At 43.3% G+C, this 144,179-nt stretch overlaps 2 protein-coding genes and 1 pseudogene across 2 annotated transcripts; 1 reads left to right on the top strand and 2 right to left on the bottom strand.

Moving 5' to 3' along the window:
* The first annotated feature begins 41,278 nt into the window (after positions 1–41,278).
* Positions 41,279–128,827, top strand: LOC135556846 (dedicator of cytokinesis protein 7-like). The gene is given in 47 exon segments (XM_064990277.1): positions 41,279–41,360; positions 46,482–46,581; positions 49,236–49,411; positions 57,653–57,721; positions 57,889–58,018; positions 58,152–58,364; positions 65,095–65,180; positions 65,285–65,351; positions 65,796–65,945; positions 67,095–67,175; positions 67,342–67,411; positions 67,414–67,488; positions 67,874–68,110; positions 73,503–73,665; positions 87,292–87,409; positions 87,745–87,815; positions 90,745–90,883; positions 91,084–91,272; positions 99,771–99,911; positions 100,584–100,724; positions 100,934–101,047; positions 102,797–102,920; positions 102,923–102,957; positions 104,727–104,866; positions 111,023–111,192; positions 111,478–111,650; positions 111,830–112,012; positions 114,455–114,623; positions 114,786–114,885; positions 115,227–115,244; positions 116,487–116,555; positions 116,813–116,909; positions 117,210–117,344; positions 117,524–117,676; positions 117,939–118,133; positions 118,361–118,461; positions 118,535–118,727; positions 118,970–119,113; positions 119,377–119,508; positions 119,868–119,882; positions 122,301–122,426; positions 122,748–122,837; positions 123,024–123,260; positions 125,086–125,336; positions 125,500–125,660; positions 127,674–127,693; positions 127,847–128,827. Coding segments are annotated over 47 exon segments (5,835 nt in total). The 5' UTR covers positions 41,279–41,322; the 3' UTR covers positions 127,883–128,827.
* Positions 79,173–83,997, bottom strand: LOC135556173 (angiopoietin-related protein 3-like). Its single transcript, XM_064989160.1, has 6 exons — positions 83,335–83,997; positions 82,926–83,036; positions 82,539–82,761; positions 81,893–81,988; positions 80,450–80,722; positions 79,173–80,279 (listed from the first exon to the last, which is right to left on the bottom strand). Exons 1-6 carry the CDS (start codon positions 83,857–83,859, stop codon positions 80,089–80,091), a joined length of 1,419 nt encoding a protein of 472 aa, XP_064845232.1. The 5' UTR covers positions 83,860–83,997; the 3' UTR covers positions 79,173–80,088.
* A 1,877-nt stretch (positions 128,828–130,704) lies between the features above and the next one.
* On the bottom strand, positions 130,705–134,067 carry LOC135556844 (ubiquitin carboxyl-terminal hydrolase 1-like; annotated as a pseudogene).
* Positions 134,068–144,179: the final 10,112 nt, after the last annotated feature.

Here is a 144,179-nt window from a genome sequence, read left to right as displayed (position 1 = left end):
GCTTTATGGCGTCTCTCTGCAGCACCAGGATCATGGAGAAGCTTGCTAGGGCCCTGCAGCCGCAGGAGGATAGTGGTGTGTGTGTGTGTTGCAGATCCGCAAGTGCATAGGCAACCACCACACACAACACAATCACGCACTCTCGTATGCACTTACACGCACACACAAATGTGCAAACGGACACACATTCTCAAACATACACATGCCATAGACATACTCAACAGAATAGATTTACACAAATATACTCTCAAACAAACAAGCAGGTACACACTCATAGAGTGCGCTGGCTATGAGGAGACGCTGTAGAATACTAACGGGACTTAGGTGTGGAGTAAGCAGGGCTATGAAACCTCAGTGTGGCAGAGACTCATGCACAGCAATGACAGGGGCAGGTAAGGCTAGTGGTAGAGGGAACTGTGTTAGTGTGCAATATACTCTCTTTAAAGCACAATGCACAGGTGCACAAAGTATGTTATCACACACACACACACACACACACACACACACACACACACACACACACACACACACACACACACACACACACACTTGCCACCTCTCTCGACACAGGAGTAGGAGGAGAACTGAGTCGACAGCTACACAGCAGGCAATATCCTGTGCCTTCAGCCCCGTTGAGGTGCTGGATCCTTCCTTTTCAGGCTGCGGATGCATCTGGTTAGTAAAAGCTGACAGAGGGCCGGCCATGCCTGAGAGGAGAGGGGAATGAGGAATTTCGGTGTTCCTCCACATCACCCCGGAGACCATTTGCCTGAGATTCCCTGTCACCGGGAGTAGAAATCAAAACCAGCACACACATCTGTTGTCTAAATGTTAACTGCAGTGCCCTCCATGTTGTCACAGCCAGGCAAGGTTAGCCAACACCGGCTAGGAGGCTTTTCTTTGGGCACCTGCCATGGCAACGTTTAACAGAAAGAGGAGCAAATCAAATGTATTTGTCACATGCTATATACAGGGAGTACCAGTGCCAGAATAATATGAGGTATTTGAAGTAGATACAGAGCCTTCAGAAAGTATTCACACACCTTGACTTTTTCCACATTTTGTTCTGTTACAGCCTGAATTTAAAATGGATTAAATTGAGATTTTGTGTCACTGGCCTACACACAATAGCCCATAATGTCAAAGTGGAATTATGATTTTAGATTTTTTTTTAATATAAATTAATTAAACATGAAAAGCTAAAATGCCTTGCTAAAATGCCTTGAGTATTCAACCCCTTTGTTATGACAAGCCTAAATAAGTTCAGGAGTAAAAATGTGCTTAACAAGTCACACGAAAGTTGCATGGACTCACTCTGTTTGCAATAATAGTGTTTGACATGATTTTTTATGACTACCAAATCTACGTACACTACACATATAATTATCTATAAGGTCCCTCAGTCGAGCAGTGAATTTCAAACACAAATTCAACCACAATAGCCAGGCAGGTTTTCCAATGCCTCGCAAAGAAGGGCAGCTGTTGGTAGATGGGTAAAAAATTTAAAAAAACAGAAATTGAATATCCCTTTGAGCATGAAGGTATTCATTACACTTTAGGTGATGTATCATTACATCCAGTCACTACAAAGATAACGGTGTCCTTCCTAACTAGTTGCCGGAGAGGAAGGAAACCGCTCAGGGATTTCACCATGAGGCCAATGGTGATTTTTAAACAGTTCCAGAGTTTAATGGCTGTAATAGCAGAAAACTGAAGATGGATCAACAACATTGTAGTTACTCCACTATACTAACCTAAATGACAGATGGAAAAGAAAGAAGCTCGTACAGAATAAAAATATCCCAAAACATTAATATTTTTTGCAATAAGGCACAAAAGTAAAATTGCACAAATGTGGCAAAAAATATTTACTTTATGTGCTGAATACAAAGTATTTGGGGCAAATCCAACACAACACATCACTGAATACCACTATTCAAATTTTCAAGCATGGTTGTGGCTGCATCATGTTGTGGGTTTGCTTGTCTTCAGGAAGGACTCGGGAGTTTATTAGGTTAAAATGAAACTGAATAGAGCTAAGCACAGGCAAAATGATTGTGGACAATCTGGTTCAATCTGCTTTCCAACAAACACTGGAAGACAAATTCACCTTTCAGCAGGACGATAACCTAAAACATAAGACCAAATATAGACTGAGTTGCTTACCAAGATACCGTATTTCTAAAAGCATGTTTTCACTTGTCATTATGGGGTATTTGGTGTAGATGGGAGAAATAAAAATCAATTTCAGCAATTTTGAATTCAGGCTGTAATACAACAAACATAGAATAAGTCAAGGGGTATGAATACTTTCTGAAGGCACTGTATGTACATGAAGGCAGGGTAAAGTGACTAAGCATCAGGATAGATAATAATAAGAGTAAAATAAAGAACAGAGTAGCAGAAGCATATGATGAGTGTGTGCGTATGTGTGTTTGTTCTGTGTCGGTATGCTTGTGTATGTGTGTTTGTGCTGTGTCGGTATGCGTGTGTGTTTGTGTGTGTTTAGTTGTTGTGTTTGGGTTTTGTGTGGGAGTGTCAGTGTAGTGTGTGTGAGTGTGTGGGTATAGTCTTGTGGGTGTGCAAAGAGTCAATGCAAGATAGGGTCAGTGCAGATGGACATGGACACCTCCCAGTTCCAACACAAAGTCACATTGTAGAGGAAATTAACCACATCTAAACTACTTCATTCAAAGTTTTCTTCAGGTTTTTCCTGGACACTAAATGATCTTGGTGGGTGTTGATGTATTGCTGCATCATAACAGCTGTCTGGCAGTGGGCCACTGGAGACATGTGAGGCATGCAATGCCTCAGCACTCCTCAGGATACCAAAGAACTGAGGCAGGATAGGAAGGGACAGGGGCAGGATAGGACTGGACAGAATGGACAGGGCGGGAGAGGATGGGGCAGAATGGACAGGGCGGGAGAGGGTAAGACGGAACATGACAGGCTGGAAGGGGATAGGATGGGACAAGACAAGACAAGGCAGGACAGGATGGGACAGAATGGACAGGGCGGGAGAGGGTCAGACGGAACATGACAGGCTGGAAGGGGATAGGATCGGACAGGGCTGGACAGGATAGGACAGAATGGACAGGGCGGGAGAGGGTAAGACGGAACATGACAGGCTGGAAGGGGATAGGATGGGACAAGACAAGACAAGACAGGACAAGGCAGGACAGGGCGGGAGAGGGTCAGACGGAACATGACAGGCTGGAAGAGGATAGGATGGGACAGAATGGACAGGGCGGGAGAGGGTAAGATGGAACATGACAGGCTGGAAGGGGATAGGATCGGACAGGGCTGGACAGGATAGGACAGAATGGACAGGGCGGGGGAGGGTAAGACGGAACATGACAGGCTGGAAGGGGATAGAATCGGACAGGGCTGGACAGGATAGGACAGAATGGACAGGGCGGGAGAGGGTAAGACGGAACATGACAGGCTGGAAGGGGATAGGATGGGACAAGACAAGACAAGGCAGGACAGGATGGGACAGAATGGACAGGGCAGGAGAGGATCAGACGGAACATGACAGGCTGGAAGGGGATAGGATCGGACAGGGCTGGACAGGATAGGACAGAATGGACAGGGCGGGAGAGGGTAAGACGGAACATGACAGGCTGGAAGGGGATAGGATGGGACAAGACAAGACAAGGCAGGACAGGATGGGACAGAATGGACAGGGCAGGAGAGGGTAAGACGGAACATGACAGGCTGGAAGGGGATAGGATGGGACAAGACAAGACAGGACAAGGCAGGACAGGGTGGGACAGGATCGGACAGGGCTGGACAGGATAGGACAGGACAGGATGGCAAAGAATAGGACAGTGCAGGACCGGACAGGATGGGACAGGACTCGATGGGACAGGGCGAAAGAGGATAAGACGGGACAGGACAGGAGGAAAGTGGATAGGACAGGATGAAGAGGGCTGGACAGGGCAGAATGGGGCAGGGCCAGGACCAGGACAGGACAGAATAGGAGGACAAGACAGGGCGTTCAGGAAAGGACAGGACTGGGCAGGACAGGATGGATAGAACCGGACAGGGCAGGATGGGACAGGGTAAAGCAGGACAAGACAAGACAGGGATGAGAGGAAGGGACAGATGTGTGGACTGAGGTGAAACGTAAGCGTCCGTGCGTCAGGCAGTATTTATGTTCTGACGATTGCTAGAACACATACATTTCCCCTTTTAGACCTATCACAAAGTGATGAGATTTCAAAGTGGTGGAGGTGCTTGTTTGAAGATGCACTGCATACCATTCCACAGCGGTGGGCGACAGAGGGGTGAGCAAGGGCCGGGCGTAAATCTAGCACTGCTGCACCTGGCGTGGAGACAGGGACGGTTTGGGAGGAGATAGGTCCGACACCTTAGAAGAGGACAGGACTTCACACTTACACTACATGTTAGTGTGTGTACATAGGTCATACATATATCCAGTGGTGAAAAAAGTACCCTAATTGTCATATTTTTAGTAAAAGTAAAGATACCTTAATATAAAATGACTCAATTAAAAGTGAAAGTCACCCAGTAAAATACTACCTGAGTAAAATTCTAAAAGTATTTGGTTTTAAATATACTTGAGTATCAAAAGTAAAAGTATAAATCATTTCATATGCCTTGTATAAAGCAAATCAGGCAGCATCATTTTCTTGTTTTTAAAATGTACGTATAGCCAGGGGTACAATCCAACACCCAGACATAATTTACAAAATAAGTATTTGTTTTTAGTGAGTCCACCAGATCAGAGGCATTAGGGATGACCAGGGATGTTCTCTTGATAAGTGTGTGAATTAGACAACTTTCCAGTCATGCTAAGCATTCAAAAATGTAATGAGTACTTTTGAGTGTCAAGGAAAATGTATGGAGTAAAAAGTACAATACCGTAATTAAACATCTCCACATTATAAATGCAACGTTTAATTGCACTGTACGATCAAATGCTCGGCTGCACAGTAAGGATCTGGGGGTTTAAGAAGGCTAATCTCAAACATCTACAGTACAGTGGAATGTAACATGGTTGGATTTTCAATTATGTTTTGGTGTAACGGCCGTTGTTGGTGGAAGAAGAGGAGGACCAATGCGCAGCGTGGGAAGTGTCCATATTGATCATTTATTATCATGAACATGAAACAAAATAACGAGAACAAAACGAAACAGTCCTGACCGGTGAATACAAACAAACACTGAAAAGAAAATAATCAACCCACAACTCAAAGGTGAAACCAGGCTGCCTAAGTATGGTTCTCAATCAGGGACAACGATTGACAGCTGCCTCTGATTGAGAACCATACCAGGCCAAACACAGAAATCCCAAATTATAGAAAAAAGAACATAGACTGCCCACCCCAACTCACACCCTGACCATACTAAAACAAAGAAAAAACAAACGTGACATTTGGCTTCAATTTTTTCATGTTTTTTTTTTTTTAACACATCTTCACCCAAACACATTGCGTCACTATGAAAGGTCGAGCTCTGGCCTACAGAGACACCATCACAGTTGTAGTCCCAAGAATTTGTGTGCTGACGATTCCGCCAAAAGCCTGCTTCATTCCAATCCCGTTCCTGCGCACTGGAAGATGCGTCACCCAAGGTCTGTGTGACCAGCAACACAAGCCGTTTCCTCCCCTGAATGACACCAAAATAAAATCTTTATTGAGTGTCCATCTGTGAGCTCCAAACTCTGGGACAGAAGGAGGCCTCATGGATTCCCTTCCCTTTCATGTGAGGAATGTGCTCGGCTGGGCAAATTAGATTTTCAAGAATCCGCAATGTCAATGACACTATTGGCAGCTGTGTCTGTGTTAATTAAACAGGAGGGCATGGTTAGGATAGTTAGAGTGTGTGTGTGTGTGTGTGTGATTTGTGTTCATGTGGTTGGGGGGTTAGAGTGTGTTTATGTGTGCTCCTTTGTACAAAGCATTTCCCCTGAGCCCATCCATGACTCGCTAATCAAATATTCATACATCCCTGTAAGTACAAGGTGAACATAGCAGACCCTTACAGCATACAGTAGCCATCCCTGTGCCTCCTAGCACAACACACTCTTTCATGTTCACTTGGGGCCTGACAAAAATCCCCAAATCCTGATCCCCCATCACATTCCTCTCCACAGCAACCCCCCCCCCCTCCACAGACTTTCCACAGCAGGCAAAATACAGAAGCATTGCTGCATATTTAATGCCTTGATGTACAGTTCTCTTTCCACAGAGTCGGCCGATTGGCCTTAAAAAAACAGCCTTGCTTTGTATGAACGCTCTGATCAGACACATCATGTAAATGATGCCATTATGTCCTCTACCAGCTCAAATGAGGCTGTATCACATCCGGCCGCCATTCGGAGTCCCATAGGGCGGCGCAAAAATTGTCCCAGCGTCGTCCGGGTTTGGCTCGGGGTAGGCCGTCATTGCAAATAAGAATTAGTTCTTAGCTGACTTGCCTAGTTGAATTAAAACGTTTTAAATAATACAAAATCCAATCAAATGTATCTGTCACATGCTTCGTAAAACAACAGGTGTGGACTAACAGTGAAATGCTTATGGACCCTTCCCAACAATGCAGAGAGAAGAAAAGAGAAAGAATAGAAAAATAATAACACAAGGAATAAATACGCAATAAGTAACGATAACTTGGACATATACACACGTGGTACCAGTACCGAGTCGATGTGCTGGGGCTCTCTGGTGTCTCAGTGAATGGACATGTGAGCAGATCCCTGAACTGGGACCCCCGAGCCCAATGCCAATGCCATAATACAAGAGTTTGCATTGTACATGACAATATGTAGAGCATAGCTCAAACGATGGGGGCAACAGAAATATTACCCATGGCAACAGTACGTCGTTGCACACAGCAATATGTTCTTTCCCTCTACAGGCGAACACAATCCCAGCCTGTGTCACAGGGTCACATTTTCTCGCCGGCTGGTTAATGGGCTGTAGAGATGGTTAGCACGTACGATTAGTTTTAATCTAGTACATTTGACTGGGTAACAAACAGGGTTGAATACATTTCAACACGTGTCAAGTTTTGTATTTTTTTTCATTGCAAGATGAGACAAAACAACAAAAAAATCTCTCTTTAATGCTTTTGAAACGTGTGAAGAGGTGCAGGGATCAGATGAGAAATTCTGAAAAGATTTTATGACTTTATTTTACCTTGCTGCACAGCAGTGTGAGAATCAATATTGTGATAAAGAGACGAATTTCGTAAACATTTGGCAGCACTGGTAGAATGTAGCTGTCTTTATAGATTTACGGTCGAGGGGATGATTTTGAAACAGTCAAACATTATCGTACAACATTTCAAATATATCCAACCTTATCTTCAACCTACATACATAAAAAAAAATGATTCTACAAATGTCTGTCACCATTTAAAAAAGATGATTTAATTATTACAATGCAGTTAGTATGTGAGTATAGTGTGTTTGAAGTTTGTAGCTAGTGCAATTGTAATGAAAGTGCAAGGAGAAGCAAGGCATTGTACACCTCACCTACATAGATGTGTTTGACCGTGACATTGACAAACCTTCCATTTAGACTCATTTAATTTGCTGTGAAATGAAAAAAAGAAAAGTCATGAACCAAAGTACCCTTTCAAGGACAATAATCAGAAATGTTCGAATAACCTACCTCAGAAAATGCAAAACATCTTGAAATGATTTGGCAACATAATACTTTTCCTCCTAAGGTAAATGTGATAACAACCTAGAACATATTTTACCAATCCAAACCTCCAGTACTTTCTCAGTATTGCTAAAAAAACTAACTCTAGTATATGAATGGCACTCTCCTATATAAGCACTTCACCAGGCCCAACTATAGAACCACAGATATATCCTTCCTCATACACGTCCTCTAATGATCCCTGTTGGCGGCTTCTGTAGTGCAGCACTGATTTCCTTATAAGGTAAATGTGTGTTATATTTGGCTGAAAGTCACTTTTCCAATAAGCCAAGGCACCAGATTCTCCATCAGTATCAATAATGTACAATGTATAAGATTCAGTAGAGCGCATATCCCTAAGTACAATTTCATATCCATAATACAGACTTCTGGTATGTTTGGTTATTTTTTCTAATGATACTGATTACATTTGAGCAGTCAAAACTAACAGCAACTATCTACAGTACAGGATAACAGTTTGAACGTTTTTAAGTTTAGCTAATTAAGCCATGAATGCTGGTGTGAGAAAAATAAATAAATACATTTAAGTGTCTGAAATAATTGTTTCATAGCTAGCGGATCCATAGGGTATAGGGAGTGTCTTAGAGGGGGTCTTGAGAGGTCCAGTTGGACGAGTCCTGGCCTTGGATAAGCCTGTTTCAGTCTGTCTGGTAAAGTCACTTCGCCGGCCATTGAAAAGTCTCTGATCATGACCTTTGCCCTTGGCGTCGGCCTTCAGAACAGCACAAAGTCTCCAGCAGTGGCAGCCGCTGTCTGTGGGTTGTGGATGAAGGGTCATTCCCTTTTCTCCGGGGTTAATGCTGCCGAAGGTCGTAATCTCTTCCGAAACCTTGCATGGAAGTGAATGCTGCGTATTTGTCCTTCACTGATGGCTGAAATACCTGATTCATAAACAAAAACAAAGCATACAATAACGGCACATGAAAGTCAGGAAAGTTTCTTGAAGTAATCCAAAGAAGCCCACCTGAGAGCTGGAGAGCAGGGAGGGGAAACGGGAAACCTGCCTCAGATTCTAAGCTAAATGCTGCCACCTGGTGTGGAGTTCATTTTATGTACAGAAGCAATATGGTCACAGAGCAGATTTTATCAACAGTTAACGCCTAAACACCATGTGTGGCCCTGTGCAGACATGCCAAAAATAAATAAAAAATCCAATTGCGCTATTTACTGTCTTGACTCTATATGATAAAATTTCGGTCACACTTACAGCCATTCTCTCATCTCACTCCCTAACCTTGCTTTCAATGGGATATCCATTTCATCTGATTACAAACTAATAGGACTTTGACCAAATAGTAAAGGCTTTAGTCCACCCACCATGGACAGTTCTTGGCTGATTCTCTCATAGGCTTCTACTCTAGAAGTATCCAGGACTGTGGAACATCTTCTTTGGCTTCGGGCAACGATACGACTAGAAACACAACATGACAACAACAACAAACAACAACAACAACAAAAATCCTGTGTCAAACGGACAGCAGTGTGTTATTGCCGGTAATATTAAAAGTCAATTGCTTGTTAGTACAGTATCAAAGACATAAGTGCGAAACTAGAAGGACATACCATGAAGATAAACATGTTATGTTTCATGAGTGCAATGCCGTTCTAATTAATCCTGTCACACTCGCAGACCGGTGAAAATTAAGGTCTAGCTGTTTCTGATCTCTTGTCACACTGTGTGCTCCACCCTTTGACCAAGCATCAGTAGAAGTTCCAATGCAGTAGTCCCAATACACTATGATAAATCCAGGTTTTATGTGTACCGGTGCTGAAATATTCAGGATCATAGTAGCTGAGCTCCTTATATTCCACATGCTGTATTTCTCCACAGCAGCAGCCTCACATGTCTGAACAGCAAATAAATCAGCAGCCAGAGACTCAGTAATTTGCTCATAGGCTGCTTTAGGATTCACATCCTTAAGTACTAACAGAAACTATTAAATTCACATTACTGAGCCCCAGTCAGCTCAGTGTAATTTCCCATTACCTGCAGAGGGAAATGGCTCGTGCTGACATCCACAAAAGACTGGCAGTAATGAGGGTCCATGTAAATCAAGCTGTCATCTACAAGGACAAAACAGAAGACAAGTTATTCAAAAAAACATCTGATTATTACAAACACTACCACGCCGACGACACATCACTTCCCTCCACTTTCTATGCAGAGTAGCTCAAAGTCATTCCGCTAGGCAACTGTTAGCCTTCTTACAGTCAAATATGCCTCTTGTTTTTTAATATCGACCAGGGTGGATTAAACTCTGCATAATCAAATCTCGTTGTGCGAGCACATTTTTTCCCCCCCTGGCCACGGAAAGGAGGCTGTCATTGAATTTTTGTGTAGGGCAATTACTTTTACAAACACACAATTATATTCAGCTATTTGCATATGATGTATGTGGGCTGGAGTTGCGTTTTGGCAGCGAGAATGTATTGCTTGTCATTTAGACATAATCCGGCACTGTATTTCAAATTGGTAAAATGTAAATGCATAAATATTGACTGCCAACATGTACAACTGAAGGTTCCTCCTGGCCACTGAAGGTGATGGAGAGTCACTCACTTTAGGCCCCACTGGATAGATGAGGATGAGATGATATGCATAATGCCTCCTATGGAAATCAATTACGAACACAACTTGGGAGGTTTATCCCTCATGATAAATGAGCCAGGCTTTGATGGTCAGAGAAAAATAAAATAAGCGCTGTTTCACACACACTCCTCTCATATCCAGTCCTCTACGGTCTTCTCGTCACGTACACAAATGCATGAACTTACTTTGCCTCTTTATACAGAGAGGAGAAAGGACATTATGCTAAATGATCTCCACTTCCCTCTCTCTAGTCCTTTGCTTGGTTGATGGGTGAAACACTAACCTTGAAAGCCCAGGAAGTAGCAGGCCTGTTTGGGACTTCCCCCTCGATGATGCCGATACAGTGCTCCAAACTCTATATGCACTGAGGAGGATTGAGACCAGGGGACAAACAGTCAAATCGGTCGTGTCACCAACTGGGTGACTTTTGAGTAGTTTAACTTAATAATTAAAAAAAATGTAAAAGTTTGATTTCACTTAATTTTACAATTTTGTCCCCCACAAAAGTATTCCCATCTCACAAAAAAATGACTACATTAAGTGTCAAATAAAGTGAAAGGGTTGACTATAATAGGGTTGACTGTGACAAGTGTCACGTTGAATAGGAGACAGGCGCAGCAATACGAAACAGGCGTTTTTTATTTCTCTACCCAAAATAGAGTATGTCATGAACATGGCAGGGACGAAGCCCAAAACAAACAAACATACATATCTATATCACAGGGCAGTAAAATTCCGGGTGGAGAGCCAGACCCAGTCGCCTGGAGAGAAAACAGGCACCTCACTGTGGTGGCAGTCGGTCTGTTCCTTTGTGACGAAGCACGGCTCGCTGGAGACGAGTATGCGCTGCGTTCCAGATCTCCTCAGCCGACCGAAACCACTCGTCCACCACAGGGGCCTCGGTCTGGCTCGAATGCAAAGCTGCCAGGGCCCGTAGTGCCGGAAGACCTGCATAAAAAGAGCCTTGGTGGTTTGCATGGCCGATGGGAGTCCAGGCAGAAGAAGGAGACTTTGGCAAACTTGTCCATTAACGAAGAGAAGAGTGGTGTTCCCCTGGGAGGGGGAAGGTCAGTGAGAAAGTCCACCGAGAGGTGAGTCCAGGGTCGTTGTGGAACCAGCAGGGGAAGGAGCTTTCCATAAGGGAGGTGTCTGGGTGTCTTAGATTGGGCACAGATGGAGCAGGAAGCAGGAACCCAGACATCCCTAGCCAAGGTGGGCCACCAGCACTTCTCAGTCAGGCAGGCAATGGTACGGACTATCCCAGTATGTCATCCCACACCACTGGGGGCGAAGATTCGGAACGGAGGGATGATGGGTGTCTCCTCTCCCTGCCTCTCCTCTGCGTCATAGAGGTGAGACAGGGCGTCCGCCTTCACGTTCTTAGAGCCTGGCCTATAGGAAAGCGTGAAATGTAACCTGGCGAAGAATAGAGCCCACCTGGCCTGTCTAGGGTCTAGTTTCTTCGCTGTCCTGATGTACTCCAGGTTGCGGTGGTCCTTCCACACCAGGAAATGGTTTTGGACCCCTCCAACCAGTGCCTCCATGTCTTCAGAGACTTTTTGACCGCCAAGAGTTCCCGGTCCCCTACATCGTAGATCCTCTGGGCGGGGCTCGGCTGCTTGCAGTAGAAGGTGCAGGGCCACAGCTTTGGAGGGGTTCCAGTGTGCTGGGACAGCCCTGCCTCGACTTCTACTTCGGAGGCATCCACCTCGACGATGGGGAGTGAGGGATCGGGATGTGCCAGCACAGGAGCAATGGTGAAGCATGCCTTCAGCGTCCGTCTTGATTTCCCTCTCCACTTCCGCCATCCAACGAAGCCCAACGGGGACCTCCTCTCAGCAGGAAGGTAAGAGGCGCGACCACTGGGCTGAAGGCCCGGATGACATGCTGGGCGCTGTCAGCAGAATAGACCAAAATGTTTTATATATTAACCACAATGCTGAACTTAACGGTGGCTTTATTCAGTGTTTGATAATCAATGCAGGGGCACAGTCCCCCATCTTTCTTATTAACAAAAAATAAACTTGAGAAGGCTGGTGACGTAGAGGGGCAGATAAAACCCTGCTGGAGACTCTACTGTACGTAGGTCTTCATGGCCTCGGTCTCCGCATAGGAGAGAGGGTAGACGTGTCCTCTCGGGAGGGCTGCGTCAGACAGCAGGTCAATGGCACAGTCCCAGGGGCGATGAGGAGTCAGGCATGTAGCCTGGTCTTAGAGAAAACCCGGTGCAGATCCTGGTATTCCTCCGGTAAATCCACTTGAGGGGCGTGATCTGGACTTTCCACAGTAGTGGTGTTGACAGACACCGCGAGACACCTCCCTTGGGATGAAGCAGGGGAATTCCCTGGCTTGTCACCTCCGCACCTATTAATGGCCAGAAGGCAGGTATGGAAGAAATTACCCTTTCCTCCACAACAGGAGCCCAGATTCCTCCTTCTATGTGCTGCCTCGGGCAAACGTGCAGGGCCCCCTCCATCGGCTCTGGCCACGGAGCAGGTATAGCCATGAGCTCCGGATTCCGTGCAGGTCTTTGTCGGGATCGCAGTAGGTTGTCCAACCGGATCGCCTTGCTGATGAGCTGGTCGAATGACAGGTCGTCATCACGGCAGTCTAACTCCATCTGTTCCTCCTCCCGCAGTCCGCTGCGGAAAACGGTGACCAAAGCCGACTCGTTCCATCCGGTAGAGGCCGCGATGGTCCGGAACTCCAGGGCAAACACCGAGGTGGTCCTAGATTCCTGGGGGTAGTCTGAGTAAACACTCACCCCACTCTCAGTCCAGCACAGGATGATCAAACATCAAATGGAAGCGGGTGAAGAGTTTGTAGGACTCAACGTTGGGCACACCCGTTTCCCAGACCGTGCCACCCCAGTCCATGGCTCTCCCGGAGACAGCCTCGGCGTAGAGAGCGAGGTCAAGGTCACATTGCAGAAGGAATCCCTTGCACCTCACTGGCACCCTGTCAAAGCACTCTGGGGTATTCCGCCGACCGGCTCAGATGGGACGGAGGCAGGTAGTGGTGGTGTGGGGGCTGGTGCTGGAACAGGTGCTGGAGACTGGAGGGACTGCACATTCCCTTCCAAACGCAGGATGGTTGCCAATATGCTGTCCATGGCGCTGCCGAGTCTGGAGAGACCATCCTTGTGATGCTGGATTGTCCCTACGATGGTCGCCGGCTTGGCCTTTCCCGCTGTCTCCATTACATGGGTTGATTATTCTGTCACATTGTATAATGATAGGAGACAGGCGCAGAAATTCAAAATATATTATTATTTTTCTCTACCCAAAATAGAGTATGTCATGAACATGAAGGGGACGAAGCCCAAAACAAACACGTCTATATATAACACAGGGCTGTAAATCCAAACAAATAGTGAGGTGTAAACCTCTAATAAATTCACGGGACGAGACTTGTAATAACAATACACGGGACGACACCCATAATAACATGTGCACAGTCCAGCCTCGGGCGTACCTGAGGCCTGGTAGTACATAACCGCTAGACACAGGCCTTAACACAGTAACACGAAAGCCGATACAACAGAGCACAAGGTACTCACAAGACCAACGGACATGGAACAATAACCAACAAGGACAATGAGGAACAGAGGGCACATATATACACATACTAATCAGGGGAATGGGAACCAGGTGTGCCTAATGAGACAAGATAGTCCGGGTTGATGGTAATGATTCAGTTCAGTGACACGTAAAAGGCCGGTGAGGTAGACCTCCGAGCTGGTAAAAGGAATGAGAAGCAGTACCGGAATCCGTGACAACAAGGTTGAGGACTTCATCTTAAAACAGCCATAAATCCCCTTGTGACAGGGAGAATGGAAGATTGTTGTGTAACAGGGAGGGGCAATTAAAAATAACCTCCACAAAAAATATGTTACTGATGAAAAGAATTCTAGCCTATCTATCTATGGGTAGCAGGGTTGACGTGTTATGTTCGACCCGCTAACTTTTTCACCAAACAAAAATGGAACATGGACGAAAATACTACAAAAAGCTCAATTGCTGTTAAAATATGGTTTGACTATTAGATGTTTTCTATTAGACTTTTACTAAACTTTCTATTAGATGTTCAATGATTGTTTCAGGGTATCTGCAGGTTCCATGAAGTTTAATGTAATACATTTTTAATGCCAATTGGAATTAAATTTAATACTAATTTAGAGGTCTGCGCTAGAGGTTGACACATGAGTTAAAATAAATCCCTGTCCCATCTTGTCCTGTCAATTTTTTTCCCGTACTGTCCAGATCCCGCAACAGTTCTATAACCCCAGATCTTTCTGCCCTCCACAGGATGATCAAACATCGAGCGGAAGAGGAGGGTGAAGCGCTCATAGGACTCGACCATGGCAACCCAGTCCAGAGCCCAGCTCTCTCTCTCCAGATCTGTCCAGATCCCGCAACAGTTCTATAACCCTGTCATCTATAATCCATCTGAGGGCCGGATTAAGAGATCATAGCCTTTTAAAAACACATTTAATGCAATTCTACATCATTTATATGACAGAAGACATTAGCTGGGCCTCCCGAGTGGCACAATGGTCTCGGGCACTGCATCACAGTGATAGCTGTGCCACTAGAGATCCTGGTTCGAGTCCAGGCTCTTTCGCAGCTGGATGCAACCGGGAGACCCATGGGCTGGGGCACAATTGGCCCAGCATCGTCCGGGTTAGAGGAGGGTTTAGCCAGCAGGGATGTTCTTCTAACATGCACGCTGACAGGTTGTCAGGTGTACTTGTGTCCTCTAACACATTGGTGCGGATGGCTTCCAGGTTAAGCGGGCATTGTGTCGAGAAGCAGTGCGGCTTGGCTGTGTTGTGTTTCGGAGGACGCATGGCTCTCGACCTTCGCCTCTCCGCTGCAACTCTGTACGGGAGTTGCAGCGATGGGACAAGACTGTAACGACCAATTGGATACAAAGAAATGGGGGAGAAAAAGTGGTAAAAAATAGTAAGACATTAGCTGAATCGTTTTCAATAATACATAAATTACCAAAATGAGTGGCTACTCTGACTGACAGGTCAATCTGGTCTTGAATTCAAACAAACAACAGACCAGGCCAGATTGTACAATATCAGGAGGAAATATATATATACTGAACAAAACTATTAACACAACATGCAACAATTTCAATGATTTTACAGTTCATGTAAGGAAATCAGTCAATTGAAATAAATTAATTAGGCCCTAATCTATGGATTTCACATGAATGGGCAGGGGTGCAGCCATAAATACTACTCAGAAATACTCATCAATCACTGATTCAACCACAAAGACCAGGGAGGTTTTCCAAAGCCTTGCAAAGAAGCGCACCAATTGGTATTTGGGTAAAAATAAAAAAAGCAGACATTGAATATCCATTTGAGCATGAAGTTATTCAGTACACTTTGGTTGGTGTATCAATACATCCGGTCACTACAAAGATACATACTTCCTTCCTACTAACTCAGTTGCCAGAGAGAAATTAAAACCGCTCAGGGATTTCACCATGAGGCCAATGGTGACTTTAAAACAGTTACAGAGTTTGATGGCTGTGATAGCAGAACACTAAGGATAGATCAACAACACTGTAGTTACTCCACAACTCTAACCTAAATGACAAAGTGAAAAGAAGGAAGCCTTTAACAGAATACAAATATTCCAAAACATGCATCCTGTTGCAATAAGGCATGAAAGTAATAATGCAAAAAATGTAGGAAGTGTTATGTTTGTGGCAAATCCAATACAACATATTACTGAGTTCTACTCTTCATATTTTCAAGCATAGTGGTGGCTGCATCATGTTATGGGTATGCTTGTAATCATTGAGGACTCTTTGACAGAGCTTGAAGAATTTGGATAAGAAAAAGACTCACAGCTAAAACGCTGCCAAATGTGCTTCTACAAAGTATTGACACAGGGGCGTGAATACATACAGTGCCTTGCGAAATGATTCGGCCCCCTTGAACTTTGCGACCTTTTGCCACATTTCAGGCTTCAAACATAAAGATATAAAACTGTATTTGTTTGTGAAGAATCAACAACAAGTGGGACACAATCATGAAGTGGAACGACATTTATTGGATATTTCAAACCTTTTTAACAAATCAAAAACTGAAAAATTGGGCGTGCAAAATTATGCAGCCCCCTTAAGTTAATACTTTGTAGCGCCACCTTTTGCTGCGATTACAGCTGTAAGTCGCTTGGGGTATGTCTCTATCAGTTTTGCACATCGAGAGACTGAATTGTTTTCCCATTCCTCCTTGCAAAACAGCTCGAGCTCAGTGAGGTTGGATGGAGAGCATTTGTGAACAGCAGTTTTCAGTTCTTTCCACAGAATCTCGATTGGATTCAGGTCTGGACTTTGACTTGGCCATTCTAACACCTGGATATTTTTATTTTTGAACCATTCCATTGTAGATTTTGCTTTATGTTTTGGATCATTGTCTTGTTGGAAGACAAATCTCCGTCCCAGTCTCAGGTCTTTTGCAGACTCCATCAGGTTTTCTTCCAGAATGGTCCTGTATTTGGCTCCATCCATCTTCCCATCAATTTTAACCATCTTCCCTGTCCCTGCTGAAGAAAAGCAGGCCCAAACTATGATGCTGCCACCGCCATGTTTGACAGTGGGGATGGTGTGGTCAGGGTGATGTGCTGTGTTGCTTTTACGCCAAACATAACGTTTTGCATTGTTGCCAAAAAGTTCAATTTTGGTTTCATCTGACCAGAGCGGAGGTTCCGGACTGTGGACCGTCGTAGGAGTTTCCGGACGGTGGACCGTCGTAGGAGGTTCCGGACGGTGGACCGTCGTAGGAGGTTCCGGACGGTGGACCGTCGTAGGAGGTTCCGGACGGTGGACCGTCGTAGGAGGTTCCGGACTGGGGACCGTCGCCGGAAGCTCTGGACTGGGGACCGTCGCCGGAAGCTCTGGACTGGGGACCGTCACCGGAAGCTCTGGACCGTCGCCGGAGGCTCTGAACTGTGAACCGTCACTGGAAACCTGGTGCGTGGAGCCGGCACAGGTGGCACCGGACCGGTGACACGCACCTCAGGGCGAGTGAGAAGAGCAGGCACAGGATGCATCGGACTGGGAAGGCGCACCAGAGGCCTAGTGCGTGGAGCCTGCACAGGTGGCACCGGACTGGTGATACGCACTTCAGGGCAAGTGCGAGGAGTGGGCACATGATGTACTGGACTGGGAAGGCGCACTGGAGGCCCAGTGCGTGGAGCCGACACAGGTGGTACCGGACTGGTGACACACACTTCAGGGCAAGTGCGAGGAGGAGACACAGAACGTACCGGACTGGGAACACGCACTTCAGGGAGAGTGCGCAGAGGAGACACAGGACGTACCGGACTGGGAAGGCGCACTGGAGACCAGAAACATGAAGCCGGCCCATGTTTCACCGAACTGATGACACGTTACTCCAAACGCCTGCGTTGCCGCATACTCCAAGCCAACTCCATTCTCTGGTATCCCTCCTCACACTGTTCCATAGAATCCTACGTGGTCTCTGGCTCTTCCCTCTGCTCAGCCGCCACCTTCATGTGCCCCCCCCCCCCATGTGCCTCGAACCCCGGCGTCGTCGCTGTCTTCCCTTCTCTCCTTGTGTCTGCTTCCAAGGAAGGCTTTCGTGTCCTCCCATTATTTCCTCCCAAGTCCAGGATATCTTCTCCTCCTTGATTTCCTCCCAAGCCCAGGATATCTTCTCCTCCTGGGCACGCTGCTTGGTCCTGGTGTGGTGGGATCTTCTCTCACGTTCGTCGTAAGGACATTCGGACCAAAGCGCAGCGTGACATGGGTTCCACATATTTATTGAGGTGAAACACACAAAACAATAAAGAACAAACTAAATGTGACGTTCTGGAGTGCTCACAGGCAACAACACAAAAACAAGATCCCACAAAACACAGTGGGGAAATGGCTGCCTAAACATGATCCCCAATCAAAGACAACGATAAACAGCTGCCTCTGATTGGGAACCATACCAGGCCATCATAGAAATAAAATAACCTAGATTACCCACCCTAGTCACACCCCGACCTAACCAAAATAGAGAATAAAAAGGCTCTCTATGGTCAGGGCGTGACCATATGAGATAGGTAATGTAGGGTATGAAAACATTATATAAAGTGGCATTGTTTACAGTGGCAAGTGATACATTTAATTACATCAAGATGGCAAGATGCAGTAGATGGTATAGCGTACAGTATATGCATATGAGATCAGTAATGTAGGGTATGTAAGCGTTATGGCTAGTGGCTAGTGATAAATTGATTACATCAGAGTTGAGTCAGTATGTTGGCAGCAGCCACTCAATGTTAGTGATGGCTGTTTAACAGTCTGATGGCCTTGAGATAGAAGCTGTTTTTCAGTCTCTCGGTCTCCGCTTTGATGCACCTGTATTGACCTCGCCTTCTGGATGACAGCGGGGTGAACAGGCAGTGGCTCGGGTGGTTGTTGTCCTTGATGATCTTTTTGGCCTTCCTGTGACATCGGGTGGTGTAGGTGTCCTGGAAGGCAGGTAGTAACCCTATCATAAGGGTTATACATTAATTCTTGCATTCAACAGCCAGATGGCTAATTATTTTTTTAGGATTCATATCACAGATAAACATACACCTAATGAGATATCTAGCTAGCTAATAATAATAGCTACCCTCTCGCTTTCTTCTGGCTGGCAGGCTAGTAGCTACAAATACAAATACAAGCCAGTTCGTTTTAGCTCTAATACCTAATGACAAATAATCTTCAAATAGTCAATTTGAGCATTTTATTTTGTACAGTCATCAAAGAAAACCGAAATGTAAAAAAGACCAGATGTAAGCTAAATCAAGTAGGCTTCCTTGGTACATTTTGGGTGACTTACTCTGACTGCAGCTTGAACAATAGTAAACAGGCTAATGTTAGCTACCATTATTAAGTTAGCTAACAGACTTTGGTAGCTATCAACCGAGCTAACATTTTCTGAGGAGACAGATAATGAGGCCTGGAAATACGATGACATTGCTAAAGTGGGCAAGTCATTGGTATGAAACAACTTTGCAATCATTATGTCATCAAATTTACATTAGAGAGATGGCAATTGCCATAGCTAGAAACGTTAGTCAAAAAATATCTAGCTAGCAACACTAAAGTTATTTAGCTAAAATCCAGTACTGTCCCGTAATATTAGCCTCTTTTAGAATGTGAGAGTACAATACTAACACTACCGTCTCTAACATGTAGGCACGGCTTTCCTGAACAGTCCTATTCCAAGTCAGAATGATGAACAAACTTCATTTCAATTTACTTTCCCTGTTTCCACCGATTTTGTCCCTATGTCGGGGGTAATCTGATAGAAATGATCCACGAGGAAGTCTTATCAACCGTACCTTCATTAGATAGTTTGTATTACCGGTTTTATTTTCAATACTGATGGAATTCACATGTGACAAACACTTGCACAAGATGGCCAAGCCTAACCGAACCACAGATCGAATGACAAACACTTCCGGCTGATTGCGAGGAAACGCGCCTCGGTCAACTACGTTCGGTTACATTCGGCTACTGTTTATATATTGTGCTTCACGTGCAATGAGTCAAGAGATAGAAAATACAACCTACAAACCTACCGACATCGCAAAAAGTAGGGTAAACAACACTGTCCTGTGGATACACCTCCTACCGCCAAAAGGACCAACAGCATGTACAAGCGGTAATAAATGTAAGTATAATTGTATTCAACATTCGGGGTTGTAGAGATTATTGCCTCTTTTCTAGGGCGACTTCGGTCAGTCCGATGCAAGGTGTGCTGTGCTGTGCAGGAGATTCCACTGAACTTTTCTGACAGCCAAATCAGAAAAAGTGATTGTTCAAATCAAATTTTATTGGTCACATACATGCTTAGCAGATGTTATTGGGGGCGTAGCGAAATGCTTGTGTTTCTAGCTCCAACAGTGCAGTAATATCTAACAAGTAATATCTAACAATTTCACCACAATACACACAAATCTAAGGTAAAGGAATGAAATTAAGAATATAGCGATATTTGGACAAGCAATGTCAGAGTGGCATAAACTAAGATACAGTAGAATATAATAGAATGCAGTATATACATATGAGATGAGTAAAATATGTTAAAATTAGTGGCTAGTGTTCCATTATTAAAATGGCCAGTGATTTCAAGTTTATGTACACTACCGTTCAAAAGTTTGGGGTCATTTAGAGATTTCCTTGTTTTTGAAAGAAAAGCTAATTTTTTTGTCCATTAAAATAAAAAATCGATCAGAAACACAGTGTAGACATTGTTAATGTTGTAAATGACTGTCGTAGCTGGAAGCTGCATATTTTTTAATGGGATGTCTACATAGGCGTACAGAGGCCCATTATCAGCAACCATCACACCGGTGTTCCAATGGCACGTTGTGTTAGCTAATCCAAGTTATAATTTTAAAAGGCTAACTGATCATTAGAAAACCCTTTTGCAATTAGGTTAGCACAGCTGAAAAATATTATGCTGATTAAAGAAGCAATAAAACTGGCCTTCTTTCGACTGGTTGAATATCTAGAGCATCAGCATTTGTGGGTTTGATTACAGGCTCAAAATGGCCAGAAACAATGCACTTTTTTCTGAAACTCGTCAGTCTATTCTTGTACTGAGATATGAGGCCTATTCCATGCGAGAAATTGCCAAGAAACTGAAGATCTCGTAGGAGTGGGAGGCCCCAGGGGCACAACTGAGCAAGAGGACAAGTACATTAGAGTGTCTAGTTTGAGAAACAGACACCTCACAAGTACTCAATTGGCATTAACTTCTTAAGGTATAGGGGGCAGCATTTTCACTTTTGGATAGTGATAGCGAGCCCAATTTCAACTTCCTGCTACTCATGCCAAGAATATATAATATATATAATAATATGTGCATATTATTAGTGGATTTGGATAGAAATTTGAAAAAGTGCGTCCCACCTGGCCAAAAACCAGGGAAAATGCAGCGCGGCAAATTTAAATAAATTGATAGAAAAATCTAACTTTCATTAAATCACACATGTAAGATACTCAATTAAAGCTATACTCATTGTGAATCCAGCCAACATGTCAGATTTTCAAAGAAGGCTTTTCGGCGAAAGCATAAGAAGCTATTATCTGATGATAGCACAACAGTAAACAAAGAGGGTAGCATATTTCGACCCTGCAGGCGCTACACAAAACGCAGAAATGAAATATAAAACATGCCTTACCTTTGACGAGCTTCTTTTGTTGCCACTCCAATATGTCCCATAAACATCACAATTGGTCCTTTTGTTCGATTAATTCCTTCCGTATATATCCAAAATGTCAATTTATTTGTCGCGTTTGATCCAGAAAAAAACAGCTTCCAAAATGCTAACGTCACTACAAAATATTTCTAAAGTTGCCTATAAACTTTGCCAAGATATTTCAAACTACTTTTGTAATACAACTTTAGGTATTTTTAAACGTTAATAATCAATCAAATTGAAGACGTTCTATCTGTTTTCAATGCTGGTGATTTACTGCCACTCTGATATCCAAAAGACATTCCCGGCTGTATGTAATAACACAAAAATAATAATCTAAGAAATAACACATAAAAAATAAAAAATACTGCAAAGTTGTCTAGGAACGAGAAGAACGGCTGCCCTATCTATCGGCACCATCTTGTTTGGATGGTATACAGTTCAAAGGCAGCCATACTGCACAATATCGCTTACCTTTGAGCGGGACCAGCACAAAACTAGGATCGAATATGTAAATAAAAAAATGAATGTTCATTGGTCTACTATAATCAGATCACCTTTTGACGCTATGCACCAGCCAAAATTCTATTACACCAGAACAGGCTGAAATTCCAGGCAATTTTTTCTAACAGCTATTACACAAAAGGGGCATTAGCATAATTTTCCCAATTTCAGTTTTCGACCTCAAAGTGTGAAATGATCATTAAAAAAACTAGAAAACATGTTAACCGCACGGTCTCTTTAAAATATCAAAGGGACACAAAAGGCACTCATTTATTGTAAAGACCCAATTACTCGGCCATATAGAGATGTGGCCAAGTATATTGGCAACACAGTAATACCATTCGCTCCATTCCAACCATTATTATGAGCCGTCCTCCCCTCAGCAGCCTCAAGTGATTGGGACCCTTGCACTTTTCTAAAAATAAACTCAGCAAAAAAAGAAACGTCCTCTCACTGTCAACTGCGGTTATTTTCAGCAAACTTAACGTGTAAATATTTGTATGAACATAACAAGATTCAACAATAGACATAAACTGAACAAGTTCCACAGACATGTGACTAACAGAAATTGAATAATGTGTCCTTGAACAAAGAGGGGGTCAAAATCAAATGTAACAGTCCGTATCTGGGGTGGCCACCGGCTGCATTGAGATCCGGGCTCTTCGCTGGCCATGGCAGAACACTGATATTCCTGTCTTGCAGGAAATCACGAACAGAACGAGCAGTATGGCTGGTGGCATTGTCATGTTGGAGGGTCATGTCAGGATGAGCCTGCAGGAAGGGTACCACATGAGGGAGGAGGATGTCTTCCCTCTTATGCACAGCGTTGAGATTGCCTGCAATGACAACAAGCTCAGTCCAATGATGCTGTGACACACCGCCCCAGACCATGACGGACCCTCCACCTCCAAATTGATCCCGCTCCAGGGTACAGGCCTCGGTGTAACGCTCATTCCTTCGATGATAAACGCAAATCCAACCATCACCCCTGGTGAGACAAAACCGCGACTCGTCAGTGAAGATCACTTTTTGCCAGTCCTGTCTGATCCAGCGATGGTGGGTTTGTGCCCATAGGCGATGTTGTTGCCAATGATGTCTGGTGAGGACCTGCCTTACAACAGGCCTACAAGCCCTCAGTCCAACCTCTCTCAGCCTATTGCGAACAGTCTGAGCACTGATGGAGGGATTGTGCATTCCTGGTGTAACTCGGCAGTTGTTGTTGCCATTCTGTACCTGTCCCCCAGATGTGATGTTCGGATGTACCGATCCTGTGCAGGTGTTTTTCCACATGGTCTGCCACTGCGAGGACGATCAGCTGTCAGTCCTGTCTCCCTGTAGCTCTGTCTCACAGTACGGACATTGCAATTTATTGCCCTTGCCACATCTGCAGTCCTCGCAGTGGCAGTCCATGTATAACAACACCAGCACAGGATCGGTGAACAGGGCATCTTTCTTTTGGTGTTTTTCAGTCAGTAGACTTTGAAAGTGTCGTAGGTTTTCACAACTGTGACCTTAATTGCCTACTGTCTGTAAGCTGTTAGTGTCTTAACGACAGTTCCAAACGTGTGCCTCAGTGTGTGAATTTCAGCCAGCGAGAGGCTACTTTGTTTTATAGAGTAGCTTGTACCCAATCCCCCCCCCCCAATTCTAATTTCCTTAATTTTGTCAAATACTTTCTGTGGTACACATCAGAGTCAAATACTTTCTATAGAACAAACTTCACGTCAGGACAGGCAACCAAACTTATTAATTAATGTATGTGTATGATATTAAACATACAGGAGGGACTAAAATGTTGGCAAGCAATAAACGTTTCAGAACAACTATGGCTGAATTATCCTTACACTTTCAAAAATACTTGTTGAAAAAGACATGTGAGAGATGACGAATTTTGTCAAAGAGATTTATTTATAGACTAATACAAATCAGTAGCGGGCCCAGGGCGCCATACAAGCTATAACCGCCACATACACTTGAAACAAATATCCAAACCAAAAACTGCAGACAACAAATGCTTTCTGCTACTAAGATCAGTGAAATGTAGACTAAACTGACAACAGAGTGAAGAGCAGTTATCTAGACTAGCAAGCAAGTCGCAGCAATGAGGAACGTGGGGGGGGGGATTCTGGCAGGGGGAGATTTTCGGTACAACACCTGTACAGCGCTCTGGACAGCTCCGGCCCAAGTCAAGTACTGTATTCAACCAAATACTAGCTCTGGGGTGCCAATCATTTTGTCCATGCAATTTGTATGTTTTGGGGGGGGGGGGTTCCAGGAGGGGGAGTGGAGGATACTGACACCCACCTGAAGGAGGCTTACCACCGCACCCAAGTGTCCTGGCTGGGGGACTTAAGTTACAAAAATAAAATTGGTTCTGCAATGTTAAAAATCCAATAACAAGTTGCTGTGACCAAAAGTTGTTTTAAATTTCAACTTATTTCAATAGAAATAGTTAAACATTTAAGAAAAGTGCAAGGGTGCCAATATATTGGCCGCAACTGTACACAGAACAGGAATATACTGGATGGACTGAATATAACAAGTCTATGTACAACTGTAGCTAATACCAACCCTCTGCTGTCAAATCCAACTTAGATATATTTGGAACCTACTACTCATGAACAACCTACTCTTTTCTCTAATCACTACTTTCTACACTCTTTTCAATACAAGTTTATGTAAAGGAGAGGATAAACCTATGAGGGTTATGTTATTTTTTTCCCCACCTTGACGAAGTTGAAGTACTCTGGGTTTGTCGCCTCTCCCTCCCTCCAGTGGGACTGGGATGAGGATGACGGCCGCTCCCCCGCCACACACGGACAGTGGCTATCGATGACATCAGCGTGTACACTATGGTTGATCAATACTAGAGGTCAGACTGGGTCAAACTTTTGCAGAGTCGAGTGCTACTACACCGGTAGGTCATGGAGCAAGGGAGGGGGGGGGGGGGGTCAGCCAAAGTACAGCCCATGGGCACTTCAATCCGGGCCGCGAGACATAAAAAAGAAAATACATATTTATTTTTATTTATTTTTATTTCACCTTTATTTAACCAGGTAGGCTAGTTGAGAACAAGTTCTCATTTGCAACTGCGACCTGGCCAAGATAAAGCTTAGCAGTGTGAGCAGACAACACAGAGTCAATAACACAGTACAAAAAAAGGCGAGTCTATATACATTGTGTGCAAAAGGCATGAGGAGGTAGGCGAATAATTACAACCTTGCAGATTAGCACTGGAGTGATAAATGATCAGATGGTCATGTACAGGTAGAGATACTGGTGTGCAAAAGAGCAGAAAAGTAAATAAATAAAAACAGTGTGGGGATGAGGTAGGTGAAAATGGGTGGGTTATTTACCAATAGACTATGTACAGCTGCAGCGATCGGTTAGCTGCTCAGATAGCACATGTTTGAAGTTGGTGAGGGAGATAAAAGTCTCCAACTTCAGGGATTTTTGCAATTCGTTCCAGTCACAGGCAGCAGAGTACTGGAACGAAAGGCGGCCAAATGAGGTGTTGGCTTTAGGGATGATCAGTGAGATACACCTGCTGGAGCGCGTGCTACGGATGGGTGTTGCCATCGTGACCAGTGAACTGAGATAAGGCGGAGCTTTACCTAGCATGGACTATATATTCTTCTTACACTTTTTTCTCCCCAATTTCGTGGTATCCAACTGTTATAGTTGTATAGTTGTATTGTATAGTTGTATAGTTATAGTTTAAAATCCCGATGTGGCCCTCGAGCCAAAAGGTTTGCCCACCCCTGCCCATAGGGCAACTTCTCTACTCAACTCTCTCACCAAGGCCTCTAATCATAAGTGTGTCTGTATTCTGTAGTGGTGTGAGAGTGTAATCCACTGCTGCTGTCCACCTCTCTCATCCTTATAGTGCCCTGCTATTGTACCTGTACTGCTCTCTTCACACACTGGGAGAGTCAAGATCCTGCAGCTCTTATCTTAACACTCTATTTTCTCTCACACAACCAGTCCCAATCACTTGCTATTGAGAAGAATGACTTCTCAAAATCCAAGATATTGGAGGAAGGAGGAGGATTTAGGATGAGGGGTTGGAGGAGGTATTAACCTCCTGCCACGTCTCTACCTTTCTACCTGCTCTCCATCTATCCTCTATCTATCCCAGCTCTTAACTATTATCCCTCTCTCTATTCCAGCTCTACAGTTAGGGTCCCTCTAAACTGTGTTCATTTGTGTTTCTCCTCATGCGAGGTCAGACTGGGCGAGGTGCCCAGAACCTTGGCCCATGGAGGCTCGTCTGTCATACCTGTACAGTCCTGGGAGGCATCAACAGTTATACCCGCCAGCCCAGCGTCTGCTGTCCCCCATCCAGGACACCAAGGTGCAGTGGTAGACCTTCCTTCGGATGGGTGTCAGCCTCCTCCACAACTCCAGGAGCCCCCTGAGAATGGAGGAGCGGCCCTGCGTCCAAGGGCCTCTGCCACTGTAACAAGGCCTCCAGGCTGGCCACCAGACGCTTGGCTGCACTGGTAGTTCAGGTCTCTGAGTTAAGAGGCTGGAGGGTCAACGCCTCAGCCAATCAGGTTTTTTAACACCTAATATATATTTTCCAATTTGTTAGTTGAACACTGCTATTAAAGGAAACTTTTAATGATCAGATCATTTATTTTAATGTGCCTTGTTGAAGTATGTTTTGCAAATATACCAAAATCATCAGAAAACTAAATGTAGGCTGCATTCAGCGCAAGAAAGACTAAAGTTACAGCAAATGGTACCAGTGTTCTGGCTGTCAGCTCAAATGTGACATTGAACCACATTCTCCAGACCAAAGACTCTTAGAACAAAGACTCTTTCAGAAGTCATGAAATAAAGACTTGCCTTAAATCTTCTGCTATAACAGATACAGTCCAGTTTGACTTTAAATAAGAGAATGAGAAAACCCTATGGTATAATAGTCCAATTATAGCTTCTCAGTATGTCCTGTATTTCACTTTTACAGCGTTTTAGCCCTACAAACAGTGTGGGCACGTGGGGTGACGAGAGTGGGAGTGGCCAAGGCCATAAAAGGAGCTGGATTAGGGCATGAGGCATTAACATAATGCCCTTGCAGAGTGAATGAAAGGGAAATTGATCAATAAATATCTTTAAGTGGCCATTAGTAATTTTATAGTGAGAAAGAAAGATTTATTTAATGACATATTTCAGAATCAGTGGAAGAACAAGTTAAGGCTCAAATATTGTTTTCTAAATGGCTGCATAAAAATAAAATTCAGTTCATATTTATCATTGTGTGGGTCTCAAGAGGTCAGACTCCAAAGAACTTAGAAACCACTTTGTTTAGGAGCCAAGAACCTTGACTCCTTGACTCCTGTTTTTGCTTTGACATTATGGGGAATTGTGTCTAGATGTTTTATTTTAATTTTAGAATAAGGCTGTAATGTAACAAAATGTGGAAAAGGGGGTCTCCATAAATTAGTGGATTCTGCTATTTCAGCCACACTCATTGCTGACAGGTGTATAAAATCAAGCACACAGCCATGCAATCTCCACAGAACATTGGCAGTAGAATGGCCTTACTGAAGAGCTCAGTGACTTACAATGTAGCATGGTCATATGATGCCACCTTTCCAGTTCAGTTCATCAAATTTCTGCCCTGCTAATGCTTCCCCGGTCAATTGTAGGTGCTGTTATTGTGAAGTGTAAACGTATAAGATCAATAATGGCTCAGCCACAAAGTGGTAAAAATCATCTGTCCCCGCTTGCAACACTCACTACCGATTTCCAAAATGCATCTGGAAGCAACATCAGCACAAGAACCAGGGGCGCAACTTTGGCTTTAGAAGTGGGGGACATAATTATTTTATTATAAAAAACAAATTCAAGTCAGATAAACACTCCAAAACAGCCTACCTGACCACTCGGGGGCGTCTGCATGGTCCTAAAGCACACCATTTCCAGGTTTTGTATCAGATTCCAATGATAAAATGGGGGGAACAAAAATGCAATTTCAGAATGTGTGTGGGGGCGGGGGACTTGTTCCGGGTGAAAGTTGCGCCCCTAACAAGAACTGTTTGTCGGGAGCTTCATGAAATGGATTTCCGTGGCCGAGCAGCCGCACACAAGCTGAAGATCACCATGTGCAATGACAAGTGGTGTAAAGCTCGCCGCGATTGGACTCAGGAGCAGTGGCAACGCATTCTCTGGAGTGATGAATCACACTTCACCATCTGGCAGTCCGACGGACGAATCAGGGTTCGGCAGATACCAGGAGAATGCTATCTGGAAATGATCAATGACACCCAGGATATATTCATAGCCACCTCAGCTGACGTCTAAATACATGTAGTCAATAGACACAAGTTCCAAAGGTGAACTAGTAGTAATGCTGCCTATTGGTGCTCTGGGTGTGTAACCGGCTTATTTTGCTTTATACAGCGGCACCGTCGGTTTACATGCTCGTCGATGTCTCTCTTCATTAATTGGGCCAGTAAAACCAGTGCCTCGCCAGGATAAGAACTCTCTCAGTTCTGACAGTTGTCTTCTCTGGCATGTATTCCGGTATAGTAGTCCATTGTCGAGGTGAAGTTTCAACCATTCATGCATCACCTTCATTATTAAAGGACCACTGGCTCCACGTCTGTCATTACTGGTCAGGACTGTGTTGACTTCTTTCAGTCTGATTAGTTCTCCAATGGCCTTATTCATTCTCCGAGTCCTCACAAACTCATTGTGGCTGATCGTCGGCAAGGGTCCCCTTGAGTCTGGTTCCCTTGTGACAGGTTAAGAGTGGCCACCCAGGCTATGTCTTGTCTCTGGGCAGCTTTGCATTCAGCGACATACTTGTTGATGTCCAGTGGCAACCGAAAGAGTGTGTCCGCATCCATGTTCACCTTGACGCGTCTGCATCTGCTGTCAGATCTGAAGTCGGCAAGTTCACCAACACATCTGTGACCCACTGCACTCAGCTTGGAGGAGCTCATGAGATACAGTACCAGTCAAAAGTTTGGACACACCTACTCATTGAAGGGTTTTTCTTTATTTCTACTATTTTCTACATTGTAGAATAACAGTGAAGACATCAAAACTATGAAATAACATATGGAATCATGTAGTAACCAAAAGAGTGTAAAAGTGTATATTTTTCAATCTTCAAAGTAGACACCATTTGTCTTGATGACAGTTTTGCACACTCTTGGCATTCTCTCAACCAGCTTCACCTGGAATGCTTTTCCAACAGTCTTGAAGGAGTTCCCACATATGCTGAGCACTTGTTGGCTGCTTTTCCTTTACTCTGAGTTCCAACTCACCCTAAACATCTATATTGGGTTTATGTTGGGTGATTGTGGAGGCCAGGTCATCTGATGCAGCACTCCATCACTCTCCTTCGTGGTCAAGTAGCCCTAAGACAGCCTGGAGGTGTGTTACATCATTATCATGTTGAAAAACAAATGATAGTCCCACAAAGCGCAAACCAGATGGGATGGACAGTCCATGGACACTCCCAGCTGCCCACTGCACTGAGGCTAGGAAACACTATCACCACCAATAAACGATTATCCACGATAATCATGAATTTCAATAAGCATTTCTCTACGACTGGCCATGCTTTCCACCTGGCTACCCCAACCCTGGCCAACAGCCCAACCCCCCGCACAAACTGGCCCAAGTCTTTGCTAGGTAAAGCTCCGGCTTATCTCAGCTCACTGGTCACCATAGCAACACCCACTGTAGCACGTGCTACAGCAGGTATATTTCACTGTTCATCCCCAAAGTCAACACCTCCTTTGGCCGCCTTTCCTTCCAGTTCTCTGTTGCCAGTAACTGGAACGAATTGCAAAAATCACTGAAGTTGGAGACTTATATCTCCCTCGCTGCAGCTGTACACAGCCCATCTGTAAACAGCCCATCCAACCAACTTCCTACCTTATCCCATATTTATATTTGTTTTTCTGCTCTTTTGCACACCAGTATTTCTACTTGCACATCCTCATCTGCACATCTATCACTCCAGTGTTTTATTGCTAAATTGTAATTACTTCGCCACTATGGCCTATTTATTTCCTTATCTCCTTTCTTCATTTGTATACAGATTTTTCGATTGTGTTATTGACTGTACGTTTGTTAATCCCATGTGTAACTCTGTGATGTTTGTGTCGCACTGTTTTTGCTTTATCTTGGCCAGGTCTCAGTTGTAAATGAGAATAAAAAAACAAAATAAAAATGGCATATGGCTGCAGAATGCTGCGGTAGTGCAGTGTCACCATCAAAGCACCCCCAAACCATCACACATCCTCCTCCATGCTTCCAGGTGGGAACCACACATGCAGAAATCAACCGTTCACCTATTCTGTGTCTCACCAAGACACGGCGGTTGGAACCAAAAATCTCATATTTGGACTCATCAGACCAAAGGACAGATTTCCACCGGTCTAATGTCCATTGCTCATGTTTCTTGGCCAAAGCTAGTCCTTTCTTCTTATTGGTTTCCTTTAGTAGTGGTTTCCTTGCAGCAATTCGACTATGACGGCCTGATTCACGCAGTCTCTTCTGAACAGTTGATGTTGAGATGTGTCTGTTCCTTGAACTCTGAAGCATTTATTCGGTCTGCAATTTCTGAGGCTGATAACTCTAATGAACGTTATCCTCTGCAGTAGAGGTAATTCTGTGTCCTTTCCTGTGGCGGTCCTCATGAGTGCCAGCTTCATCATAGTGCTTTATGGTTTTTGCCACTGCACTTGAAGAAACTTTCAAAGTTTTGACTGATCATGTCTTAAAGTAATGATGGACTGTCATTTCTCTTTGCTTATTTGAGCTGTTCTTGCCATAATATGGACTGGTCTTTTACCAAATAGGGCTATCTTATTTAAGAAATAAATTCAACACATTAACATTTAACAAGGCACACCTGTTAATTGAAATGCATTCCAGGTGACTACTTCATGAAGCTGGTTGAGAGAATGCCAAGAGTGTGCAAAACTGTCATCAAGGACAAGGGTGGCTCCTTTGAAAAATCTGAGAGTAATGAAAGCTGTCGTCTGTCGAGATCCTTCAGCCATAAAACCTTGGTGATAGGCTTTTCGTTGGTCCATAACTGAAAATCAGCTGTATCTTCCCAGTATCTTACATAACAAAGCTTCACATGCGTAGGTATTTGCTCTTTATAAAAAATCAACAGGACAAACAGACTTTCTTATTTTTCTCCATTCACCCAGCGGGTCAGACGCCAGGCACCAACAGCACCAGGAATTCTCCTAAGGTATTCAACCTGAACATCTTTTGTTTCCCTGAGATGACTCCTTTGACGGGTGCTCTACTCCGAAGTTCAAAACACAAAACTTCTGTTGTCAGGATTCTTTTGAGGCTCACTGAAATCTTCCTCTTTCTTCAGAAATACATTTAATGAAAATAAGACAAATCCTGGTCACTCTGACAGACGCATATTTTACACTCCTCTGACGCATATTTTACACTCCTCAAACGGGTCTCCCACATGTATCCTTACTCAACAAACGCATCCCAACAAGAAGCGATTCATTATCATTCATACAAGTATCCTCCACTTCAATTTTAGACAATTTCCTTTTTGTTCCAGTTTTTCGATACTACTGTTGTCCATTCAGAACATTACCAACTTTGATCGACCCGCTGCTTGATTCGAACTCCATCTCTAGTCTACTTCCGCAACCTTCTTCCATCTCCTCCTCTCTCTTCTTTATTTCCTTCTCGATTGTCAACAGTTTACTGAAATACGTTTTGTTGCGAAAACATTTTACTATGGATGTTCCAGAACAGATTTCACTTGGTTTCCCAAATGAAGCACTGGGTAGCTGCAGGAAAAGGTTGGACAGCCTATGGCATACAGAGTTTGGGCGCAATATCACCTATCGGGCAGCATGGAGTGAACGCATGGAGCGAAATGTGTTCTTATATTTATTTCTCAGCTAGACATAGTAAGCACATGCTCCACTATAAAAGCGAAGTATCCTACAGAACGGACAGGTGGGAAAGTGCAGAGCCACCATTCCCTATTCAAGTGGTAGTGGGGCACACATGTTTCTTGTGTTATTCAAAATAAGGTAGCACATGCTAAGGTAGTTGAAGTGTACAGCTACATTTCAGATATGTTTTTGTACAGCTACATTTCAGATACATCTACCTTGTTTTATTAGGCCTCTAAAGCAATACTATTACTGAACAAAAAATATAAACGCAACATGTAAAGTGGTGTTCCCCTGATTCATGAGCTGAAATAAAGATCCCAGAAATTTTCCAGACACACAAAAATGTTCTTTAACTCAAATTTTCACACAAATTTGTTTACATTCCTGTTAGTGAGCATTTCTCCTTTGCAAAGAAAATCCATCCACCTGACAGGTGTGGCATATCAAGAAGCTGATTAAACAGCATGATGATTACACAGGTGCACCTGGGCTGGTGACAATAAAAAGCCACTCAAAAAATGTGCAGGTTTGTCGCACAACACAATGCCACAGATGTGTCATATTTTGAGGGAGTATCCAACATGGCTGTTGCCAGGGAGAATTTGGCAGTACGTCCAGCAGGGCTCACAACTGCAGACCACATGTAACCACTCCATGTCTGTAATAAAGCACTTTTGTGGTGAAAAACAAATTCTGATTGGCTGGGCCTGGATCCTCAGTGGGTGGGCCTGGTTTCAAAGTGAATAAGCCTATGCCCTCCCTGGTCTACCCATGGCTTCGTCCCCTGCCCAGTCATGTGAAATCTATAGATTAGGGCCTATTGAATTTATTTAAATTGACTGATTTCCTTCTTTGAACTGTAACTCAGTAAAATCTTTGAAATTGTTGCATGTTGCGTTTATATTTTTGTTCAGTATGGTCGTGCCCCCATGGACTTATACAATGCCCCCCTCAGGCATGTCATCCTGGAGCCTGACCTGGCCCCATCATCTGCAAACAGGGAGAGGCCAACACCAGGCCCGACATCATGGAACGTGTCATTCACCATTATACTAAACAAAACTGGACTAATTACACTTCCCTGGAGTGTCCCATTCTCTATCTCCACGGACTCAGAATAGGCCATACCGACTCTGACCTGGATAGTCCGGCTCTTCAAGAAATAAAATAAAATAAACAATTATTGGTTGCATACACTGGATTTGCTAGTAACAAATCAAATCAAATTTATTTATATAGCCCTTCTTACGTGAGCTGATATCTCTAAGTGCTGTACAGAAACCTAGCCTAAAACCCCAAACAGCAAGCAATGCAGGTGTAGAAGCATGGTGGCTAGAAAAAACTCCCTAGAAAGGCCTAAACCTAGGAAGACACCTAGAGAGGAACCAGGCGGGGTGGCCAGTTCTCTTCTGGCTGTGCCGGTGGAGATTATAACAGAACATGGCCAAGATGTTCAAATGTTCATAAATGACCAGCATGGTCAAATAATAATAATCACAGTAGTTGTTGAGGGTGTAACAAGTCAGCACTTCAGGAGTAAATGTCAGTTGGCTTTTCATAGCCGATCATTAAGTGTATCTCAACCGCTCCTGCTGTTTTCTACAGCAGGTCTGGGACAGGTAGCACGTCCGGTGAACAGGTCAGGGTTCCATAGCCGCAGGCAGAACAGTTGAAACTGGAGCAGCAGCACAGCCAGGTGGACTGGGGACAGCAAGGAGACATCATGCCAGGTAGTCTTGAGGCATGGTCCTATTGCTCAGGTCCTCCTCCTCTGAGAGAGAGAGAGAGAGAGAGAAAGAAAGAATTAGAGAGAGCATACTTAAATTCACACAGGACACCGGATAAGACAGGAGAAATAGTCCAGATATAACAGACTGACCCTAGCCCCCCGACACATAAACTACTGCAGTATAAATACTGGAGGCTGAGACAGGAGCGGTCAGGAGACACCGTGGCCCCATCCACTGATACCGCCGGACAGGGCCAAACAGGCAGGATATAACCCAACCCACTTTGCCTAAGCACAGCCCCCACACCACTATAGGGATATCTTCAACCGCCAACTTATCATCCTGAGACACGGCCGAGTATAGCTCACAAAGATCTCCGTCACGGCACAACCCAAGGGGGGGCTCCAACCCAGACAGGAAGATCATGTCAGTGACTCAACCACTCAAGTGACGCACCCCTCCTAGGGACGGCTTGGAAGAGCACCAGTAGGCCAGTGACTCAGCCCCTATAATAGGGTTAGAGGCAGAGAATCCCAGTGGAGAGAGGGGAACCGGCCAGGCAGAGACAGCAAGTGTGGTTTGTTGCTCAAGAGCCTTTCCGTTCACCTTTACACTCCTGGGCCAAGACTACACTCAATCATATGACCCATTGAAGATATGGGTCTTCAGTAAAGACTTAAAGGTTTAGAACGAGACTGCATCTCTCACATGGGTAGGCAGACCATTCCATAAAAATTGAGCTCTATTAGAGAAAGCCCTGCCTCCAGCTGTTTGCTTAGAAATTCTAGTGACAATTAGGAAGCCTGCGTCTTGTGACAGTAGCGCAGGTGTAGGTACTGTATGTACGGCAGGACCAAATCGGAAAGATAGGTAGGAGCAAGCCCATGTAACGCTTTGTAGGTTAGCAGTAAAACCTTAAAATCAGCCCTTGCCTTAACAGGAAGCCAGTGTAGGGAGGCTAGCACATTTTCTGGTTCTTGTCAGGATTCTAGCAGCCGTATTTAGCACTAACTGAAGTTTATTTAGTGCTTTATCCGGGTAGCCGGAAAGTAGAGCATTGCAGTAGTCTAACCTAGAAGTAAGCATGGATTAATTTTTCTGCATCATTTTTGGAAAGAAAGTGTCTGATTTTTTCAAAGTTACGTAGTTGGAAAAAAAGCTGTCCTTGAAACAGTCTTGATATGTTCGTCAAAAGAGAGATCAGGGTCCAGAGTAATGCTGAGGTCCTTCAAAGTTTGATTTGAGACGACTGTACAACCATCAAGATGAGTTGTCAGATTCAACAGAAGATCTCTTTGTTTCTTGGGACCTGGAACAAGCATCTCTTTTTTGTCCGAGTTTAAAAGTAGAAAGTTTGCAGCCATCCTTATGTCTGAAACCCAGGCTTCTAGCGAGGGCAATTTTGGGGCTTCACCATGTTTCATTGAAATGTACAGCTGTGTGTCATCCGCATAGCAGTGAAAGTCAACATTATGTTTTCGAATGACATCCCCAAGAGGTGAAATATATAGTGAAAACAATAGTGGTCCTAAAATAGAACCTTGAGGAACACCAACATTTATAGTTGATTTGTCAGAGGACAAACCATTCACAGAGACAAACTGATATCTTCCCGACAGATAAGATCTAAACCAGGCCAGAACTTGTCCGTGTAGACCAATTTGGGTTTCCAATCTCTCCAAAAGAATGTGTTGAGCGATAGTATCAAAAGCAGCACTAAGGTCTAGGAGCACGAGAACAGATGCAGAGCCTCGGTCTGACGCCATTAAAAGGTAATTTACCACCTTCACAAGTGCAGTCTCAGTGCTATGATGGGGTCTAAAACCAGACTGAAACATTTCGTATACATTGTTTGTCTTCAGGAAGGCAGTGAGTTTCTGCGCAACAGCTTAGTAACAGTGACTAATGTTCAAGGCAGGGTACTGGGTGGAGGCCAGCTCGTGGTGACTGTTTAACAGTCTGATGGCCTGAAGATAGAAGCTGTTTATCAGTCTCTCGGTCCCATCTTTGCTGCACCTGTACTGTTCCTCCCTTCTAGATGGAAGTGGGGTGAACAAGCTGTGGCTTGGGAGGCTGAGGTCTTTGATGATCTTCTTGGTCTTCATGTGACATTGTGAGCTGTAGATGTCCTGGAAGTCAGACAGTGTGCCCCCGGTGATGCGTTGGACGGACTGCACCACCCTCTGGAGAGCATTGTGGTTGCGGGCGGAGCAGTTGTTGTGCCAGGCTACAGCCTTACAGAATACTTTTGATGGTGCATCTGTGGTAGTTCGTGAGGGTCTCAGGGGACAATATACATTTATTCAGTCTCCCAAGGTTGAAGAGGTGCTGTTGTGCCATCTTTACCACGCTGTTGGTGTGGAGGGACCATTTCAGGTACTTAGTGTTGTTTACACATGAGGAACTTGAAGGTTTTGACCTTCTCCACTGCAACCCCATTGATGTGGATGGGTGTGTGCTCTCTCTGATGTCTCCTGTAGTCCACGATCAGCACCTTCGTTTTGTTGAAGTTGAGATTATATTCCTGCCACCACTCTTACAGTGTTCTCCCCTCCTCCCTGTAGGCGGTCTTTCCATTGTTAGTAATCAGGCCTACCATTGTTATGTCGTCAGCAAACTTTTGAGTTGGAGACATGCATGACCATGCAGTCATGGGTAAACAGGGAGTGCGGGAGGGGGGTGAGCACGCACCCCTGTGGGGCCCCCGTGTTAAGGATCAGCGTGGCAGAGGTGATGTTGCCTACCTTCACCACCTGGGTGCCTGTCAGGAAGTCTAGGACCCAGTTGCACAAATCTAGGTCCCAGTTGCACAATCCTGGATCCAATTAAACAGGTGACCCCGCACCCCAGCACCATGCAGCCTCAGCAGCAGTCCCCCTTTCCAGAGCATGTCGTATGCCTTTTCAATGTCCAGTAATAACGCCACCACTTCCTCCTTGATGGCCATCGCCTTCTTTATATCACAGTCTAGTGCTAGCACCAAGTCCATGGTTAATCCGCTCTGTTACGGAGAAAAGAGACCAACACTTTCACACATATGTACTTGTCTGTTACCATTCTTTCCATTACTTTACACAGTACAGAGGTCAACTCTATGGGTCGGTATGAGCCCGGGTGGGATGCTGCAAAAATCACTGAAACTGGAGACTCATATCTCCCTCACTAGCTTTAAGCACCAGCTGTCAGAGCAGCTTACAGATCACTGCACCTGTAGATAGCCCACCTGTAAACAGCCCATCCAACTACCTCATCCCCATACTGTATTTATTTATTTATCTTGCTCCTTTGCACCCCAGTATCTCTACTTGCACATTCATCTACCCACCACTGCGACCTTCCCCAGTTTCACGATTGGAACTATGGTATGTTTCCACGCTGCTGGTAATGTCCCCTCCTCCCATACTATATTCAATAATTCCAATAATTCCTCCAGTACCAAATCATCCAGGTGTTTAAGTTGTTCATAGCATAGCCCATCCTTACCCGGGGCCGTGTTTTCTTCTCTTGCATCTCCCGGCGCAGATCAGTCATTGTAAAAAAAAAAAGAAAGTTGCTTGGGTCAATAATATCACAGTTGGGCTCAAGCTCATCCTCTCTGTCTGACATCATTAGTGTCCATGTCTTAATTCCCTCCTTCCCAACATTTATAGACAGTACAATGTGGATAGCAGTGGTGGAAAAACTACCCAATTTTCATACTTGAGTAAAAGTAAAAGATACCTTAAAAGAAAATGACTCAATTAAAAGTGAGTCACCCAGTAAAATACCAGTTGAGTAAAAGTCTAAAAGTATTTGGTTTTAAATATACTTAAGTATCAAAAGTAAAAGTATAAATCATTTCATATGCCTTGTATAAAGCAAATCAGGCGGCATCATTTTCTTGTTTTTAAAATGTTCTCTCGACAATTTTCCTATCGTGCTAAGCATTCAAAATGTAACAGGCACTTTTGGGTGTCAGGGAAAATGTATGGAGTAAAAAGTACATCATTTTCTTTAGGAATGTAGTGAAGTAAAAGTAAAAGTTGTCAAAAATATAAATAGTAAAGTAAAGTACAGATACCCCAAAAAACGACTTAAGTAGTACTTAAAAGTACTTTACACCACTGGTTGATAGCCTGAATTTTTTGACACATACAAGTAAGTCATCTTTATAATTTACAGTGATCTCTTCTCCGTCCTCCAACACCAGCATACCCAACCGTCTGCAACTGCCCAACATTCGCCAATCAACGCCCACACATCCCCCACCGGTGTATCTGCCCCCAATCTCACGCAATATTTCTCCAACACTCCCACTTAGCTCCCTTAATGACCTTCCCCACCTCCCGTAGCTTCAATACTCCACCGCTGAACCCTCCAATATATGTTGTGTCAGGGCCCTGTATTCCATATTTCGAGCACGAACTGTCGCAGCACAATCCTTGTTCCTCCGTGTTCTAGGGGCATTCTCTGTGGGATAGTAAGCACAGAAGCTTGAATTGGCATTGAACACAGGAATTCATTCCATTCTTCAACAGATCAGTCACTGGGAACCTCACTGAAACATTCTGCACATTACTCTGCAAATTCCTCCCATCAAGCTTTTCCAAAGTCCATGGGTATATGTCTTTCATCCACTTCCAAAAGTTTCCGGCCAAACCAGCTCAGAATTGGGAAATGGTCGCTCCCAATTGTACAGTATACCGGTTCATTAAATCCCAATCCCCTCTTCTGGCCAGAAACCCTGATGCCAGCATCAGATAATGCATGACAGTTGCCCTCCCAATTTGAAATCTGGTTGGGAATCCATCTTTTATGCAGACTAATCTGTAGTTGTAAAAGTTAAGTACTGTAATTCTGCACTGGACACGGCACACTTCAACCGTTATACATTCCAACTCAGTTCTCAACATTACTCTTCCATACTGTACACCTAGTTTCAGGAACATCACCTCCCCCCCTCCACTCGCTCTTCCAGATCAGCCCATGTGGCCACATACCCAGGCAAAACAAAATCCAAACATGGTTTCAACCACATTTCCTGCGCACACAGTTTCATGCATATCTTTATATACATCCACAAAAGTCTTACATTCTTTCCCATTAGAGATGAAACTTCTCGCATTCTACGGCACTATCATAAACGTCATTCCATATCATCCGATTCTGACACTTCCCCATCTCTAAGAAAGCCTCTGCTTGCTTAATCACTGCATCTTTCAGGCCCGGATGACATGTTCACCTGTCTCGCTATCCAAAACACTTCCACCGTAAAGGCCAAGAACTCCTTCTTGATCAAGTACGAGTCAGCTGGAATCACTGATATTGGTGAAGGGGCCATCCATGGAACCCCCACTAACAGCAGCGCACACACCTGCAGCGCACACACACTCGCTGCCCTCTTCATACGATACTCCCTCCTCCACTCAAATCTTCTATACCTGCTCAGCTTGAACATGGTGTGTTCACAACCTCGTAATGCTGCCACAAGGTTTCCCCCACAATTACAACACTTCGGCTTTCCTCCTGCACACTCTGAGTACTCATGATCTCCTCCACATTTCCCACATCTTCTTGTCCTCCTGCACACCACTACCACATGCCCATACCTCTGGCATGTAGAGCACCGCAAGTGAGACTGCACATATGCCTTGACAGTGAAGCTCAGGAATCCAAGGTTCACTCTCTGTGGCAAGATCTCTTCGCTTCTCTGTCATTTCGAGTCCCTTTTGTTGGAATCGGGCTAAACTTTGAACATTGAGATAATTAAAGACATGATAGATTAGAAGCATAGAATATAAGGAGTGAAAGAGAATGGGTTTTATGTCAGAAGGTAATGGGTCTCTGTAGAAAAACAGATGGCTTTGGAATGTGTTGGGTGGACGGGAGGAGATCACAGGATTGCTATAGGGGATCGGATGGACATCTGTGGATTAGGAGAAGGAGGGGTTGAGGTCAGGTCAGATACCCTGAAGACAGTAAAAAGGGTTTATTACCCTATTACCCTCTTCCTGTGGAACCATAAGATGTAAGGATTGGAGAGAAGGAGGAGTGTCTAAAGTGGGGTATATATACTTGTGATGGTGAGAATTATTATTTTTTTGTCTGAATACGGCTGTGTCGACCCTTTGGGAAGAATTAAACTTGGTTAAGCTTCTCTAGTGTCCGTGAGTTGTTTACTCTGAAAAATAAGAACCTAACACCTTGAACAGGAAGACATCTACGATTCAAACCCCCTCCAGATTGTTCCTCAACTCATCCTCCGTTATATCCAGAGTTACCCCATAAACAAGTCCCTTGGCTCTTTGGTTCAGTCCTGGGGCATAGCACTCCACTGCCTTTCCCCCCAGCATTTTCAGTCTCAAAGCTTTGGTCCATTTGGCAGGATTTTTGTATTGAAAATGTCTCCAATCTCTTTGCACAAAACGTCTGATACTAGAGGTTAAGAGGGTTAATGCTACTGGCCTTCTATCTCCTCCTAAATTTCACAATGACCTTAAACTCCGCCCCCCACTTTCCTCAACCCTTATTGAGGAACCTTTCCACTCGAGCCACCTGGGTCACTGTTACTGCCACTCTCCTTCTCCCTCTTTTTCCGATTTCAACTTTATTTAACCAGGTAGGCTAGTTGAGAACAAGTTATCATTTACAACTGTGACCTGGCCAAGATAAGGCACAGCAGTCCAACGCATACAACAACACAGAGTTACACGTGGAATTACAAACATACAGTCAATAATACAGTAGAAAAAAGAAAAGTCTATATACAGTGAGTGCAAATGAGGTAAGATAAGGGAGTTAAGGCAATAAATAGGCCATTGTGGCGAAGTAATTACAATATAGCAATTAAACACTGGAATGGTAGATGTGCAGAAGATGAATGTGCAAGTAGAGATACTGGGGTGCAAAGGAGCAAGTTAAATAAATAAATACAGTATGGGGATGAGGTAGTTGGATGGGCTGTTTACAGGTGGGCTATCTACAGGTGCAGTGATCTGTAAGCTGCTCTGACAGCTGGTGCTTAAAGCTAGTGAGGGAGATATGAGTCTCCAGTTTCAGTGATTTTTGCAGTTCGTTCCAGTCATTGGCAACAGAGAACTGGAAGGAAAGGCGGCCAAAGGACGAATTGGCTTTGGGGGTGACCAGTGAGATATACCTGCTGGAGCGTGTGCTGCGGGTTGGTGCTGCCATGGTGAGCTGAGATAAGGCGGGGCTTTACCTTGCAGAGACTTGTAGATGACCTGGAACCAGTGGGTTTGGTGATGAGTATGAAGCGAGGGCCAGCCAACGAGAGCATACAGGTCGCAGTGGTGGGTAGCATATGGGGCTTTGGTGACAAAATGGATGGCACTGTGATAGACTGCATCCAATTTAGTTTTACTTGTATTTAAGTGCAGTTGGAGGCTTGGTGTTGGAGTGAGATTTGAAATAACTATTTGAAAATGGACTGAAATAAACGGAATTTCTTTCAACAGCAAATACGTGCCAAATTGCATTTTGAAACTTGTGTTAGGCGAATTAAGTGTTTGGTGTCATACAAAAACATTTGACTTGTGGCAGGGTGTGTTCGTGTGCGCCTGCTTTATGATCTTTACGGTAGCTACTCCAGACTCATTGTTTTCCTTGGGAGAAAGCAGCGGAAAGTCTGGGAACCCAAGCACATCAGAGTCTACAGTCATGGCTGAGCGCCGCGCATTCGCCCAAAATATCAGCAGGTAAGGGCGTTACTTCCAATTTTGACACTGACAGAACTGAGTCCCTCGTTCAAGCTACGCCGTTTTAAATATTTAAAAAACTCGTCTTCTGCCCTCCGTTTCAAGGCAAAGCCATCCCCAAATAAGGCCCTGCCAGTTAGCTAGTTATCGTTAGGCATATCAAAGATGCCCCAGTACCAGTCATAGACCCCGTATAGTACAGCGTTGTCTGTTTCTCGCAATGTTATTTTTGTGTATTGTGCCGTTGTATGCATACGGGGTTGAAGTTTAGCTACGTTTGACATCTATCATACTATCAAACCCAACCACTATCGGTCTTTACAGGGATTTAGGTAAGCATTAGTTGGACTGACTAGTAAATCCGTAGTAGACAGTTGCGGTAACTTGTTGGCTACGGCTGGGTAGCACTGACACATCGACGAGAGAAAGCAACACAGTAGCTATGATGCCAGTTGAGCGCTGCGACTAATGTGGGCAAAATCGAGCTCCGAAGTGGAGCTCTTTACTGTAGGTGCTGATTTCAGTACCCAAAGAATAGCCCGCAATTACACAGAACAATGACTTGTGTAATTGCGAGTTATTCTTTGGGTGATAATCACTAGTTTATGATAAATAATTGTTTTTATGTGATGTAGTTCCAGTTTACCCAAACTGAGTCGCCGCCCATCTCCATCCTAAATCGTGCCCAACTCCATCCTAAATCGTGGAGTTGAGTTTAAACGCCTTTACAGTGACATTAACTAACATCGTCATGGACAGTGGTAGTTTACCAGCAAAAGCCCTAACATTCAAAGTTATGTCAACCACAGTTAAAGGTAATGCATTCAGGTCTAATGCGTCTTGAAACGAACAAAACCAGAAGCCCTGTGTCAATTTCAGTTGCTTGCTGTTCATGCCAGTGGAATTAAAGCTGGATGTAAAACAATGCATTGCATTGTTGTGAAGAAATTGCTCATATGTGACTCACTACCTGGATTCGGTCTTATGTAGCAAAAATTGAAGTAGATTTTTTTTTTACATTGGTGAAAAGTAGACTCAGAGCTGCAAAATGGTATATAATACACTACATTTTTGAGGAACAATGGGAAAGTAATTCTGCATTGAAAGTTGATGAACCTGGTGAACTCACTTTTAAAGAAAAGGACCTTAGAATGTTTTGGTACCAACTTGAGACTTTGAGACAACTTCCTTTGTCTCCACCCATTCAGCATATTTCACACCATCTTAAGCCAGCCCCACCCATGTCTTTAAGGATTCACATGTGAGTTAATGTGCTAAAAAGTGAGTAGAGTAGTAAAAAGTAAGAATAAAAGTGGTAGTAGCCTACAATAAGGAAAAATTCCAGCTAAACAGAAAGTGTCCAGATGTAAAGATACCTTATTAGAAAATTACTGAAGTAAAACTAAGTCACCCAGTAAAATACCACTTGAGTAAAAGTCTAAAAGTATCTGGTTTTAAAAATACTTAAGTATGTATAAATAATTTCAAATTCCTTAAACCAGGCGGCCCTATTTGTATTTTTTTATTGACAGATAGCCAGGGGCACACTCCAAAACTCAGACATAATTTAAAAACAAAGAATTTGTGTTTAGTGAGTCTGTGTGGTATGTCACAATCATGTTACGACCACAAATGTCAATATTAATTTTTATATATCAATATTTTGCTAAGTGGATGGGTCTCTACAGAAGGTGTAAACGGTACAGCCAAAGGTTACTTGCATAATAGCAATATCAGAAATAGATGGTGTCAATATCAATAAAATATACAGTATGTACATGAACAATATCAATAACGATCGTGATAGACGAGGTAGTTGTATGGATACAATCAGGAGTAAAGTGCCTGAGCAGCAGGAAAAAAATATAGTAGCAGCAACGTATGGCGTGTGCGTGTATGTTAGGTGAGAGTCATTTGAGTAGAGGCACTGCAGATGGTGCTGATGACTGGTCCGTCCGAACCACGCATAAGTAAGGGAATCTACAGTTGAAGTCGGAAGTTTACATACACTTAGGTTGGAGTCATTAACTTGTTTTTCAACCACTCCACAAATTTCTCATTTAACAAGCTATAGTTTTGGCAAGTTGGTTAGGACATCTACTTTGTGCATGACGCAAGTAATTTTTCCAACAATTGTTTACAGACAGATTATTTCACTGTATCACAATTCCAGTGGGTCAGAGGTTTACATACACTAAGTTGACTGCCATTAAATAGCTTGGAAGATTCCAGAAATGTCATGACTTTAGAAGCTTCTGATAGGCTAATTGACATAATTTGAGTCAATTGTAGGTGTAGCTGTGAATGAATTTCAAGGCCTACCTTGAAATCAGTATCTATATCCACAGTAAAACGAGTCCTATATCGACATAACCTGAAAGGCCGCTCAGCAAGGAAGAAGCTACTGCTCCAAAACCGACATAAAAAAGCCAGACTACGGTTTGCAACTGCAGATGGGGACAAAGATCGTGCTTTTTGGAGAAATGTCCTCTGGTCTGATGAAACAAAAATAGAACTGTTTGGCCATAATGATCATCATGATGTTTGGAGGAAAAAGGGGGAGGCTTGCAAGCTGAAGAACACCATCTCAACCGTGACGCACGGGGTTGGGGCAGCATCATGTTGTGGGGGTGCTTTGCTGCAGGAGGGACTGGTGCAATTCACAAAATAGATGGCATCATGAAGGAGGAAAATGATGTGGATATATTGAAGCAACATCTCAAGACATCAGTCAGGAAGTTAAAGCTTGGTCGCAAATGGGTCTTCCAAATGGACAATGACCACAAGCATACTTCCAAATTTGTGGCAAAGTGGCTTAAGGACAACAAAGTCAAGGTATTGGAGTGGCCATCACAAAGCCCTCACCTCATCCTATAGAAAATGTGTGGGTAGAACTGGGGGGGCAGCAGCAATTTAATCAATTTCAGAATAAGGCTGTAATGTAACAAAATGTGGAAAAAGTCTTTACTTTCTGAATGCACTCTTCGTGCGTAATGGATTATGGTCATTGCAGTAAAATTACCATATTTTATGTGCTGAACTGTAGATTATTGGCCTGTTGGAAACTACAACTCCCTTCTGTGTCACACAGTTCAGGCTGAATCTGATTTATCTCTAGAGAAACTGTGCAATGTGCGCATTGAATTCACTGAAAAAACACGAACAAAATGGAATTCAAATAACTGAACCGGACAGGTCAATAAGTTGTTTAAAAAACAAAAAATAACTGACATTTCTGTTAATCAGTTAGCACTGTTATTGACTCGGGTGCGAAGAATTCTGTAAATTAGATTTCTGTATTTTATTTTCAATAAGTTTGCAGAAATATGAAACACTTTGTCATTATGATCTGTTGTGTGTAGATGGGTGAGAATTAAAAAAATATTTAATCTATTTTGAATATAGGGTGAAACACAACCAAATTAGGAATCAGTCAATGGGTATGAATACTTTCTGAAGGCACTATAGGTATTACAGACAGTTAGGTAGAGGTTGAAAATGTCAGTGAAGACACTTGCCAGCTGATCAGTGCATGCTCCGAGATGGCGCTGCAGTGGATAGCGGCGATTTCACGCTGATCTTAATTTTCTTTGGTACATAATATTTCCTATGACCAAAAACGTCTTCTGGACATCAGAACAGCGAACACTAACTTCGATTTGAATGAATATTTCTACTTCAACGAGTCGGCAGCTCTAGACGTTCTGCTTACTCTGGACCAAGCCCAGTCTGGCCAGGGACCAGGTCACAGCAGGGACCATAATGGTGTCAGAGGGAACTGTAAGGACAGTAAAGTCACCACCAGGGCCAGGGAGAGAGCCCTCATGGCCACAGCATTTTCATTATTTTTTATTTAACTAGGCAAGCCAGTTGGAAACACTGGGCCAATTGTGCGCCACCCTATGGAATTCCCAATCATGGCCGGTTGTGAGACCCTGGTTTGTTCCCAGGCTGTCTTGTGACGCTGTTAGCACTGAGATGCAGTGCCTTAGACCGCTGCGCCACTCGGGAGCCCTTCTAGCAAGGACCATAATATATAATAGTAATGTTTGGCCCACAACAGAACGGCTGCCCTTGACTGTACTGTACCTGTCCTTCAGAGTGACCAGACTACTGCAGTAAATGAACTGGCCTTATCTGTTAACTTATTACGCCTACACTGCCCTTTTCCACTTTTCCAACCCGTGTGTGTGTGTGTGTGAGAGACATCTTTGACTGTAAGCAGCCTGGAGGCAACATCTGACTGTTTTCCATAAGCAAAGCCTAGATTGAATAGATTAAACTGTCAAGTGGCTAGCCTCTGTTTGGACTGAAGGGTTGCCATTTGTTGGAGCAAAGAATTTAGCCTATAACTATGATCTGTCTCTCTGTGTTTTACCTGTTGACTTAATCTTAAGGATCGGTGTCCCGATAGTGGGAAAACCTCCGGTGAAACTGGAGGAAGCGTAATTCAAATAAATTCTAATTGTTATTATGGATTTTAAACATTTAAGTACATATGTGTCTTATATCGGCTGAAAGCTTAAATTCTTGTAAATATAACTGCACTGTCCGATTTACAGTAGCTATTACAGCGAAAACATTCCATGCATTTGTTTAAGGACGGCGCTCCACATCAAAATATTTTTCCACCGGCACAGGTTTCACACATTCACATATAAAGATTAAATATTCACTTACTTTTTTGTAAATCTTCCTCTGATTTGTCATCCAAAGGGTCCCAGCTATAACATGTAGTGTTGTTTTGTTAAATAAAATCCTTCTTTTTATCCCAAAACGTCAGTTTAGTTGGCGCCATCGATTTGAGTAATCCATTCTTTCAACATGCAGAGAAAGGAATCAAAAAAAATAATTATGGTTGGTTTTTCTTTGGATTTTCTCCTACCATATCTATTGTGTTTTTATTCTCCTACATTATTTAAACATTTCTACAAACGTATAATTGTTTTCTTTCCAATGGTACCAATTCTATGCATATCCTGGCTTCAGGGCCTGAGCTACAGGCAGTTTACTTTGGGCACGTCATTCAGGCGGAAATGGCGAAAAAGGGGCGTAGCCCTAAGAAGTTGTTTAATGGTTTGATATTCACTGCTAAGCTTCTCTCTCCTCACCTCCCTACAGGACTGTAGCAGCTGAGGTGAGAAAGCAGATTGCTGGTCAGTATGGGGGCTCCCCACAGCTCCTCAAGAACCTGAACGTGGGTGCCGCTGCAAGCAACACCGTAAGCTTCTAACCACAATGCATCTTGGTGTTTTTGCAGAGGGAGAGGTAAATGGTGGGAGGGGGAAGGCGTGTCCAAACCTTTGACCTATACATACATGCATACATACATGCATACATACATGCATACATACAGTGCCTTGCGAAAGTATTCGGCCCCCTTGAACTTTGCTACCTTTTGCCACATTTCAGGCTTCAAACATAAAGATATAAAACTGTATTTTTTGTGAAGAATCAACAACAAGTGGGACACAATCATGAAGTGGAACGACATTTATTGGATATTTCAAACTTTTTTAACAAATCAAAAACTGAAAAATTGGGCGTGCAAAATTATTCAGCCCCCTTAAGTTAAATCTTTGTAGCGCCACCTTTTGCTGCGATTACAGCTGTAAGTCGCTTGGGGTATGTCTCTATCAGTTTTGCACATCGAGAGACTGAATTTTTTTCCCATTCCTCCTTGCAAAACAGCTCGAGCTCAGTGAGGTTGGATGGAGAGCATTTGTGAACAGCAGTTTTCAGTTCTTTCAACAGATTCTCGATTGGATTCATGTCTGGACTTTGACTTGGCCATTCTAACACCTGGATATGTTTATTTTTGAACCATTCCATTGTAGATTTTGCTTTATGTTTTGGATCATTGTCTTGTTGGAAGACAAATCTCCGTCCTAGTCTCAGGTCTTTTGCAGACTCCATCAGGTTTTCTTCCAGAATGGTCCTGTATTTGGCTCCATCCATCTTCCCATCAATTTTAGTCCGTACACACAAAGCTAATTTCTCTCAAATTTTAACATTCCTGTTAGTGAGCATTTTTGCCTTTTCCAATAAAATCCATCCACCTGACAGATGTGGCATATCAATAAGCTGATTAAGCAGCATGATCATGGGTGACATCTGCTGAGGTAAAAAAAACATGATTAACTAAAAAAAAAGAAAAAGAAAAATCTGATTACACAGGTGCACCTCATGCTGGGGACAATTTACAGGCCACTTTTAAAATGTGCAGTTTCGTCTCACAACACAATGCCACAGATGTCTCCAAGCTTTGAGGGTTGCATGCAATTGGCACACTGACTGCAGGAATGTCCACCAGAGCTGTTGCCAGATCATTTAATGTTTATTTCTCAACCATAGTGACCGCCAATGTCACTTTAGAGAATTTGGCAATACGTCCAACCGACCTCAAAACCGCAGACCACATGTAACCACACCAGCCCAGGACCTCCACATCCGGCTGAAGGACAAGGTTCTTACTTTCTCCCCCTTCCACTCCTTTTTTTATTTTTTTATTTTACGATCGTGCTATAATTACTTGGTTGTAAATTTTGGATAGAGCAGAAATGTCCATATATTTTTGTTAACTGCATGTGTGACAACTCCACCAATCCTTTTTCTGATATAATTTAAGGTTATACAGTTTTACATTTTGTTTTCCAAATTAGTTTTTATCAACTAGTATATTTGAGTTGAACCATTATTTGTTGTAATATTTGTTCTGTCTTGTTGTGGATTAAACTGAAATTGCAACAGACTTTCTGTGGCTTGTTTTAAAAATAGCTATATTTAGAACATTTCATTTAAAAAAAACAACAGAATGAGAGGTTGTAATCGGGGAAAAAAAGCAATTTTTGAACAGGTGCAATACATTTTATAAAATAAAAAGCTTACCTTGACTTGGAAGAGTGAGTGTTGGATAGGCATAGCCAGCTAGCTAACATAGCATCTCTCTCTGTGTGAGCTGGGTGTTTGAGTGGACTATACTAGCTAAGCTAGTTAAGTAAAAATTGAAAGTTGTAAAAAAAACAAATACTACGAAATATAGCTAGCTCTCTCGCTTCTCCTTCATTTTTGAAAACATTTCTTGAACTGTTCAACTATTGTCTTTGTCAACTACTCACCACATTTTATACACTACAGTGCATAAGCTGTAGCTTATGCTTTCATTACTAGATTAATTCTCTGGTCCTTTGATTGAGTGGACACAATGGACTCAATTCATGTGGCAAGAGCTCTGATAGGTTGGAGGACATCTATGGAAGTGGGTGAGAACCATGAGCCTCCAAGGTTTTGTATGGAGGTCAATGTTCCCAGAGGAGGAGGGGTAGTTCTGTTTATACCATGGCGCAACCCCACAGAGTGCTGTTGAGGCTATTTATTTTTATTTTACCTTTATTTTACTAGGCAAGTCAGTTAAGAACAAATTCTAGGCCTAGGAACAGTGGGTTAACTGCCTGTTCAGGGGCAGAACGACGGCTACTGTAAACCTCCATTGCAAAATAGTGTGTTTTTAATCATTTGGTGATATGTGAATATATTTAGTATAGTTTTATCAAAAAATTCTAGATTTTTTTTTTGTGTGACGCTATTTTTTTAAATGAAATTCACTGAGGAGAATGGTCCTCCTCTGAGGAGCCTGTCTGCCAATATAGAAAATGCAGTTGCCTGATAATTGGTTTTGAAACGTTCTCAGGATAGAACTTGTCTCAACATTTATCAAGCCACGGCGTTTGCTGACAGCTAAGCCTTGGTATTTCTTTGCTAGTAATACAGCTGGACTTTTTGGGGATGATTTTCTGCGGCTAAGGTAGGCCTTTTTCAGATATATTCTCAGATTTTTGTATTCACTCTACCAAAGCCTCTCCTCTCTGTTGCCAGGTGCCTCTCACAGAGGCAGTGGAGCCAGTGGATTTTGAGGAGTACCTCAGCACTCACTCACCCATCATCGAGTTGGGCCCCCTGAGGGACCTGATCGAGTTTCCCCCGGACGACATAGAGGTGGTCTGCACCCCCAGAGAGTGTCGCACAGTGGGACAGGCCGTGCCTGAGGAAGGGTAGGTGCTTGACTGGGACAATACTGACTGGCTGGGTTAGCGTTGGTCCTGAGGAACTCAATCAATACAATTAATTTAAAGCCTTGTAAAAATATCAACAGTTATCAAGAAGGGCTTTACCGTAGACCCCCCCCCCCCCCCCCCAAAAAAAGCCCCATATAGTACGAGCTGAGTCTGTAACAGTTGAGACATTATCAGATTCCTCCAGGCCTACATCAGGTCTAACTCAGTTGCAGCAAACAGGTTGCATCTCCTCATTTTTAACACAATTACACCAATTGATTTACCAAATGAATAAAGCAAATCACTGTTCTGGTTTTGATGTCTGGTTAGGAGGCGTGTGCAATGTTTAGATATAAATATATTGTCTAGAACAGACAGAAACGAACAGAAATTACTATTTGTCAGGTAAAATAGCTGGAATTTTTCTGCCATTGAAATCTTTGGGCTGGCCGCCCAAGTGTTTTTTTGTGGTCGCCAATTATTATACATTTTCGGGATGGAAAAACACGTTCACTGTGTACTGAACATTTACATTTACATTTAAGTCATTTAGCAGACGCTCTTATCCAGAGCGACTTACAAATTGGTGAATTCACCTTATGACATCAGTGGAACAGCCACTTTACAATAGTGCATCTAAATCATTTAAGGGGGGGGGGGTGAGAAGGATTACTTTATCCTATCCTAGGTATTCCTTGAAGAGGTGGGGTTTCAGGTGTCTCCGGAAGGTGGTGATTGACTCCGCTGTCCTGGCGTCGTGAGGGAGTTTGTTCCACCATTGGGGGGCCAGAGCAGCGAACAGTTTTGACTGGGCTGAGCGGGAACTGTACTTCCTCAGTGGTAGGGAGGCGAGCAGGCCAGAGGTGGATGAACGCAGTGCCCTTGTTTGGGTGTAGGGCCTGATCAGAGCCTGGAAGTACTGCGGTGCCGTTCCCCTCACAGCTCCGTAGGCAAGCACCATGGTCTTGTAGCGGCTGCGAGCTTCAACTGGAAGCCAGTGGAGAGAGCGGAGGAGCGGGGTGACGTGAGAGAACTTGGGAAGGTTGAACACCAGACGGGCTGCGGCATTCTGGATGAGTTGTAGGGGTTTAATGGCACAGGCAGGGAGCCCAGCCAACAGCGAGTTGCAGTAATCCAGACGGGAGATGACAAGTGCCTGGATTAGGACCTGCGCCGCTTCCTGTGTGAGGCAGGGTCGTACTCTGCGGATGTTGTAGAGCATGAACCTACAGGAACGGGCCACCGCCATGATGTTGGTTGAGAACGACAGGGTGTTGTCCAGGATCACGCCAAGGTTCTTAGCGCTCTGGGAGGAGGACACAATGGAGTTGTCAACCGTGATGGCGAGATCATGGAACAGGCAGTCCTTCCCCGGGAGGAAGAGCAGCTCCGTCTTGCCGAGGTTCAGCTTGAGGTGGTGATCCGTCATCCACACTGATATGTCTGCCAGACATGCAGAGATGCGATTCGCCACCTGGTCATCAGAAGGGGGAAAGGAGAAGATTAATTGTGTGTCGTCTGCATAGCAATGATAGGAGAGACCATGTGAGGTTATGACAGAGCCAAGTGACTTGGTGTATAGCGAGAATAGGAGAGGGCCTAGAACAGGGCCCTGGGGGACACCAGTGGTGAGAGCGCGTGGCGAGGAGACAGATTCTCGCCACGCCACCTGGTAGGAGTGACCTGTCAGGTAGGACGCAATCCAAGCGTGGGCCGCGCCGGAGATGCCCATCTCGGAGAGGGTGGAGAGGAGGATCTGATGGTTCACAGTATCGAAGGCAGCCGATAGGTCTAGAAGGATGAGAGCAGAGGAGAGAGAGTTAGCTTTAGCAGTGCGGAGCGCCTCCGTGATACAGAGAAGAGCAGTCTCAGTTGAATGACTAGTCTTGAAACCTAACTGATTTGGATCAAGAAGGTCATTCTGAGAGAGATAGCGGGAGAGCTGGCCAAGGACGGCACGTTCAAGAGTTTTGGAGAGAAAAGAAAGAAGGGATACTGGTCTGTAGTTGTTGACATCGGAGGGATCGAGTGTAGGTTTTTTTCAGAAGGGGTGCAACTCTCGCTCTCTTGAAGACGGAAGGGACGTAGCCAGCGGTCAGGGATGAGTTGATGAGCGAGGTGAGGTAAGGGAGAAGGTCTCCGGAAATGGTCTGGAGAAGAGAGGAGGGATAGGGTCAAGCGGGCAGGTTGTTGGGCGGCCGGCCGTCACAAGAAGCGAGATTTCATCTGGAGAGAGAGGGGAGAAAGAGGTCAGAGCACAGGGTAGGGCAGTGTGAGCAGAACCAGCGGTGTCGTTTGACTTAGCAAACGAGGATCGGATGTCGTCGACCTTCTTTTCAAAATGGTTGACGAAGTCATCTGCAGAGAGGGAGGAGGGGGGAGGGGGAGGAGGATTCAGGAGGGAGGAGAAGGTGGCAAAGAGCTTCCTAGGGTTAGAGGCAGATGCTTGGAATTTAGAGTGGTAGAAAGTGGCTTTAGCAGCAGAGACAGAGGAGGAAAATGTAGAGAGGAGGGAGTGAAAGGATGCCAGGTCCGCAGGGAGGCGAGTTTTCCTCCATTTCCGCTCGGCTGCCCGGAGCTCTGTTCTGTGAGCTCGCAATGAGTCATCGAGCCACGGAGCGGGAGGGGAGGACCGAGCCGGCCTGGAGGATAGGGGACATAGAGTCAAAGGATGCAGAAAGGGAAGAGAGGAGGGTTGAGGAGGCAGAATCAGGAGATAGGTTGGAGAAGGTATGAGCAGAGGGAAGAGATGATAGGATGGAAGAGGAGAGAGTAGCGGGGGAGAGAGAGCGAAGGTTGGGACGGCGCGATACCATCCGAGTAGGGGCAGTGTGGGAAGTGTTGGATGAGAGCGAGAGGGAAAAGGATACAAGGTAGTGGTCGGAGACTTGGAGGGGAGTTGCAATGAGGTTAGTGGAAGAACAGCATCTAGTAAAGATGAGGTCGAGCGTATTGCCTGCCTTGTGAGTAGGGGGGGGAAGGTGAGAGGGTGAGGTCAAAAGAGGAGAGGAGTGGAAAGAAGGAGGCAGAGAGGAATGAGTCAAAGGTAGACGTGGGGAGGTTAAAGTCGCCCAGGACTGTGAGAGGTGAGCCGTCCTCAGGAAAGGAGCTTATCAAGGCATCAAGCTCATTGATGAACTCTCCGAGGGAACCTGGAGGGCGATAAATGATAAGGATGTTAAGCTTGAAAGGGCTGGTAACTGTGACAGCATGGAATTCAAAGGAGGCGATAGACAGATGGGTAAGGGGGAGAGAGAGAATGACCACTTGGGAGAGATGAGGATCCCGGTGCCACCACCCCGCTGACCAGAAGCTCTCGGGGTGTGCGAGAACACGTGGGCGGACGAAGAGAGAGCAGTAGGAGTAGCAGTGTTATCTGTGGTGATCCATGTTTCCGTCAGTGCCAAGAAGTCGAGGGACTGGAGGGAGGCATAGGCTGAGATGAACTCTGCCTTGTTGGCCGCAGATCGGCAGTTCCAGAGGCTACCGGAGACCTGGAACTCCACGTGGGTCGTGCGCGCTGGGACCACCAGATTAGGGTGGCCGCGGCCACGCGGTGTGGAGCGTTTGTATGGTCTGTGCAGAGAGGAGAGAACAGGGATAGATAGACACATAGTTGACAGGCTACAGAAGAGGCTACGCTAATGCAAAGGAGATTGGAATGACAAGTGGACTACACGTCTCGAATGTTCAGAAAGTTAAGCTTACGTAGCAAGAATCTTATTGACTAAAATGATTGAAATGCTACAGTACTGCTGGAGTAGGCTAGCTGGCAGTGGCTGCGTTGTTGACTTTGTAGGCTAGCTGGTAGTGGCTGCGATGTTGACACTACACTAATCAAGTCGTTCCGTCGAGTGTAATAGTTTCTACAGTGCTGCTATTCGGGGGCTAGCTGGCTAGCTAGCAGGTTGATTGCGTTACGTTACCTTAAAAGAACGACAATAGCTGGCTAGCTAACCTAGAAAATCGCTCTAGGCTACACAATTGTCTTAGATACAAAGACGGCTATGTAGCTAGCTAGCTACGATCAAACAAATCAAACCGTTGTACTGTAATAGTTTCTACAGTGCTGCTATTCGGGGCTAGCTGGCTAGCTACGTTAAAAGAACGACAATAGCTGGCCAGCTAACCTAGAAAATCGCTCTAGACTACACAATTGTCTTAGATACAAAGACGGCTATGTAGCTGGCTAGCTACGATCAAACAAATCAAACCGTTGTACTGTAATGAAGTGAAATGAAAATGTGATACTACCAGTGGAGCGACGCGGAATGTTGACCGGGTAGTTGAAGTTCAATTCGGTAGAGGTTGGCTAGCTGTTGGCTAGCTAGCTAGCAGCATCTCCTACGTTAAGGACGAAAAATAGCTGGCTAGCTAACCTCGGTAAATTAAGATAATCACTCTAAGTCTACACACTCTAAACTACACAATTATCTTGGATACGAAGACAGCGAAGACAACTATGTAGCTAGCTGACACTACGCTAATCGAGTCGTTCAGTTGAGTGTAATAGTTTCTACAGTGCTGGTGGACAGTGGATGTTAGCTAGCTGCTTAGCTAGCTGCTGGGCAGATAGCAGTGTAGACTACGTTAGGACGACGAAATAAGATAATTATGCAATTATCTTAGATACAAAGACGGCTATGTAGCTAGCTAAGAAGAAATTGCTAAGATTAGACAAATCAAACCGTTGTACTATAATGAAATGTAATGAAAAGTTATACTACCTGCGGACCGAAGTGTAGATGCGACCGCTCGCTCCAACCCGGAACCGGAACCGGCTGAAACCAGATAAAGTATGTAGAAAAGATCATGGACCTTTATTTAGTTTAAAAAATAATATGATCTCTGAGAATTAACAATGACACAAAATTGTATTTAGTTTATTTTACTAGGCAAGTCAGTCAAGAACAAATTCTTATTTTCAATGACGGCCTAGTAACTGCCCGTTCAGTGGCGGAATGACAGATTTGTACCTTGTCAGCTCAAGGATTTGAACTTGCAAACTTTTGGTTACTAGTCTAACTCTAACCACTAGGCTACCCTGCCGCCCCAAATAAAAGGAGAATTTAAATAAAAACTATTCATTTAGAAGTAGCAGTTTTGTTATGATGTTTGAGCAAAACAACACAGCATTAGACATGGCAAAATGCATAGAATTGCAGGAAATTTGCTTTACAACTGCAAAAATGTCTCCTCTCCATGGAGACATTTTGTAGAATTGTAGGAAATTGGCTTAAAATGCAAAGATATCTCTACACCACCAAGATGGGGGATGTCATACCAAAAAGTGTCCCCCTCTGCGTCACAATGGGATTTGATAAACTATTAGAGTTTGTTGCTATATCAACTGTGTGATGGCCTAATGATTAGAATTTGAGTTTACTACAGCCTGAATGATGTTATTTTCATCATCGCTATGCGAACAAGGCTGATTTCCACGACAATTTTGTTATTTAAACAAGTTTTGTTTAGCGTCCGTACCTCTCCTCGCTTGTCTGGCTGTCATGTTAATATTTTAACCTGTCCTTCCCTTATCTACACTGAAATAATATAATTTCTGTAGTCCTCTACTCTGATTCATTTTCTTTCTATCTTGCATAGCTCATTAGTATAACCTTGTGGTTGAACATAGATAGATATAGATCTATATCTTTCTATCTCCATATATCTCTATATATCTCTATCGCTTCTCACTCAAAGGATACCTTGAGTCTTACTATGAACACCTTGTGAAACCAACCTGGCAATATTTAAGATTTTAATACATAAACTTTGAAAGTTTTTGGTACAGTTGGCATTATTTTCACAGATTGTTTTGGTGGGGACAGTCACATGGCAATCATACTAAAATACTGAATTCTGGTTTGTGGAATTTTAAGGGGGTTGCTGTGTGGGTGGGAGGTTCTGCCTGTCACTTTTTCTCAACAGTCATCCAGTCTCGAAAGGGGGACTTGTACTGAGTGTTTGCAGTGCTAGTGTTTTTAGTTCATCTGTGTATCTCACATATTATGTGCCCAGTATGACAGGGCAAGAACTTTCTTAGCAGGTAATGCCAATAACAGTAGCTGTAAATGTCAATAACATTAGCTGTAAATGTATGTAATGAAATGTTGGAGGGTGGTTGGAAATGGAGTACATCAGAGGGATCCGTCAGGGGGTTGGGCAGAACCCCTAGGTCCTGGTCCTGGAGAACTGGAGCAGAGTTAAAGGGAACAGGGTAGGAGACAGAGACGTAAACAAGCAAACACACAAGTTACACTTTACTGTGAGAAAATTTGATGGATTAGTGCAGTGTTATAAATGGGTGCAATGTACTTTTCAGAACTAGCCTACCTCAATGTGGTTCCCCTCTGGCTGGGGGGGGGGGTTGATGGTCCTAAAGTCATTTGGAGAGGTAAATTGAAGAAGATGACCATTTATTGCTTTTTTAACTGTCAATCAATTAATTTTTACCTGGTCAAAAACCTTCACATCCTTCTCAGTCCGTGCCTGAAGGTGGTCTTTGATGGTGTTCTGATCTGGTTTGACAACTTCCACCACATCATGTGGTGTTTCAGTGATCTGAAAGTACGTTATACAAAAATGGCAATAGACAAACAACAAACAAATCACAAATTTGAAAGACTACAGTATATGCAATAATTGTATACACAATCGCATTGTTTACCTCAGTCAACAGCTGCGGCACCCGTCCGTACTCGGTGGAGACCTGGATGCAGTTGTTGTGTGCAAAGAGAATTACCTTCAGGTCTTTATCCCACCCTTCCTGGTACCAATCAAGGGACCTGCCCATGGCAGTCTTGAGGGTCTGGTTGGTCCATTCAGAAAACCTGGAGCAGGGGGTAGGAAAGTGATATCTATTGACAATGTAAGATATTGAAATATGTTGAAGATGTCCATCATTGCCTTGGAGTTGGCCTCGCCAGTCTCGTCCTTGAAGGGGTATGATACAAAACGAAAATCTATTTTTGGTTGCAAGCAACCTTTTTTAATGGGTTACAGAAGAAAATGTAGAGTTAAGAATGTACTTGTCCTTTACTGACCTTAATGGGTATTGCCTCCACACACTTTTTTAAAGTGATCGGTCGCTTTCAGACACCAGCTGTTGCCATTCCTGGATTTCGTGAAGGGTCAGATGAGGTTACATTATTCTTACCCATATCTGTGTCATACAGTATGCAGATTTTAATATTTGTACATTCTATAATATTGAACTCTGCTGTGGTCAAATAAAGTAACCATTACAAAACAACTTATCAGGGCAAAATTTGAGTTGAGATACTTACCGATCATCATCACCGCCATGGTGAAACAACTATGATGGGCTTCAACTCCAGCGCCACAGTCTTCACCCTCTCAAGCTTCTGGCAGGCTAGACAGGGTACTGACCTTCAAGCAAAAAGTGACATTATGTGACATTCATTTAAATCATGATCATTTCAGATATAATAGAATGTGATTGATAATTATTTCACTTGCCCAGCTCTCCTCCACCTGGACAATTCCCCGTCAGAAGAAAAGTACAGTAGGTTGATTCTGGCAATCATGTATTTCACTCCGAAATTGCCAGCATACATCTCGGTCAGCACGGCCTCCTTCTGTTCCTTAGTAAAAAATCTCCCTCCTGTGTTTTATTTTTATTTTTTATTTTACCTTTTATTTAACCAGGCAAGTCAGGGTCAATTCTGGGCCTGGGAACAGTGGGTTAACTGCCTGTTCAGGGGCAGAACGACAGATTTGTACCTTGTCAGCTCAGGGGTTTGAACTCGCAACCTTCTGGTTACTAGTCCAACACTCTAACCACTAGGCTACCCTGGCCATCCTTCCCCTTTAGGTACATATGATTGCCTAACAAGTTGGAAGAGAAGAGTTGAAATACTCGAGTCTACCACTCTCTTCCCACCTCTCACTTTCATCCTTTATCACTTTCTTCTGTCTGTCTGGTGAAGACACCTAGTTAAGGGCATTTGTAAGCACTATTACTTTTTGACAGGGGGACACTTTGTCATGACAAGGCCTCTAAAATGTTCTCTAAACGGGCCGACTGCACCACCTGCCACGCACACCACCTAAGCCCCTTTTTGAACTAGAAAGCCCCCAGAAATAGGTAATCAGTAATATAGCTCTATGAATTACGTTTCCATCTGCAACATATGAACGTTAAACCTCACTGAACACATCTGGTGTTGAGGATGAGACGTTGACTGTAACGTGCGGTGTCGCTTTGCCTTCCAGGCACAATGATGCCCACGTCAGAGACTGTGTCAGGTCCTACACTGAGGACTGGAACGTTGTCAACAGAAGGTAAAGCTCCCCTCTATTATTTAGGGATTGTGTCCTTTTTAGAAAACTTATAAAACATCTTAACACCCACATTTTAACCCTTATTTTACACATTTTTACAATTACACCTGGCAGCTAGTTATTTATTACACCTCAACACTCGCATTCTGGTCTACTAATTTCAACAGATACCATAAGCTTGGTACTGGGTTTAACCCTAACACCCTGGACAAGCAGAAGGAGCGGCAGAAAGGCCTGCCCAAACAGGTGTTTGAGGCTGATGAGATGCCAGATGTTAGCGCTCATCAGGACGACCAGGTAACCCATAGCAATGGGGCAGTCGACTAGGTAACCCATAGCAACGGGGCGGTCATCTTACACTTTCAATATTTTTATAGTGTGTGTGTGTGTATATAGGCCCTCTCTAACCTGTGTGTTTGTCCTACCCCAGGATGACCTGAAGCGTAGGTCCATATCCATAGACGACACTCCACGTGGCAGCTGGGCCTGCAGTATCTTTGACCTGAAGAACTCTGTCCCCGACGCCCTCCTGCCCAATTTGCTGGACCGAGCCCCCAACGAGGAGATCGACCGCCACAATGAGGAGCCCCGCAAGTCCAACCGCCATCGCGAGCTCTTTGCCCTGCACCCCGCCCTCGAAGAGGTTAGGACAAAGGCGCACACGCACTGCTGCATTTCTACAGAGACGGAAGTACATTTTGACGTGTCAGGCCAGCGTTTGCTTTGCCAGGGTCTTGTGCATGTCTGTCTCTTCACATTAATGCGTATCGTCAGCCATGATCAGGGTTGCCATGTTCTGCGGTTTTCCCGAAAATTGGGCTAATTTAAAAATGATGTGGCAGGTGAAAATGTATTGGTTGCGGGTTTTTGGGCCACTTCTAAATTCCACTGCGGCCTCCTTGGCAATTTCTTTAAAATATATATTTCACTGTGACCTGCTGCTGACTATCAGGCAGTGAGGCAGCGTGTTGCTGAGTGACTGAGGTGTATAAGTAAAGGGCCAGAGCGGTGTATGTGTGTTGACACTGAGCGCTTCAAGCAGACAGCCGAGTCACGTGAGTGAGAGGAGACCGAGCAGCAGGTGTCCACGTCGTGATAACTTTTTGCCAGTTGTGGGCAGGCTATTCAGATTGTCATTATGGAGACACCTATTGCCAACCCTTTACCCATAAAACATACTAATGCGTTAGAACGGATGCGCATCAAGAATGAACGGCCATTAGACTTAGCTGTAGAGCGCATTAGATAAATTTGCTTGAAGGTGGTTTAAACTGCATGATAAACTGGGTGGTTCGAGCCCTGAATGCTGATTGGCTTACAGCCATGGTATATCAGACGTATACCAAGGGTATGACAAAACATCTATTTTTACTTTTAATTATGTTGGTAACCAATTTATAATAGCAATAAGGCACCTCGGGGGTTTGTGGTATATGGCCAATATACTACGGCTAAGTGCTGTGTCCAGGCACTCCGCGATGCGTCGTGTGTAAGAACAGCCCTTAGCCATGGTATATTGGCCATATACCACACCCCCTCATGCCTTATTGCTTAATTCGAGTGGGAATTTGAGATGGAAGTTATAGAACTACCTCGCGTTCTTCTGTTATGGACAGAAGATTAGCCATCTGTCTGTTGGCCATAATTAGACTATTAATTTCTATGCTGATGTAGGCTACTGTAATCTGCTGTTTTATAAAATAAATATCACTGGAGTCATTGCAAATCAATTTGTGTCACTTGTGAAGCCTTCCTGGAGCTGTCAAATTGATTTATTCAGTGTTGGAAAAAGTAGGCTACCCAATTGTCATACTTGAGTAAAAGTTAACACCTTAATAGAAAGTGAAAGTCACCCATTAAAATACTACTTGAATAAAATTATTTGGTTTTAAATATACTTAAGTATCAAAAGTAAAAGTATATACAATTTCAAATCCCTTATATTAAGCAAATCTGATGGCACCATTTTATTTATTTATGCACAGCCAGGGTTTATCTCCAACACATATTTTACAAATGAAGCATGTCATTTTAGTCCACCAGGTCAGAGGCAGTAGGGATGACCAGGGATGTTCTATTGATAATTGCATGAATTGGACCATTTTCCTGTCCTGCTAAGCATTCAAAATATATCGTGTACTTTTGGGTGTCAGGGAAAATGTATGGAGTAAAAAGTACATTACGTTCCTAAAGAAAATAGTAAAGTAAAAAATATAATTATTAAAGTACAGATACCCCCCCCCCAACAACTACTTCAGTACTTTTACTTTAGTACTTTACGCCACTGGATATAATAAATAGTCTTTTTTATAACTTCAGTGTGTTGTAGCCTTGTGTTATTATGCAATTATTTAATGGCCATGTTTAGTAAATGAAATTAGAAGTTAGAACTGTGACCATGATCACAAATGACATCACAATTGCCGATCAGCTGTTTAATAGAATGCATTAGATTGACGGTGACAGTCAGATTAGGCTACAGATTAAAACATAAATAAATACACTGGCTGTCATTGACAAGCATAGGCCTATTCAGTTCATATCCATATTATTAATATTTATGCTTCAGTGATTGAAATTACGACCCCATCCTCAGTAGCCTATTCCAGCAGGCTGTTGGTCAAGGGAAGCACTTCTTACCTCGAAATTGCCTCGCTATTCATGTTGACTAAATTAGTCTAGTCAATTAGAACTAAGCAAGCTGCTAAATCATTAATTTTACATCTTGCCTAGGCTACTCTAGGATATCTGAAATGAGGTGTAGGCCTACAGTTACTTGTAGAAGTATTCATTCATATTGGCGTTTTTCCTATTTTGTTGCATTAGAACCTGTCATTTCAAATGGATTTTTATTTGGATTTCATGTAATGGACATTCACAAAATAGTCCAAATTGGTGAAGTGAAATGAAAAAAAATACTTGTTTAAATGTATTGTTTTTAAATGGAAAAGTGGATCTGTGCATGTGAAGCCACTAAATAAGATTTGGTGTAACCAATTACCTTCAGAAGTCACATAGTTGGATTGCACACAGGTGGACTTTAAGTGTCACATGATCTCAGTATATATACACACCTGTTCTCAAAGGCCCCAGAGTCTGCAACACCACCAAGCAAGCAGCACCATGAAGACCAAGGAGCTCTCCAAACAGGTCAGGGACAAAGTTGTGGAGAAGTACAGATCAGGGTTGGGTTGTAAAAAAATAAAAAATATCTGAAACTATGAACATCCCACGGAGCACCATTTAAATCTATTATTTAAAAAAAATGAAAGAATATGCCATCACAACAAACCTGCCAATAGAGGGTCGCTCACCAAAACTCACGGACCAGGCAAGGAGGGAATTAATCAGAGAGGCAACAGAGACCAAAGATAACCCTGAAGGCGCAGCAAAGCTCCACAGCGGAGATTGGAGTATCTGTCCATAGGACCACTTTAAGCCGTACACTCCACAGAGCTGAGCTTTACGGAAGAGTGGTCAAAAAAAGCCATTGCTTAACTCTTGAAACTCCCCATCCCGGATCCGGGATTGTGACTAAGCCTCAGGCTCATTAGCATAACGCAACGTTAACGATTTCTGAAAATCGCAAATAAAATTAAAATAATGCGTTTGCTCTCAAGCTTAGCCTTTTCTTAACAACACTGTCATCTCAGATTTTCAAAATATGCTTTTGAACCATAGAAATTGACTAATTTGTGTAAGAGTATGCAAAGCTAGCATAGCATTTTGTGTAGCATGTAGCACGCAACATTTTCACAAAAGCCAGATAACCAAATAAATAAAATCATTTACCTTTGAAGAGCTTCGGATGTTTTCAATGAGGAGACTCCCAGCCACATACCAAATGCGCAGTGTTTCCTGAAAGCGTCTGTGTGTAGGAGAAATCGTTCCGTTTTCTACATTGCGCCTGGCTACCGAAACGAACCGAAAATGCAGTCACCTACAACGTGAAACTTTTTCCGGATTAACTACATAATATCGACCGGAACATGGCAAACGTTGTTTGGAATCAATCCTCAAGGTGTTTTTTCACATATCTCTTCATTGACATGCAGTTCGTGGAAGCTTGCTTCTCTCTCTGTGCCCCATGGAAAAATACTGGCAGGTGACTTTTGCGCACCAATTTCGGCGCAGGACACCGGGCGGACACGTGGTAAATGTGGTCTCTTATGGTCAATCTTCCAACGATCTGCCTACAAATACGTCACAATGCTGCAGACACCTTGGGGAAACGACAGAAAGGGCAGACTCATTCCTCTTGCGTTCACAGCCATATAAGGAGATCATGAAAGACAGAGCCTCAAAAATCCTTGTCATTTCCTGGATGCCAAGTCATCTTGGTTTTGCCTGAAGCTCACGTTAAAGGGCACGCACAGAGAAGATATTTGTATTTCTGGACACGTCAGAGTGTTTTCTTTCGAACAGTAGCAATTATATGCATAGTCGAGCATCTTTTTGTGACAAAATATCTTGTTTAAAACGGGAACGTTTTTCTTCCAAAAATGAAATAGCGCCACCATAAGTGTAAGAGGTTAAAGAAAAAATAAGCAAACACGTTTGGTGTTCGCCAAAAGGCATGTGGGAGAATCCCCAAACATATGGAAGAAGATACTCTGGTCAGATGAGACTAAAATGGAGCTTTTTGGCCAGGAAAATGCTATGTCTGGCACAAACCCAACACCTTTCATCACCTTTCATCAGGGACTGATAAACTCGTCAGAATTTAAGGAATGATGCATGGCGTGAAATACAGGGAAATTCTTGAGGGAAACCTGTTTCAGTCTTCCAGAGATTTGAGACTGGGATGGAGGTTCACCTTCCAGCAGGACAATGACCCTAAGCATATTTCTGAAGCAACACTTGAGTGGTTTAATGAGAAACATTTTAAATGTCTTGGAATGGCTTTGTCAATACCCAGACCTCAATCCAATTGAGAATCTGTCGTAGGACTTAAAGATTGCTGTACACCTGTGGAATTCATCCAACTTTGAAGGAGCTGGAGCAGTTTTGCCTTGAAGAATGGGCGAAATCCCAGTGGCTTGACGTGCCAAGCTTATAGAGACATACCCCAACAGACTTGCAGCTGTAATTGCTGCAAAATGTGGCTCTACAAAGTATTGACTTTGGGTGGGTGAATAGTTATGCACGCTCAAGTTTTCTTTTTTTTTTTCACAATAAAACTTTTTTTTTGCATCTTCAAAGTGGTCGACATGTTATGTAAATCAAATTATACAAACCCCCCCACAATCCATTTTAATTGCAGGTTGTAAGACAACAAAATAGGAAAGATGCCAAAAGGGGTGAATACTTTAGCAAGCCACTGTATCAGGGGCTATAGCCTGCATCTTGCTAACCAAACCGTGGCAAAGTTTAACTACAATCATAAACTCAGATTTTAGTCAGTAGGCGTAGCCTAATTCTATTGAATGACAAGTCAATCTAATGGACCATGAATAACGGTTTGTAGTCTTAACATCTGGCACATAATAACAGCACAATTGCCCGAAAATAATTTAACAGCAAATTATCATTTTTCTTGCTACGTATTCAAATTATTTTATTAATTCACAATAATTATTTTGATGGAAAACCACATTTTTCTTAGGTCATTTGAAGTGAAGTCGATATTCCTTCTTAACTTTCTTGGTGACGGGGGCAGTATTGAGTAACTTGGATGAATAAGGTGCCCAGAGTAAACTGCCTGCTACTTTTTCACAGATGCTAATATATGCATATTATTAGTAGTATTGGATAGAAAACACTCTGAAGTTTAAACTTAAACTGTTTGAATGATGTCTGTGAGTATAACAGAACTCATATGGCAGAGAGACAAAACCAACCAGGATGTGGTAAATCTGAGGTTTGTAGTTTCATTTAAGTGATTGCCTATCCAATATGCTGTATCTATGTATCTAGATTGCACTTCCCAAGGAATCCAGCAGATGTCAACAGTCTTTAGAAAGTTGATTGAGGCTTTTTTTTTTTTTTTACCTTTATTTAACCAGGCAAGTCAGTTAAGAACAAATTCTTATTTTCAATGACGGGAACAGTGGGTTAACTGCCTGTTCAGGGGCAGAACGACAGATTTGTACCATGTCAGCTCGGGGGTTTGAACTCACAACCTTTCGGTTATGAGTCCAACGCTCTAACCACTAGGCTACCCTGCCACCCCAGAAGGTGGTTGAATAAGAGCTGTTTCAACAAGTGGACGGCTGAGGCCAATCAGTTGTTTACTGCGCGGGCATGCCGTGCCTTATTTTTCCTCTAATGAATACGCTATTGTCCAGTTAGAATATTATTGAAGATTTATTATAAAAAGACTCTAAGGATTGATTTTAAACATTGTTTGACATGTTTCTACAAACTGTACTGGAATTATTTTGACTTTTCACCTGGATTTTGCGCTCGGCATTGTGCCTTTTGGAATAGTGAACTAAACGCACGAACAAAACGGAGGTATTTGGACATAAATATGGACGTAATCGAACAAAACTAACATTTCTTGTGGGAGTCTTTTTTGAAATCTGACACAGCGGTTGCATTAAGAACAAGTTTATCATTAATTCTATGTAAAACGTGTCTTTCATCAAAGTTTATGATGAGTATTTCTGTGATTTGATGTGGCTCTCTGCAATTTCTCCAGATGTTTTGGAGGCATTTCTGAACATGGCGCAATGTAAACTGAGGTTAATGGATATAAATATTAACTTGATCGAACAAAACATACATGTATTGTGTAACATTGAGTCCTGGGAGTGTCATCTGATCAAGATCATCAAAGGTTAGTGATTAATTTGATCTATATTTCTGCTTTTTGGTTGGAAATTGGCTGAATGCTTTCTGTGACTAGATGCTGACCTAACATAATGATATGTTCTGCTTTCGCCGAAAAGCCTTTTTGAAATCGGACACGGTGGTTGGATTAACGAGAAGTGTATCTTTAAAATGGTTTAAAATACTTGTATGGTTGAGGAATTTTAATCATGAGATTTCTGTTGTTTTGAATTTGGCGTCCTGCAATTTCACTGGCTGTTGGCGAGGTGGGACGCTAGCGTCCCGAACGATCCCAGAGAGGTTAATTCGCTCAAAAACGTTAATCTACTCTCTTGCTGCTGAGAAAAAAAATGGGGTAGTTTTCAGGCTCTGGGCAGATTTTGAGTAGTCATTGGCCTAGAAATTTTAGCTCGACCTGGCAACCCTATCAATGCTGATGCTGTCACATCAAATGGCTTTTTAAAGCGGAGAAAATTCACGAAGTCGACGCTACTGGTTTCACACGAGTGACAATACACCGCATATTCCAATATATAATGTACCATACAAAAACTTACGTGAATGTTTTTCTTCTTATTATACTTTCTCTGCGTCCTCAGGAGGAACCCATAGAGCGCCACTGTGTGCCTGATGTTCCTAAGGAGCACTTTGGCCAGAGGCTACTCGTCAAGTGCTTGTCCTTGAAGTAAGTGGGGGAACACACCGACAACCTTTAGAGTGCAGCTAAAATGCTTTTTTATAAACTGCCTTCTTCTTTCTACTGACCCAATCCTTTTTTTCCCCGTCAAGGTTTGAGATCGAAATCGAGCCCATATTCGCCAGTTTGGCCTTATACGATGTCAAGGAAAAGAAAAAGGTAAGCTGTTATGTTTTCCTCAATGCCACTCGGCCCTGAGTTGTTGGGTCAGTCTCTGAGAAATCATTAAAAGTGGTTGGAGTCCAACATGAACTAGATGACCGGGCTATAAAAGTTTACATATGAGACCTGTTATCATTGTGTGAATGCTCTTTAAGTCATACCATGTATCTGTATGAGTAACACTCAATTGTTGCTCATACGCATCAAACGTTAAGAGGGAAACGGTAACCAATTTAAAATGAAGTCCCTTGAAGCCCCTCTTCCATGCTCAGTCAATTTAAAGTGAACAAATATTTCAGAGTTTTTAGAAACTTTAATGTTGTCAGATTAAGTATTTGTAATGGATTGAGAAATACATTGCACTAACCGATATCAATATCAGACTAGTCTCTTGTCTTTTTACACTGTTTATTCCATTCAAAATGTCACGTCCCTCATCAGATATCAGAGAACTTCTTATTCGACCTGAACTCAGAGCAGACTAAAGGGATGCTGCGCTCCCACATCCAGACAGCAGCCATCTCGACCCTGGCCCGCTCGGCCATCTTCTCCATCACATACCCCTCCCAGGATGTGTTCCTCGTCATACAGGTCAGCATCACGCACATTTCTAGAGTTGCAAAATTCCCTAAATGTAAAATTAAATAAATAAAAAATCAGAAGTGAATAAGATGTTAGTAAATCATCCAACATGGATTTCTGAAAAACCAGGGAATTTTTGCAATGTTAACTTAATCACTTCCTGTACATTGGATCTGCCGATCTGTATGTGAGTACTGTAATTTCCGGACTATAAGCCGCTACTTTATTCCCACGCTTTGAACCTCGCGGTTTATACAATGACGCGGCTAATTTATGGATTTTTCCCGCTTTCACAAGATTCATGCTGCCAAATAATTGAGCACCGTCACATAATGTGACGTAAATCGAGCGCGCTCAAACTTCCCATCATTCTGATTACGGTAGTAATTTTGTCACCCTCATCATGGCAAAGACACGGAGAAATGCATATGATGCAGCTTTCAAGTTGAAGGAAAAGGAAATAGAGCTGCTGCATGGGAGCTTGGCCTTAAATGAGTCGATGATAACACGTTGGAAAGCAGCGTGAGGAACTGACTCAGTGCAAAAAGACAACAAAAGCGTTCAGAGGGAAGAAAAGCAGATGGCCCAAAGTATTTGCAGCCACTCGACATCAGTGTAAATCCTTCACTAAAACGGGCCGCATGCGAAGAGCAACTTATGGTCAAGTCTGCCAGTGGGTCCTGACAGCGTGGAGCATTGTCAAAAAATCCACTATCATCAACGGGTTTCGAAAGGCTGGACTGCTGCGTGTTGAAGGGGCAGCATGAGCTCAGCGGGGTATTTGCCTCCGGATGAAAGTGACGAGAGCGACAATGAAAACGATCCAACATCGGATGAAGCAATTCTGAGGCTATTCAACTCCGACACCGAAGGAGATGGTTTCAGTGCACAGGAGGAGGAAGATGGTGACCAATGACTTTCTTGGTAGGCCACTGTTTAATTTTTGTTTACAAGCAGTGTTTCGTTTAAAGGCTGTGTAAAGTAAATTTGTTTCAATGTACCGGTAGGCACCTGCGGCTTATAGACATGTGTGGCTTATGTACAAAATACATATTTTTTAATAATTCAGTGGGTGCGGTTTATATTCAGGTGCGCTTAAAAGTCCAGCAATTACGGTAGTGACTGATAACTTCCTTCCTGTGTGTTGGCTGTCCCCAGCTGGAGAAGGTGTTGCAGCAGGGAGATATAGGAGAGTGTGCAGAGCCCTACATGGTCTTCAAAGAGTCTGACACAGCCAAGGTAAGAGCATTCTTAAAAAAAAACATTCAAATACGCAATGGACTCAAAGTGAATGGTAATCTTTTCATAGGTTAGGTAGATTACAATGTTTATTGGGTAGGCTCTGTGGTATAGATCATCAAACAGATGGAGGAGATGCAATGATTGTCTCTCCTTCCATATATAGAACAAAGAGAAGTTGGACAAGTTGCGGAGCCAGTCGGAGCAGTTCTGCACACGTCTGGGTCGTTACCGGATGCCTGGACAGCCATCCACATTGTGAACAGCGCTGGCAGCCTGGAGAGAGACACTGAGCTGGAGATGGGACTTCCAGGTCAGAACGCTTGGGGATCAATAAAGTTGTACAGAGTTGAATTGATTACCATAGAGGATGGCCAGTACTTCCTGGATGTCAGTGTCTGCTGAGAACAGAACAGGGCCGTGCAGTTTGTCTATATGAGTCATCGGGTGGACATTAGTCATACCGGGGGTAAGGTTGCTGATGGAGAGGTTTCATACTGGGGGAGGGGACTCAGGGAACACATCTAGGCCACTTTTCATCAATTGTTAACTTTCTTATCATATGAAATTAAACATTTCATTGAATATAGAGTGTAGAGGCTGCTCTATATGACTACCTCTGACCTTGTGATGTAATGATGATTCTGTAACTCTGAAGACCCTGGCTGTGGCTTTCTGTTGCCTCCCCCACCCCCCAGAGAGGAAAGGGTCATGGTCGGAGAGGAGGAACTCAAGCATTGCGGGCCGGCGCTCCCTGGAGAGGACTACCCGTGGAGACGAGTCATGTAGTCTGAGCAGCTTCAGACCTGCTACCCTCACCGTCACCAACTTCTTTAAACAGGAGGGGGACAGGTTGAGTGATGAGGACCTGTATAAGTTTTTAGCTGACATGAGGAGGCCGTCTTCTGTACTGAGGAGACTGAGACCTATCACAGGTACAGTAACAACACCATCAGCAATACTCACTGTGTCAATAAACACAATCTTTTGAATTAAATCACCATATAAATCCACTAACTAGAAAAGGACCTTTACTGAAGTAAATTGAATGGGATTGAATGTCTCTGCTGTAAACAAGAAGCTTGATCTTGACATCTAGCCACTTAGCTAGCAAGTTAGCAAACCAAATGCATAGCTAGAGCTGAATTTAATTTGACATCTTAGATTTCTTATTGTTATACTTACAGTTAATTATAAGCAGTAGTGTAGCATGCACCCCCCAAAACAATATAAATTATTTATAGTGGTGGGAGTCCAACAAAGAGTCAAGGAGGGGCCCCCAAAAGTCTAGTGCCGGCTTTGTATGGATGTGGGTACACTGTGGCCCATCATGATGAGTTAAGATTTTGTGTGGCCCCCATCCCCATCAAGGGGTGGCAGGGTAGCCTAGTGGTTAGAGTGTTGGGCCAGTAACTGAAAGGTTGCTAGATCGAATCCCCGAGCTGACAAAGTAAAAATCTGTCGTTCTGCCTCTGAACAAGGCAGTTAACTCACTCTTCCTAGTTCGTCATTGTAAATAACAATTTGTTCTTAACTGACTTGCCTAGTTAAATAAAGGTAAAAAATAAAATAATAATTCTAAGTGACACATCCCTGCTCTAGAGGGAGTCCTTTATTCACCTCTAAACAGATAGTAAATCCACAATAGCTGATTCGCTTGATAATTCTTTTACTGCAGCTTTCTGCCCCCCTCATTGTAGAACCATTTTTTTTATTTAACAATTGCTTCTGGTGCTATCCCTAAGATCTAGAAGGCGGCGCATGTCCTCCCGTTCACAAAGGGGGATGCTTCTGACCTAGATAACGACCACCCAATTTCTAAACTACTGTAATATTTTTGCAAGGCAAGATACAATCAGTGGCAAACTCTTTTTAACTTCAAATTATATTCTTAATGTGCACCAGTCTGGTTTTAGACCTGAATACAGCACCTTTTCAGCAGCTACACTTGTCTTCAATGATGTGTTTAATTGCTTAGATCATAAGAATCACTGTGCTGCCGTATTTATAGACATATCCAAGGCCTTTGATACTGTCGACCATCCCCTACTCATTCAAAGGTTGTCTGAAATGAGCTTCGACCAATTGTCATGCAAGTGGTTTGATAACTGTCAGACAGGATGTGCACAATGTGCTTTCTGAACGTGTCAAGTTACCGCTGTATTACTAAAGGTGTCCCGCAGGGGTCTGTTTTTATTATTTACAGTGCATTTGGAAGTATTCAGACCCCTTGACTTTTTCCATATTTTGTTACGTTGCAGCCTTATTCTAAAATGGATGATTATTTTATTTTTATCAATCCATACACAATACCCCATAATGACAAAGTGAAAACAGGTTTGTAGAATTTTTCACATTTATACAAATAATCCATGGTTACCTTATTTACATAAGTATTAAGACCCTTTGCTATGAGGCTTGAAATTGAGCTTGGGTGAATCCTGTTTTTATTGATCATCTACAACGTGATTGGCATCCACCTGTGGTAAATTTGAATTGTTTGGACATGATTTGGAAAGGCGCACACCTGTCTATAAAAGGTCCCCCTGTTGACAGTCCATGTCAGAGCAAAAAACCAAGCCATGAGGTCGAAGGAATTATATTTAGAGCTCTGAGACAGTATTGTGTTGAGGCACAGATCTGGGGAAGGGTACCAACAAATGTCTGCAGCATTGAAGGTCCCCAAGAACACAGTGACCTCCATCATTCTTAAATGGAAGAAGTTTGGAACCACCAAGACTCTTCCTAGAGCTGGCTGCCCAGCCAAACTGAGCAATCAGAAGGGCCTTGGTCAGGGTGGTGACCGAGAACCCGATGGTCACTCTGACAGAGTTCAAGTGGGGAGATGGGAGAACCTTCCAGAAAGACAACCATCTCTGCACCACTCCACTAATCAGGCCTCTAAGTGGAGTGGCCAGATGAAAGCCACTCCCCCAGTAAAAGGCACATGACAGCCAGCTTGGAGTTTGCCAAAAGACACCTAAAGGACTCTCAGACCATTAGAAACAAGAGGAAACCAAGATTGAATAGCGCAAAGTATAGAGATGCTTGATGAAGGTTCACAATGACCCTAAGCACACAGCCAAGACAATGCAGCAGTGGCTTAGGGACAAGTCTCTGAATGTCTCTTGAGTGGCCCAGCCAGAGCCCGGACTTGTACCCAATTTGAACATCTCTGGAGAGACCTGAAAATAGCTGTGCAGCAACGCTCCCCATCCAACCTGATAGAGCTTGAGAGGATCTGCAGAGAAGAATGGGAGAAACTCCCCATGTACAGGTGTGCCAGGCTTGTAGCGTCATACCCAAGAAGTCTCGAGGCTGTAATGGCTGCCAAAGGTGTTTCAACAAAGTACTAAGTAAAGGGTCTGAATACTTAAGTAAATGTGAAATTTCCAATTTGCAAAAATTTCAAAAGTTTTTCTGCTTTGTCATTTTGGGGTATTGTGTGTAGTTTGATGAGGGACAATAACTATTTAATCCATTATTAGAATAAAGCAGTAATGTAACAAAATGTGGGGAAAAAGTCAATGGGTCTGAATACTTTCCGAATGCACTGTATATAAATCGTTTTAGTCTATATGCAAGAACCTATAACATTCAGCTGTATGCAGATGACACTCTTATGTGCACTATTGCTCCTGTTGCTGACCAGGCTATGTTAGAGCTGCAATCTGATTTTGTGCAATCATTGATTTAATATTGATACTTAATGTGGAAAAAATGAAATATGTTCTTGGTTTACACATGTATGCATTGGATGGTTGCAGGTTCCCGCCCATAAATATATTGACTTTTGGATGGATAAAAATGTGACGATTAATTTAAAAAAAACGTACAGATGAGCTAGTTAAGAATTTGAGATTTCAAGTAGGCTTCTTTTTTATAGAAATAGATCATGCCTTTCCCTAAACAGCAGGAAGCAGATTGTACAGTCAACTTTCCTGCCAGCTCTTGGTTATGGTGGCACCATTTATCAGAATGTAGCAGCCACTACTCTAAAACCCTTGGATGCAGTGTACCATAGCGTGATTCGCTTTATCACAGGTGACAGGTTTAATACTCTTCACTGCATCCTTTATCAAAAGGTCGGCTGGACCTCTCTAAATTTCTGTAGATCACTTCATTGCTCCCTTTTGGTTTACAAAGCTCTGCTGCGCGAGCTTCTAACATGTCTCACTTCTCTGTTAAAGTATATAAGAGGCACCAAAACCGCTTACAGGATTGGTTAACTCTAGTTAAATCAGCCTTTAGTTTTAACGCCCCACCCACATTTGGAATCATTTACAATCCTCATTACTTCTTGAATCGCTTGTGTCAATATAGGGCCGTTTTAGAACTCTGATAAGGAATGAATTCACTGAGTGTTGCAAGTGTTTCGGTTGATTGTAATCATTTATTTGTATTGTAATGTATCTAGGAGTATTTTTTTGTTGCTGTTTTATTGCATTATAATGTTGAATTTTGAATTGTTTGTTCTCATTGCACCATTGAGAATGAGACGCTGGTCTCAATTGAGTTCCCCTGAATAAATAGAAGTTAAATTTAAAAAAATACAAGTTATAGTTCAAATGGTATCAAAAAGCTGTATGCAACCTATTCCAGACTGCGATTGAAACTTTGAATGGTGTTTCTATCTTAAATGGTGGAAGACTGGTTACGACCGGAATGTTTCCTGTCGAAGTCTATGGCCATTGAAATGCATTGGGATTTATGCAAATATGGTTGTAGTGTGCAAAGTGTAAGTAGTATCAAAAAGCATTTTGACCAGTGCCAATCTGCAAATGTTAAAATGATTTTGGTGTTGGTAGCTTTTACAGTTTTAGTGCTGGAGGTTCCAGTGCAATAATGATGATGATGATGATGATAATAACAGTTTCTAAAGTTGTGAGACAGTGGGCCTCCCGTCAGAGAAAATCAAGAAAAATATATTCTATTAATTTCTCAAATAAATAAAATAGCTTCAATAAAACTGTTGGAGAACAACCTTTTCCTCATGGACACTGTCCTGATTGAAGACATTAATCCTGAGACCCCAGAAAAAAGTAGCTTTTTATTTATCTGAGTTTCCAGTCTTTTTATTTGGCCTCACAATTAAGTGTTTTACCATCTTATTTTCAGGACAGCCAGGTCTACCAGTGTAACACAAAACAATTTGACATGAGTTTTATTGACAAATGTCAAATTGTACATTTTTCCAATGCAAAAACTTGATAAAAAGGAATTTGTGTACAGAAATGTATACTTACAGTTATTGTTTGCTCAGTGGAAATTAATATCCAACTAGTCGGTGACAACTGTTTGGAGTTTTGACGGCAACTATGTGAGCTTCTTACAGTATTATAGACACTATTTTCCTGGGATTTCCTATGATCTATGTAGGAGAAACCCTTACTTTCTAACAACTCTTGTGTAGCATCATAGAGCAAAAACATGTTACATGTTTGAATGTCTCGGCTCTTCATTAGACTACATTTAATAGTCTGTAGCTCAAACCATTCGGACTCTAAATACGTTTTTGTAAAAAGATCCCGCCCCGGGCCCCCTTTGGGATTTGCCCTTTTCTCACAAACACTGCTCTAGCTCAGCCCCCATTTAATCACAGACTAATGGTTGGTATCAATGGATGCAGAACAAATAGACAAAATCCAATGGCACAACACAGAAGTCTGTGTTTTAAAGGGGTTAGACGCCCAGAACATGCCGGTGTCACAGTGGGCCTGTAGGAGTTAAATCATGCTCTGCACAACTTAATGAACATGCAACTGACCTATTAAAAAAATAAATAAATGAAAGTGCTTTCAGGATATCCAGGTAATTATTATTTTATCTGAAAATAATCTATTTTGGTTTCTGTTACAAAGTATGTCTGGCATTTTTAAAATGCCGCTGCCCCTTTAATAGTTTGGTTGCGCAGTTGTGCCTAAACCGTGCTACAAACTCTGCTTGTATATGTGTTTTTTTTATGATGCCATGTGCATAATTCTAGGAGTTGAGAGGTAAATGTGGTATCACTGGAAAGCTGGGACACCCCTCTTTTTAAATGTATACATCAAATCTGCTTTAAAAAGTGTGTTTCCCCTGCGATGGTAGAAAGAAAAATACCTAATATTTGTTTGTTATTAGAGAAGAGAATACAGTTTGACTTTCCTTTCACGCCTCCACTAAAACTCTCTGGCGCCCAACACTTTGAAAACCTCAGACTTACGTATAACTTCCAGTGAGAGAGTACCACTGCCATATCAGTCCATTAGGCTTAGATATTCGTTGAGGTGTAGAGCTCTGTGTGTGATGTTGTTTATGTTATTTACCCTGTCTTGTTCCCTCTAGCCCAGCTGAAGATTGACATCTCGCCAGCCCCAGAGAACCCCCACTACTGCTTGACCCTTGACCTCCAGCAGGTCAAGCCCTACCCAGACAGCAGGGTCCCCCCCACCAGGGAGATACTGGAGTTCCCACCTAGGGACGTCTACGTACCAAACACCACCTACAGGTAATGAAACAATACCACTTACAGTTCATTCGGAAAGTATTTATTTTCTACTATTCTCCACATTTTGTTACGTGACAGCCTTATTCTAAAATGGATTAACAAAATGTTTTTGCTCGTTTATCGCCACACAATACCCCGTAATGACAAAGCGAAAACAGGTATTTAAAATGAAAAACAATTATGAATACTTATGTAAATGTGATTTCAGTTTTTAATTTTTTTAAATAAATGTTGAAAAAATTATTTGCTGTTTGTACTTTACTTAGCCTTACCCAACACCAGCTATGGGTAATGATTCACTCTACCAACTAGCAGGCAACATAACAAGATGACATGCATGGATATTTATTTAACCTTTATTTTAGCAGGGAAGTCCCATTGAGATGAAGTCCTCTTTTTCAAGAGAGCCATGCATACAAATACAGCATTTTACAAATGCAATGCAATAAAAACATACAGTACTTACAAGCAATTAATGAAAAGCATTCCTCAACAGTTCAACGGAACTTCTAGAGTTAGCCATCCCTGTGATCGGGCCTGGTAAGTCTGCGGCAGGTAGCCCAGTGATTAGAGAGTAGGACTTGTAACCGAAAGGTTGCAAGATTGAATCCCTGATCTGACAAGGTAAAAATCGGTTGTTCTGCCCCTGAACAAGACTGTTTAACCCACTGTTCCTAGGCCGTCATTGAAAATAATGAATTTGTTCTTAACTGACTTGCCTAGTAAAATAAAAGTAAGGAACGGCGGAAGTTTGTGCTAGAGGGCTTGAATTTGTAATCCAATACCATCCTTAAACTTACAATCTAATACCACCAACGGGCATTCCTGACACGTTGATATCATTCCTAGTCCTCGAGGGAATGTGACACACATGAAGTCCTTCCTGTTTTTGAGACTGTGTATTTCCTTCTAACTGTTCTGATCAAATGGAGGACACAGACGAACCAAACGGTCTTTCTCCCTTCCACTATCTCTGTCTCGCTTTCATCTGAGCCACATCTGGTAACACTACTGTAACAGAGCAGCACAACACACAACCTACAGGCCTTCCTGTTGATATTAAGCTTTCCTCCTAGCGATGGCGCATCAGGTTCAACATGTAACAATATGTAACATCACCCCATGTCCCGTGTGACTGCCTGGTCGACTGACTAACTGCACACGGCTTTGTGTTGAGTGACCTCCTGAGCCCTGCTGCTATTTTAGTCAAGGTCAGAGAGTGAGGGGGAGAGAGGACTTTTATCAGACGCTGTGTTGACATGGCGAGAGAGAAAGAGGGAAATGAAGGGAGGGAGAGAGAGGGCTCTTATCAGACACTGTGGTGGCATGGAGGGAGGGAGAGGGAGAAAGAAGGAAAGAGAGCGAGAGGACCCTTATCACAGGTTGTGTTGACATGGCCACTTCAGCTGCCCTGAGGCCTTGTTTGTCTGCTGATAGCAGTCAGGGCCTTCCTAGATTGAGCTCCTGCCAGCTTTAGTAACTCTGCTTTAGTTGCTCTGCATACTTCCTGGTTAAGGAAATTGATGTGGGGCAAACATCCTATTACATTACTAGGGGGGATATATCATAAACCCTCAAAGTTCCAGAATGTTTTGGTAATGGCAGCCATTTTGGTCAGGGAGAAATCCCAAACCATTGGAATAAATAGGGATGCACGATATATCGGTGAACATATCGGAAATGGCCGATATTAGCTAAAAATGCCAACATCGGTATCGGCCGATGTCTAGTTTAACGCCCGATGTGTAAAATCGATGTCAATGCTGACCTACATACCTATTTAACAAAGGTACATAACGTAATGACGCCACATAAAATTGTGCGCTATACGTGCAACACAGCATTCCTAAACTAGCCCACAATGTCTGCTGTGTGGATCGAGCAGTCAAGTCAAGCAGTCATTTGAAAGAGTAACAACATTTCAGCGAGACGACTCAAAGGTGAAATCCATTAAAGCCAAGATAATGGAATTCATTACCCTTGACAATCAACCGCTCTCTATAGTGGGTGATGTTGGCTTTCGCTGACTGGTTGAGCACCGGTTAACACTACCAAGTGCGCTATTTTTCTGACGTTTCCCTACCAGAGTTACACAGTAATAGCATCACTGCTATTAGCTTCATGACATACATACTATGGAGCGCCGTTTGGGTCTTTGCTTGTCAAAAAAGATACAGTAGCACTGTCAAAGTTAAAACCTTACGTAATTCACTCCATTCCATTCAAAGTTAAAACAAAAAAAGTCAGCAAATAAGCAAACATCGGCCATGAACGATGTGTTTACAATACCGTGTTGGTAATAAAGCATCATTTGTTTGACCGCAACTGCTGGGGTAGCTAGCTTTAGCTTGGTACCTAGCTAGCACCAATACAACCAGCCTGAAAACATTGACCAGTAAAAAATGTAGTCGTTTTCATTATTCTTAGCAATGATTTAGGAATCCTTGTGAGTAAGTATTAGCTAGGTTGCCACTTGTTGTTCGTATATTGAAATTGAACTTCAGTTCATGAAAATAAATAGCTAGCCAGCTACTTACCCATTTGTTCAAAGCAAAAGTTATAAGCAGCCAGCTAGCTTTATCTGGCTAGTGACGCTTGACCGGACCGGGTTATGTGTTGTGAAACTAGACACAATAATGATAAGGCACAATAGTGGAATTTGTGGTTTGCCTTCAAAATAAAATAATGTCATTGACAGTGATGCAAATGAATACAAATAGTAGAATTATGCCATATTTATATTTTGAAGGCTAACTGCAAATTTCACTATTGTGACTAATCCTTATTGTGGCTAGCTTCACATAGATGGGTTCGACCACCATTAATCAACTAAGAACTGTCTTATAAATTAGGGTTATTTTAGATGACACCTAGTTATATAGTTAGCTAGTTAACTATAGCTACTGAAAAAGATTGTTGTTTTGCTATGTTTTTGGGGAAGAACATTGTTTGCATCCCTGAGCGAGCTAGCTTTTTTTTATGACCTGCACTGAAGATGCGCGAGGCAACGTTACCAGCATCATAGCATACGTATCAATTAATCGTTGTGACATGAAATACGAGTGATAGTTTAATCAATGTGTAATAACTACGTAAAAAATGTATGAACGCGATAAATGATTATGTGACGTGCAGTCGTGTTAGGGTCCTGATTGGTCAACAAGCTTATTTGACACGTCAATTAGTGTTATTTGACACGTCGGATATCTTTTTTGACACGCAAAGACCCAAATGGTGTTCCATAGAAATCCTGGTTGAGAATGAAACGACTGAACCAAACAGCACAGCAAGTAAGTGAAAGAAGTAGGACTTGATTATATTTTACTGGTAATGGGGACATGCGTAAATGCCAACAAAATAACTTTGTGTGTGTGTGTAACTTTTATTTAACTAGGCAAGTCAGTTAAGAACATTGTTGTTTACAATGATGGCCCACCCCGAACAACACTGGGCCAATTGTGCGCCACCCAATCACGGCCAGATGTGATACAGCCTTTTACCAAGAAAATATCGATATCGGCCAAAAATGTCATTTCGGGGATCACTACATGTAATAGTTATTGTCAACCTAAAATATTGTCATGTGATTCATTCCACAAAAAGTCCCTTTTCCGTCCCATTGATATTTTAGTAGAAGTTGTGCACCAATGTAGATTTTTTATTTTATTAAATGAAGTGACCTTTAATGTAGACCACATGGAGAATTCAATAAGTTTGATTTTTAATATGAAAAAGGTTTGCCAAAGTGAAAAATATTATCTTCTAGGAAGCTTTCAAATGCACTTAATCTAAAAAAAATGTTGGTTTTACCATCATTGTAAATGATGTTATTATCTAGTTATTTTGTTGCTTTGACAGTAATTTCTGAAGATTGTGATTAGTAATTAATTTAGGTTCTACCCTTGGCATTTTTCTGGGGTTTTGTGGTTGAAAACTGAGCCGGTCGAGCATCACACGTCATCCCTCTTACCCAAAGATAGACGGGTTAGAAATGTTTTAGCAATTACTTTTTGTGACGCTTGCATTCAATTGCCACTCCCTGTTGCACACGGATTTATGACTGATATAAGATTAAATTGTCAACCCTGTTACTTTACCTAGAACTTAATAGGCACCTACTATAGTTACTTCCTGAGATGGGGAAAATATGTCAATGGACCATGTCTACATTTTTGTTTTCTTGAAAAGCTATGAGTGATATTACAATATGAGTACTTGCAATCACAACTTGTCTAAGTCCTGCCATCAACTTATTTCAGCCACTGTATGGCTGTGGATCGACTGCGTTGTTAGTCTGGAATGTTGTCGTATTGGCAGTTAATTTGAAGAACTACTGCAATCATTCCACTAAACTTGTCTGGCTAGCTAGCTAACAAACACACAGTGCAGATAATCTTCAAATGAATGTCTATTCTAGTATTCTCATTCCTAATTCTATGGTAGAAAACGCTGTGAGCTCTGAAGTTTATTTACCTATGTACATTTACATGTTGAATGGACAAGCGGTACAGTACATCTGGGTACAGTAGCAAATGCAATTTACTCACTGTTCGTTGATTGTGCTGTATATTGGCCTCTCACTTGCATAAGATAGTTAATGCAAATAATGTTTCAGGAGTGTTGTCAGCATTGCAGGTTGATCAGACTCAACTGTTGACTTTATAGGCCAGGGGTGTGATGACCTGTGGTTGGTAAAGCATTGCCTAAACCTGCTTTGATGGCATTAGATCATTAGCCCAGTTTGTTGGTTTTTCCTTGGCAAAGAATAAAAAGTACAGCAGGATATTTGTTTTGGGTATGATGGTTTTATTTGTTATTATAAATATACAATAGTTTACCAGAGCCACTCTGATAAGTAATAGTGCTGAGCGATTAGTGTTTATTTTTGATTTTTTTTTCCTCAATTTTGGTAAAAAAAAACAAAAAAACAAACATTAATTGTTTGCCTTAAAAGGATTTTAGAGCTTTTTAATAAATATTCCAAAGCCAAATATTGAGAACATCCAAATGCCAAAATATTGGAAGCATTCCATTGTCTTATTACTTTTTATTCTATTTAATTTGTTAGTCATCTCATCTAAGCTCTGCTCAGGCAGTAGCAGCCAGTCAGACAACAATCTGAAGTTCTCTCCAATGAGTTATGCTAAGCTAGTAGCTAGCTGCCTATGCTGTATGAAAAAAAATATTTTCAAGACTGCGAATTACCAAATACTACAACTGTCAATCGGGTAGAGCTACCTCTCAAACTGATTTTGTGTACATAACTCTCTCATATGGCCGAGAGTAACATATCGAAGGCAGTACAGGCACGATGGATTATGGGCATTGTAGTTAATTACCACTTATGCGCTGAACTCGGTTAAATATTGTTCTATTGAAAAACTTTCTTTAGCATTTCAGTTCGTTCATGATCTGATTTCTCTCTTTATTGTTTTTATTTCTCTAGAGGAACGGCGTGTTGAGCTGACAAAAACAAAATGAAATTGAATTCAAGTAATTGAACCAACGTTGGTCAATTAGTTTAATAATGGGGGAAAGAACTACATTTAATTTAATCACTCTGCAATAATTAGTAAGAAACATAACATATGTACAGTAAGTAGCAGCCGTTTTAAATGCAGCAGAAAGATGAGCGTTGGCAGGAGACGAGAGTCAATATGACCAATCTAAATGACCTGACGTTTAACTACCCTGGCAGCACATTTAATAGAACATTATCAAAATTGTTTTAAATACAGTATAACGTTTTTTAAAAGATGGTGAAAACACTAAGCTCATATACATTTGAAGATCTATGCATCATTTTGATATTTTGTCTACTTATGTGTGAATATTTGGTACATTCAGCAACAGCCACCGAATGTGCAGAAATACAATATAGAGTGATAAATCCGTGGATAAGGACATGCCTGAGGATGATGTCTTTGTCACATGCAGTTCATTCATTTAACATAATGAGTAGTAACTTATCTAAAGCAGAGTGTTCTGTCGCTTACATAATTACTTAATTGATTATTTTTTTAAATTCACCCATTGAAGGTAGCCTAACTTCTCAGTGCTGGGATGTGTTGCAGACCAGGACAGACAGTGTTGAATCATCTGACATTCCATCCAAACCAAAACGTGGCTCTTATAAAACTGATTACCCAACTCTATATGTGTATCTGGAACAATTTGTGAGGTCATTGACCGGCTGACTGCTATTGCATCATTCTAACGAGTCAGCTTATTTTCTCTGTCATACAAAATTGTTGGCTGGCTGTTATTGACGGCAGACTTTTTTTCTACTGTCAACAGCTGCTCTATCTGTTGCTACCATGCCAACAATGTGTAATGCGAGGGTGGGTAAGTGGAAGGTTACGGCGAGAGGGGGTGTCTTTGTTGTTGCCGTACCAACGAGGTGTAATGTAGGTGGGGACGAGGTTAAGGGGGACTTGAGGTGAGAGGGGCGGGTGAGGCGGGCCGTATGGAGATCTTGGTGGTCTTGAGGGAGTAGGAGGTCCCCATAGGTTTCCACTGGATTCCTTTCCTCCTCATGGAACGACCCTTTGACCTCAGCCACATGTACCTGCCGTTCAGGTTGGTGTCACCACAGGCATTGAACCACCAGCCACCTGCCAGAAATGGGTTAAATTATATAACAAGTCTAGAACCCATAGTCAATCTCTGTGCTGCATGCTTGGAAATGTCTTAAACAGGTGTATGGTACCAGACAGTGCTGTGAACCTGTACCAAGTGTGTAGTAAGTACCTGTAGTTGCATCAGGTGTGTGATCAATGCATACCTGTGTAGTTTTTGGCGCAGTTGGAGTCCTGGTGGTTGTCGTTGTCTCTGTCCTTGGTTGAGAACCTCATGCCACTGTGGTTGCCCATGGCGTCGGGCAGATCACCAGACAGGTGGGTGAGGTGGAGGGTGTAGTGGGCCTGGGGTCCCTCTATGGTGAACTGGTACTCTACAGACCTCCTCTCCTCCTTCCAGTCCTCCAGCTCAATACGCAGGATAGATTCACCCTGACCAGCAAGGCTGTGGATCTTCCTCAGGCCCAGCCAGAACTCTCCTACAATAACACCGATAGCACACACAAATGTCATTGAATGGCCATAGAGCTACAACACACAGATAAAACACACATTCTCTCAGAGCTGTCCTATGATAACACAGAGAATGCGCACATTCTGTTAGAACCCTTCTGTTAGAACCCCTCACACACAAATGTCAGAACTCTACTTTAACAGATCACAAACACATACAAAGCCATCAAATGGTCATAAAGCTAGTTCAGATTCTATACTGTAGGCCTAGCTACTTTGTTTTGTTCTGTATGCCATGGCCCATAACCCGTGTTAAATAGTGTGGGCCAAGTTCTGACACTCAATACTATTTTCCCTAGCCCCTGGCTGCATACTGTAGTCATGGGTGTGATGACATAATTACGCTCGTAATAGCGACGGAAACTGACACTGAACAATTCACATCTTAAAGGACCTGTTGGAATGCAGTAGGATTATATGCCTATGACCTGGGGTCCAAGCCTGGCTGAAGTTAAGTGCAGCTATTGCTTTGTCTAGTCAGACAATGGAGGAAGTCAATCTGTCAAAGGGTGCCTGATAAGCTAATTTACAATAACTGTTTCCTGTCCACTGTTCCTTCAGGAAGTACTTAAGAGTGGTGGAGTGTGGCTGTATTGGCTGTTTCCTGCTTTATGAATGCCTACAGGCCTTTGTAGACTGGAATCAGGATATAAAGGCATAATCAGGTATGGGTGCTTGCCGCTGAGTTGAATTGAGCCATAAAGGTTTCATTTGTTTTTTTTGTTCGTTATGGATAGAGATGTATTGACTGTCTACTAGATCCCGACTGATATATTGGTTCAACGATATTATCGGACGATATTGGCCTTTTTATCGCTAGTCCAACGATAACCGACACACAATAAATAGGATGAATAGGATGAAAAACATCTAATGCTTATCTGAACACTTGCGGCCATTCTCATGTCATTGTTGTCACAATGTATTTAATCGACATTTGAAGCCTAGAGATTGGACAATTGCTCATTTGGATGGCGATTTATGAGAATTCAGTGGGGAAAATGACACGTTCATTTCCCCGCAGTAAAACAGTATATCGGCAGATATATCAGTATCTGTATGTTTTCTCCCCCCAGAAATCGGAATCTGTATCGAACCCCAACAAAAACTGATAGAAAGAAATAAGCCAAACTAACTTTCCAGATCCCCAAATCCGTTCTCGTACTTCTCCCATGCCTGGTCAAAATCCACAGACCCGTCCTCCCTGCTCTGGATGACTGTTGATCCTCCTCCTTTCGATGTGGGAGATGGGACATGTAGTCAATACATGGACAGAGAAACACAGCAACAACAAAATCCAGTTCCTTTCTGACTGATTATGGAAACCCGTAGGAAGCGCTTATTTCCTTCTGATAGCCTGTATGATCCTGTTTCCTATAGACTTGTTTCTGCTTGTCAGTCCTGAACTCATAGTTACTTTTGCTGTTTTCATTGGTCTGAATCATCTCTACATTGAGTCTGGAGCAGGATACTTGTTATTTGGTTGTACTGCAAGGAATTCTAATTGGTCAGCCACAGGCTAGTGTGGGAGGGGGGGTTATAAATTGCTTTGTTCTGTGGAGAGAGTCACTGAGGATGGGGGAGTATGAACCCCTATCTACCTCACTGCGTGATTTGTTCTCTTTGGTGAATAAACCTATTTTCCTCCCCCTGATTTGCTTTGGGGTTTGTGTTTTTGAAGAGTAACATCAACTGCTAACACTTGTATGTAATGCAAAGAAATGGCTTGACACATTACTGTCACATAGTTGGTTGAGAATTTGACACGGGATTGTGTCTTACCTGAGGTCAGTTCACAGAACACATTGAAAGGCTCAGACTGGTTTGGCTTGATAGAGTACACCCCGCTGTTTCTCTCTCCTCTGTTGAACAGATCACTGCAGTCCATGGATAGGTCTGTGTCCAGACCAGTGGAGTTGCCTGTCAGGTATTCAAACATGTCTGGCGTCTCTGAGTTGGAATCTGCAACTTTGTCAGTTGTGTCCTGGAAATTGTCAATGCTGATCTGGAATAGCAGGCAAAGTTAAAAACGGTATGGTGTTGTCTCCTTAAATGTTTTTTAGTGGCCTTTTTTTATACACTGATTGAACAGGGATGAAAGAAATGGCCATTACCTTTGGTCTACTGTATACAATTTGATTATCTCTTTAAAGCAACAGAGATGTGTACCTTTTCCTCCAGAGTCCTGATCTTAGTTTTTTGGTTGTTAAGCTGATCGTGCTGCTCCCTCACAGCTTTCAGCAGGTCCGTGATGGTCCTCTCCTGAGCCGCAATCACATCCTGAAACAGACCAGTTAACACTGTCTAGTTAATGCTCACATTAAAATACATTTCCCAATGGCATAACTTGAAATTGAAATCATAACATACCTTTTTAATGAGTAGTATTCATTAACTTAAACTTCTCAATTAATTCAGCAAAATAAAAATTGATGCAATATTCAATAGGATTTGTATATGTTGAATATGTGTGCCAGAAACACTGAATCTTATTCTAGAACAAAGACATTTCACATTGAAACAAAATAAGTCATAAATCTCAGTACTGATTTAATATGAGTGAAGGTCAGCAGTGTACCTTGAGTGACTTGATCTCGTAGAGCTGCTCTGCGGGCATCATGCTCTCCGACAGTCCCTTCAGTTTCTCCTCCAGCCCCCCTACTTTACTCTGCAGCTGGCTCCTCTCTTGCAGGATACTGTTGATCTTGGAGTTGATCTCCAGTGACAGGTTCCGGATCTCCTCGTTGTTGGCCTTGAGGAATGTGGTGGTCTTCTTCAGCTCCTCCTCTTCCTCCTTTATCTCAGAGGTGACCACAGAGAGCTGGTAGAAAGAGCGGTCAAAGATGTTGAGTTTTTGAAAGATGTCGTTGATCTGGGCCTTGGTCTTGTGGACAAACTCCCTGAGGCTCTGACCCAGTTGGAGCAAGCCGTTGGCAAGGAGACGGACATCGTCCAGCATGGCAAAGCGGGACTTGGCCTCGGGTGGAGGCTGCGTCTGGGGCTGGAGTTGAGAGGGTACAGTGGGGTAGACCCTGGAGGTATCCTGATGAGCTGCCTGAACTGTAGACACACCCAGCAGAAACAAGAGGCAGAAGAGCTTCATGGTCAAATCTCTCTCAGCAATCGTGAAATAGCATGAAGTAGTCTCTCTCTCTGTTCTTCCTCCGCTGCCCTACTTTCACTCTCCGGCTGTCTGTACACCTCTTACTCTTTCTCTCTCCCTCTACCTCTCTCTCTGTCACTCTGCTAGAAAGATGTGAGAGCAGCAGGCAGGCAGGCCTGTGTTATATACCCCAGTCCAGCGAGGGAAGGGTAGGTTAGTTGATCATTAAGCCCTGTTATGCTTGAGCTACTGGGCCCCCTGAAATCCCCTCGGCGGCCCCCTCAACCCCCTCCCTTCATAAACAAACAAATCACTGCAGTGAGCGAATAGCAAATACACCCCTTGAGCACAACAGTCCCCCCCCCCCCCTTAACCTCCCAAATCCCCCACCACACCCTACCCAGCCTCCATCTGCAGTACACTGCTTTAGCTGATCAGCAGAAAGCCAACAGTGGAAGGCCATCAGATGATGGCTCATTTGTCCCTATCAATCTCACCTTATAGCAGCCACACCTCACCATGATTCATAATATGTCACACAATTGTTGTCTATGGGTTTGATTTAACGTCCTGCTGAATCAGCCCAGCATCACTCTCTCAGGTCCCTCTTGCTGGGTCTAGATGAGGTGTGCTCTATGTACTGAGAGAGGCAGGTGGATGTCATCAATGCTATGGTGTTTGCTGTAGTTTGCATTGGGGGAGAATAATGTGCTAAATGTAGACGACTGTGAACTCATTTTGTTGCCATATTTGACTATTCTAGTTCTGCAATCTGTCCGTGCTCACTTTGTGAGCATCTTTTGTTTCTCTTACTTAGCCAAGATTATTTTAATCCTACCAATAATCTGACTACTTTGAGATGTTGGTCAAACTGTCTCGACAACATGTTTCAATGATGGTTCAGTGACTCTAAATCATATTAGTCCTGCTCTGTTTTATTGGGTGTAGAGGTGGGTGGGTGGGGGCAGAGATTTTTTTGGGGGGGGGGGGGGCACTAGGACTTTTTAGCAACTTTTTGCCTCTTTAGGATTGTTTGTCCAACTGAAAAGCGATGGTTATACTTTATTTTGGGGTCCCCAAAAGTTTCAAATGAAACACCAATACATAATGAGGAAATAGTGATGGACAGCAACTTCCCTTCAACAGAGGCACATTGTGGGGAGGTAGTTAGCGTCTCCTTTGTCAGAAGTTGCTTTAGCATTTATGTTACCTGTAAATGCATGACGAAACTCACCATGCCGTTACAGACGCGGGTGACTCTAGTGCAGGGATGGGCAACTGGTGGCCCCCCTTTTCAAGGCCCTCGGATCAACCCCCCCCCTTATTTTGAAATGTGTTCATGCATCAGCAGTTTTTCTCTTATGTCAGACACTGATAGTAAGTCAATTAGTCCATGCTAACCAATTTATTTTAGATTACTATGTTAGTTTGGCTATCTAAACTTATTATCATGGTCCAATTACAGGCCGTGTGGCCCCCATTGATTTTGTTAGTCAGTCTCACTCATATCTTACTAAACACTAACATTTCTCTCCGTCCCATGGCAAAATGTGTAGTATCCCATGAAGAGTTCAGATTTTTTGGGGTGGCCCCCATCAAAGTTACCCATCCCTGCTCTAGTACATAGCAATGTTCATAGCAAATGCAGATACACTGGCTACTTGTTCATACAGTACAGAGTCTCTGGCTGCAATATGTCCTTAGTAAATATGGGTTTCTGAACAAACACAACTGGCTACATGATTCCTTACTCCCTATATGTTATCCTTCCTAAATCTGTGGGGAGCACAAACGGGGTACAGTATTCACATTGGGACATGTAGTAGGCCTACAGTGGGAGGACGAGTGTTGACTGTGCGACTCTGAAACAGTGCTTAGGCTTGGTTTGGTTATGCAGCTACTCTGAGTCAAATAATTGATTAACCTGAGATGAATCTGTTGAGGCTTAAGGACCAATAGGAGAGAATTGGCCCCGTGCTGAAAAGGGAGCTGTATCTGGTCCGTGTGTGTGTGAGAATGTTTTTTTTTTCCCCCTGGGGGTTATTGCAATGCAATGACATCATTCTAAAATCACCATGGGTGCCTCAAAGAACAATCAAGCCGATCAAAAAAAATAATCCAGCTCTTCGCCTTCACGGAGAGACACAGCTACTAGACAGGGAAAGGAGGAGGGAAGAACGAAGGGAGAGGAAATGAGATAGATAGAGCGTGAGTGAGGGAGATGAACCGAGAGAGAGAGGATCAGGGATTCCCACGGTTTCAGCCCGTTTGTCGTCACAGCTGTGGTCCTAGAGGGACCTTCCCTGCGGCGGAATCTACGTCAATGTGGTCAGGCCACTGCACTGCGGCTGCCTCGGACGTTCTGGGGTCGTAACCCTGGGAACCCTAAAGCGTGTATGTCCAGCTTGTTAGCACTAGAAAAGCCTGGCCTCATTGGACCTCCCTTTTCAACATTCTAATAGTCTAATAAATAGATTAAATATATGCTATTGTAAAAAAAAAAAATGTTTGGTTGTGTTTATGAAGGTCTTAGGTAACATTAGAATACGAAAATTTGGGACCACCTTATTTGGATTGGATTGTAAATGCATCTACAGATGGAACTGATAGTTAGTCCATTTCAACTATCTACATACTATCTACGAACCCTTGACCCAACCCCAACCCTTGTCCCAACTGTAAATTAACCCTTAACCTAACCTTAACCCTTACACTTAATCTAAATCTAACTGTAACTTAGCAAGCAGTTGTTTATATATAGATAGTTTATTGATAGTATAACCATCTGTATAGTATCTACAGATGGACTATCCAAATAAAGTGACCTGCATAAACATTTTTTTATTTGAAATAACGTAGCATGTTCATTTGTTTGTTACTGTAGGTTATATGTAAAAAAAACAAAAAAAAACACTAAAACACACAGTTTCAAGTGTAAAATAAATGCTATTCATGGAGTGTCTTTGTTACATTATTTTTGTTTCATAGTTGTATGTTGGAACAGAGTAAAAGCTTTATTTTTTTTATAACAAAACAAATAAAAATACCCAAACCACCAAGACCCCCCCCACACAACCACCAATCCAGCCCAGCAGAGGATTTAGTTGCTGTGGATCCAGAGTGATTGACAGGACGAGCCTCCCTTTTCCACCAGTCAGTGGCCACAGAGGCCTACCCTGATGGCCTTGGTCGCTCCAGTCACTGACCTATTGATAGTACTGTACATGTGTTATATTCAGTACATTATATGTAGGAGATATGTAATATCCTAAGGAAAATGGCGAGGGGACAATGTTGTGAAATTCACTCGGAGCTGTTGATACATACAGTATCAACAGTGCTGCTATGTCAGTTGAGTTCATGTGTTACTGTTTGACGCGAAGGTGGTTTGGTTTCACGAAGGGAATGCGTGTCTGTATATGTGTGTTCCAGGAACCTGCTGTATGTGAACCCACACAGCCTGAACTTCGCCAACCGTCAAGGCTCCGCCCGGAACATCACAGTGAAAGTGCAGTTCATGAACGGGGAGGACCCCAACAACGCAATGCCGGTAACAATGACACGCACACAAGAATGCTTCTTAGCCCACCCACAATAATTATTCTTAGCTCACACTCCCATGAGAATTCATTTTAGGGTTATTAGTGTATTTTGGTGCTTTACCAGGTACTGCTGCACAATCCTAGACTGATTTCTTGGAAATGGATTGTGAAGAATGGTGTTCAAGTATATTTGAGCTCTGTTACTAAACACATCATTTTAACACATGCAGACAAACATAAGTCTAATGTCCACTGTATGTTGCCTCTTCCTCTGGTTCTCTGTAATTCAACCCCTGTATGCTGTTCTTCATCTAAGTTTCTTTCTCATCTCTCTCTTCCCCAGGTGATTTTTGGCAAGTCTAGCTGTGCAGACTACGCCAAAGAAGCATACACTGCTGTAGTGTATCATAACAGGTGAGGGACTCAGATCCAGCTCTCAGACAATTCACTGATGTTTCCATTTTGTATGAAGTGTGCTTAGGCCCTTTCTTAAGAGAAATATACACAGAACCATTCAAAAGTTTGGACACCTACTCATTCAAGGGTTTTTCTTTATTTGTACTATTTTCTACATTGTTGAGCTTCAATTGGTGGACAGAGCCTAACATTCTCCTGCAAAATGTCTTGATAAACTTGAATTCATTTTTCTGTCGGCGATAGTACGCTACCCAGGCCCTGAGGCAGCAAAGCAGCTCCAAACCATAATGCTCCCTCCACCATACTTTACAGTTGGGATGAGGTTTTGATGTTGGTGTGCTGTGCTTTTTTCCCCTCCACACATAGTGTTGTGTGTTCCTTCCAAACAACTCAACTGTAGTTTCATCTGTTCACAGAATATTTTGCACCTGGAACATCCAGGTGCACTTTCGCAAACTTCAAACGTGCAGCAATGTTTTTTTTGGACAACAGTGTCGTCTTCCATGGTGTCCTCCCATGAACACCATTCTTGTTTAATGTGAGTTTTTTTTCTTCTTTTCGGGCAAGGCAGCTCTAACCAACATCTCTCATCTCATTGATTGGACTCCATGTTAGCTGATTCCTGACTCCCAATTAGCTTTGGGAGAAGTCATTAGCCTAAGGGCAGTGGTCACCAACCTTTTCTGAGTCATGATCCCTTTCTGAGTCAAAATGCATGCCGAGATCTACCACTCTGATTTTTTTATTTTATTAACATGACTTAAAAAATGTAAGCCTATGCAACATTAACCACTTAAAAACTGTACTGTAGCAATGAGGTTTGTGTAGTAAGCTATAGGCCCAATACAATATCACCGCATACTGGCTGCTTGAATTTACCTGCCAATGCGTTGTTGTTCTGGACATTTAAAAAAATTATATTTCAACATTTGAGGTAGGCTATATGATCACACCGGTAAGCGATCCATTGTTGTATTACTTGTGAGGAACAGCTGAGTGAGCACACATTTAAATAATTGGCTTTTTATTTTGCTGGGCTGATGGTGCCTGCATCTGATGGTCAGTCTCAATGGAGGGAGAGAGCAGCAGACTGAGGGGTCAGTCTCTCAACATCCCTCCGCTCTCCCTTTCCGCCACTCACACTGACCAAAAAGAGACACCGTCTTCCAGCTGATGGTGAAACTCGAGTCGCACCGCATTACTTCTGCCTCATGGACAAATTCATGTTGTTTCTCCTATGAACAGAGAAAGTGAAATATTCCTTGATATTGAAAAAGACCCAAGCTGCTAATAACAACGCAAGCCTATATATACACTTTCCTACTCATTCATTACCGCTGCACTGCTTGTTGTAGCGCTGAGTGGAAATAGGAATAACGTGCGTTTTATGGGGTAAAAAAGTGTTGAATATAAAGTGTTGCCAGTGCTGAGTATGAACTTAAACATGAACTCACTCATACGAACAGCAGCTCTTTGACATATTCATTGACAGTCTCTCTCTGTTCATGGGTTTTAAATGTTTTGAAATCACACAGTATCAATATTTGCGGTAGCTTTCTTTCATGTCTGCTACGTTACTGCAGACTCGGTCGTCTGAGCAATCTGATTGGCCAACGGTAGGCCTATAGTGGCACTTGATTTCCTCTCCGGGCCCTCCGGGAAGGCAGAGTCTGTACCTTCAGACACATGAAATGGCAACAGTTTGCCTACCCGGCGAACAGGGCAGTTGAATTGGCTGCACCTACCACCAACAGCCCGAGATGAATAAAAATAGGAATACAAGGCTTAATCGTTATTTGTTTTTACAGAAATGTTTGGGGATTGACTAGAAATGCCTTGGAGATCAACAGGTTGATCGCCATCGATCGTTTGGTGACCACTGGCCTAGGGGTTCACATACTTTCCCCAACCTACACTGTGAATGTTTAAATGATGTATTCAATCTAGACAAGAAAAATACAATCAATTGTGTGTTATTAGTTCAAGCACACTATGTTTGTCTATTGTTGTGAGTTAGATGAAGATCAGATCAAATTTGATGACCAATTTTATGCAGAAATCCAGGTAATTCCAAAGGGTTCACACATACTTTTTCTTGCCTCTGCAACTACGTTATATGGTCTATGAATGGCAAAGGGATATTGGAGATTGACTTTATTCACTCAGTTCAACAACTTTTTATAAACTCGTCAACACTTGCTGTTCGGTCGTCAATGAAAGGGAAGGGGGAATGACATGTCGTCTTAACTGCTTATAACACATTCTGTTTTGTGATATTAAGATGTCGACAATGTGTATTAAAGATCTATTTAGGAAAAGTCAAGGACATGGGGGACACAGATTTTAAAATGCAGAGTAATAAAACATTAAAATGAGTTTTGCATCCATATGACACTCTTGGCTTTTCTAGTGTTTTTTATTTTTATTTTCACAGATTTTGAAAGGTTTCACCTTTTGGATGTTTGGGGTTTAATTCCCTCGGCCTGTCCAATAATGTTATATTTTCCATTAGGGGGAAAGGTTGCTCAGGCTCCTTCGCTGCAAAGGATGTTTCTACACTTTATCCACAAACAATCTATTTTGTCTTCTCCATGAGAAAAAGGCTTGCTCTGTACTAATTTAGATGTTTTTTTTTCTATAGCTATTAACCCCTTGCTTCTTTCTTTGGAGTCTTTAGTGTGTTGTTTATTCCTATAAACCTCTGCCCTAACCAACCGTGACATTGAGATGCTTATTCCTTTTACCGCCCTAACTGACCAGGACTCTGTAATGGCTGTTGTGCTTCTCAGATCCCCGGACTTCTCTATAATCCTTTCAGATGTCAAATCCTATACGACTCCAGTCTTTCCCAGACATTTATTTCTTATAAAGCTCTAACCAACCATTAAATCAACTATGTGTGTAATGGTTGTTGTGTTTCCCCCAGGTCCCCAGACTTCCATGATGAGGTGAAGATCAAGCTGCCGGCTTCTCTGACTGACCACCACCACATCCTGTTCACTTTCTACCATGTTAGCTGCCAGCAGAAACAGAACACCCCTCTGGAGACCCCCGTGGGATACACGGTAACTACTGCACATGTATGCACATGTGCGCACATATGCACAAACGCATGCGCACATGTGCACGGGCATGTCACACGCGTGTGTGTGTGTGTGCATTTGCATGCACACACACCGTTTCACACGCACCACACACACGCACACGCACATGCCTTTTGCTTTTCAGGCCCGAATCGTCTTTTTCTCTCCTTCTCTCTCCTTAGTGGATTCCTATGCTGCAGAACGGTCGTTTGCGTACAGGAAGCTTCTGTCTGCCTGTGTCTCTGGAGAAACCTCCTCAGTCCTACTCTGTTCTCTCCCCTGATGTTCCTGTACCTGGGATGAAATGGGTGGATAACCACAGAGGTGTTTTCAACGTTGAAGTAACATCCGTTTCCACTGTCCACACACAGGTATAGCCTACCACAACCAACATTTTCTAATTATGACATAACATTGAAGGTTGTGCAATGTAACATCAATATTTAGACTTAGGGTTGCCACCCATTCGATAAAATATGGAACCGTTCCGTATTTCACTGAAAGCATAAACGTTTTGTTTTCTAAATGATAGTTTTCGGATTTGACCATATTAATGACCTAAGGCTAGTATTTCTGTGTGTTATTATATTATAATTAAGTCTATGATTTGATATTTGATAGAGCAGTCTGACTGAGCGGTGGTAGGCAGCAGCAGGCTCGTAAGCATTCATTCAAACAGCACTTTCCTGCGTTTGCCTGCAGCTCTTCACAATGCTTGAAGCACAGCGCTGTTTATGACTTCAAGCCTATCAACTCCCGAGATTAGCCTGGCAATACTGTAGTGCCTATAAGAACATCCAATAGTCAAAGGTATTTGAAATACAAATGGTATGGAGAGAGAGAGTCCTATAATTCCTATAATAACTGTAACCTAAAACTTCTTAACTGGGAATATTGAAGACTCATGTTAAAAGGAACCACCAGTTTTCATATGTTCTCATGTTTTGATCAAGGAACTTAAACATTCACTTTTTTTCATTGCACATATTGCACTTTTACTTTCTTCTCCAGCACTGTGTTTTTGCATTATTTAAACCACAGCTCTTTGGTCTTGGCCATAGTGGAGTTTGGAGTGTGACTGTTTGAGGTTGTGGACAGGTGTCTTTTATACTGATAACAAGTTCAAACAGGTGCCATTAATACAGGTAATGAGTGGAGGACAGAGGAGCCTCTTAAAGAAGAAGTTACAGGTCTGTGAGAGCCAGAAATCTTGCTTGTTTGTAGGTGACCAAATACTTAATTTCCACCATAATTTGCAAATAAATTCATTAAAAATCCTACAATGTGATTTTCTGGATTTCTTTTTCTAATTTTGTCTGTCATAGTTGAAGTGTACCTATGATGAAAATTACAGGCCTTTCTCATCTTTTAAAGTGGGAGAACTTGCACAATTGGTCGCTGACCCGATCATTTTTTGGCCCACTGTATTCTTTAACCTTTTATTTAACTTGGCAAGACAGTTAATAACTATTTTATTTTTACAATGATGGGGGCTGGGGTTAAACATAAAATATAGTACAAAACACACATCACGACAAGAGACGACACCACACCACTACATAAAGAGAGGCCTAAGACGACAACATAGCATGGCAGCAACACATGACAACACAGCATGGTACTGTAGCAACACCACATGACAACATGGTAGCAACACAAGATGGCAGCAGCACAAAACATGGTACAAACATTATTAGGCACAGATAACAGCACAAATGCAAGAAGGTAGAGTCAACAATAGATCACGCTTAGCAGCCACAATGTCAGTAAGAGTGTCCATAATTGAGTCTTTGAATGAAGAGATGGAATTAAATCTGTCCAGTTTGAGTGTTTTTTTGCAGCTTGTTCCAGTCGCTAGCTGCAGCAAACTGAAAAGAGGAGCAACCCAGGAATGTGTGTGCTTTGAGGACCTTTAACAGATCGGATGTTGCATGTGAAGGATGAGGGCTGCAGTGGGTATCTGAGATATGGGCGAGCTCTCCTTCTAGCTCCTAAGCAACTTTGTAGTATTTTGTTAATTCTTACAAAAAATGTTCTTGGCTATTAATGTCTCACATACAGCCATAAATATATTTTGGATATCAGTGCAACGGTAACTCACCTGCATTACGACCAGGAATATGACTTTCCCGAATTGGATCATTTGTTCGTACCCCCCCAGGGCAATTGAACTTATCCCAGAGCCTGCTCCAAGATGTCGCTGGGGAGAAGAGGTATTCGGAGTGGACTTCTAGTCACACTCAGGAGGCATGCACACCTTCCACCGCTTCTGAGCATGTTACTCGCTAATGTTCAGTCTCTGGACAATAAAGTCTATGAACTCAGGGCGAGGATCTCTTTCCAGAGAGACATCAAGGACTGTAACATACTCTGTTTCACGGAATCATGGCTCTCTCGGGATATACTGTCCCCGTCCATACAGCCAGCTGGGTTCTCAGTACATCATGCAGAGAGGAATAAAGAACTCTCCAGGAAGAAGAAAGGCGGTAGTGTATGTTTCATGATTAACTACTCATAGTGCGATTGTGATAACATACAGAAACTCAGAAACTCATAAAGAAACTCCATAACATACAGAAACTCCAGAAAGTCCTTTTGTTTACCCGACCTAGAATACCTCGCAATCAAATGCCGACTGTAATTGTTTTGGGAGGTAATATTGTATATATTTGTATATATATATATATATATATATATATATATATATATATATATATATATATATATATTTTTAACCTTTATTTAACTAGGCAAGTCAGTTAAGAACACATTTTTACTTTCAATGACGACCTAGGAACAGTGGGTTAACGGCCTTGTTCAGGGGCAGAATCTTTGGTTATAGTCACAGCCGTGTATACTGCTCCCTCAGGCCAATACTATGGCGTCCCTCAAGGAACGACACTGGACTTGCAAACTGGAAACCTCATCCTGGGGCCGCATTTATTGTTGCTGGGGATTTTAACAAAGCAAATTTGAGGAAAATATTACCGAAGTTCTGTCAACACATTGACTGTAGTACTCGCTCTGGAAAAACACTGGACCACTGCTACTCCCCCTTTCGAGTTGCCTAAAAGGCCCCTCCCTCACCCTCCCTTCGGCAAATCCGATCACAACTCCATTTTGCTCCTCCCTTCCTATAGGCAGAAACTCAAACAGGAAGTACCCATGCTAAGGTCTATTCATCGCTGGTCTGACAAATCGGAATCCACGCTTCAAGATTGTTTTGATCACACGGACTGGGATATGTTCCAGGTATCCTCTGAGAATAACATTGACGTATACACGGACACGGTGACTGAGTTCATCCGGAAGTGTATAGGGGATGTTGTTCCCACTGTGACTATTAAAACTTAACCAAACCAGAAACCATGGATAGATAGCAGCATTCACTCAAAACTGAAAGCACAAACTTCTGCATTTAACCATTTGCAAGGTGACTGGGAATATGGACAAAAAACACTTATAGTTATAAGGCAATCAAACAGGCAAAATATCAGTACAGAGACAAAGTGGGGTCTTAATTCAATGGCTCAGACACGTATGCGGCAGGGTCTACAGACAATCATGGATTACAAATGGAAAGCCAGCCACGCCGCGGACACCAATGTCTTTCTCCTGGACAAGCAAAACACCTTCACCTGGTTTGAGGATAACAGTGTCACCAACGTGGCCTGCTCCCAAGGACTGTGGGCTCTCGTTCTCCGTGGCCGACGTTAGTAAGAGATTTAAGTGTGTTAACCCTCACATGGCTGCCAGCCCAGACGGCATCCCTAGCCGCATCCTCAGACAATGCGCAGACCAGCTAGTTGGAGTGTTTACAGACATATTCAATCTCTCCCTTTCCCCTTACTGCCGTCTCCACTTGCTTCAAAATGTCTACCATTGTTCCTGTACCCAAGAAAGCAAAGATAACTGAACTAAATGACTATGGCCCCATAGCACTCACTTCTGTCATCATTACTTTCTTTGAGAAGCTAGTTAAGGATCATATCACCTCTACCTTACCTGACACCCTAGACCCACTTCCCACCCTAGACCCACTGAGACCTGTTTGCTTTACTGCCTCAATCGATCCACAGACGATTACCAACAATGACAAGACAGCCTACAGGGAGGAGGTGAGGGCCTTGGCGTAGTGGTGCCAGGAAAATAACCTCTCCCTCAACGTCAGGAAAACGAAGGAGCTGATTGTGGACTTCAGGAAACAGCAGAGCGAGCACACCCCTATCCACATCGACGGGACCGCAGGGGAGAAGGTGGAAAGCTTCAAATTCCTCGGCGTACACATCAGATTTATATGCATCTCTGTGTGTTGAGTAGAGTTGATCTATAGTTTTTTTGCCTTTAGTTGCTTCAGTTTTCAGACCCTTTGCCATTAGACTCGAAATTCAGCTCTGGTGCATTCCGTTTCCATTGATCATCCTTAACCTCTCTGTGAACGTTCGGGACGCTAGCGTCCCTCCTCGCCAACAGCCAGTGAAATTGCAGGGCGCCAAATTCAAAACAACAGAAATCTCATGATTAAAATTCCTCAACCATACAAGTATTTTAAACCATTTTAAAGATACACTTCTCGTTAATCCAACCACAGTGTCTGATTTCAAAAAGGCTTTTCGGTGAAAGCAGAACATATCATTATGTTAGGTCAGCAACTATTCACAGAAATCATTCAGCCATTTTCCAACCAAAAAGCAGAACTATAGATCAAATTAATCACTAACCTTTGACGATATTCATCAGATGACACTCCCAGGACTCAATGTTACAGAATAGATGTATGTTTTGTTCGATCAAGTTCATATTTATATCCAAAAACCTCAGTTTACATTGGCGCCATGTTCAGAAATGCCTCAAAAACATCCGGAGAAATTGCAGAGAGAATTAAAGATAAACTTGTTCTTAATGCAACCCCTGTGTCAGATTTCAAAAAAGCTTTACGGCAAAAGCACAATATTCAATAATCTGAGAACAGCGTTCAGCCACAAAAGCAAGCGATACAGTTAACCGCCAAATTGTGGAGTCAACAGAAGTCATAAATAGCATTATAAATCTTCACTTACCTTTGCTGATCTTCGTCAGAATGCACTCCCAGGACTCACACAAGAAATTTGTTTGGTTCGAATACGTCCATATTTATGTCCAAATACCTCCGTTCTGTTCGCGCGTTTAGTTCACTATTCCAAAGGCACAATGCGCGAGCACAAAATCCAGACGAAAGGTTGTGTTCCATTACAGTTTGTAGAAACATGTCAAACAAAGTTTACAATCAATCCTTAGGGTCTTTTTATAACAAATCTTCAATAATATTCCAACCGGACAATAGCGTATTCATTACAGAGGAAAAATAAGGCCGCACAGTAAACAACTAATTGGCCTCGTCCGTCCACTTGTTGAAACAGCTCTTATTCAACCACCTTCCACAATAGAAGCCTGCAACAACTTTCTAAAGACTGTTGACATCTGCTGGAAGCCTTGAGAAGTGCAATCTGGCCCCATAGACACAGCATATTGGATAGGCAATCACTTAAATGAAACTACAAACCTCAGATTTCACACTTCCTGGTTGGATTTGTCTCAGGTTTTCACCTGCCATATGAGTTCTGTTCTACTCACAGATATAATTCAAACGGTTTTAGAAACTTCAGTGTGTTCTATCCAATACTACTAATAATATGCATATATTAGCATCTGGGATAAAATAGCAGGCAGTTTACTCTGGGCACCTTATTCATCCAAGCTACTCAATACTGCCCCCCTGTCACCAAGAAGTTAAGATGTTTCTACAACTTGATTGTAGTCCACCTGTAGTAAATTCAATTGATTGGACATGATTTGGAAAGGCACTTGTCAATATAAGGTCCCAGACTTGACAGTGCATGTCAGAGCAAAAACCAAGCTATGAGGTCGAAATAATTATCTGTATAGCTCTGAGACAGGATTGTGTCAATGGTCTCACTGACAGAGCTCTAGATTTCCTCTGTGGAAATGGGAGAACCTTCCAGAAGCACAACCATCTCTGAAGCATTTCACCAATCCGGCATTTATGGTAGAGTGGCCAGATGGAAGCCACTCGCACAGCCCTCATTTGCATGGATTCACTGACTTCAAAGAGGATTGGATTGAAAACCCCCACTGTTTCTGCCACCACATAAGCGTTCACTGTACCACTGTATCACTTACTGTACACTATGAACCTGAAAGCGGCATTTCTCAACTGTGTGACTTGTCAACCCTATAGCTGATGGACAAACATCAGCAGGAACACCTTATCTCTGTAACCCCTGTATTGGCAACCTGACACACAGAAGAGAGAGGGTAACCTCTGCGACGAAGGCATAGCAAAGCATACAGTGGCACACTTTTAGTAAAGTTAAACAATCTTCATGGCTCTGTTAGTTGGGTCATTTCCAGGGGTATCCAAGTGTATTGCAGAGCACCTCACCTACACGCTCTACCAGACGTAGGAAGTGAAAGCTGCCTCTATGAACCTTAAACCGCCATCTTTCTTCTTTAGTTATTTCCCTTCTTGTCATCCTTTCTGTTTTTACACAACACCTTTCTCTCTCCATTTTGCTGTAGAAGAATCATCTATGCCCATTCTGAAGTCGTGGCATTGTCACTGTCTTGATCAGAGTGAGGAAGGATTTCTCACCGCACTTACTAATACCCCTAGGGTAGGAGAGGTGTTGCACGTACATTGCGGCCAACTTCCAGCCAAGACCCATGTGACTCCGTTTGTGCCATTTTTCTTTTCTCATACTTGAAATCGATACAATTTTTATTGGCAATCCCAGAGGCGTGCTTCATTTTCCCAACATTCATTTTAATTGGCTTTCTTCACCCTGTCCTCTTTAATTTTCACCATGATCATTTAAACCCATGCATGACCTACGACTAATCTCATTCAGCGTGTGGGATGGGCTTGATATGGAGTGTGCTGGGTGGGTTTGGGAGTGACTGCGAGTGTGTACGTGCTTGTCTTTGTCCTTTTTTTTGTCTGTGTTGTGATTATGGTTGTCGTCATTAAGTTGTCATGAAGGGTGTTTTGTGGCTCTAGTCATGTCCAAAGATTCAGTAAAAAAAATCCTATATGCATTTTTATTTAACTGAGGTAAGTTGTACGCACAAGTTAACCCACATCTGGGGTGTTTGTTGTCATTTTCCCCCCACATTTAATACTGTGCACGAACTGCATGTCTAGGGGCAGTTTTTCCACTTGTATAAAATGTATCTAATGAGGTGTGTAAGAAATGTAAATATGAGGGAACTCACACACTGCACTTCTACATTGCTACTGTATGTTTTTGTATACTGTAGTTTAGATTATGTTTTGTGTGATTTGTTTGTGCTCATGTTTGTTAATTGTGTGTGTGAGAGAGGGATTCTGCTGCAGACACATCTCCTTGGGTTGAGAAGGTGCTACAGCTAGACCCCACACCTGTTGACCCTCACTAACCTGTTGTTGTTGTCACCGTCCCATCCATCCCACCCGTAGGCCATGGAGCGCTGTGGCAACCGCATGTCTTCGCACACTGAGAACGCCAGTTTTTTGCAAACTTTAACAGGACGGTTACCCACCAAAAAGGTATCTGTCCCTGTCTACACCGGGGGAGGGGAGGAGCCATGCAGAATGCCCCCTCAACTTATTCGCCTGTCTGTCTTTGGATGTGTGCCTCTTGTTTGGATTGTGTATTTGGAGATTGTGGTCTTTTTGGATGTAGAGCGGGGATGGGCAACTTTGATGGGGTTGGGGACCACAAACAAATCTGAACTCCTAATGCGGGGCCACAGTGGCTTGCAGGTCTGCATACCTACATCCATACACACACATTTGTGGACCCCAGGAAGAGTAGCTGCTGCTTCTGCAAAAGATAATGGGGATCTAAATAAGCATGCGGCCCTAAGTGACATTTTGTTTGGGGGGGGGGGGTCCCCCCACCTTGCGAGCAAAACATTTTTGCTGCCCCCCTCTTGACAGTAGTTCATTTTCTGCAATTCTACACATTTTGCTATGTGGCAGTTTTAAATCGAGTTTGCTGTAAATCTACACATTATGTCATGGGCTGGAGAAACCATTTAGCAATTTTATGCAATTCTACTCATTTTTCATGGAGCGGCGATATAAATGAGTGGTTTTACAGCTAATTTCCTGCAATTCTACACATTTTGCCATAGGGAGGAGAGAATTGTTTGCCGTTTTTAATATGATATCTGATTTAGTGACTAACAAAATCCATGGGGGACCCCTGGTTGGTAATTCAACTGTGATTACCTCAGGTTTAGATAGCTAGTGAGACTAACTTAACGATCTAAAAAAAAAAAATGTTAGCTGACATGGGCTAATTGAGTGACTCGGTGACTGACATAACAGGGGAAAAATTGTGATGCTCAACCACATTTTGAAATTTCACCTTGTGTATTCCAACTCTAACCAGTAAGTCGAGGCCTCGACTGACAAAAGGGGTGTCGCTGGCCTGCAGTTGCCCTTCCCTAATGTAGAGTGTAGATGTCCCACCTCTTGGCTATGATTTGAACTGTGTGTGTGTGTGTGTGTGTGTGTGTGTGTGTGTGTGTGTGTGTGTGTGTGTGTGTGTGTGTGTGTGTGTGTGTGTGTGTGTGTGTGTGTGTGTGTAATGTACCACTAACTATAGCACCTTTACTCTTGTTCCGGGAAACGGCACACACTTTTATTTTTATATATTTAGATTTGAATGAAGGCTCCCTTTTCAGTCTTACCACCAGACACAGGTGCACAAAATTGATTATTTAGTTTTTGGGAGCAAATATTACATGATTCAGATAATCTCAAACTAAATTGATGTGTGTGTCCACTGTCTGGTCTGTGTGTCTCCATCTCTCTGTGTCTCAGTTGTTCCATGAGGAGCTGGCCCTACAGTGGGTGGTGAGCAGTGGCATCGTCAGGGAGGGAGCTCTACAACAGGCCTGGTTCTTCTTTGAGCTCATGGTCAGACTACACACAGCTGCATCTCTGGCGCCCTTTTCACACTACTAAGCTGTGCCGACCTGTACTGCTCTGGCCTGGTTGCATATCCAACATAATTGCTTGGTTAGTTTTAAAAACTGATTTTAAGAAGATAAATTGTACAACTACGTGGGGCTTCCAACTTGTGGTGGGCCCGTAGACTTAGACATCACTGTGTCTGTCCCATTATGGAGTCTATGAGAGCATGGGAAGCACCATTGAGGACATCTTCATTTTGAAGTAGTACATTTTTCTTCTACTACTTGAGTTGGCAAACAAACTGAAAATGTGTGTACTGCCACCTGTAGTGTGTTGTTTGAACAGGTATCATGCCAAGGTTGGCGATGTATTGTCACCTGCAGTTATGGAATGTTTTTTTTTTTTCCTTTATTTTACTAGGCAAGTCAGTTAAGAACAAATTCTTATTTGCAATGATGGTCTAGGAACAGTGGGTTAACTGCCTGTTCAGGGGCAGAACGACAGATTTGTACCTTGTCAGCTCGGGGAATTGAACTTGCAACCTTTCGGTTACAAGTTCAACGCTCTAACCACTAGGCTACCCTGCTGCCCCGCTCATTTACTCACGAGTGTAATTCATTGGCTGATCCCTCTTGATGACCTGGATGGAATTATGTGATCCTTCCTTAACCCATATGAAGTTTCAAAATGGTGAAAGTCCTCAATGGTGCTGCTCCTCAGGTGAAGAGCATCATCCACCACCTGTACTTCACCGAACGGCTGGAGTCGCCCAGAAAGAACCGTTTCCCTGAGCTCTTCTTGGATGACATCACAGCCCTGGTCAGCACCATTGCTGGGGACATTGTCTCACGCTTTCAGAAGGTAGGAGTGAAAATTTGAATAAAATTTGTCACCAGCATAGAACACACGGGACACTACAGATCAGGCTTACATCAACACAGCAGTTTCTAATGCCACTAACCACACAGATACTTCAAAAAGTTGATCTTTTATGGTTCTGAGTAAATCAGATCGAGCAGTGTTCTCGAGAATTTACCCTGACCTCTGACCCTGTGTTTATGTCCAATCAGGACCTGGAGTTGGTGGAGCGTCTGAACACCAGCCTGGCCTTCTTCCTGAATGACCTGCTGTCTGTCATGGATCGAGGCTTTGTCTTCTCCCTCATCAAGACATACTGGAAACAGGTACTGGGAGAGGGAACCTACCCACTTAGCACCCCAACATCACCTCAATGGCAACATCCTTGTAGAATCTGCTTTCATTTAAAAGGCTTGGTGATGAAACCACTATGATCGATTACAGAGTGACTTTGTGCACAGGATTTCGAAGTAATGCTACAGTAGCTATCCTGCCAATTATCAATCCTGCTATCCTGCCCAAATGATTACCGCTCTGTAGCCCTCACATCGGTATCCATGAAGTGCTTTGAAAGGCTGGACATGGCTCACAACAACACCATCATCCCAGAAAACCTAGACCCACTCCTATTCGCGTACCTGTTCCAACAGATCCACAGATGACGTAGTCTCAATCACACTCCACACTGCCCTTTCCCACCTGGACAAAAGGAACACCTATGTGAGTATGCTGTTCATTGACTACAGATCAGCGTTCAACACCATAGTGCCCTCAAAGCTCATCACTAAGCTAAGGCCAATGCCACTAAACACCTCCCTCTACAACTGGATCCTGGACTTCCTGACGGGCCGCCCCCAGGTGGTAAGGCTAGGTAAGAACACATCTGCCACGCTGATCCTCAACATGGGTGCCCCTCAGGGGTGCGTGCTTAGTCCCCTCCTGTACTCCCTGTTCACCCACGACTGCGTGGCCAGGCACGACTCCAACACCATTACGTTTGCTGACGACACAGCAGAGGTAGGCCTGATCACCGACAACAGTGAGACAGCCTATAGGGAGGAGGTCAGAGACCAGGCCAGGACAACATCCTCTCCCTCAATGTGAGCAAGACGAAGGAGCTGATCGTGGACTGCAGGAAAAGGCGGACTGAACAAGCCCCCATCAATATTGACTGGGCTGTAATGGAGCGGATCGAGAGTTTCATGTTCCTTGGTGTCCAAATCACCAACAAACTATCTTGGTCCAAACACACCAAGACAGTCGTGAACAGGGCACGACAACACATTTTCCCCCTCAGGAGACTGAAAAGATTTGGCATGGGTCCCCAGATCCTCAAAGTTATTCAGCTGAACCATCGAGAGCATCCTGACCGGTTGCATCACCGCCTGGTATTGCAATTGCTCGGCATCTGAACGTAAGACGCTACAGAGGGTAGTGCGTACGGCCCAGTCCATCAGGGGCCAAGCTTCCTGCCATCCAGGACCTATATACTAGGCGGTGTCAGAGGAAGGCCTAAAAAGTTGATAAAGACTCCAGTCACCCAAGTCATAGACTGACCTCTCTGCTACCACACGGCAAGTGGTACCGGATCGCCAAGTCTAGGTCCCAAAGGCTCCATAACAGCTTCTACCCCCAAACCATACGACTGCTGAACAATTGATCAAATTGCCACCTGGACTATTTACATTGAAACACCTTTGTTTTTACACTGCTGCTACTCGTTGTTTATTAACTATGCATAGTCACTTTACCCCTACCTACATGTACAAAATAATTTGACTAACCTGTACCACCACACATTAACTCGTTACCGGTACCTCCTGTATATAGCCTCGTTATTTTATTGGTTTACTTTTTAACTCTTTCTTGAATTGCATTGTTGGTTAATGGCTTAAGCATTTCACGGTAAGGTCTACTACACCTGTTGTATTCGGAGCACGTGACAAATGAGATTTGATTTGAATTACAGTATTGGATATCACTTCACTGACTTGGAGTAAAGGGCCTCAACAGTGCTTCTCCATCAAACCCCGTTTTGGGCAGTTGTCTAGATATCATTCCATGTCTTTCCCCAGGTGTCCACTAAGCTGTACATACTGCAGAACCCGACTCTGGAGTCCCTGAGACTCGACTTCCTGAGGATCGTCTGTAGCCACGAGCACTACGTCACACTTAACCTGCCCTGCAGCCTCCTCACCCCTCGCCTTCACCCAGCGTGTCATCCGCAACCTCACAGGTCAGCTATACACCGTACATACATACACACAGGGCACACACATACAGCTGAAGTCGGAAGTTTACATACAGCTTAGCCAAATAGATTTAAACTCAGTTCTTCACAATTCCTGACATTTAATCCTAATAAAAATTCCCTGTTATGTCCGTTAGGATCACCACTTTATTTTAAGAATGTGAAATGCCAGAAAAATATTGGAGTGATTTATTTCAGCTTTTATTTCTTTCATCACATTCCCAGTGGTTCAGAAGTTTACATACGCTCAATTAGTATTTGGTAGCATTGCCTGTAAATTGTTTATAACTTGGGTCAAAGTTTTCGGGTAGCCTTCCACAAGCTTTCCACAATAAGTTGGGTGAATGTTGGCCCATTCCTCCTGACAGAGCTGGTGTAACTGAGTCAGGTTTGTAGGCCTCCTTGTGCACGACAACGCTTTTTCAGTTCTGCCACACACATTTTCTATAGGATTGGTCAGGGCTTTGTGATGGCCACTCCAATACCTTGACTTTGTGGTCCTTAAGCCATTTTGCCACAACTTTGGAAGTATGTTTGGGGTCATTGTCCATTTGGAAGACCCATTTGTGACCAAGCTTTAACTTCCTGACTGATGTCTTCATATGTTGCTTCAATATATCCACATAATTTTCCCTCATGTTGCCACCTATTTTGTGAAGTGCACCAGTCCCTCCTGCAGCAAAGCACCCCCACAACATGATGCTGCCACCCCCACAACATGATGCTGCCACCCCCGTGCTTCACGGTTGGGATGACGTTCTTCGGCCTGCAAGCCTCCCCCTTTTTCCCCCAAACATAACGATGGTCATTATGGCCAAACAGTTCTAGTTTTGTTACACCAGGCCAGAGGACTTTTCTCCAAAAAGTACGATCTTTGTCCACATGTGCAGTTGCAAACTGTAATCTGGCTTTTTTATGGTGGTTTTTGAGCAGTGTCTTCTTCCTTGCTGAGCGGCCTTTCAAGTTATGTTGATATAGGACTCGTGGATATCGATACTTTTGTACCTGTTTCCTCCAGCATCTTCACAAGGTCCTTTGCTGTTGTTCTGGGATTGATTTTCACTTTTCACAGCAAAGTACGTTCATCTCTAGGAGACAGAATGTGTGGTCCCATGGTGTTTATACTTGCGTACTATTGTTTGTACAGATGAACTTGGTTCCTTCAGGCATTTGGAAAGTGCTCCGAAGGATGAACCAGACTTGTGGATGTCTAAAAAAACAACAAATCTAAGATCTTGGCTGCTTTCTTTAGATTTCCCATGATGTCAAGCAAAGAGGCACATGAGTTTTAAGGTAGGCTTTGAAATACATCCACAGGTACACCTCCAATTGACTCAAATGATGTCAATTAGCCTATCAGAAGCTTGTGAAGCCATGACATAATTTTCTGGAATATTCCAAGCTGTTTAAAGGCACAGTCGACTTAGTGTATGTAAACTTCTGACCCACTGGAATTGTGATACAGTGAGTTATAAGTAAAATAATCTGTCTGTAAATGACTGGTGTCATGCACAAAGTAGATCTCCTAACTAACTTGCCAAAACTATAGTTTGTTAACAAGAAATGTGTGGAGTGGTTGAAAAACAAGTTTTAATGACTCCAACCTAAGTGTATGTAAATTTCAACTGTATATACGCACCAGATATACGCACGCACACACGTCCTGGAGTAGTAAGTGGTTGTGTGGACAATTTCTCTAAATCATCCCCTGCTTCTGTTTCTCACTCTCTCCATACCTCTCTCCATCTCCACAGAGTTCTGGCTTCTCTACCCATGCCCAGGACCAGAAGATTGCCAACATGTTTGAGTTGTCTGTCCCCTTCAGAGAGCAGCACTACCTGGCTGGTCTGGCGCTGACTGAACTGGCTGTTATCCTGGACCCAGAGGGCGAAGCGTCAGTAATCGTAAACGGTGTTACTGTCTGTATGTTTGTGTGTGATAGGGAGACCGAGAGGTTATGTCATTTGGCTCCTTTGTCGCTCTCTGTCATTCTCGAGGCAGGCTCCTAGGTGGTTAGTACATTGTTACTGTGTGTGAGGGTTACTGTGGTCACATGGACCTCATGTTTCTCTTGTCATTCTGTACTGTCTGAAGGTCTAGGGGGAGGGAGGGGTACTGTGGTCACATGGACCTCATGTTTCTCTCGTTATTCTGTACTGTCTGAAGGTCTGGGGAGGGGGGGTACTGTGGTCACATGGACCTCATGTTTCTCTTGTCATTCTGTACTGTCTGAAGGTCTGGGGAGGGAGGGGTACTGTGGTCACATGGACCTCATGTTTCTCTCGTCATTCTGTACTGTCTGAAGGTCTGGGGAGGGGGGGGGGTACTGTGGTCACATGGACCTCATGTTTCTCTCGTCATTCTGTACTGTCTGAAGGTCTGGGGAGGGGGGGTACTGTGGTCACTTGGACCTAAATATATCCCATTTAGCAGACGCTTTTGTCCAAAGCGACTTACAAGTCGGCTGGGGCCACTACTTTTACATATGGGTGGCCCCAGCGGGAATCGAACCCACGACGCTTGGCGTTGCAAGCGCCATGCTCTACCGACTGAGCCACACAGGACCTCATGTTTCTCTCGTTATTCTGTACTGTCTGAAGGTCTGGGGAGGGGGGGTACTGTGGTCACATGGACCTCATGTTTCTCTCGTTATTCTGTACTGTCTGAAGGTCTAGGGGGAGGGAGGGGTACTGTGGTCACTTGGACCTCATGTTTCTCTCGTCATTCTGTACTGTCGGAAGGTCTAGGGGGAGGGAGGGGTACTGTGGTCACTTGGACCTCATGTTTCTCTCGTTATTCTGTACTGTCTGAAGGTCTAGGGGGAGGGAGGGTTACTGTGGTCACTTGGACCTCATGTTTCTCTCGTTATTCTGTACTGTCTGAAGGTCTAGGGGGAGGGAGGGGTACTGTGGTCACTTGGACCTCATGTTTCTCTCGTCATTCTGTACTGTCTGAAGGTCTAGGGGGGTACTGTGGTCACTTGGACCTCATGTGTCTCTCGGTCATTCTGTACTGTCTGAAGGTCTGGGGAGGGGGGGGTACTGTGGTCACATGGACCTCATGTTTCTCTTGTCATTCTGTACTGTCTGAAGGTCTGGGGAGGGAGGGGTACTGTGGTCACTTGGACCTCATGTTTCTCTCGTTATTCTGTACTGTCTGAAGGTCTAGGGGGAGGGAGGGTTACTGTGGTCACTTGGACCTCATGTTTCTCTCGTTATTCTGTACTGTCTGAAGGTCTAGGGGGAGGGAGGGGTACTGTGGTCACTTGGACCTCATGTTTCTCTCGTCATTCTGTACTGTCTGAAGGTCTAGGGGGGTACTGTGGTCACTTGGACCTCATGTGTCTCTCGGTCATTCTGTACTGTCTGAAGGTCTGGGGAGGGGGGGGTACTGTGGTCACATGGACCTCATGTTTCTCTCGTTATTCTGTACTGTCTGAAGGTCTGGGGAGGGAGGGGTACTGTGGTCACATGGACCTCATGTTTCTCTCGTCATTCTGTACTGTCTGAAGGTCTAGCGGGGTACTGTGGTCACATGGACCTCATGTTTCTCTTGTCATTCTGTACTGTCTGAAGGTCTGGGGAGGGAGGGGTACTGTGGTCACATGGACCTCATGTTTCTCTCGTCATTCTGTACTGTCTGAAGGTCTAGCGGGGTACTGTGGTCACATGGACCTCATGTTTCTCTTGTCATTCTGTACTGTCTGAAGGTCTAGGGGGAGGGAGGGGTACTATGGTCACTTGGACCTCATGTTTCTCTCTCGTCATTCTGTACTGTCTGAAGGTCTAGCGGGGTACTGTGGTCACATGGAGCTCATGTTTCTCTCGTCATTCTGTACTGTCTGAAGGTCTAGGGGGGGTACTGTGTGTGATGTGCTATTGAGAAAGTGTCTCTCCTTTGACCTATACTGTGTCTTTGTCATTCTCGACCCTCTCAAGGCCAAGTGGCAGTACAATATGTGAGTGAGTGACTGTTAATAAGTGGGGTTATCGTTCATCTGACGTATACAATGAGTGTTCAAAATATTAACAACACTTTCCTAATATTGAGCTGCACCGCCCTCTTTGCCCTCAGAACATGGACTCTACAGGTTGTCGAAAGCATTCCACAAGGAGGCTGGCCTTATGTTGACTCCAATGCTTCCCAAAGTTGTCAAGTTGGCTGGATGTCTTTTGGGTGGTGGACCATTCTTGATACACACGGAAAACTGTTGAGCGTGAAAAACCCAGCAGCATTGCAGTTCTTGGCACAAACCTACAAAAGTTACGATGTGAACATGTGCCCCATATAGTGTCAGTTTAAATGCCCAGCTAATGATGGTATTGGACCTTTTCCCATATAGCCTATGCATGGTCCATATTATCAGGTATGTTATTAGCAGGAAGCGTTATCACTTGAAGCCCAACTGATGCAGCATAGTGGCTATAAATAAATAGGCTGAAGCATGGGGTAGCCTATCTGCATTTACCCTACTGAGCTTATCATTAGCTAGATCCCAAATGTGATATTTTAAGTTAGCTTCCTATTGATGCATTTTATGTCCCAAAAGACTTGCATAAACACATTAAATGTAATGTAGGCCTACCTGGGGTAAACCTCCCCTGGGGTATCACTGTGTGTACTTCTTACCGAAACCACCATGTCACCACACCATGTCACCCCCAAACCACATGTAATTAGGGGTGAAATGACTATGCATAGATAGTAAACAACGAGTAGCAGCAGTGTACAAAACAAATGTGGGGAGAAGGTGGTGTCAATGTAAATAGTCTGGTGGCCATTTCATTAATTGTTTAGCAGTCTTATGGCTTGGGGTTAGAAGCTGTTAAGGAGCCTTTTGGTCCTAGACTTGGCGCTCTGGGACCACTTGCTGTGCGGTAGCAGGGAAAGCAGTCTATGACTTTGGTGACTGGAGTCTCTGACAATTTTATGGGCTTTCCTCTGACACCGCCTAGTATATAGGTCCTGGATGGCAGGAAGCTTGGCTCCACTGATGTACTGGGCCGGACGCACTACTCTCTGTAGCGCCTTACTGTCAGATGCCGAGCAGTTGCCATACCAGGCAGTGATGCAACCGGTCAGGATGCTCTCGATGGTGCAGCTGTAGAACTTCTTGAGCACCTAGGGACCCATGCCAAATCTTTTCAGTCTCCTGAGGGGAAAAATGTTTTGTTGTACCCTCTTCATGACTGTCTTGGTGTGTTTGTTTATTTAACCTATTTAACTGATGCGGACACCAAGGAACTTTAAACTCTCGACCCGGTCCATTACAGCCCCGTCAATGTTAATGGGGGCCTGTTCGGCCTCCCTTTTCCTGCGGTCCATAATCAGCTCCTTTGTCTTGCTCACATTGAGGGAGAGGTTGGTGCCCTGGCACCACACTGCCAGTTCTCTGACCTCTTCTCTATAGGCTGTCCCATTGTTGTTGGTGATCAGGCCTACCACTGTTGTGTCGTCAGCAAACGTAATAATGGTGTTGGAGTCGTGTTTGGCCATGCAGTCATGGGTGAACAGGGAATGTTTATCCTAAAAGTGCATCAACAACGTCGTCCCCACAGTGGAGTACAGGAGGGGACTAAGTACACACCCCTGAGGGGCCCCAGTGTTGAGGATCAGCGTGGCTGACATGTTGTTGCCTACCCTTACCACCTGGGGGAGGCCCGTTTTTTGAAGTCCAGAATCCAGTTTCAGAGGGAGGTGTTTAGTCCTATGGTCCTTAGCTAGTGATGAGCTTTGTGGGCACTATGGTGTTGAACACTGAGCTGTAGTCAATGAACAGCATTCTCACATAAGTGTTCCTTTTGTCCATGTGGGAAAGGGCAGTGTGGAGTGCGATTGGTGGATCTGTTGAGGCGGTATGCATATTGGAGTGGGTCTAGGGTATCCTGGATTATGCTGTTGATGTGAGGCATGTCCAGCCTTTCAAAGCACTTCATGGCTACCGACGTGAGTGCCACGGGGTGGTTATCATTTAGGCAGGTTACCTTCGCTTTCTTGGGCACAGGGACTATGGTGGTCTGCTTGAAACATGTAGGTATTACAGACTCGTTCAGGGAGAGGTTGAAAATGTCAGTGGAGACACTTGCCAGTTGGTCTGCGCATGCTTTGAGTACACATCCTGGTATTCCATCTGGCCCCGCGGCTTTGTGAATGTTGACCTGTTTAAATGTCTCACTCACATCGGCTACTGAGAGCGTTATGACAGTCTTCCATAACAACTGGTGCTCTCGTGCATGCTTCAGTGTTGCTTGTCTTCAAGCAAGCATTAAAGACATTTAGCTCATCTGGTAGGCTCATGTCACTGGGCAGCTTGCGTCTGGGTTTCCCTTTGTAGTCCGTAATAGTTTTCAAGCCCTGCCACATCCGACGAGCGTCAGAGCCGGTCTAGTATGATTCAATCTTTATCTGCTTTGCTTGTTTGATAGTTCTTATGAGGGCATAGAAGGATTTCATATAAGCGTCCAGATTAATGTCCCACTCCTTGAAAGCGGCAGCTCTAGCCTTTAGCTCGATGCGGATGTTGACTGTAATCCAGGACTTCTGGTTGGGATATGTACGTACGGTCACTGACGTCGTCGATGCACTTATTGATGAAGTCGATGACTGAGATGGTATACTCCTCGATGAATTGGGACATGCTTAACACCCTGGCCATCCTACAATCAAGGAACCTACCAGGTACAACCCTAAATCTGTAACCATGGGCACCCTCTTAGATATCATCCTGACCAACTTGCCCTCTAAATACACCTCTGCTGTCTTCAACCAGGATCTCAGCGATCACTGCCTCATTGCCTGCGTGCGTAATGGGTCCGCGGTCAAACGACCACCCCTCATCACTGGCAAACACTCCCTAAAACACTTCAGCGAGCAGGACTTTCTAACCGACATGGCCTGGGTATCCTGGAAGGATATTGACCTCATCCTGTCAGTAGAGAATGCCTGGTTGCTCTTCAAAAGTGCTTTCCTCTCCATCTTAATCAAGCATGCCCCATTCAAAAAATGTAGAACTAAGAACAGATATAGCCCCTGTTTCACCCCAGACTGCCCTTGACCAGCACAATAACATCCTGTGGTGTTCTGCATTAGCATCGAATAGCCCCAACTTGCAACTCTTCAGAGAAGTCAGGAACCAATATTCTCAGTCAGTTAGGAAGGAGGAGGTGAGGGATCTCGGGTGGCGGTGTCAGGAAAATAAACTCACTCAACGTCAACAAATCAAAGGAGATGATCGTGGACTTCAAGAAACAGCAGAGGGAGCACCCCTTCATCCACATTGACGGGACAGCAGTGGAGAAGGTGGAAAGTTTGAAGTTCCAAGGTGTATACATCACGGACAAACTGAAATGGTCCACCTTTCACATACAGCGTGGTGAAGAAGGCGCAATAGCGACTCTTCAACCTCAGGAGGCTGAAGAAATTTGGCTTGTCACCTAAAACACTCACAAACCTTTACAGATGCACAATCGATAGCATCCTGTCAACCTGTATCACCGCCTGGTACGGCAACTGCACCGCCCTTAGCCGGAAGACTCTCCAGAGGGTAGTGCGGTCTGCGCAATGCATCACTGGGGGAAAATTACCTGCCCACTTAAATAAATGGACTTAATAAAGGTATCACTAGTCACTTTAAATAACGGCACTTTAATGTTTATATTCTACATTACTCATCTCATATGTATATTCTGTATTCTATTCCATCTACTGCATCTTGCCTATGACGCACAGCCATCTCTCATCCATATATTTATATGTACATATTCTTATTCATCCCTTTACATTTGTGTGTAGAAGGTTGTTTTTGTGAATTTGTTAAGATAACTTGTTAGATAGCATTTCGCAACACTTGCATTAACACTTGATTTGATACCTCACGCTGTCTTTTGTTTTTGATCAAAAATGACAAAACAATTGTTTAAAATTAGCATCAGCTAGAAACGCTATAATGCAATGCGTCAGGAAATTGTTTGGTCAATGTGTTTGGACTTGTCCCTGTCCAAATACACCAAGAAAACAACAACCTCTGCCTTTCTCCCTCCCTAACCTATAGGATGTTTGGCTTACATAAGAAGGTGATCAGTGTGGTCCATAACCTGCTGTCCAGCCATGACTCTGACCCCCGCTACGCTGACCCTGAGGTCAAGGCCCGTGTCGCCATGCTCTACCTGCCACTCATCGGCATCATCATGGAAACGCTGCCCCAGCTGCACGACTTCACGGGTGGGTCTAAATTCTACATTTAGCCTACCGTGTCCCAAACTTTCAGGAGTATTCTGAGTCTGTAGATATGTGGAGTTTATCCATACTTGAATGGCTGTGTGATTAGATTAAAGGACTATCAGGTGGCTTTAAAAGTCTTTGGGCATCCCACTGGTTCTGGTGCTGCTCAGGAAAAGCACATTAAACAATGTCTGCAACTCTGATGTGTGCTACTCCTGACTAATTTTGTTTTGTTTTGTGCTTGTTTATCCTGATTGTTTTCTTCCCCCCCCCTAATTTCTGTAGATTCTCATATCCAGTGGGGCCGCCCTGGGGGAGCTCAGGAGTCCGCAGATGGGGCCGGGGGGGATGAGTCTGTAGAGGACGGCAACCGCATGATCAGTCAGAATGTTGCCATGGCGATAGCGGGGACCTCATCTCCAATGTCCCGTCCCAGCAGCTTCCTGCTCAACCCACAGGCAACTACAATTCCTGTTCTCTCTTTCTCTATCCCTTCCTCACTTATTCCCTCTGTCTTTTTTTCCAGAGTCTCTTTCTCTCCTTCTGTTAAGTTCCCCCTTTCTACCTCTTTACTTTCATAACTCTCTGTTTTGCTCACATTTTTTCCCTTGGTCTCTTCCCATCTCCCTCTCTCCAGGCCAGTCGTCCGCACGCCACCTTCTCAGCAGAGTCCAGTCGCAGTCTATTGATCTGTCTGCTGTGGGTTCTGAAGAATGCAGATGAGTGTGTACTACAGAAGTGGTTCACTGACCTGTCTGTCTCCCAGCTCAACCGTCTGCTGGACATGCTCTACCTCTGTGTCTCCTGCTTCGAGTACAAGGTAACGTGACACCTGGAGCACAGAAAAAGCATGCGCGTGTTGTAGATCTATTGTAGTAATGCCTCAATTTTGTAGAACCACGTCAAGTGTATTGCCTCACTTGACAGTCCATTATTTCGTGCCTGGATAAGACTGGGTGGAAATAATGTCAATATGGGACTTGTTTTACTGTGGATATAGATACTTTTGTATCTGTTTCCTCCAGCATCGTCCTTTTGCTATTGTTCTGGGATTGATTTGCCTTTATCGCACCAAAGTATGTTAATCTCTAGGAGACAGAATGCGTCTCCTTCCTGAGCGGTATGGCTGCTGCGTGGTCCCATGGTGTTTATACTTGCGTACTATTGTTTGTACAGATGAACGTGGTACCTTCAGGCATTTGGAAATTGTTCCCAAGGATAAACCAGACTTGTGGAGGTCTACAATTTTTTGATTTTCCCATGATGTTAAGCAGAGGCACTGAGTTTGAAGGTAGGACTTGAAATACATCCACAGGTACACCTCCAATTGACTCAAATGATGTCAATTAGCCTGTCAGAAGCTTCTATGAGCTTCTAGCCATGACATAATTTTCTGGAATTTTCCAAGCTGTAGGGCTGAGATCCCTCTAACTGGATTGATATGACAACAGCCAGTGACAGTGCAGGGCGCCAAATTCAAAACAACAGAAATCTCATAATTAAATTTCCTCAGACATACAATTATTTCACACCAATGTAAAGATGCACTTCTTGTTAAACCCATCACAGTGTCCGATTTCAAATAGGCTTTACGGCGAAAGCACCACAAATGATTGTTAGGTCAGAGCCAAGTCACAGAAAAACCCAGCCATTTTTTTCCAGCCAAAGAGAGGAGTCACAAAAATCAGAAATAGAGAGAGAATTAATCACTAACCTTTGATCTTCATCAGATGACACTCATAGGACTTCATGGTACACAATACACATGTTTTGTTCGATAAAGTTCATATTTATATAAATGTACAGTAGTTCCAAAAACATCTGGTGATTTTGCAGAGAGCCACATCAATTTACAGAAATACTCATCATAAATGTTGATGAAAATACAATTGTTATACATGGACCTTTAGATACACTTCTCCTTAATCCAACCGCTGTGTCAGATTTCAAAAAAGCTTTAGGGTAAAAGCAAACCATGCAATAATCTGAGTACGGAGCTCAGAGACCAAACAAGCCAAAAAGATATCCGCCATATTGTGCAGTCAACAGAAGTCAGAAATAACATTATGAATATTCACTTACCTTTGATGGTCTTCATCAGAATGCACTCCCAGGAATCCCATTTCCACAATAAATGTTTTTTTGTTCGATAATGTCCATCATTTATATCCAAATAGCTCCTTTTGTTAGTGCGTTTGGTAATCAATTCCAAACTCACGAAGCGCGTTCACTAGGAGCAGACGAAATGTCAAAAAGTTCTGTTACAGTCCGTAGAAACGAAGTATATAATCAATCTCTAGGATGTTTTTAATATAAATCTTCAATAATGTTCCAACCGGAGAATACCTTTGTTTGTAGAAAAACATTGGAACAGAGCTCACTCTCACGTGAACGAGCGTCACGAGCTCAAGGCATTCTGGCAGACCTCTGACTCATTCCCCTCTCTTTCGCCCCCACCTCACAGTAGAAGCATCAAACAAGGTTCTAAAGACTGTTGACATCTAGTGGACGCCTTAGGAACTGCAACATGACCAATATCCCACTGTATCTTCAATAGGGAATGAGTTGGAAAAACGACCAACCTCAGATATCCCACTTCCTGGTTGGATTTTTTTCTCAGGTTTTTGCCTGCCATATGAGTTCTGTTATACTCACAGACATCATTCAACCAGTTTTAGAAACGTCAGAGTGCGTTCTATCCAAATATACTAATACTATGCATATATTAGCAACTGGGACTGAGGAGCAGGCAGTTTACTCTGGCACCTTATTCATCCAAGCTACTCAATACTGCACCCAGCCATAAGAAGTTACAGACACAGTCAACTTAGTGTATGTAAACTTCTGACCCACTGGAATTGTGATACAGTGAAATAATCTGTCTGTAAACAATTGTTGGAAAAATTACTTGTGTCATGCACAAAGTAGATGTCCTAACCGACTTACCGAAACTATAGTTTGTTAACAAGAAATGTGTGTAGTGGTTTAAAAACGAGTTTAAATGTCTCCAACCTTAGTGTATGTAAACTTCCGACTTCAACTGTATGTGTGTCTTTCGGAGAGGTTAGGTTACAAGTGGAAGTATCAGTTGGACCTTGTGTGCAGTTGACTAATAAAGTCATCTTACTCTGAGAGCTTTCCTACTCTCTTCGGCTCACCTTACTCTTATATAATCCATCTCTATTCCATTTTACCTCTCTTGCTGTGGTGGTGTGGCGCAGTAACCCTGTGTAACATCTCTCCATCCTCATCGTGGAAAAAGGCCCATGTTGTTTTCACCACCATGCAGGGGAAGAAGGCCTTTGAGCGCATGAACAGCCTGACCTTCAAGAAGTCCAAGGACATGAAGGCCAAGCTGGAGGAGGCCATACTGGGGAGCATCGGGGCACGGCAGGAGATGGTCCGCCGCAGCAGGGGACAACTGGGTACACACGGAACACACACACGCACACACATTGGGAAAAGTGATCTGAAAATGACCATTCCATCTCTCTCGCCTTCACCTTCTCTTTCCCTTTTGCCCCACATCTCCTCACCCTCTCTACCCCTTTGCTTAATTTTCCCTTCTCTCCTCCTCTTATGTCCCCCCCCCATAGAGAGGAGTCTGTCAGGCAGTGCCTTCGGCAGCCAGGAAAACCTGCGCTGGAGAAAAGACATGACACACTGGCGCCAGCACAGCGAGAGGATGGACAAGTATGCTTACGCCTTTTACACACACACACATACACACAGAGAACGAGATAGAGAGAGATGCATGCACACATCGCCATCTCACAATCCACTCGGGCCCTATAGTGGGCTTCTTAAAAGAGACAAGAATCTAGTTTGAACTGAACAAGCCCACACCGAGCGATATGGGTTGGATTCCTGATGCTACAACAGCAGAATACACGCTGATAGACCCTATCCTATTGTTTTTAGATGCTCCGTGTTTAAAACGCCTGTAAGGCACATGTGTCTTTTCCTCTGTCCCATTTAATCTGTTAACTCATTCCTCCGAATGTTCTCTCGTGTCTCACTGTGCCTCTGTATAGGACCCACAGATCACTCAGGTATTGTATTGAATGGTCCCCCTGGAGTCAGTGTGCTGCAGTGCTCTGAGTTTCTCATGCTGCTTTGGTGACCTGACTCATTACCTCCGAACCCTGACCTCTGACCCCCTAACCTCTCCTGTAACGGTGCTTGTGGTTTGTGTCTGTTTGGTGCCTGCAGTGGGACTGCTGGTCCTTTAACCAGTGTGCAGTGCTCATTTGGCTTCTGACGTGTGTCTATTCCCTATTCTGGGTTTAGATGGGTGAAATCGATGTGATTCTGTCGCAAATGGTAGGCTCTCAATTGGTTGATTCAGCATGTGTGACAATTTGCACAGTAGAAAATGTAGATGATTGTACAGCATGTGTCCTTGCCAATTAGACCTGTTTGTAATACTGAATGTCCGTTAATCAACAACAAAACAAATGGAAAAGCACTTTCATAGAAATCACATCTTCTATAGGTGTGGCCTCTCTACCCCTACCACTCTCCATCCAACCACTGCCCCCCTAACCTTCCTCCTGTCTTACCTCTGTGCGCGAACATTGCGAAATAAATGTACACATACATGTTATTCAATCATTGCAACCACATTGCTCGCAAGCATCTACATGGCCAAGCGCTAAAATAGAAATGGGTATATTTGTGACGCTTAACGTGCTTCAAGTCCGGCCTCTAGCATCTCCTCATTGGCTTTTAGGACCATATACCCACATGCCATCTCCTCATTGTTTTTTAGGAGCGTATACCCACGTGGGTGATTGAAAGATGAACTGAGGTCAGCACTCCAGTCAGTTGCAGTAATGTACTGTAAAGTTGGTTGCCAACCTTCATATAAAGTCCAAAGAAAAAAAAACGCCTGAAGAAATGAGGAGAGATGATGAGAACCTAATTTGGTTTACCGTTTTATCTGTGAATTAATTGTCGGAGTAGTGGACCTTGAGCATTTCAGGTAAAATAACAACCCAGTGTTTTAATCTCAGGACAAATGAGCTAGCAAATGTTTAATGCTTTTAGACCTGTTCCCAAATTAATATAATTGGTTTGTTTTGATATTTCAACCTGCGTGTCCTGATTACTTCTGGTGTGGGTGAACAAAATCAACGTGTGCGCGTTGACGCACGTACGCGTCCGGTTTGGTCAGCATGTAACTAACCCCCCCCCCAAGGGTTGGAAGTGCGTTTGGGTCCCTGGTTACCTGCACTCCTCTCAGCGTGTAGCTACCGTGTGCTCTGGACTCTGTGGTGTACTGTGTCGTGCAGGTTTAGAGACAGCATCCTACTACACAGCCCAGGGAGTCCAACCCAAACCCAGGAGCCTTTAGTAGTTAGGTGTGTGACTCGTCAACTGTAACAAAGCATGTCATAACCCCCCACCACCATCATCCTATTCTTCAACCCCTCCATACACCAAACCCCTTACAGTGCATTGCACATGGAAGAACTCCTGTCTGTGTGCGATGGCTCAAATGTGACTGACATGCATGATGAGTGCTGTGGCGTTCAAGGGGACCCCATGAATATGGAGCTCGCCAGCGGCCATTTTGGAGAGTGTCTGACCTTCTGTCACGTCCTGTTTCCTGTGACAGGACCCGAGCGGAGCTGGAGCATGAAGCACTTATTGACGGTAACCTGGCAACGGAGGCCAACCTGATCATTCTGGACACTCTGGAGATCATCGTCCAGGTACAGAGGAAGGACGTGTCCACCAGCAGCACTGCAGATATTGCGACGAGAGAGATGCAAGACTTTGCCAGACTCTCACACAGTCGCTAACAGTATCGGCGCATGTGTACGTGCACAGGTTCGCAGTCAGGTTGAAAGATGGACACATTCGCAAACCAAATTTCCCTCTGGAGACAATACAAATATATTAATTGATTGTGGCATGTATTTTTAAATGTTGTTTTATTTAACCTTTATTTAACTCGGCAAGTCAATTTAGAGCCAATTCTTATTTGCAATGACACTATTTGTGTATCCTAGGCGATGTCTGTGACCGAGTCGAAGGAGAGTATCCTGGGGGGAATGTTGAAGGTGCTGCTCCATAGCATGGCCTGTAACCAGAGTGCCCTCTACCTCCAGCACTGCTTTGCTACACAGAGGGCTCTTGTCTCCAAGGTCAGAATTGACTTCCTGTCTACAATCGTGTTGGTATCTTCCATCGAGGAGTTGCACCTTTTTAAAGAGATTTTGTGAGGTCGATTTGTAAAATGTCTGCGTACTGTCATAGTATTGCCTGTTTATCATACTTACGTACATTTCTGTGTGTGTGTGTGTGTGTGTGTGTGTGTGTGTAGTTCCCAGAGCTGCTGTTCGAGGAGGAGACAGAGCAGTGTGCAGACCTGTGTCTGCGTCTACTGAGGAACTGTAGCAGCAGTATTGGCACCATCAGATCCCATGCCTCCGCTTCGCTCTACCTGCTCATGAGGCAGAACTTTGAGATCGGCAACGTAAGTACAACGTCAGGACAACGCACAGCAAACACGGACACATAAGAGTACTGTCTACCTGCCCGCTACCAATTTCCAATACAACTGTTGATCCCTTTAGGGGTCATTGAGTCGTTATTGATGAAACACAGGAGAAGGATTGTACGTCTTGTACATATTCCACATGTAACATATGTTCCTCCTTTTCAGGACAGGTTCCATTGTCCATGTAGGTGTTCTATGTTCTGGCCATTTCTCTGACTGGCCCTCCTCCTTTTTGTAGAATTTTGCCCGGGTGAAGATGCAGGCGACCATGTCCTTGTCTTCTCTGGTGGGAACGTCTCAGAACATCAACGAGGAATTCCTCCGGCGTTCCCTGAAGACCATCTTGACCTACGGCGAGGAAGACCTGGGACTCCGGGAGACCACCTTCCCTGACCGGTTAACCGCAGCAGACATGCTGGATGTCAATAGATTAGTACGGACTTACTGACATTTAACCCTTTTTAGTCATTGTGGTACAAAGCAGTGGTAGTACTTGTTCAATATATAAAAGTGCTTTAATATACAACACACACAAAAACCTGATGAAAATGTCATCAGAAAATGGCTGGTAGGAAAGGAAATACCTTGTCCAATCACGTGAGAGGATGATGTCACCTTATTACCCATGCTTCATGTTTCTATCTTTTGTGTGTACTTTAGGTCCAGGATCTGGTGTTCAACCTGCACATGATCCTGTCTGATACAGTCAAGATGAAGGAGCACCAGGAGGACCCAGAGATGCTCATAGACCTCATGTACAGGTATGGAACACACACACACACGCACACACACACATTGAACTTTTCTTCCAGGTGTTGCTGCGTCTGTGTCCAGGATCGCTAAGGGTTACCAGACGTCTCCAGATCTGCGTCTGACGTGGATGCAGAACATGGCGGGTAAACACTCTGAGAGGACCAATCACGCGGAGGCAGCCCAGTGTCTGGTGCACAGCGTGGCCCTGGTGGCGGAATACCTCAGCATGCTGGAGGACCGCAAGTACCTGCCGGTCGGCTGTGTCACCTTCCAGGTGAGGACAGGGGAAAATACTATTTTAGGACTGTAGATTTGACTAGGAAATCATCCTGGAGAGACATGGTACTGCAGGTTTAGTCCTAGCTCAGTGCCATCACAACTGACTCCAATTTATCAACTGAATATACAGAGTAAGATGTTGTAAAGAAAAAGTCATACCACGATTAATCCATTAGAGTGTTATGTCTGTGTCTAAATAATGAGTGACCATGTGTGACTCGTCTTTCTCCGTTTCAGAACGTCTCTTCCAACGTGCTGGAGGAGTCTGCCGTGTCTGACGACGTGGTGTCTCCCGATGAGGAGGGTATCTGCTCGGGGAAATACTTCACAGAGGCTGGCCTAGTGGGGCTGCTGGATCAGGCTGCTTCCTCCTTCTCCCTGGTGAGACTCTGAGAAAGAACTACTGCACTTAAGATAGACCAGAGGCAGTCCACAGCTGGTTTATCTGTGACACATGGAGCGTTGTCAAGGCTTAATCTAACCACTCATAGGAATAAATACTTCACATAACCAGACCTGGGTCAAATACTTAAGATGCACTTAATCATTTTTGCCTGGTATAGTGGAACCAATGGAATAGTCCCAAAAGTGCAAGCCCCAAGCTAAATCAAGCGCACCTCAATACTTTCAATACATTTTCCCAGGCTGGTATATACGAGGCGGTGAATGAGGTGTACAAGGTCCTGATCCCCATCCACGAGGCCAACCGGGACGCCAAGAAGTTGGCCACCATACATGGTAAACTACAGGAAGCTTTTGGCAAAATCGTGCACCAGGTAAATCCACATGCTTTTATCTAGCTCTTGCCCTATACATACTGTAGGTGTAGAGAACTGACAGACAGGACTGTTACGTGCCCAACAGACACTGTTACGTGCCCCACCTCTGTGTGGAGGTCGTTTAGGACTGCTTGTCTGTGGATCTTACCCGTGCATGTCTGTGATTCTGGGACAGAGAAACACGTACTGTGACGTGTGTATTAGGAGCATGGACCCACTAGTGCAATGCCCTATTGTCTGTTGGAGGCATTGCAGGAAAGAGCATGCCAAATATGTACACTCTCAGACCGACAGTCACTGCAGTGTACCAACGTGACTGTAAACGTGTTGATATTGTGTTTTCTTTGTCACCACAGAGCACTGGCTGGGAGGTAGGTCCTAATGGTTCCTGCTTGGCCTGCTCATTTACTTTTTGTCTCTACTTCATATTTATTATTTGCTAGTTGTGTTGCTCTCTGCTGCTATGTTACATTATACTGTACCATCCATTAACATCTACCTAGACTGGGTGCTGTCCGTTTGTCCCTCCGTCCAACCAACTGTGGGACTGCTGATGCCATGTGACGGGCAGCAACCCTCCTCCTCTTCCTCCTCATTCTCCTTTCCTCTTCTGCTCTGTCTGCGGAAGAGGTTGTTTTAACGTGACCGTTTTGGCAGGCCATGCATGGGAGCCCCAGTGTGATACTAATGGCAAGTCTTGGTGAATGAGGGCTTCACCTACTTGCACCCCTGTCTTGTCAGACCGTCTCTCATCAACAACAAACTGTCTGGTCTGGTCGGGCGTCAACACTGGTCTGGTCGGGCGTCAACATCTGGTCTGTTGCTCGCTCGACTGTTGTCACAACTCATCTCACAGGGTTCGATTTTAGTCAGATATTCGTGCTGAGGATACACTCCTCCAGGTTGTTCTCTCGATACACACTCCCACAAACCAGTGCCCTTTTGTAATAGAACAAATGAACCACAAACTATTGCAAACTTGCCTTTGCCATATGCAGTTTCAAATGGATCCACATTCGGTTAAGAAACGTTGAATTTCAAGAGGGTGCAAGTCCAAGGATTTTGGACTGGATTGTTAGATTTGTCCCACCTCAAAGTGAAATGTTCTCCCTTTTTTATTTGGAAAAAGACAAACTAAATCGACCCCTGAGTTCCTTCATTCATACTGCTGCTGCTGTTATTAACTGGTATTAACCTGGTGTGTTGCATGACAAGGACAGAACACTCCTCATTTTTCTCCTGAGGGAACTTAAGGACTGGGAGTACAGCTCCCTGAATGTTTCCAGGGAAGGTGGAGCTCCATCACCACCATGACTCTGCATTCTCTTTTTTTGCTCTCTTATCTCCCCCTCTCTCCTTTCACCTCCCTTTACTTCACCCTGTCTTTCTCTGCATGTGTCGTGTGTTCTTAAAGTCAAAAGGAATAGTTTGGGTTTTGGTGGTTGCTGTCTATTCTATTTGCCTTGGTTTGTGTTGTTCTTGTGGTGTTCTTGTTTAGTTTCTCTAATGAATTACCTGGAATCCTGATTAAAATGTGTTCTTGTTTTCTCCTTTTGATTTCCCTGGTTGCCATGTCGACCCCTCCTTCCCACTTTACTAATTGTGTGTTGTGGTAAGTTTCTAGTTTGAGGATTACTTTATTTCTGTTACTTTTTTGAAGGGGAATGTACTGCAATGAACCACTGACAAACAACCACTGAGCCAAATGGCAGAGCAACTGATCACAGGAAGATATGCTATGTATTTCACTCTGTGCTATATACCTATATTGCCAAGGCCATGTAAGTTAAGATAATTGTTCAATGCAACCAATAGGAGCAGTACTGGGAGCTTGCAGCCTTGAGTTGATCTGGTTGGGCTCAGTCCTGACCTGTTTCTGTACAGCCACGTATATATCCTCCTCCCCCTCTTCACACACACACACACACACACACACACACACACACACACACACACACACACACACACACACACACACACACACACACACACACACACACACACACACACATACCACACCGACACACACCCGTTTTCCTTAGCTGCTCCACTCCTTCCTGAAAAACTACAGAGCTCTCTGCTTTACCCAGCGCCTGTTCATTTCATTTCGCTCTGTCCATCCTCATTCATCTGCCAGTTTAAAGGCTTGGGTACCGGGCCATCTGGACCTGAGACCGTGACAGACTTTTTACACGTGTACTCAAATCAAGACAGATGTTATTGGTCACACACACACACACATATTTATCAGCTGTTATTGCGGGTGTAGCGAAATGCTTGTGTTCCCAGCTCCAACGGCGCAGTGGTATCTAACCATTCACACGTCAACACCCAGAAATACATACTGTTTCTAGGCCATTGGACATATTCCAATCTGATCAGCGATAACACATCATTGGTCAACGTGGTCATTGATAGAGCCTCTGAAAGTTGTTTGTTTATTCAAACATTTACATTAGCCTAATAACGGTGTCTATTACGCTATAGGTCGTTGGTCTGTGTTCATATTTGGTGTTGCGATTGAAGTGTTTGCTGATGATGAGAACTTGGAACTTGATGGTTTCACTGAGTTGGATGGATTTCAGCTAATGGCTAATGTATCAATAGTCTGGCTCAGACATAATCAGACTCACCATCCACGGGGTTATTACCGTGCTTTATCCTTACACTTCTGATGACATTCGGTGTAAAAGCAACATGTTTTTGTTCAAGTAGCATGCATGCATGCATGCGCTTATATTTTACATTTGCCCACGTAAAACATGTTTTCTGTCTCACAGGATGGGAAGAGAATGTTTGGTACTTACTTCAGAGTCGGATTTTACGGCTCTAAATTTGGGGACTTGGACGAGCAGGAGTTTGTGTACAAAGAGCCTGCCATCACCAAGCTAGCAGAGGTCTCACACCGACTCGAGGTAAATGGAAGTTTGTCTCAAACTATCTTTTGGTTATTTTTTTCCAATTAGGCCACTGTTGATAACAGTCCTGAAATGTTTCGCATGTCAGCAGTCAAGCTTTCAAGATGTTGGACTTTCAAGATGGAAAGTGTCTCTTGCTACAGTACATTATGTTTTGGGACCGTGTCAACAGTGGACTAATGAAAGAAATACCAAAAGATTGTTTTTCAGTGGATTTTTCCTTTAGGTAATGGTCTCTTCTCAGTTTGTGAAATGGTCTCGGTCTACTCTGTGAGAGAGCTGGAGCACCGAGTGTGTCCTGTGTGTTTGATCTCTTAGGGGTTTTATGGCGAGCGCTATGGGGAAGACCAGGTGGAAGTCATTAAGGACTCCAATCTAGTGGACAAGTGTAAACTGGACCCAAATAAGGTGCGTGTGGCGGTGGGGGAGAGGGTTTGTGGATAAAGATGTAATTCCAAATAATCACTTATTTGAATATTCATTTAGGTTATTTGAAGGCTATTGGTTATTAATTGGTTATTTATGTGTATTATGGTTCATGTTGGTAAAACATCATGTTAACCAGGTGTCACTGTGTGTCTTTACTGTGTCCAGGCTTATGTCCAGATCACATACGTGGAGCCGTACTTTGACACCTATGAAATGAAGGACCGCATCACGTACTTCGACAAGAACTACAACCTGCGTCGCTTTGTCTACTGCACGCCGTTCACGCTGGACGGGTGTGCGCACGGGGATCTGCACGATCAGTTCAAGCGCACAACCATCCTGACCACTTCCCACGCCTTCCCCTACATCAAGACCCGCATCAACATCATCCACAAAGAAGAGGTGAGGCACTGGCACGTCATCTGACGCCGTGCGCCACATGCTACTTTTACATGAAATTCACGATACATCTCATAGAGTGACCATTACAGCGATGTTCTTACTGACAATCATTCGTATGAAAAACAGGCATATACAGTGGGGAGAACAAGTATTTGATACACTGCCGATTTTGCAGGTTTTCCTACTTACAAAGCATGTAGAGGTCTGTAATTTTTATCATAGGTACAATTGAACTGTGAGAGACGGAATCTAAAACAAAAATCAAGAAAATCACATTTGTATGATTTTTAAGTAATTCATTTGCATTTTATTGCATGACTTTAGTATTTGATCACCTACCAACCAGTAAGAATTCCGGCTCTCACAGACCTGTTAGTTTTTCTTGAAGAAGCCCTCCTGTTCTCCACTCATTACCTGTATTAACTGCACCTGTTTGAACTCGTTACCTGTATAAAAGACACCTGTCCACACACTCAATCAAACAGACTCCAACCTCTCCACAATGGAGAGGTTGGACCTCTCCAAGACCAGAGAGCTATGTAAGGACATAAGGCATATAATTGTAGACCTGCACAAGGCTGGGATGGGCTACAGGACCATAGGCAAGCAGCTTGGTGAGAGGGCAACAACTGTTGGTGCAATTATTAGAAAATTGAAGACGTTCAATCACCCTCGGTCTGGGGCTCCATGCCAGATCTCACCTCGTGGGGCATCAATGATCATGAGGAAGGTGAGGGATCAGCCCAGAACTACACGGCAGGACCTGGTCAATGACCTGAAGAGAGCTAGGACCACAGTCTCAAAGAAAACCATTAGTAACACACTACGCCGTCATGGATTAAAATCCTGCAGCGCACGAAAGGTCCCCCTGGTCAAGCCAGCGCATGTCCAGCCCCGTCTGAAGTTTGCCAATGACCATCTGGATGATCCAGAGGAGGAATGGGAGAAGGTCATGTGGTCTGATGAGACAAAAATATAGCTTTTTGGTCTAAACTCAACTCGCCGTGTTTGGAGGAAGAAGAATGATGAGTACAACCCTAAGAACACCATCCCAACCGTGAAGCATGGAGGGGGAAACATCATTCTTTGGGGATGCTTTCTGCAAAAGGGACAGGACGGCTGCACCGTATTGATGGGGCCATGTATCGCGAGATCTTGGCCAACAGCCTCCTTCCCTCAGTAAGAGCATTGAAGATGGGTCGTGGCTGGGTCTTCCAGGATGACAACGACCCGAAACACACAGCCAGGGCAACTAAGGAGTGGCTCCGTAAGAAGCATCTCAAGGTCCTGGAGTGGCCTAGCCAGTCTCCAGACCTGAACCCAATAGAAAATCGTTGGAGGGAGCTGAAAGTCCGTATTGCCCAGCGACAGCCCTGAAACCTGAAGGATCTGGAGAAGGTCTGTATGGAGGAGTGGGCCAAAATCCCTGCTGCAGTGTGTGCAAACATGGTCAAGAACTACAGGAAACGTATGATCTCTGTAATTGCAACAAAGGTTTCTGTACCAAATATTAGGTTCTGCTTTTCTGATGTATCAAATACTTATGTCATGCAATAAAATGCTAATTAATTACTTAAAAATCATACAAATCTGATTTTCTGGATTTTTGTTTTAGATTCCGTCTCTCACAGTTGAAGTGTACCTATGATAAAAAAATGGACCTCTACATGCTTTGTAAGTAGGAAAAGCTGCAAAATCGGCAGTGTATCAAAAACTTGTTCTCCCCACTGTATCCCTGTCTGTTAATTTTAAATATTGAAGCAATTTTCTCTCGTCTGCTTTCTCCATCTGATCGTCAATCCCTGTCTCTCTGACCCTGTGTTAGATCAGCTCCATGCCCATTGAGGTGGCCATAGAGGATATGCAGAAGAAGACCCAGGAGCTGGCCGTCGCCACTCACCAGGACCCCTCCGATGCCAAGATGCTGCAAATGGTCCTGCAGGGGTCTATGGGGACCACCGTCAACCAGGGACCTCTGGAAGTGGTCCAGGTGTTCCTTTCAGAGATCCCCAGTGACCCTAAACTCTACAGACACTACAACAAACTACGCCTCTGCTTCAAAGACTTCACAAAGAGGTGAAGTACCAATTTCCGCTCTAGAGGTCAATAAAGTTTATTCAATTTAAAGTACTGTTGTTTGTAAATCAAGATTATGGACTCCAATTCCCTGTGCTGTATGCAACAGGTCTTATTGAAGTCCAGTGCTCTACTCACACCTGTCCTATTCTCCTCCATACAGGTGTGAAGATGCCCTCCGTAAGAACAAGAGTCTAATTGGTCCAGACCAGAAGGAGTACCAGAGGGAGTTGGAGAGGAACTACCATCGTCTGAAGGAGGCGCTACAGCCACTCATCTGCAGAAAGATACCCCAGCTTTATAAACCTGTGCTGCAGGTCACAGGTGTGTGTGTATGTTGACAAGCAGGAACATGCTTGTGAACATTAGAAACGGTTTAACTTTAAACTAGGGGTGTGCCGATCTCGTCATACTGGAAATTTGGAGTCGTATCCATTTTATCACACTTGATACTTATCAGATTTACTCTTGATCGGAAAACCCGGACGTGCGCTTTAAATGCTGGTAAAGTCTAAACCTCATGTGCACATTATTGCGCTATCACTCAGAGTGCATCATTATGTTCCTTGTCATGGAATTATTAGAATCAAAAGGAGAGACTTGTACATTTCTTCAAAACAAGTAAACGTTCTTATTTAATTACTGCAGTAGTGGAGCTTGTCTACAAGCCCCCCCCACCCATAGGTGATACGTTGAGCCCAACCAGCAGGACTAAGCCACAGCATTTTATAGCAAAGTCCATCCTCCTGGATGTTCATGACAAACAACAGATGTATGGAATGGGTCACAAGGTTAAGATTCGTATGAAAGATGCTAATAATTCACAGCAAAGGCTATCCGCTGTCGAGACTTTTCTCGTTGTGTAGAAACCAGTCTGGCCCCACCAACTCAATACTGGAGCCATCTACCCATGGTAACCCAGTACAGAAACGGTAACTCATGTGGAATGCGGTCTTGTTAGGTTCATCACCCAAAGACCTGGTAAATCTTCTGTCAGCATTAAAGCTCCCAGAGGCCCATCCTCAGTAGAACACACATAGATGAAAGTGTTCTGAGAACCCCCCTTATTCTGTTGCATAAAACAACCATTTGATGCAATAACAGTATTATAACATAATCTTGCAATTTTCTCCACCATGTCCTTCATTCATTCACCCACATTGTTAAATGACCCCGACAGAGGAAAATGCACATGATTTACTTAGTCCTATTCAATTATCAACGAAATAGGCTAATAAATAGCCTAATGTATGGCTGGCTACTAGTGTCTGCATTTATTCCAGACACAGATTTAAATGAAGGTAGGCTAATTCTCTTGCCTCTGTATATTGTTTCACTTTTGAGAGGAGCAAAACTTCTCTCTACTGACACTTATGCCACAACATTTGTATAATAAAAATAAACAACATTTGTAATTTTATTTTCTAATGATCTGTCGCTCGGTAAAACTTTTCACTGACTTGTTGATGCTCGATTCAAAATGTAACAAAGTGGATGATTTATAATAATGCATATAGAATGTAAGTGTAGCCTACATATGAAATGGTGTTTCTGGTCTAGCAGTTACATGAAACTATGCTATTATATATTCAGTATTTTGGGCTTATGTAGAATACTGATGAATCATTAAGTGATCTTGCGAGACATTGATTCACCTTAAGTTTTACACTTTATTAAACAAGCACCATTACGAGAAGTGACGAAGCATCGCTCCGGTGCGATCTGGTCGATCTACACCCCTTTATAATAGAATGTGTCGGTCTACGAGAGGATCTCCGAGAAACTCCTCATTTAGATATATTTGTCATCTTCATTTACACGGTTTTGGCTGCACCCTTCGGCAACACACTATCACAATAAATGTAGGTCTACATTTCAAAGGAAAAAACTATCTCACCTGGGATTAGAAGCCTGACTGTGAGCTATCTGTCCAACTGTTTTACTGACATTGATTAGCAGATGGTGCTGTGTGACTTCTGTTAACGACGCTCATGGGGGAAAAAGGTTATGGTCACGTCAACGCTTTTAATTGGCCGATACAATATTTGTCACAGGAAAAATCATGTCCAGCTGGTGTTTTTAGCATAGGGATAAGTATGCCAGGTTATCTGATAGGGAAAAGCTAACAAGTAGCGTTATATCACGTGCAACTCTGGCAACAAATGTTTTTTGAGAAATAGAAACAGTTTAAATGTAAACTGCTTCTAATGTTCACAACTCTTTCTTTGGAGTGTTTATGTTAATTTGGACGTATGAAGTACTCCTATTGCATATGTTTTGTCATGCATTCCCCTCCACATAAATATGATTTCCTGCTTTTGCTTCTGTTAAATGCAGCAAACGGACAGCTTCACCAGGTAGTTTGGTATTCTGTGATTTGGAATCACCTCTGTAAAACTGTCTGCACTTGGTCTCTACTGGGTGTAAGGTTATATGCATGGCCAATCTGGTATGGCTTGGCTTCTCCATATTTCACTGACTTTGCATTCTGTGTTCTTTTTTTTCCACAGGGATTCCTTCAGCAGAATGAGTCTCCGCAAGCTTGAACTTTGAAGATGAAGAACATTTTTTAATTAAGAATCATTGCCTTAGTTTATTCATGTGTAAAGACCGAGTCAGCATTCCCGATAGCGAGCAGAAGGAAAGCTAAAGGAGTGTTACCACGAACTCGGTACGTCATACACATGTCTTGATCTTACGACGTATAATGTCAAATCTGTATTCCTATTTCATGTGTGCACTTTTTTTATTTACTGTGTATCAATGCATTTTACGACTTGAATGTTTTAATATTTAATCAAAAATTGGAAGGAAAGAAAACAAAATATGTATCTATTTATCATCATGCTTTCTAATTTTAGCTACATTTTAGCTACAAATGTTTTAAACATTGACATTGAATAGTTATGTCTTTTTTTTGTTTACTATTTTACTAAATAAATATTTTAATGTCCAAATTGGTGAGTACTGTTCTTTGAAGACGAAAAAGACAATCTTGAAGAACTCTTGGGCAAACAAAGAAAAGCTTTGTATATGCTGGTGTTTTATTAAATGTACAAGAGAATCTAAAAATTAGGAGGAGCGAGAAGTATAAAATGTGTGGGAATAATTCACATGCAAAAGAATCTACTCTGGACTTTTCTGGTTTCAAAACCAAACCATTTATTTTAAATCTTTAGAATATAATATTTTTGACAGCGGGGAAAAGATTAATAGAAACGATGTTTTACATATGTTACAACTTTATTGCTTATAGTAAGTCATCATTCAGATATGATCTTTCATAGGGCCAGAACTTGTTAACTGGAATGAGGTACTGCTGTTGGACAGAACTTCACAAGAAAACATCCAATGTAGGCTATATCCATGATGCAAAAACATGTCTTCTTCAATACGATGTTGTACTAGCATTTTGTAAAGTGATTGGCTAGGTATTTATTGACTGCTTGAATGTATTTATACAATTTTGTACAAAATAATAAATCGACCAAGAAATGTTATTTTCTACACGTGCAAAAGTTATTCCACCAAGAATTAGACCGAAATGGTCACCTTTATCTGTATCTAACTGAACTTAAACATTATGGACAAACTGAGCAGCTTATTTCTGACGGTCCAACAGTATTTGAAGGCATGGAGCCAGTGTTTTCCCTAAGTAAAGCTATGGACTTCCCGGACCGTGGGGGCTTAAAATAAGGTTGCCTAATGAGCTGTATTTTGGTGGCCTCTGGTACGTTATAATGACTTGATTCCATCTAAAATACACAGTTGTGGTACTGTGTAGAAAGACATGGCAATTTACAATTTTAAATTACTGCAAATGTATACGAATTCAGTGTATTATTAGTTATTTTGGATGTTGTCTAGGCCTATATGAAATGACTGGTTTAAAGTCTTACATGCAGTAAAACTGTATGACATGAATTACTGTGTCCGTAGGAACCAGGGCTATCGCTCAATGCAAGCCATTTCGATCTACAGTGTCCACAGATGGTTTTATAAGCGGAAATGTCGGGTTGGATCCGGTACCAGTAACCACGCAGGTCCCCAAAACGGGACCTGACATCTAAGAGGTTTATACAACAGAAAAATGTGTTAAACATCTTGGAAAAAAAGGTTACATAAAAAAATAAAAAGTTTATATATTTCTGACTTCACAGAATATTTATTTTTATCGTTGTCATATTTGGAACAGAATAAGTCTCTCTCCGCTACCTATTGTTCCTGCAGTGAGGAGTCACCATCTTCATTGAATGCGTTCATAATTTATCTGCAGATTAACAGCCAAAAAGGTTACCAGTATGCAAATTAGGGAGGCAAATCAACAGCTCGCTCCAATGTGATTCGGTGGGCTACACTGAGTATGGTTTACATGCAGACAATAATGCGATTATTGTGGGTAGACAGATTAAATACATTTGATTAAAATGTTTAAATACTTGGCAAGAAGAACGATACCCCTAATAATCCTGTTTACATGCATAGCCACGGGAAGTAGGGGTGTTGCAGACCCCCCCCCCCCCCCCAAAAGATTATTACCAAAAAAAAAGTGTTTTTCACTGAGCCTTTTCTAGTCCTGTGTTAGCGGACCGATATAGCCACCTGTAGCGTGGGCAAAAAAGGTCAGCATCTACACCACCAAACTACTTACATGGACACATCAGCAAATGGCCAATCAAAATAAACGTTCTACCACAACGACCATGCAATTTTTGGGAAGCATATTTGATTCGGAGTTTGGACATAACGTTTGTATGTGAAAACTATTCTACTAAGCATTAATTTAGTTGTTCCAAACTCACTTCGCAAGCTCTAAAGAGGGGGGCTTGCTCGGCTGGTGTAAGCAGGTCAAATACACTACTGGAACGCCGATTTAAGTTGTTTTCATGTCCTAACAATTTGAAAGATTGCTCAGAAAAACAGGTTTTAATCTGCGTATTCTTACTTAAATCGGTGTAAGGTCAAAATTGAAGATAAACTGAGTAAGGTGTTTACATGACTTCTGCATAATCTTCCTACTGCCATATGATTCATTTCAAATTATTAGTGTGCATGTAAACATACTCAATCAATGACGAATCTCTCTCTTTAGCGTCACTGTCTGCCATGTCCTGATATGGGCTTCATATCCTAGGGAAATACAAACAAGATATTTTGTTTACTTGTCTTGGTGGGATACCATGGACATACAACTACATTGTATGATTTATGAATGGTAAAGGGATGTAGTAGATTGACTTCATTCACAGTAGCAAAAAATCACCGGGGGAAGCCAATCCAGGAAGAAAATACAATCTATGTTTTGTGATAATTGCGTTGTTTGTTCTATAACCTGTTCGTTCATTTGCCTTGCAACTGTGATATAGGCCTAAGGCTGATGCAATAAGAAGACAGTAAGAGAGTAAATTCAACCACACCTTTGTTTCATCACAAAACCGGAGCAACCTCTGTCCACAAAGCATATTGCATTTAATAAACATTTACATGACCTACAGCATGGTTAAGCAAGGTAATGTTTCTGACATTTTTGAGACCATTAAACAACTATTAATTTAGAACTTTGGAGAATTAATGGAAGTCGCAAAGAGAACAGGAGCTGCCGCCACTATTCCAGCACCACTTCAACATGCAAACTTGCAAATCACCTATGCTTAGTCTAATAGTGTCAACTAAAAGATACCAAAAACGATTTAGTCCAATCAAAGTAAGGCGTGTGTGTTGTGTGTGCGAGCAAAGTAGAAAAAAAACATGTTGCTCACTGTAGAGAAAAGACACTTTTAGATTTTGTTATCCTAGGCTACCTGGTTAAAATAAATACTTGCTAATAACTTCCTTTAATGGGCAACGATGCACCAGGCCAACTAGTTAACTTTAGCCTACTACATCTACACTGAACAAAAATATAAACACAACATGTAAAGTGTTGGTCCCATGTTTCATGAGCTGAAATAAAAGATCCCAGAAATCTTCCATACGCACCAAAAGCTTGTTTCTCAAATTTTGTGCACAAATGTTTACATCCATGTTAGTGAGCGTTTCTCCTTTGACAGGTGTGGTATATTAAACAGCATGATCATTACACAGGTGCACCAGTTTTGAGGGGGGCAAGCAATCGGAACGTTAAGGACTGTTTAAAGGCACCATCGACAGGTTATAAACATCAGTGACAGAAGGAGTACCAGCATGTCAACCAGGCTGCATTTCAAGAAAGAGGGGAGGAAAGAAGACTTGGGGAATCAGGGAACATACTTAGTTTGATCACCCACACCAGTGGTGGATTTAGGTATGGGCGGCATGGGGCACCCACACAATTTTTGGGGGGAATGATGACATTTGCACGATCGGTTTTCTATCGCTCATTTGCACGTCATGTCAATGATATCATGTCACAGCGTGGGACTGTGGGTCAATTAACCTTGTCGGAGTGGGCGCCCTGATTCTAGTTTGTGAGCTAGGCAGGCTACTGCCTGGGAAGGTCTCCCATTCAGAAGAAGTATGTGATTGGGCGGGGTTGGTTGACCTCAGGTCTCCCTACTGGAAGCCCGAGGTAGGGGGGAGCGGGGGAATCTATCAAATAGAGCACCTCTAACTTTGTACAGTACTAATGCAATTAGCCAAATTAGTCACACTATGAAATGCTACCAAATTAACCACAATTAATTCATAATACTGTGAATATATATAGTTTCGGGTGGGGGGGGGGGGTTCGCCCAGGGAGCCATACAAACTACAACCGCCACTGACCCACACACATACAAAGTGGTGTCCCTGGTGGATGACCCTCCTGTAAAATAACAGGTATGGAGTAGATGTCGAGCAGGCTCTCAGGAAGTCCTCAAAAAAAGCACTTCATCAAAGAGCATCCACTTCCCCTCATTCTGCAGCAGGCTGCTCAGGGCCTGCTCCGTAGACACCCCACCTCCAGCCCCCTCGCACCCAGTCACCAGGACCTCCTCAGCCTCCTCCTTTATCCCTCCATTACTACTGTGTCCCGGGGCCCTGGAAATCAGTCTGGATCATCTGGTGGTGATGTTCTCTGTCCCAGTAGAAGCTGCCTTGTCTGGGTTGGCTGTCTGCTTGTTGCTCCCAAAGTCGTAGCTGGACAGGCTCCTCTGGCCCCCCCAGCAGTACCACCCCCTCTGAGGCCTTCTTGGCCCCCAGCTTGATGTTTATAGTGGTGCTAGCAGAGTTGGCGTTAGCAGAACCATTTTGTCCTTTACCATTGAGACTAAGACACTTCCCCTTCATCATAATCCAACACCTCTTCCTTGGGTTGCAGACCATGCAATTTCCCACCACACTCCTCTTCCTCTCCGCTCTGCTTCTCATCCCCCTCGGGCAGGTGGACCTTGGTGTCCTTGCTGTCCATCATCCTGATGTAGGTGGTGTACCGTCCGCTGGAGATGGTGACAGCGCTGTGAATGACCACAGCAAACAGGTGGTAGTGCTGCCCTCCAGTGGCTGAGGGGTGCATGCACCACTCCTCCAGAGAGCGCTTGAAAGGGTCCTTCCTGAACAACACACAGAGAGAGAGAGAGAGAGAGAGAGAGAGAGAGAGCGTCAGTTTACACATGCTGAGTAGCTTGAGACACAGAGGTTACAAAGATGGTTGCAAAACAAACACTGAGTTAATCTAAACACACACTGAACCTTTACGCCGTCCTTTTTTCGTCAGATCGACCAAGTACTGTAGTATAATGTGGTGTTGCGCTTCTGTGTTATATTATATCTGATTGTGTGTTGAAGTTGTATGTAAGTGGCAAAGTATCCATCCACTAACTAGAGTAAGTGCAAAACCAAGCAGACTTGAGACAGGGGGCATTATAAAGGACAGAGAAGCACTTGAGGTGGATGGTGACGACCTCTGGGGGGGGTTATCAAACGGGAGACTCCTCTCAGCCTCAGTGTAGTGGTGGCAGGTCTCACAGAGGTACTCTCCTACCATCCTCTCCACCGAGGCAAACTTGGAGATGGCCCACTTCAGAGTTTTCAGATCCAGCTTGGGGTCAGGGGAGACTGGAGGGGTGGAGAGCAGAGCAGAGGAGAGGGTGAGATGGTTGTAAATATGAGGGGATATACATTGTGGTTGTTTGGGCTGATATTTGAAACCGCTTGTTTAAGTGGTGACTGTTCATGTATGTGTGACCATGTGCTAACGTGTGTGCGTGTGTGGTAGAGTCTCTAGGCTGCAGGTTTGCCGTATAAACAAGAACCCTGTGTGAGTGTGTGTACATATAGTAACACCCCTCACATTCCGAGCTATTGTCTGGGCTGCGGTGTTCGTCCGCCTGCACTGGGGCACTGATGTCCTGGAAGTCTTCTCTCCTCTCAGCGTGACTCACATTCCAGACAGCGTGTCCTCAACACCAGAGGGCCCTGGAACAAACGCTCCATCAGGTCCACACACAGGCACTCTGGACAGGGGAGAGGAAAAGAGGAGAGTCCGGATTCAACATAGTAATAGACAAAAATGTGACAGACAGGACACGGTCGATGAAGTGGATTTCCAACGACATGTACTCGGCTAAGACCTCACTTTCAGCTTTCTCCTCCGCTTCCTCTCTTACTTTCTCCTGAGGGTTTGTCCTGTGTTCCCCACCGTTCTCCTGAGGTTGGCTACTCTGCGTCTCCTCCTGGTCAGGTTCGGCTGTCTCCCTCCTGTGTGGCAGCTAATCCATCCCATGCTCGTGAACTTAGAGAAGACACTGGGCTGCTTCCCTGAGGACAGCCAAGCTCAGCTTCTGAAGTTTTGGCCTGCTCCTCTGTTGCAGTTTGTTTTGCTGCCCACAGTGGTGGCAGTGTCTGGCTTGACCTCTGACATCATCATCTTGGTCACCCTTCTGTTCCTTCCTGATGGTCTATGAGGCCTCCTGCATGTTGTGCTGTAGGTAGCCCTCGTATTTGGGATTCAGCTGAATGTAAAACACTAATCAGACTCAGTCAAATATTGAATTGAATATTTATTAATACAAGTTATTCACATTGAGAATCCTTTTTTTTTAGACTTCTAAAAGAGACATCAAGTGCCTACCCCTCTCAGCAGTCAGGGGGTCCAGAAGAGGTGGTGCCGATTCACATGGAGTTGCTGGATAGTTTCCACAGTTTGATCACCTGAATGGAACAGCTCCAGTCCAGCTACCTAGTCCACCCTGACAAGTTCACTGAAGGGGAGCTGGCCAAGCCTCCACACAAACTAGTCAACACACTCAGTTCAGACCCCAGCCCTAGAGCAAGGCCCCACAATACTGGGTCACATTCATTAGGTAAAGTGTTTCAGAATGTTCTGATATAATGGTTGTGTAAAATGGAGAATGTACTTTAATGTATAGACAGAGCAGTTTCACTTTTTTTTATACATGTTTTTATTAAAGACAAAAGAGCAAAGTACAAATACTGTATCAATAGGTCTGTATAGCAGCAAATCAGGTCTACATTATTTGGGTGGGAGAGCTAGCTAATCAGGTCCAAAAAAAAGACCTGGGATATAGGCCAAATCTGGAAACTAAGTGAATATATTGATGAAAGTCACCTTGTCCTAGAGAGATTTACATGGTCACCAAAACATCATGCCAGGGTAAGCATACACAAAGCACAACCCTTATTTTAAGTCTTTCTAAATTCCCCTATGGGAAAATGAATGGTGGAAAAACGATTGAAAACATTTCCCTGTTTGACCTCTAGGTTTTATGGGTATTATGACTCAAACTGTGGTACTCTATGAGGCAGGTGGAGGGGGTATTGCCATGAGTGTGGCCAATGGTGGTCCTGTTGGCTGCAGTGACATAAAGGAGCTGTTTTAAAGTAAATCTACTGGAATTCTACACATTGGAGTGACTCAAACATCATACAATCTATGTGATCCCCATGCCATGATAAAAATATTCCTAAATGCATATTATTTTTTATATTTTGATTCTCCCGGACTATCCAGCTTTTATGTTGGTGATTGTTAGTTCTCAACGATTATCTTAGAAAAGAATTAATACAGTGGGGAGAACAAGTATTTGATACACTGCCGATTTTGCAGGTTTTCCTGCTTACAAAGCATGTCGAGGTCGGTAAATCACATTATATGATTTTTAAGTAATTAATGTGCATTTTATTGCATGACATAAGTATTTGATCACCTACCAACCAGTAAGAATTCCGACTCTCACAGACCTGTTAGGTTTTCTTTAAGAAGTCCTCCTGTTCTCCACTCATTACCTGTATTAACTGCACCTGTTTGAACTCGTTACCTGTATAAAAGACACATGTCCACACACTCAACCAATCAAACAGACTCCAACCTCTCCACAATGGCCAAGACCAGAGAGGGTGTAAGGACATCAAGGATAAAATTGTAGACCTGCATAAGGCTGGGATGGGCTACAGGACAATAGGCAAGCAGCTTGGTGAAAAGGCAACAACTGTTGGCGTAATTATGAGAAAATGGAAGAAGTTCAAGATGACGGTCAATCACCCTCGGTCTGGGGCTCCATGCAAGATCTCACCACATTCTCAAAGAAAACCATTAGTAACACACTACGCCGTCATGGATTAAAATCCTGCAGCGCACACAAGGTCCCCCTGCTCAAGCCAGCGCATGTCCAGGCCCGTCTGAAGTTTACCAATGACCATCTGGATGATCCAGAGGCGGAATTGGAGGAGGTCATATGGTCTGATGAGACAAAAATAGAGCTTTTTAGTCTAAACTCCACTCGCCGTGTTTGGAGAAAGAAGAAGGATGAGTACAACCCCAAGAACACCATCCCAACCGTGAAGCATGGAGGTGGAAACATCATTCTTCGGGGATGCTTTCTGCAAAAGGGACAGGACGGCTGCACCGTATTGAGGGGAGGATGGATGGGGCCATGTATCGTGAGATCTTGGCCAACAGCCTCCTTCCCTCAGTAAGAGCATTGAAGATGGGTCGTGGCTGGGTCTTCCAGCATGACAACGACCCAAAACACACAGCCAGGGCAACTAAGGAGTGGCTCCATAAGAAGCATCTCAAGGTCCTGGAGTGGGCTAGCCAGTCTCCAGACCTGAACTCAATAGATAATCTTTGGAGGGAGCTGAAAGTCCATATTGGCTAGCGACAGCCTCGAAACCTGAAGGATCTGGAGAAGGTCTGTATGGAGGAGTGGGCCAAAATCCCTGCTGCAGTGTGTGCAAACCTGGTCAAGAACTACAGGAAACGTATGATCTCTGTAATTGCAAACAAAGGTTTCTGTACCAAATATTAGGTTCTGCTTATCTGATGTATCAAATACTTATTTCATGCGATAAAATGCAAATTAATTACTTAAAAATCATACAATGTGATCTTCTGGATTTTTGTTTTAGATTTCGTCTCTCACAGTTGTAGTGTATCAATGATAAAACATTTCTAAAAAGTAGGAAAACCTGCAAAATCGGCAGTGTATCAAATACTTGTTCTCCCCACTGTGTGTGTATATATATATATATCTATATATATATATCACATGTAAATGTCACACTCCTCTAGTTCAGTATAAGATATCCAGATTCAATCAAACACGTCTTTCTTCTGCCCAACACAGAATCTATTGGAATGTAGCTCTTAAAAGTACACAAATGAACTCTAATAAAATGACTATATTCAAGGTTAGAGTCAAGAAATGTACATTCTATTGATCTATTAAATAGTTTACATTTTAACATATCCAAATCATGTCGGGAGCAATATCTGAGGGTTTATACTTGTATCTGATCTATCCAAGTTAATCATCAAAACAAAATACATTTTTTAAATGTTTCATGAGCTGAAAATGAGCTGTTATTGGCAAACAGTTTTGGAAATGTCTTTTGTTATTGGACTATTAGGCTAACTATTTCACCACATGCTGATGTCACCCTGGAAGCTCAAGACTCCCTCCCACCAAAACCGGCAGAAATTTCAGGTGTTCTTTCCTAACAGCTCTTACACTAAAAGGACATTGTCATCGTGTTCACAATTACACAGTATTATTCCAACCTCATAGTGTAGGAATATATCTTTTTTAAACACAGCAAAATCTTTAACTGATTTGAGATTTTTTTTTAAAGAGGAGGCCTATTATTGGGTATGTTTTCATACATACAATATGGTTTCATGTGGCATAAACAAACCAAAAATATTGCATTCTCAATCAAAAACATAAGTCAGAACACGGCCATGTGGTTTCAGGTTCTCTGTCGAGGAAAATGTATTTTCACAATTACAACAGTGGTATGTCTTCCCCTCCCGTGTATGTGTTCTTTCATGCCTATTTAGGTGCCTTAATTTGGTAAAGCTGTTTTTACACTGGGAGCAGTGGTAGGGCTTATCCCCTCCAGTGTTTCCAGTAATGCTTATTCAGGTTTCCTAACTGGGTAAAACTCTTTAAAACACAGGAAGCATTGGTAGGGCTTTTCTTGTGTGTGTGTGTCCTCATGCGTTTTGAGGTGTCCTAACCGGTTAAAAAGATTTCCACACTGGGGGCATTGGTGAGGCTTCTCTCCTGTGTGTATTCTCGTGTGGGATTTTAGGTCCTGTGATTGTAAAAATCTATTTTCACATTGGAATGGCTTTTTTCCTGTGTGTGTCCTCTCATGATCTTTTACATTCCTGAACCAGGTAAAAGTATTTCCATAATAAGAGTAGTGGTGTCGTCTGGGTCTAATTTACAGGTCTAAGTTACAGGTCTGTGAGAGCCAGAAATCTTGCTTGTTTGTAGGTGACCAAATACATATTTTCCACCATCATTTGCAAATAAATTCATAAAAAAATCCTACAATGTGATTTTCTGGATTTTTCAGATCACGCTGAAAGTCCTGCCTCTCCCATCTCCTCATTGGTTTATAGAAGCAGGTACCCACGTGCCATCTCCTCATTGGTTATACCTACGTGGGTGATTGAAAGACAAACTGTTTTGAAGGTCGTCGTGGTATTACTATGAAAGTTTAGATGCCGATCACCATATTAGTTCAAAGATGAAAAAGCCTGGAAGGAGGAGAGATGACAAGAAACAATTTGGTTGGCCGTTTTATGTGTGGATTAATTGCCGGAGTGACCCCATGCATGCTTCCAAAGTTGTGGCAAAATGGCTTAAGGACAACAAAGTCAAGGTATTGGAGTGGCCATCACAAAGCCCTGACCTCAATCCTATAGAACTGAAAAAGCGTGTGCAAGAAAGGAGGCCTACAAACCGGACTCAGTTACACCAGCTCTGTCAGTAGGAATGGGCCAAAATTCACCCAACTTATTGTGGGAAGCTTGTGGAAGGCTACCTGAAAGATTTGACCCAAGTTAAACAATTTAAAGGCACAATGCTACCAAATACTAATTGAGTGTATGTAAACTTCTGACCTACCTAAGACAGGGAATTTTTACTAGGATTAAATGTCAGGAATTGTGAAAAACTGAGTTTAAATGTATTTCGCTAAGGTGGATGTAAACTTCCGACTTCAACTGTAGCTTCTCAATTCTCTTGTGTCTTTTTAGTTACCCTAATCGAGAAAGTGCCTTCCCACATTGGGAGCAGTTGTAGGGCTTCTCTCCTGTGTGTATTCTCTCATGCTCTTTCAGGCTCCTTAACCACCTAAAACTATTTCCACAGTGGGAACAATGGTATGGCTTCTCTCATGCCTTTTCAGGTCCCCTGACTGGGTAAAACTCTTTCCACAATGAGAGCAGTGGTATGGCTTCACTCCTGTGTGTTCTCTCAGGCTACCTAACCACCTAAAACTCTTTCCGCATTTGTAGCAACGGTAAGGCTTTTCTCCCGTGTGTGTCCTCTTTTGGGTCCCACAACTCAGTAAAACTCTTTCCACACTGGGAGCAGTGGTGTCGTCTCGCTGGTTTGGACGTCTCTGGATCTGGGTCATCGGAGGGACTCTTCCTGTTATCATCGTGAGTGTCTGGTCTCTCTTGAGAGTGTGTTCTCTCATGCCTTTTCAGGTTGCCTAACTGGGTAAAACTTTTCACACAAGGAGCAATGGTAAGCCTTTTCTCCTGTGTGTATTTTCTTATTCTCCGTCAGGCTCCCTAACCACTTAAAACGCCTTCCACACTGGGAGCAGTGGTAAGGCTTCTCACTTGTGTGTGTCCTTTCGTGCGTTTTCAGGTCCCCTGGCCAGGTAAAACACTTTTCACACATGGAGCAGTGGTAAGGCTTCTCTCATGGGTGAATTTCCTTGTGTTCCTTCAGACTCCTTAACTGGGTGAAAGTTTTTTTACACTGAGAGCAGTGGTAAGGCCTTTCTTCTGTGTGTGTTCTCTCATGCCCTTTCAGCTTCCATAACCACTTAAAAACGCTTTCCACATTGGGAGCAGTGGTGTGGTCTTGCTGGTTTGGATGTCTCTGGCTGTGGTTCCTCTGAAGTACTCTTCCCGCTGTCTGGGCAAGAGTCTGGTCCCTCTCCTGCCAAAGACAAATCTTGAATTTAGTTCAAAAAGGAAACACCACACATTTGCTTAACCATTCACTAGAAAAGATTAACAATACATTAGGTCTGGACTAGGAATGTGCACGGTATTCAAATATTCTAATATCCGAATATATCTTACATTACATATATCTTACATATCCGACATATCTTAACACTGAAAAGTTTTCTAAATTAAATGAAGATATCCATCTGACATTGTTACATAAAAGGACATACTATGACATTCCTTTTAACAACCTTTTCATTGTAGCCGTAGCCTTCATGTGAAGCTTGTTGTTTATTTTGGCCAATCAAAGAGTCTCAATGTGTAGCAAGTGAAGTGAGAGTACACATAATGCAATATGGAATACAATTATGGAATTGAAAGAAGCAGGTAGGCTACAACGAGGCTGTTGTTTTACCTGAATCGGGTTGGGGAGAAAGCACAGCATGTCGCCTCAATTAGCCTAGCTAGCTTCTCTAGGCAACTCCAGTCAAGCCGGGGCACTGTTATAAGGGATGATAAATAACATTGTGGCTGTTGCGGAGATGCTACTGCATCGCTCTCTCCCTCGGTCTGTTTGCTCCCATCTCACCGGCCCCTACTCACCTGCAGCAAAAGAGCGCCAGCCTCTTTGCCTCATGCAGCAGTGCTCAGGTTAAAAACGTGTATTTTGTATTTCGAATATACGGATAAAAATTCATACTATTCGAATTGTGAAATGATTTCAAACCCCCATCCCTCGTCCCTCTGGCTCACTGCCAGATCAAACCGGCATATAAAGATGATAAAATAACTACAGGCAGTGAGCACGGTATGCGATACCAAATCGCCCTGACTGAACAAAAGTGGAGCCAAACAGGTGGAGGCTGGGGTGGGGTTGGCAGAGCAGAAATGCTTTGGTGCAATCTCTGCTCATGTGATCAGCTGATACCAGCACTCGGGTTTCCTTTCTGAACCGGCTTCGCTTTATATAAACAGACCTGAATTAACTGTTTTCCTATGAGGTCTAATCCAGACCACATCCCTCAATAACCCGAGGCAAAGCTTTACCACATTTCATTATAAAAAAATGTTAAAAACTTGCAGCCATCATAATAATAAAGAGTTTCAAATCTAATCTTGCTCTCTCATGTTTTTAGGCTGAGCAGATCTCTATAATAATAGATATTAAGAAACATTTCAGTCAATGTCATTGGATACGTTTGATCCATTGTTAATAAAGGGTCTGTTGGTGGCCCACTCTTTGATGGTGTAGAAATCTTACAGAGTGTGGCTTTAACACTTCCTAAATTATTCAAAAACACTTAAGTGTAGGGGTACGTTTGAGTTGTAAGGCTAAAGCAGAGGGCTGTAGACAAAAGTTGACAAATAAAGTCAGGGAGGTGCATTTGCGACAGTCAAGTCTGACGCTGTTGTGGTTTTCCAACAGCAAGGCTCAGATCAGCATGGCAATGTTAATGTAATTGACATTGTTTATAAAAGTATTTCACTATCATTTCAAAAGAAACATCTCCAATCCCATATCACACTCTCACAAACTGAAATAATATATGTAGCCTACATTGTACAATCAATTGGTGAGAGAGAGCCCCAAATACCACATTTAAATGTGTATTTATCCACTGTACATGAATCGCGGAAAAGTTGGTTCCTGTTTCAGTCACGTCTATTGGGCACAGCCGCGTGGGTCAAACTTCAACACTCGAATGATTGGTTGACAAGACAGCCTCCCACAATGCAGGTGATGGCTGCAGGATGAAGCTGGTGAAGAGCAAATGCAGAAACTTGCAATTGACTGCAGTAAAATAAATGAACTTTGAACACTTGGTTTTTGTCAAGTTTATGGAGTCTGACCATTGTTTATGGCTATAATGTAACACACTTTGAAAGGCGGAGACAAACGATGGTCTCCGACTTGATATAACTGCTCCGCGCGAACCTAGAACTTCAGTAGAATGCCCCTTTAATGCCAATATCAAGAATTCATTCATTTGGGGACTTTCAAGTTAATTACATAGGCCATCAGGGCAGATTTTGACTTGAATAACTACTAATAATTTGTAGACTGCAAATTGACCAAACAGATATAACATTTGACTAAAACATCATTTCAAACCTTGCTTACATTTGTATATAACCACATCTTTCTATTCTGTGTGTTAGGTGTCACAATAGTATTGCTATGTGTTGCAGTGGGGACACTAATGTGTGCAACACTCGCTCCTACCATTCTACTGCAGTGACCAGCGTCTCTATTGATGATGAGATGTTGACTGTTAATAAACAATAGTTAAGCAGCTGAAATGCTTTAACCGTCGTATCTGAAAAGAGACAGAACAGATATGAAATATGGTGACAGTGGAGACGAACTTGTCGGCAGGAAAATGACTTTCACCATCGAGCGGCTGTGAGCAGCAAACTTGGAAGTGACTCGCCAACAGTGAGCTATGTAGCTATATAGCAAGAAGGCCACCTAAACGGGTGACGCAGAGATAAACCACGTTGCAAGATGGTGGTTTTAATCCAAGCGCGCTCTCCAACAACCTGGCGAAGAGCCGGAAATCGTGGAAAGAGGAGTTAACACTCTACCTGGTTCTTACTATACTAGAGGATGCGGAGGAGGCCGTGAAAGTGAAACTTTTCTACCATCTCATTGGAGAGAGTGGTAGGAAGCTGTGTGAGACAATGACGTGTTCAATGTCCGTGAGGTCGTCAGTGAACCAGTTTATTGAGGCAATTGCAACCCAAAATTGAATGAGACTGTTGAGAGGTCAAGGAACTGATGAAGGTATTGATAAATATGTAACATATTTAGAAACGCTAGCCAGTACATGCAATTCCGGTGATATCAAAGACTAGTTGATCCATTATAGATTTGTATGTGGCACATGTGACTTTCATCTTAGAGAGAGACTGCTAAGAGAGGATAACCTGACAGACAAATGTATGTCGATATGTAGATCTGTTCCGTCGATCTGAGTTGTCATGTAATAACAGTAAAACAATTCAAGGTGAGGAAGTACATGCAATAAAACATACAACAAAGAAAGAAAAGGACTGGTATCCAATCTCATGCAAGATCTGTGGGAAAACACATGAGAGGAATAAAAACAAATGGCCAGCTTCTGGAAGCAGTGCAAAAAGTGTGGGAAGGACAATCATTTTGCTGCAAAGTGCATGTCAAAGCAAAGGAAAGGAAAATGAGTGCATAATGTGAGAGACAGATGAGGACACTGAGTGTTACTACGGGCAAGAGACCTAGTCAGTTATTTGAAGCAAATGATCAATGTCAAAGAACTTGTGAGATTCCAGTTAGATTGTGGAGCAAGCTGTAATATTATCCCAACAAATCCTAGTGATGTACAGCAAGAGCTTACTACAGTCACTGGGCAAAGGCAAGATTCAACTGAGAAATCCAGGAAACAAGATACTGTGTCGCCTGTTTAGAGTTTGACGAGGTCTCTACAGTGTCAATACTAGGAAGTAAAGCAGTTCAGGCCATGAACCTAGAGAAATGGCAGTTTACATTGTTATTTTTTTTTTTGCTGTGGATAGCATTGTGACAGAGATGTTCAGTGAACTATGGAGGAGACGATGTCTGGAAGGAAACTACAAAATCGAGATTGACCACAAGGTGGAGCCAGTGAAACTACCTAAAAGAAGTGTTCCAGTCACAATGATGAAGCCATTGAAAGAAGGCAGAGCAGCCTTCAAGACAGGAGGATTATTACACCGGTGGAGAAAAGAACCCGATTGGATAAGCAGCCTTGTGATTGTGAAGAAACCAAATGGTAAACTGAGAATATGTATAGACCCCATACCATTGAACAAGGCACTAAAGAGAAGTCACTTTCCTCTACCAACAATTGATGCATTCTTACTGGACCTTTTTAAAAGAAAGAGTATTCACAGTGTGTGATGTCAAGAATGGTTTCTGGCACTTACAGCTAGAAGAAGAGTCAAGCTATCTGACTACATTCTCTACACCGTGTGGCAGGTACAGATGGTTGAAGATGCCGATGGGGATTAGCCCGGCACCTGAAATTTTCCAAAGGAAATTGAGCCAAGAGCTGGAGGGTTTACCGGGAATACACATCATCGCAGATTATATTTTGATTACAGGAGCGGGTGATACGCTGGAGATTTTAAACAGAGACCATGTTGAGAAACTGAAGGCATTCCTAAACAGATGCAGAGAAAAGAACATAAAGCTAAACTCAGACTGGTTCCGCCTAAGAAGAAAATAGGTTCCATACTTTGGACACCTACTGACATCAGAAGGACTAAAAATCAACCCGGAGAAGTTTGCGCGATACAAGAGACGCCGAGACCGACGGATGTGAAAGGAGTACAACAACTACTTGGTATGGTGAACTATCTGCCAAAGTTCTACAAACACTTATCTGACAAGTGTGTTACTGGGACAGCTGACGCACAAAGAAAAT

This window comes from Oncorhynchus masou, chromosome 15 (genome assembly GCF_036934945.1).
Source record: "Oncorhynchus masou masou isolate Uvic2021 chromosome 15, UVic_Omas_1.1, whole genome shotgun sequence".
Lineage (NCBI taxonomy): Eukaryota > Metazoa > Chordata > Actinopteri > Salmoniformes > Salmonidae > Oncorhynchus > Oncorhynchus masou.
The sequence above is the reverse complement of the archived record's forward strand: the minus strand, read 5'-3'. Positions and strand labels throughout refer to the sequence as shown.

Bases quoted from the DNA above. Each gene is read 5' to 3' on its own strand.
- LOC135556173 (XM_064989160.1), bottom strand. From the start codon at position 83,859: ATGAAGCTCTTCTGCCTCTTGTTTCTGCTGGGTGTGTCTACAGTTCAG. The intron at 81,989-82,538 runs GTAAGACACAAT...CCACATCGAAAG, and splicing joins GTTCTGTGAACTGACCTCAG to GAGGAGGATCAACAGTCATC. The intron at 80,280-80,449 runs GTATGCATTGAT...CATTTCTGGCAG, and splicing joins CTGCGCCAAAAACTACACAG to GTGGCTGGTGGTTCAATGCC.